Source organism: Cnephaeus nilssonii (assembly GCF_951640355.1).
Source record: "Cnephaeus nilssonii genome assembly, chromosome: 7".
Taxonomy (NCBI): domain Eukaryota; kingdom Metazoa; phylum Chordata; class Mammalia; order Chiroptera; family Vespertilionidae; genus Cnephaeus; species Cnephaeus nilssonii.
Window position 1 is genome coordinate 82,961,489 of NC_137078.1, and position 140,801 is coordinate 83,102,289.

The 140,801-nt window shown below is 49.7% G+C and overlaps 5 protein-coding genes across 9 annotated transcripts in view; 2 read left to right on the top strand and 3 right to left on the bottom strand.

Annotated features, from left to right (window-relative positions):
• Nucleotides 1-1,511, bottom strand: part of HPCA (hippocalcin) — a 5,298-nt gene extending 3,787 nt beyond the window's left edge. The window contains exon 1 of the mRNA XM_079778244.1: nucleotides 841-1,511. Within this exon, the coding sequence (XP_079634370.1) occupies nucleotides 841-1,218 (378 nt within the window). The 5' untranslated portion in view covers nucleotides 1,219-1,511. The remainder of the gene's footprint in view (nucleotides 1-840) is intronic.
• A 16,855-nt stretch (nucleotides 1,512-18,366) lies between these two features.
• Nucleotides 18,367-26,882, top strand: FNDC5 (fibronectin type III domain containing 5). Of its 2 annotated transcripts, XM_079776131.1 has the most exons (6): nucleotides 18,367-18,454; nucleotides 20,016-20,131; nucleotides 20,581-20,779; nucleotides 21,191-21,280; nucleotides 23,257-23,390; nucleotides 24,285-26,882. In XM_079776131.1, the coding sequence occupies exons 1-6, from the start codon at nucleotides 18,382-18,384 to the stop codon at nucleotides 24,321-24,323; spliced, it is 651 nt and encodes a 216-aa protein (XP_079632257.1). In that variant the 5' UTR covers nucleotides 18,367-18,381; the 3' UTR covers nucleotides 24,324-26,882. The 2 variants fall into 2 exon arrangements, with proteins under 2 accessions (XP_079632257.1, XP_079632256.1); XM_079776130.1 differs by lacking the exon at nucleotides 24,285-26,882 and having other exon boundaries at nucleotides 23,257-23,579.
• Nucleotides 26,883-29,051: 2,169 nt separating this feature from the next.
• Nucleotides 29,052-64,480, bottom strand: S100PBP (S100P binding protein). The gene is made up of 7 exons (XM_079776050.1): nucleotides 64,335-64,480; nucleotides 57,388-57,504; nucleotides 55,254-55,960; nucleotides 54,105-54,187; nucleotides 51,929-52,032; nucleotides 33,676-33,757; nucleotides 29,052-31,671 (listed from the first exon to the last, which is right to left on the bottom strand). The coding sequence occupies exons 3-7, from the start codon at nucleotides 55,956-55,958 to the stop codon at nucleotides 31,572-31,574; spliced, it is 1,074 nt and encodes a 357-aa protein (XP_079632176.1). The 5' UTR covers nucleotides 55,959-55,960; nucleotides 57,388-57,504; nucleotides 64,335-64,480; the 3' UTR covers nucleotides 29,052-31,571.
• Nucleotides 64,481-64,638: 158 nt separating this feature from the next.
• Nucleotides 64,639-86,625, top strand: YARS1 (tyrosyl-tRNA synthetase 1). 2 transcript variants are annotated; one of them, XM_079776048.1, is made up of 13 exons: nucleotides 64,639-64,840; nucleotides 68,279-68,425; nucleotides 68,565-68,740; nucleotides 69,748-69,877; nucleotides 72,148-72,228; nucleotides 75,536-75,628; nucleotides 77,692-77,827; nucleotides 78,319-78,404; nucleotides 81,008-81,143; nucleotides 82,060-82,157; nucleotides 83,027-83,220; nucleotides 83,930-84,071; nucleotides 85,623-86,625. In XM_079776048.1, the coding sequence occupies exons 1-13, from the start codon at nucleotides 64,670-64,672 to the stop codon at nucleotides 85,731-85,733; spliced, it is 1,701 nt and encodes a 566-aa protein (XP_079632174.1). In that variant the 5' UTR covers nucleotides 64,639-64,669; the 3' UTR covers nucleotides 85,734-86,625. The 2 variants fall into 2 exon arrangements, with proteins under 2 accessions (XP_079632174.1, XP_079632175.1); XM_079776049.1 differs by having other exon boundaries at nucleotides 64,702-64,840; nucleotides 68,219-68,425.
• A 144-nt stretch (nucleotides 86,626-86,769) lies between these two features.
• On the bottom strand, nucleotides 86,770-114,738 carry NHSL3 (NHS like 3). Of its 3 annotated transcripts, none has more exons than XM_079776045.1 (7): nucleotides 114,184-114,738; nucleotides 93,102-93,272; nucleotides 92,963-93,018; nucleotides 92,554-92,677; nucleotides 91,846-91,962; nucleotides 89,183-91,735; nucleotides 86,770-88,792 (listed from the first exon to the last, which is right to left on the bottom strand). In XM_079776045.1, the coding sequence occupies exons 1-7, from the start codon at nucleotides 114,407-114,409 to the stop codon at nucleotides 88,770-88,772; spliced, it is 3,270 nt and encodes a 1,089-aa protein (XP_079632171.1). In that variant the 5' UTR covers nucleotides 114,410-114,738; the 3' UTR covers nucleotides 86,770-88,769. The 3 variants fall into 3 exon arrangements, with proteins under 3 accessions (XP_079632171.1, XP_079632172.1, XP_079632173.1); XM_079776046.1 differs by lacking the exon at nucleotides 114,184-114,738 and adding an exon at nucleotides 104,666-104,847; XM_079776047.1 differs by lacking the exon at nucleotides 114,184-114,738 and adding an exon at nucleotides 95,207-96,051.
• Between the last annotated feature and the right edge of the window lie 26,063 nt (nucleotides 114,739-140,801).

Consider the following 140,801-nt stretch of genomic DNA (forward strand, 5'->3'; position numbering starts at 1 on the left):
CCCCCGCTTATATGCTGTGTGACCTTGGACAAATCTCTTCACCTCTCTGAGCCTCATGAGGCTGTTGTAAAGATGCACAGAGCTTGTGGCTATATGCATGAGGCTATTAGAGAGCCCTGAATTAATTAGTTGGATTGTGGCTGGGTATCCAGATGGAATGTGGACTGTGAATCCAGGTGGCCCACGCACGTGCTGCGTGGCCTCGAGCAAATGTCTTGACCTCTCTGAGCATCTGTTTTCTCTTGAGTAAATGAGGATCGATTAAACATAACTGGCCTGTACTCTGCAGGAATGTCAAATCTTGAAAGACAAAGAAAGGCTGCGGAGCTGTTACAGACTAATGGGGACTAAAGAGACCTGAGAACAAAATGCAATGTGTGATCCTAGGTCAGGGCAAGAAAGAGTGTCATGAAGACATCTGGCAACATTGGAAGATGGCCTGTGAGTTAGCTAACAGCATTGTTTCTATGTTAAATGCCCTGACTGACGATCGTATGTGGGTTATGTAAGAGAATGTCCCTGTTCTCAGGGAATCTATCCCGATGTGTTTGGAGGTAAAGGGTCCTGTTCAGAACAACAAAACATTACACACATGTGCACACACATAATGACAAAGCAATCGTGGTCAATATTGATTGGTGAATCTGGCTAAAGGGTTTATGGGAGTTTCCTCAACTTTTCTTTAAATTGGAAAATATTTCCTAACTAAAGAGTTTTTTAAGTGGGCTGTAAGAATAGCACCTGCTACCTCCTACCCACGGGGCTGTCAAGAGGATGAGAAGGGATGGGGGTGCAAGCTGTTGGGCCTGCACCTGGCATTCTGAGGGGCCCGGGGCCCACCTGCACAATCTCGAGCATCTCCTCGCGGCTGATGTAGCCGTTGCCGTCCAGGTCATACATGCTGAAGGCCCACATGAGCTTCTGCTCCAGGCGGCCACGCGAGGTCACGCTCAGCGCGATGATGAACTCCCGGAAGTCAATGGTGCCGTCGCTGTTGGTGTCGAAGGTGCGGAAGACGTGCTCAGCGAACTTGGAGGCGTCGCCGTAAGGGAAGAAGTTGGCGTAGATCTTCTTGAACTCGTCCACGTTGAGGATGCCGGTGGGGCAGTCCTTCAGGAAGCCCTTGTACCACTCCTGCAGCTCCAGCTCCGTGAACTCCGTGTTCTCCCGCAGGTCTTGCAGCATCTCTGGCCGAAGCTTGCTGTTCTGCTTGCCCATGGCCACTGAGCTGAGTCCTCCCTAGGTCCCCCAGAGAGCCAAGGAATGGAGAGGGGACGTCAGGCCCTCCTGGTCCCTTGACACCACTCCAGGAGGCCCCCGAACACCAGACACCCAGCCTCTCTTTCCCAGTGAGAGAGAGGAGCCGGCCCAGGTCACACAGCCTGCACCCAGGCATCCTGCCTCTGTGACAGGCCCCACACCATTTCCCCAGACCTCACCCTTCCCCAGGGAACAGGCCTGGAGACAGGAAGGGAGGGGCTTACATTTACTAAGGCCCTGCCCAGGGCCAGCCACTGGGCCTTCACAGATACACACCACTCCACCCTCCCAACCGAAGCCTGGGGATTGGTCCCATTTCACAGATGAGAAGACAGGATCAAGGAAGTGAGGTGCCCTGGTTCAAGGGACACAGCCATGGAGTCACAAGACTGACTCCCAGCGTTTCCCAGGGGGGTGCAGAGCGGCCTTCTAGTCCTCTTCCCTCCTCCGCGCTGCCCCCTCATTGTCTCACCTATGCCTGATTACCATGAAATACACCTGCAGCCCACCCACTGGCTGTTCTCGCACACACTGTGCCCAACAAGGGGTGGCATAAGATAGATGCTGGTGTGGGCTCCAGAGCCAGACCACCTGGGTTTAAATCCCCGCTCTGCCCCTCACCAGCAACGTGACATTGGACAATTTCCTTAAACTCTCTCTGCCTCATCTGTAAAGTGGGGATAGTGGTACCTACCTCATTAGGGTTATGGAATGAAATCAGTTAATACATGGGAAGCATTTAGAATGTCTGTACATATAAGTGCTAGGTAAGTGTTAAATAAATAAAAATGATCTCCATGTACTAGATGCCACAAGACCCTTGCACAATACACAAATGAATGCATACTGACGTATTGTACACAGCTCACCAAATCCACATGCTGGGTCCCATGCCACACACCAGCCCACACCCACCCATGGGTCACCGTGCCTCCACACACGACAACATTCCCTCTGCTCTACCACTCACATGGGAGGACACAGGGCGCCACGCATGCACAACTCCCATACCTGTCCCATCACAACATACCAGCCCACGATCCCACATGTCATCACACGCAACTCCCATGCCGACGCCTCTCATGTGGCCAGCTGCACATGGGGCCCGCAGGCTCCCTTGCCGTCTTTCTCTTCCCAGGGGTGCTGCCGGGTCCCGGGAAGGGGAGCTGCAGCCCCTCTCAGACCTACGATGGGCCCCTGCTCCAGGGAGACCTGCGGCCGGCCAACCCGCCCCAGCACTCACCTTGCCTCTAGTCCAGAAAGGTCCCCTCCGTGCAGGAGCTCAGAGTGTGGAGGGCTGAGGGGACAGCAACGGAGAGGAGACAGCCAGGCAGTTCTGGGCAAAGATGCGGGGTACGTGCAGGTGGGTCTCCCCAGCTTAGGGCTGTGAGACAAGGCGAGGGGGTTCCTGTGGGTGACTTTGCACGAAGCCCTGTGCACATGTGGGTGAGCATGTGTGTGAGTGCATGTGCACCTGTATGCATGCGTGTCCCTGGTTTCTGCGCTGCATGTGTCTCCCCATGTGTTTCAATCCATATCTGTGCATGTGCATGTGACTAGGTATGCACCCATCACAGCGCGAGGGAGCTGTGCCTGTGTGGCCATTTGGGGAACCTGTGTGTGCTCTCAGCAGTGTCTCACATGCATGTTTCTGTAAGTTGGCCACCCTCCCTTCTAAACCACCTCCTCTGCCCCGCGCTGAGGACCCACTGAACAAGTGTGTGGGAGGGGACTGAGGACATGCCTGCGGCTGGGGGGGCCGAGTGTGTCCCCGAGTCCCTTCCTCAAGGTCCAAGGAACTGGGTCATCGGGGTGGGGGCAGAGAGATGCACGGGGCAGGAGCCATCTCCCAGTGCCCCTTCTTCCCTGCCACCCTCCGAGCTGCCCCTCCCGGTTGGAAGACGTGGGAATGACGGTGGTAGAAGATTCTGTCGTCTCCCAAAGACCCCCAGTCCCCAAAATGGGAAGGACTCACAGCTCGACCTGAGCAACCTGCCTGGGGACCCCCCCTGGACCTCTCCGCAGCTCCCGCCCTGAGCCCCCGCCTCAATCCCTGCAGCGCCGGGCGAGCGGCCCCTCCTGGAGGGGGCGCCCTGAGGCGGCCGAAGCCAGGCTCCTCCGCGCCGGCCACTCTGAGGTCAGGACCCTGGAGAGCTCCGCGCGTTCTCCCCCGGGAGCCCCCGCGCCCCGCGCCCCGGAGGGAGGATTCCGGGAGGCGCGGGAGCGGCGGGGCCGGGAGCCCTGGACGTGGCCCCCTCCCTCCGGCAGGCCCCCTCCCCGCATCCCCCAGCCCAGCCCGGAGCGGCCCCCACTCACCCAGCGACGCGGAGACTCCGACTGCGCAGGGAGGCGGCGCTGCTGCGGCGCGCGGCGACAGAGGCGGCCGGAGGGGCGGGCGGGGGGCGGGAGGAGGGACTGCGAGGGAGACGCCCCGCAGCGTTTGCCCGAGCCCTCCCCTGGGGTGGGGGTCCCGGCTTCTCCCTTTCCCCTCCAGCCCTGGGGGTTAGGGACTGGCCTCCACCCCCTCCCCTGCCCGGGAGAGGGAAGGGGCGCCCTCACTTCCCCGCCCCCCTCACGAGGGAGCACCCGCCAGGGGAGGGGACCGAGGTCCCATCTCTTCAGCATCTCGATTCAGGCAGCCTGACTGGGGCGGCTAGAGGTCAGTGCCCAGACATCTCTCTCCTAAGCCCAAGCACCCCACTGCCCCCCCTTCACTGCCATTCTCCCCCATCCCTACCTGGGCGCGGAGCCGCACGTCGAATCCGGATCCTAGTGGTGCGCTAATTGCCCTGCTGCCCCCGCGCCTCAACTCCGGGACTGAGCTGAGGGTTCTTCCGGGAGGGGGCAGTGCCCACTCCTCAGTCCTTGAGGTCTTGGGGGGCAGGCACGCCCGCTACCCCACCTCCGCCTTAGAGAACAGAGTGCACCCCCGTATCCCGCCTGACACTCCAGATCTCCTCAGAATTAATCCCACCTTCCAACATTGATCTAACGCGCTCCTCCCACTCACCTCCCCCATCAAGGAAACCCCCTGCCTCCCTCCCAGCCTCTGCCTGTGAGGGCTGGGGACCATCTATCTCCAGCTTGGGGGGTTCCGAGGTGCACAGGCCCAGCCTCAGCAACAATCCCCATATCCTGAGCTCGCATTTTGTCCTTTCTCCATCTCTAAGAGGTGGTCCTTCGTGTCCCCACTTCACAGATGAGGAAACTGAGGTTCAGATGGGTTGAATGATTTTTCCAACGTCTGACAGTAGTGAGTGGAAGGTTTGGACTTGAATCCATGTGCCCTCAAGCACTCATTGCACATACTTATTAAGCACTAATTCTGTGCCCGGCACTGTTCTAGGCAGTGGGGTTACAGGTGTGGACAGTAAAAAATGGACACAATAGCCCGGCCAGTGTGGCTCAGTGGTTGAGCGTCAACCTATGAACCAGGAGGCCATGGTTTGATTCCTAGTCAGGGCACATACATGCCTGGGTTGCAGGCTCGATCCCCAAGTGTGGGGCGTGCAGGAAGCAGCAGATCAATGATTCTCTCTCATCTTTGATGTTTCTCTCTCTCTCCCTCTCCCTTCCTCTCTGAAATCAACAAAAACATATTTTTAAAAAACAATGGACACAATATGCACGTCAAACCTATAGTGCGTTAGATACGTGTTTTTGGGAACGTGGAGGTAGGTGTGCAGAGGCTGGGATGCTGGCAGTGCTTCGGAGCCTGCCAAGGACTTTAGGTTTTATTCCGGATGAGATGGGAAACGCTCGGGGCTTTGAGCAGTGAGAGGGTCTGGCGTCCAGGTCAAGCCTGCGCAGGCCTCCTGTCAAGAACAGACTTTGAGGATTGGGCGCCCCGGTGAGAGCCACGGGCCAACTCAGGGTAAACGATGAGCAGGGTGGCACAGCAGGGGCTGGTTTCCGGGGGTACTTTGAAGGGGGGCCCACGGCATCTGTGTTCTGACTGGACAACTCCTCCCAATTCCGTGGCCACGGCCTGGGCCCTCCCGGCTCCCAGGGCTCAGACCAAAGCTCCACCTCCAGGTTCCCAGGCCACGCTGCTCAGGTGGTCAGTCTCTCCTTAAGCCGGGAGCCAGGCTGTGGAGGATGGGGAGGGCAGCTGGGCCCTGGGAACACCAGTTCCTCCGTGTGCCTTGGCACTGGTGTTGGGACCCCCTGGTGGAGGCGTGAGAGACGCCAGACATGTGTGGGTGGTTCCCAGCTGCCTCCGGCATGAGGACCTGGGGGTGGGGAGAGACGTGCTGCTCAGCCCCCACCTCAGGCCCTTTGAGTGACAGGCTCTCTCCCCGCTCCCCTGCTGTCTGGGGTGGGGAAGAGGGGCCTGGCCTGCAGTCCCGGCTTCAGGCCCTCTCCCCCAACCCCTCCTTCCTCTCCCACCTGCCTGAAGCCAGACCCTCCCCTTCCGCTCTAGGTCCTCTCCCATCCTGTGGTCTCAGTTCACCCTCACGTGGGCTGCTCAGCCACTCCCCGCTCCCTCCCACTTCCCTGCCCCAGCCTCACCTCTACCAGGCTCCCAGTCCCGGCCCCTCTGAGCCCACTTCTCCCAGCCCCGCTGTTCTCCTGCTCTGTGAGGCTGACTGATGCCCTGCCCTCAGGACCCGTCTGCATCCTGCCTCCCCAGTGGGGCTCTGAAGGCAGGACCGGGGCTTTCCCTCACCCTGCGTACCCCACCTCCCTTTGACTTTCCCTGCACCTCAAGTGAGTGGGTGGACCTGGAGGAAGAGTTTGGGCCCTGGTAGGCTCTGCTGGGTACTTCCCATCAGCCACTTCTCCCTCCTAAGAAGCTCTGGGAGGCCTCTGTGAGCAAAGGGGGAAGGCTTGGGGTCCCTCCCCCAACACCCCACCCCTGCTGCACACCAAGCCCTTGGCCCAAGACCTCGTGCCCTGAGATACAGCCCAGAAAGGGGGGCTGAGGGGCCGTCGTCAGAGGCCTGGGTATCTTCCCCTTTCTGAGCAGAAAGGTTAGACAGGTCACCTGGTGCCTGGCCTTTCCCGAGCCCAGAGCACTGACAAGGCAGGCCGCACGCACTGCCTCACCGGCCCTCGGGCCTGGAATTCTGGACATGAGCACACACAGATGAGGCCCAGTGGCCCTGGAACCCTGCCAGCGTGCCTTCTATGGGGGTGGGGGCGGGGTGTCCTTGCTGATGACACTCAGCCCCTCGCACCCCAGGCTGAGGCATCCAGGAGGGAGAAGAGGCCCGGCGGAGGGTAGATGTAGAGGGTGCAGCAGTGGGCGTGGCCATGGGAGACAGAAGTGAGGGCAAGTCCCGGCATCTGACCAGTGAGGAGCTGAGCAGTCAAAAGACAAATGCAGAGTGGCTACCCTCCCCTAGCACTGACAGAGGATCAGACCAGCTCCCAGGATGCCAGAGAGAGAAGCAGTGGGCGTGAGTGGAGCGGGGACCACGTAGCTCTGAGCACCCGCTGTATGCGGAGTGCTTTGCATGTGTCACCTCATTTGATCGGCACTAATCCTGAAGTCACTAACATGACTGCCATTTTACAGATGTGGAGACTGAGGCTTCCGAGAAGTGAAGTCGCCTGTCTGAGGTAATACAGCAAGAAAGTGACTGTGTCAGCATTTGAACTCAGTTCCGTCTGACTCAGCACCCCCGCCCGCCCCCGAAGCCTCACAGGGAGGTAGGCAGAGGTAGTCCCTTCTCACCCCCCTCAGAGGCCCAGCCCCCACCCTCCCTCTTTGGTTCCAAATGGTTTGGAAAATCCTGAGGGGAGCAGATGGTGGGGACAGATGGAGGGAAAAGCATCTCGGGGCTGAATTACAAAAACAAACATTGATAAAGTGATTAAAACCTCAAGCCACCCTTTTCCAAAGGGCCCTGCCTACCCCAGCCTGGAACACAGTAGACCCTGAGATGGGCCTGGGGATCCTGGATGCCCAGCATCTTAGCCCAACTGATCCCAGCTTCTGCCCGCCCCTCTCACCGCTGGGGACACCCCCGGACCAGAGCCCAGGTGGCAGCTGCCGGGAGCTCAGCCCGAGCCTGGCTGTTCCCAAGGAGGCTGGGCCCCGAGGAACAGGAGGGGGCGCGTGGGGGTGTTGGGAAAGTCCTGGGAGCGCGGACCACCTGAAGTCAGGGGTGAGAGGGGCGTGGGGGGGGAGCTGGGGTCCCTCGAGTGGGTCTTGCTTTGTAGATGAGGCTCAGGGAGCTGCCACGCCTGCCCAGGTCACACAGCGGCCTTGTCGCTCCCACCGAGCGAGCGGACAAACCCTGGCCCCCGCCCACCGCCGCGGTGCAGAGGGCAAGGTCCAGGAGGCTTCGGCTGGTTCCTTCGCCTGTAAAATGGGGAGGAGGATGCTAGCCCCTCCCCGGGCCGGTGTGAGGATTACGGGAGGGAAACCCTGAGAAGTTCGGGCACTGGGCCTGCACACAGTCTCCCCCCAATAAACGGGGGTTCCAAGCAGATGACGGGGAATCCCTGCTGTTGGGGGATCAGGAAGATGGTGGGAGGTGGTCCCTGCACCGAGCAGCAGCTTGGGCTTGAAGATTCTGCAGCCGAGGGGTGGCTCGAGGCCCCAGGAAGGCAGTTGCACCCTCGCTGGTCCCTCAGGATGAGCGCACAGACGTCACAGGGCCACGGACCCGGGCTCAGGTCCTGGGGCGGCCCCTTCCTGGCTGTGCAAACGCCGCCACAACAGCCCTCCGGCCCTGCTCCTTCTCAATGGAGCCCGCATTCCAGCTGCTTCCTGGACTTGTTCCCAGAAGCCCACCGACACCTTGGACCAAAGCCAGCCAATGTCCAGCTCATCCCCTCCCACCCAGCCGGTCCTGTGCCTGGGTCCCTCTCCAGCCATCAGACAAACCCGAGGCTCCTCCCTATCCAGGTCTCCCCACCCCCCATTCTTTCCCTGGCAGCCCTTTTTACTAGAGGATGTCTCTTGGGCCGCCTGCCCTCTCCCTGCCGCCTCCCCTGCCCCCTGCCTTGGTGGATGGCCCTGTATTATCACGAGGGCCCTCACAGCTCTCCCCACCTTCAGTTTCTCTCCACCAACTCCCCTTCTTCTCTGCTTAACAACCTCCTGTGGCTCCCCATCGCCTACCAGAGTAAGTGGACAGTCGAGGCTCTCCACGCCATGCCCCAGCCCCCACCTCCCACCTCAGCCTTACCCTCCACCTTCCTTTTAGCTCCCCATCAGTCCAGCACCTCCTCAGCCAGATGACCAGCATCTCCCCTGCACCCAAAAAGGGGGCCTGGAGCCAAGCTGTGGAAAGGGGGTGCCCTGACCCCCATATCCTGCATATGGGTTTTAAACTAGATGGGGAGTGAGATGCAGGCAGCTGGGGTCCTGTCCCAGCCAACCTTGCCTGCAGCCACAATCCCTCTTCCTTCGCTGGGGAAAGCAGCGCTTAGCTGGAGGGCCGCGGGCTCAGCCACAGAGGAATAGAGACTGGCCTGAGGTGGCCCGGCCCGGCTCACCCCTTTGCTCCCCCCCAAATCAGGAGGGACCCCTGCATAGCTCTTCTGACAGACAAGCCCAGGACCCTCACATTCCCATTGCTGGGGGGTTCGCTGCCGTCCGTCCTCCTGGTCTGTCTCTGACGGTTTGAAACTGTTCCTGGGTTCACAGCAAATGGAAGTGAACAAAGGGCGAGGTGTGTTCACGGGGACTGTGCACACCATTCTGTCTGGGTGTGCACAGCGTGCATACAGGGCTTTGGAGACTTGAGCCAAGACTTTATGCAGAGCCCTGCCCGGTTTGGCTCGGGGGACAGAGCGTCAGCCTGCGACTGAAAGGTCCCGGTTTCGATTCCGGCCAAGGGCACATGCCCGGGTTGCTGGCTCCATCCCCAGTAGGGCGAGTGCAGGAGGCAGCTGATCAATGATTCTCCTCATCATTGATGTTTCTGTCTCTCTCTCCCTCTCCCTTCTTCTCTGAAATCAATTTTTAAAAGTCTTTATAAAGAAAGTTCTTCCTAAACTGGGATCTGCCTCCCAGAAGCCTCTGGCAGCCCGGCTGTGCCCAGGGGGGTTGCCCACGCTGAACGCGGCTCCCAGTCAGCGCCCGTGGCCCCAGGCTCTCCTCCTGGCCTGCGCCTCACAAGTCGGAAAAGCGGTTGGAATCCCCGTTCACCTCCGTGCTCCTGTGGTGCAGAGCTGGGCGGGGGAAGGGGCCGCAGGCCTGACCCACTGCTGGCCGGCTGTGCCCTCCCACAGCTTCAGTTCTTCATCTGTGAGATGCCTCCTCCAGGGCCGCTGTGAGGAGGGTGGTGCACGTGGAGGAGGCTGCTCAGGGGTGACACTCATACAGCCTCGAGGACAGGTGCCCCCAGGGAGAGGAACGGCAACATCCCAATTCCAGGCCCCTGCTGGCCCCGCTATTATCCTCACTTTACAGAAGGGGAAACTGAGGCACAGAGAGATCAAGCCACCTGCCTGAGACTGCCTGGGGTTGGAGCCAGATCCAAGATGGGACCCAGCTCTGTTTCTTGAGCCCTTTCCAGTGGGCCCGGGGCCTCGAAGAAGCGAGGGCTTCCCAGAGGGTTCAGAGGGGCCCAGAGCCCCAGAACCGAACCCCAGAGGCCGAGGTTGCCATATCCCATGGCCACGTGCTCCCCATCTGCCTCTCTTGCTGGGAAGGCTGGGTCAGCTTCTCATTTCTAGCACCTCAGGTTCTCCCTGAGGATGGGGATTGCCTCTTTGTTTCCATAGTAACAGTGAACAGAGGGGCCTCCTGAATCCCTGCAGAAATACTGCACTGGGACCTGCAAGTACGCATGTGCCCGGGAATCCCTGGATGGGCAGCCTTGAGTACATGCATGCACATACATGCACACTCACAACTCTACACATGTGTGCACACCCAATGCATGTGTATATACACACCCACGCCCCCTTATGAACATACACACACACACTCTTGCACCCACAGGCACGTGTAGGCACATGCACAATGAGCCTGCTTACCGAGAAGTGGGTCAGGACATCACCCTGTCTGACACGCTCCACTCCCACAGCCACCCTGGTTTGCTCAGACCAGGCAAGGTCTTGGGGGAATGAGGGACGTCCACTTTATAATAATACCCATGGCTACATTCACAGATCCTTACTGTGTGTCCAGTACTGTGCTTTCCTTTCCACATATAACACAATGCCACTTTAAGACAGGTGCCCAGGGAGGAAACACGCTCAGAGAGGTAGAGTGATTTATCTGAGGTCGCACAGCATGGCCAAGCCAAGATTTGAGCCCAGGACTGTTTGGCTCCTGCCCTCTCTACCAGATCCCTCAATGCCAGACCCACGAGCACTCACCGGAGACCCACAAACTCAGATGGGGAGGCCTGGTGCAGGTGGGCCCGGCGCTGAGGCCGCCCAATTAGAACGCTTGGGCTCCTGTGTATTTGGCCCCCTAAGTGGTTAATCTTCACTGATTACTCACAGAACCCCGTGAGCAAACCCTGTTGGTAGGCCCATTGACCGATGAGGAAACTGAGGCTCTGAGAGGTTCAGGGACGTGTGCACAGTGCAGCAGTGACTTGGTGAGTCTGGGTCGCTCTCGGCCTCCTACCGTTCCTGAGACTGAGGAGTGAAGGGAGGTCCAGAGGACAGCAGGGGCTCTCCTTCCACTTATTTCCTCCCTGTGAGCAGAAAAGGAACTTGGAACAGCAAAAGCCAAACCCACTGGGACTCTCCTGCTGGTGAAACCGCCTGGGTTCACTTAGGAGCTCCCTGCTCTTCCTGTAAAAGCAGGGATCCAGATGCCCGGGTCCTGGCTCTCCGACCCTGTGGGCCTCTTAGGCTGACCCTGGGGAAGCTGGGGGCCTGAGGCCAGAAGCTAGGCCAGCCGGCCCCCCTGAGCAGGAAGGTGGGCAGGGGTATGTCTTCCAGGAGGCAGCTTTCAGCAAGAGGAGGCTCTGGCAGGGAAAACATGCTGCCGGAAGGTAGTGAGCTCCCTGTCACTGGAGGCATCCCAGGCCCATAGGCCCTGGATGCTTCAGAGTTAGGAAAATTCCAAATGAACAGTGACTGAGTCCTGCATCATTATCATCGTCGTCCTCGTCGTCATAGCTACCACTGATTGGACACTCTTTGTGTCAGGCACTTTAAGACACATTACAACTGCCCCCACTGTCCATAAAAATAGCAGCGCCTGTGTATTTGGCCCCCTATGTGGTTAATCTTCGCTGATTACTCACAGAACCCTGTGAGCAAACGCTGTTGTTAGGCCCGTTGACCGATGAGGAAACTGAGGCTCTGAGAGGTTCAGTGACGTGTGCACAGGGCAGCAGCAGCAAGACGCAGGCTCTGCCTGGCTGCTGAGTCTGTAGTCTTCCCCCTGGGACCAGGCTAAGGACCAGGCTAAGGGAAGGCAGGGCAGCCTCTCCCAGCTGGGTGCTCTGTCCCTGGCTTCACTGTGACCAAGGTGGGCGCCCTCTGCTGGCCATGTCCTGGCCCTGCAAAGCCATGTTCCTTCCGAGTGAGGGATCCGATCCTCCTGTACCTGGGATGTAGGGGTGGGCGGGCCCTTGAGCCTTGGGCCCTGACTTCCGATGGGGGTGCCTGAGGTTACTCAGGGGCTGAGCTGAGTTCTGAGCCTAATGGCGGTCTAGTTCCCAGGCTCCGGGCCTTCCATCCCTCCGCGGTGGGGAAGAGATTTACTCCAGCTGCCTTCACTTCCTGCCACACGCCCCTCCACTTGTAAAACAGGACCTCTGGTCCCACTGCTCTTGCGGGGTCTTGGAGCCTGCGGTTTGGAGCTGAGACTCTGTCTCCTGGAGCAAAGCTGGGGTCCAGGGCTCGAGGCAACTTGAGACATGGAGTCGCCACTGACAGACTGTGTTAGGGAAGATTCGCAGCCTTTCCGAGCACGAGCAAGTGGGAGTCGGTGCCTTTGTAGACTGAAAACAGAAGAGGCTTGAGGAGGTCTCCCTCACCCAGTTAGAAGGCCTTTCCTCAGCCTCCTTCCTCCCCCTCCCACACCCCTCTCCTCCCTCTCCTCCCTCTCCTCCCTCTTCCTCTCTTCTAGCCTCCATCACCACCTCCACCTCTCTGTGGTATGGATATTATTATCTTCCTTTTCACGAGGAGGCATTTGAGACTCAGAAAGGTAGAGCAGCTGGCCCAGTGGCGCCCAGCCAGCTGTTTCTGGCTTAGAATCCAGACTTTGGATAGTCTACCCCTGGCCTGTTCCTTCTTCCTCTCCCCTCTTCTCACTCACTGCATCTCATCTGTCAGCTCCTCCTGCAAAAAGTGTCCCAAAGCCTTCATCGACTTCTCTCCCTGTCCTTTGCTACCACCCAGGCCAAGGCCTATCGTTTATTTTATTTTATTTTAATGATTTTTGAGAGAGAGAGAGAAAGAGAAAAACACTGATTTTGTTGTCCCGCCTATTCATGCATTCATTGGTTGATTCTTGTATGTGCCCTGGCCAGGGATGGAACCTGTAACCTTGACTATGGGATGATGCTCTGACCAACTGAGCTACTCGGCCAGGGCAAGACCCATCCAGGTGACCCTAGCAGTCCCCTGCCTCCCCACAGGTCACCCGGCCCTATTTTCTGCAGTCCAGTCTACATGCTGGAGCAGGCACGGTGAGCCTTTGATTTTATGTAAATCAGATCACATCACATCTCTATCTGAAGCTCCCCATTGCAAGTGGAGTTCATCTAAACTCTCTTTGCCAGCCCTCCCACCCCAGCCCCTCCACTGCTCCTCAGCCACATCTATGTCCTCCTCGCTCAGGAAGCCCAGTCTCACTGACCACGTTTCCTGAACCCCCCATGCTTGCTTGGAGTGCCTTTCCTGTGATGTGTGTTATGCCTGCCTCCGTCTCCTTCTTCCGGTCTTAGCTCGGTTGTCACCTCCTCAGACCACACTACCTAACATTACCCCAGCCATTCTCTACCCCGTCACCCCACTTTTTTCATAGCCCCTGTGAGTCTCTCCCACTGGAATGTGAAATCCATGGGGGGTGAGGGCCTTGGTTTACAGCTGTGTCCCCAGGACCTAGCATGGAGCCTGGCACTCAATAGATGCTCAGTAAGTATTTGTTGAGTGAATGAAGCCTTCCCTAGCCTTGACTGCTTTTGCAAGCTTAAAACAGTCTTTCTTTTTTTAAAAAAAAAAATATATATTGTTATTGACTTCAGAGAGGAAGGGAGAGGGAAAGAGAGATAGAAAGATCAATGATGAGAGAGAATCATTGATTGGCTGCCTCCTGCACGTCCTCTACTGGGGATCAAGCCTGCAACCTAGGCATGTGCCCTTGACCAGAATCGAACAGGGACCCTTCAGTCCGCAGGCTGATGCTCTATCCACTGAGCAAGACCAGCTGGGGCTTAGAACAGTCTTTCAAATCAGTCCTATTTTTCCCACTCTCATTGTCACAGCCCAGAGCCTGCCATCCTACCTGTTTCCCCTGCTTCCCTTTCACATAAATTCTACTCTCCCAAGCCTCAGAGCCAACTATTCTTTTTCCCCTCTGCCCTTTTCCCCTCATTTGACTAATTTTCACCTGTCTGTTAGTAATAATTTAGCTCTTCCTCCCAGAAGTCCTCCATGCTTTCCTTTCCTGGCCTCTGTAGATCCTTGGTGCCTCCTGGTTCAGAGGGCAGTCCCCTCTCTGAGTCTCTCCTTCTCTGCCATGGGAGCTCACTGGCCAGGACCAATCTGGTTCATCATTATGTCCTTAGCACTCATCCCCAGGCTGGTGTAGCACAGGTTCTCGGGAAACATTGAGCTGGGCTGGTCTCATCATTGCTGTGATGGGACCTTGGGGATTAGACAGGCCAGACCAGTGTCTTCCAGCCATATGACCCATGCAAGCCACTTCCTTGCTTTGAGCCTCATTTTTCTCATCTGTAAAATGGGCATAATAATCCCAATCAGTGTTGAGTAGCTTCCCTCATGTATGTAAGGTGCTGGCATGTGGACAAGGTTGGGGAGTGGTGGGTCCTTTCCCAGGAGTTGTCTTAGCAACTGCCTGTGTGAGCAGCAAGCCCCCTCCAGCCCTCAGGGATGGAAAATAGATGTCTTCTAGTGAGCCCTGGCCCCGGCCCTCTGCCCTGCCACACCCTCAGAGGGGAAGGAAGGAAGAAGGCAGACTGGATCCAGCCCTAAACTTGGAGCCATATGCCGAAACCGGTTTGGCTCAGTGGATAGAGCGTCGGCCTGCGGACTGAGAGGTCCCAGGTTCGATTCCGGTCCAGGGCATGTACCTTGGTTGCAGGCACATCCCCAGTAAGGGGTGCGCAGAAGGCAGCTGATCGATGTTTCTCTCTCATCGATGTTTCTAACTCTCTATCCCTCTCCCTTCCTCTCTGTAAAAAATCAATAAAACATATTTTTAAAAAAACAAAAAAACTTGGAGCCATATAACCGAATTTGAGACACGATCCTGTAATTCACTGGCTGTGTGACCCAGGGCAAGTCCCCACATATCTGTGAGCCTCAGCTTCCTGATCTGGAATGGGAGCTAATGACACGTATAGCCTGAGACTCAAAATTACATGGTCAAACAGCCCAGTCCTTCGTGGGTGCTTGATTATTATGTCTCCAAGCAATGCCCTGCTCTTCTCCTAATTCTTCTGGGGGCTTGGGGGGGGGGTCTCTAGTCTCATGACCATTCTAGGCAGCAAAGAGGAGCTTCCCATGGTTACCCAGGATCTGGCTTAGGTGCCGGCAGCCTGGGTTAGGTGCTGTGACTCTGGGAGGCTCTAGACACTCAGGAGGACCCAATGCTCGTGACCTCCCAGGTGTCAATGTGTAAGTGACCGGTCAGCCTCCTAGGAGACGCCTGTGGAGTCCTCCACATGAGACCAGTGCAGCTTGGGAGGATAGAGGCTCACCCTCCAACCTCCACTCAGATCCTCATTCGTGCATTTATTCATTCTTCCACTGCTATAGTCCCAGAATAGGTATTCAATAAACGTGTGTTGGGAGAACAAAATTGTTCCCTACATTCAACAAACATTAGTGAGCACCACCTGCTCCTAGCTCTGTGCTAAGAGATATACATCAAATAAATGGTCTTGACAACCTTCTCCCAAGACCTCCAGGGTGCCTCTTTTTTTACTCCCAACCCAGTTTCCACGGGTTGCCATGCTCCAAGCATCAGGGCTTTTCCCAGAATCGAGGTAATGCCCAAGCACCCCATGCATCATGGGCTCTGGGAAGGTTGCACCCACATCCACAACTCTCCAGATCCTCCCCGTCTTTCACGTCCCAACCCCAGCAACCCTTCCCCATCCCTCTCAAACTCGGACACAGCCATCTCCCCCCTCCCAACGCCCTATATCTACCTGGGGTTATACCTGGATGTACCAGCAGGTGGCGCCGAGGCCCCCTCTTCTCCAGCGCTGGACTGGACTCCAGACCCCACTAGGACCCTGTCGTGTCCCTCCCTCCTTCTCTTCTCAGCAGGGACAGGAGTGGGCTCTGTGACATCTAGATGACCCCCCTCCTTCCTGTTGGCTCCTGCGAGGAGACCTAAGGAGACTCCAGTTGCTCCTGCAGGCCCTGGGCTGTCTTTTCCTGCCTGGTGGGTGAGGGGGTCCCTAGGGGCCCAGCTGCAGCTGGTGGGGCGGGGCCGGGTGGGGCGGGGCAGAACGCAGCTGCCAGAGAGAGAAAGAAAAGAGAAAGGAGAAAGAGAGAGAGAACGAAAAAGAGAGAAGAGATAAAGGACAGAGCGGTGCTCTGGTTCCCAGGCTCCTCTCCCACCAAACAGGTTGACCAGGGTCTGCCCTCTGGACCAGGTCCCTGAGACTTACCCGAGGACGAGGTATGTGGCTGAGGGAGCAGATGGGGCTGGGGAGGGTCGCCGGCCAAGCAGAGCAGGCCTGGGGGGACTGAGGGGCAGGCCTGGGGGGACTGAGGGGCAGGCCTGGGGGGACTGAGGGGCAGGCCTGGGGGGACTGGGGGGCAGGCCTGGGGGGACTGAGGGGCAGGCCTGGGGGGACTGAGGGGCAGGCCTGGGGGAACTGAGGGGCAGGCCTGGGGGGACTGAGGGGCAGGCCTGGGGGGACTGAGGGGCAGGCCTGGGGGGACTGGGGGGCTGGCCAGTTAAATCCCGCTGCTCAGCAAGAACCCCTGAGCCCCTCCCAATGAGACCAGGTAGAAAGGACGCAGCACAAGGAGTCCTTGGGATGAGACTCTGACGAGGGCTCTGTGGCTGCTCTTGACTCGCTGTGTGAATTTGCACCAAGCTCTTTCCATGTCTGGACCTCAGTTTCTTAACCTAAAGGGAGGCGGGGGGCAGATCTTGAAGAGGGTTCTGTGGGGTGACTTTGCAAGGTGTCCCCTTGGGAAGGATTAGCCCTTCCAGGGGCCTCTGGGAGACCAGAAGGCCTTTAATGCCAGACAGGGGGAGAGATGAGTGGCCCCTCCATGTCAGGGGCCCTAGGGCCCGGTCTATGCCTCTCTCCTCAGCCTGTTCCTTAGGGGCCCCGGGTGGAGAGTGTGAGCGTGGGGTGGGGAGTTGCCCTAGCTGTCTGGTGTTTTCAGAGATCATTTGGGAGAGGATGGTGGGTGCCGGGTGATCAGATGGTGGGTGCCTGGCGCTCCAAGATCAGAAAGGAAGTGGAGCCCTGACAGGTTTGACTCAGTGGGTAGAGCGTCAGCCTGTGGACTGAGGGGTCCCAGGTTCGATTCCGGTCAAGGGCATGTACCTTGTTTGTGGGCACATCCCCAGTGGGGAGTGTGCAGGAGGCAGCTGATCGATGTTTCTCTCCGATATTTCTGACTCTCTATCCCTCTCCCTTCCTCTCTGTAAAAAATCAATAAAATATATATTTTTTAAAAAAGAAAAAGAAAGGAAGTGGATTGGGTAGAATGGTGTGTGGGACTGAGGCAGGGACAGTAATAGGCATATAAGTGTCCCAAGGTAATGAGGGAGGGGTCATCCGGCCCTTGTATTAACTGTGGCTGCTGGCCCTGGCTCCAAAGCACTTTAGAGTCATTAGCTCATTCACTGCTCACAGCATTCAGCCTGCCAGAACGGGAGGGGGGGGGGGGGGAGAAGGAGGGAAGGGCAGGGAAACGGGGTGACTGGAGCCACCCCTCCCTCACCCTGCTCTTGGGAAGAGATTGTTCCAGATTGTTCTCTGGGTAGGAAGGAGTTGGTTGGCACGAGCAAATTCTAGGGTCCCAGGGATCCCCAAGTGACTGAGTTCGCTCAGGTGGGGAGACAGTCGTGTCAAGCACAGGTTTGGGAGTCAGATCAGCCTGTGCCCAATGCCTGGCTCTGTCAGGTAACCTCCCCAGGCTCAGGCCCCTCCCGGCGGAAAGTCATTGGACCGGAGGGCCAGGCCTCCCAGGTGAGAAGTAAGTGCCATAAAGCAAGTAAAGCCCTTGGCACCGGACCCGGCACCGAGGAAGCAGGTGCTCCTGGTTCCTCTCCTTCCGGAGAGACCGATGGAGGCGCAAGGAAGGGGGAGGACTGGCCGGGTCACCGAGCCGGGCCCTCCAGGGAGTCAGAGCCCCTCGCCCTGGCCGCATGCAAACACTGAACACCTGCTGTACGCACCCAGCACTGACCCCGCACTCTGCGGTACCCCATCCCTGCTGGGAGAGCGCCCCTCAGCTCACCTCTGCCCCAGCCAGCAAGGCCTCGGGTCTGGGCTGAGTGGAGACCCCAAGGCCAAAGGGTGGGAGAGGCACAGGGGAGCGTCCGCACAGCACTTGTCCCCCTGGGGAAAGGGCGGCGCTGGGGGCCGGCCGGCTGCGGGGGGCGGGGGGCGGGGGGCGGAGGGACAGCGAGGCTGGGCTGAGCTCGGTGGGGCGCGGAGGAGCCGGTTTGCGCTCTTGCACCGGCGAGAGCGGGGAGCGGCCGGTTGGCGAGCCCCGCGGATCTGGCTGCCGGCCGAGTGGGGAGCAGGGGTGGGGGGGCGCCCTCGGCCCTCACCCCGCCCCGCGCGTCTCCCCGCAGCTGGGGCGCCCCGCCTCCCGGGCGCCCGACGTGGACGCGGCCGCTGCCGCCGCCGCCGCCGCGCGGGAGTCGCTGTCCGCGGAACCGACATGCAGGCGGCGCGGGGCGGCGCGGGGTGGCCGGGCCGGGCGGGCCGCGGGCCGGATTGCGGGCGCCAGCGGCCGCCGGGTGCCACAGCCGCGTCCCCCTGCGCCGCCCCGGGCCGGCCGGCCGGAGCCGCCGCCATGCACCCCGGGCCGCCCCGCGCCGCGCTCCGCCTCTGGCTGGGCTGCGTCTGCCTCGCGCTGGTGCAGGCGGGTAAGGGGGCCCGGGCCCTGGGGGAGGGGGGGAGTCCTCAGTTCCCTCCCCTGCTTCCTGGGACTCCGTCTCTGCCCCATCACTGCTCCCTAATGCCAGCCCCAGCCTCTTCCCTGCCTTCTTGACCCCCAAACCCTTCCTCCAGCCCCCAAATCCCTGCCGGCCACCCCAGCCCTGGGGCTAGGGTCTTGTGACCTCAGGCCCCTCACACCATTGCCCTGAGCCCAAGCCTTTGCCTCAGGTCCCTAGCCCCCTTCTCTGGCCGGGGAGCAGCCGAGGACAGCATCCCCCCACCTAGGGCCTCCCTCCCTGTCCCCAAAGCCCTGCAGGTCAACTCTGCAGGTCAGAGAGCGAGGGGGCCCAGTGGGGTCCCAGTGTGCGTGAGCATGTGTGAGGACAGGGCCTGGCACCCAGGCACCGGGTGGGCCACGGTGGCCCCCGAGCCCAGCCCGGTGCAGTCAGCGTCTGGCCTGCCCCGTGGGGCCTGGCCTCGTCCTCGCCCAGCCTCCCCTCTGGCTGCTGTTGCCTCCTGCATCTCTCCCTCTCTCCATCTCTCCGCGGCTCACTGCCGTTGCTCACTGCTCCATCTCTGTGTCTGCCTCACATACCCCGCTGGTCTGTCCTCTGGATCTGTCTGCCACCACCTGTCTGTGTCCCTCTGTCTCCCTCCGGGTCCTCGTCTGGCTTTGTCTCCCCTGGGGCCTCGGTCCATCCTCTGTGGGGTGAGGGGTGCTGCTCATGCCCAGATCTCCCCGTCAGCATCCGCCCCTCGTGAGAGACAGAGGCTGTGGCCCCTGTCCTGGGAGGGCCTTCCTTCCTGACCCCTCTGCCCCCATCCCTCCCTCCTCCTCTCTTCTCAGCTGACGCCCTTTCATCCTCTTCCCACATCCAGAAGGCCCTACCTACCCTGGACTCTCAGCTGAGGGGCCCTGCTCTGAGTGACCCCATCTTCCCCTGTCACCTCCCCACCTGCCTCTTTGGGGCGCACAGAGGCCCTCCCACAGGCTTCTTTCTGCCTGAGTCACCACAACACTGAGGGCTGCTCCCTGGACCCTAACTCCCACCCAGGGCTCCCCCGCAGCCTGGTTCTTCTCGACCTGTGGGCTTTCCCCTGTCCTCAAGGTCACTCACCTGGCAGGGCAGTGAGTACTGTAGAAAGAGCACTGGACAGGGACTGGACGGGGACTGCTTTTGACTGCTTTTCATCAGACTAACCTTCAGCTCTTGAACCCTGGCCACCTAGGTCTCCCCCACCCCTGTCTCCTCACCTCTTAACGCCCCTCCATTAGATCTGCCGTTGGCCCAGGCCCCTCAGTTTTAGCTTGCACCCCTGGTAGGGCCAGTTGTGGGCATCTGGGGTTCCCATCCTGGACACAAGGAGCCTGGGGCCTCCAGCCTGGCCCTGCAGCCCACCCAGGACCTGAGGTCCAGGTGCCAACCCCAGGGAGGCCTCGGTTTCTTCCATTCCCCACGGCACGGCCCTCCCCGGGTTCACTCAGGAGACAGTGCGCCTGGGCGTCCCCCCAGGGGGTGCTCAGGCTCAGGTGCCTCCCACCCCCAGACAGCCCCTCCGCCCCAGTGAATGTCACTGTCAGGCACCTCAAGGCCAACTCCGCGGTGGTGAGCTGGGATGTCCTGGAGGATGAGGTTGTCATTGGATTTGCCATCTCTCAGCAGGTAACCCTCTGGGAGGGAAGATCGTGGTGGGGGAGGGAGGAGAAAGAAAAGGGCTGAGGCGCAGGGCAGACTGGCAGGAAAGTGGCACTGACGGCTTAAAAGGGGGCCCAGAGGGGCTCGGTCAGTGAGGGAGGACTCTGGAGCCTTTGTTCGGTACCTGGGACTTAAGAGTGTGGTTCTGAAATTAAACAGACCTGAGATTTGGACCTGGCTCCAGTTCTCACGAAATGTATGGCTTTGGGCAACTTCCCTCACCCCTCTACCAGCCTCCTCATCTGTAAAATAGAGATAAGGATATCTGCAGAGATGGTGGAATGCATAAGTAAGATTATGTCTGCAGCAAAGGGCTTAGCGTGGTAGCCAGGTGAGCCCATTGTTGCGGCTGGAGAGGTGGCAGATGGGGTGGTGACTGGGCACCGCAAACACTGGGCTGGCGCTTGCTTTGGCAGAAGAAGGACGTGCGGATGCTGCGCTTCATCCAGGAGGTGAACACCACCACCCGCTCGTGCGCCCTCTGGGACCTGGAGGAGGACACGGAATACATCGTGCACGTGCAAGCCATCTCCATCCAGGGCCAGAGCCCGGCTAGCGAGCCAGTGCTCTTCAAGACGCCGCGGGAGGCTGAGAAGATGGCCTCCAAGAACAAAGGCAGGCCCGGGCCCTGTTAGGAAGGGATGGGTGTGGTGGGGTGAGGGCTGGTCAGGCCAGAGCAGTAGAGGTTGAAGAAAGCACTAATTTCCCATACTCCTCCCTCTGCTACCCCCCGTACCCATCCCTCCCCACCACCCCTCCCCCCGCCCCGCCCCGGCTGCCTAGTAAAGCAGTACCTAAGAGAGAGAGAGGAGGTCACTCTAGTGACCCAGTAAATGGGTATATAAACACTTATTTTGGATTGCCTTTTCGCTGCCACTCCGAGTAGCCATCAGCGTGTTCTAGAACCTCTTTTCATTAGGTGCGTGGGCACCGATACCGAGATAAGCGCTTACTTTCTTGGGCTTGGCCACAGAGGAGTGGCTGGGGGAGGAAAGGAGCCCAGACCCAGTGTCTCTCTCCCCACAGATGAGGTGACCATGAAGGAGATGGGGCGGAACCAGCAGCTGCAGACAGGCGAGGTGCTGATCATCGTCGTGGTCCTGTTCATGTGGGCCGGTGAGTCTGGCCTCCGCAGCACACTGCTTTCCCCTCTTCAGCCCTTCTTAGATAAGTTAGTTGGGCTTATATCTCTCTCTCTTTTCCACTTATCTGTAAGCTCCCAGAGGATAAAGATCAAATTTCATTTTTGTATTCAATCAGCGTTTTCTGAACAGCCACTTCGTTGTATATAGTGCTACATTCCTTAGATATCGCTAAGAAGAGCCTCATACTTACAAGCAAGTCTGGGAGAAGCCAGGCCCGTATTAACTGTAATTCAATGAGATGGGTGCTGTAATAGGACTGTATATGGGAGCAGCGGAGAGGGAATTAATTCTGGGGCTTAGAAAACAGGAAAAACACAAAGAGCAGTAACATGGGATTGGAGCTTTGAAGGGCGAATAGGAGTTCACCCAGCAGCCAAAAAAAGGAAGGAAGGGTGTTCTGGGCACAGTGTGTTCAAGAAACAAATGAAGCTCAGTCGGCTCAGTGCAGCTGTGACCCAAGAAAGAAGGTAGAAAGTGGGGGAGTAAAGGATGGCGAGGCTGTGAAGTGACTGGAGTCTGTGTGGAGGAGCTTGAATGCCTAAGCTGTGTTAGCATGTAGGTGAGGGGCAGGCTCTCTCAGGTAGAAGAATTTGGGGGGAGAGGGGGTGGAAGGTTCCATAGGCTCATAGAAAAACAGGCACTTGGGGGAAAAGGGTTATACAAAAGAGGAGGTTTGCTTATGATGCTTTATTAGACTTGGCACAGATAGTGTTTACAAAATCATAACAATATAAACATAGTGAATGAACCCAAAATTGCCATGTAATTCTGTTAGGGTGATGGGGAAGGAAGCAGGGGGAGTTGTTAGGCCTTATCTACTGTTAGAGGAGGCAGCCCGAAAGAGAAGAGCTGGGAACGGCAGCGAGGGCTTGGAGGGGATGCGTGTGAGACATGACACGCCACAATTACGGTGGAGGTGGCAGGGCCCTGTGTGAGAAGAGCTAGAGCCCCTCCAGGATGCGGTCTAACTGGTGGTGTAATACCTGGGGGGGGGGGGGGGGGAGCCTTAGAACTTGAAGATACTGTTTTGGAGAAATAAGGGAGGGAGAGACTTACTTAGGCGCACTCCAGTTTAAGGGTATAAATACCCAAACCCCAACTAAGCAGGGCACTTGGTTTGGTTTCCGGTGGCTGAGTTGCCCGCTCAGACAATATCTGAGTGTATTCCTTTTCTGCAAATACATTCTCGCCTGCTTGTTGTCTCTTGTTTGACTTCGTCCCTACAAGAAGACAAGAATTGAGGACGCAGAGTATGGTCTCCGGCCGGAGGCCACCCTGACCACCCCTGGCACTACCATGGTGGGAAGTCAAGAGATAATATCTAAAACAGACAGGCCAGGAAATAACCACAATAAATCAAGAATAGAAGTACAAATAGGGAAAATACAAGAACTGGAGTTGGCTGCCTTAATACTACCCAACTTCCAAAAAGCTCATTATGCCCATGTATTAGTTCAATAAAACAAACATTTCGCCGAGTGCAGGCCCCGGGCGCACACCCCAGCTCCACCCGGAGCGGCCTTGAGTAAGTCCCCTAAGCTCTGCATCCGTGTCCTCACTCTCACCGGGGGAGGGTCATCGGGACCCTCACAGAGCTACGAGGGCTCGGTGAGCTGGGATAGGTCAGTGCACAGCACAGCTTGGCACGCGCTCAACAAACGCTGTTGTTTCCACTGTCCCCTACAGGAAAGGGGGAGGATTCAGAGGTTTAAAAGAAGGGAAGGGAGGAGACATGATCAAACGCATGTTGTAGGAAGACCAACCCAGCAGCAGTGAAGGGGATGGTCAGGGGACAGGTGGGCACAGGAGCCAGAGGCCAGGGGCAGGCTGTGGCAGTAGCGCAGGTGAGAGACCATCTGGAGCTCAGTACCTAACAGGAGCTCAGCAAGGGCTCAGGGCAAGGGGGCAGGCGGGCAAGGACTCTGACTGCTCTCCCCTGTCCCCCAGGCGTCATTGTCCTCTTCTGCCGCCAGTATGACATTATCAAGGACAATGAACCCAATAACAACAAGGAAAAAACCAAGAGTGCGTCAGAAACCAGCACACCAGAGCACCAAGGCGGGGGGCTTCTCCGCAGCAAGGTGACGGCAGGGCTTGGACCTGGGTGGGTGGTCCCGTGGCTCAGGCACCGGGAGTCCCTGGACTGCAGAGGGGTCAGCTCAGGGTCTGGCATGGCTACAGCTGGGCAGAGCCAAGCTTGGCTGCTGCCTGTGTGACCCAGGGGACACTGCAAATTGATTTTGGATCCTCTCCTTTTGCAGGGTGCCAGGGGCCAGTGGGGGTTAAAGGGGGGGGGGCAGTGAATGGGGAGGGCAGAACCCTTGGTTGGTGTGGGACGAGAAGAGATGGGCCTTGAGCTCATTTCTGCAGCGGCGGTGCTGTGACCTTGGGCAGGTGCTTCACCTCTTTGTCCCTTCATTTCCTCTTGTGTAAAACAGATATGAAACCTTTTCAGTGCTGGCTCTGAGCAGCTCAGAAGACAGTAGAGAATGTGAGAGGATCTCATGGTTCAGGCGATGATATCCAACAAACATCTGGCCCTCTCTACATTTCCCCCCCGCCCCCCCCCCCCCCCATCTCCTCACACCCTCTGGCTTACTGTCCTCTCTCTTGGCTTCACTTTCTGGCGCATTTTCCTGAAGCCTCTTATTAACCCCCATCTCCAGAAGCACCTCAACAATGGCAGTGGCTGAGGCTGCGCTGAGAGGCAGATCTGCAGGACGTGAGAACCAGCCAGCAGAGGGCTCTGCTGGGGGTGGACGGGGTCCGGGGCAGAGGGTCCAGGACCCAGTCTCGGCCATTCAGCCGAGTGAGCCGACGGCAGAGACAAGACGTGCAGGCAGGGCTGCTCCTTGCCTCCACAGGGGACAAGAGCCTGGCTTTCCGGCTCCCCTCCTCCTCGTGTCCTCTGTCTGCAACCTTGCGAGAAGTCTATTCAGTCAGCCCTGGCCGCTTCGCTCATTTTTTCCTCCCAGTTTCCAAACAAGCTCTTGGTGATCATCATCGAAGCGTGACTACCTGTCTACAGGGAGAAGGATTTCATTTTTCTTCTCTGCTGGTCCCCAGGTCCACGGGCACAGGGAGGGGGAGGACTGCGGTGGAGGGGGAGCCACGGCTAGCTGCACAGTTCTCTCTCCCCGACGTCCTAGTCTGGTGAAGGAGACTGAACTACAAACCCAAATTCTGCAAAAAATAAACAAGCCACAAAACTTGAGTCCTGGCCCCATTCTGGAAAAGGCAAAGCTGCATGAGACACGGCCTTCTTTCTGCCTCCTCTCGTCTCCCGGACGGCCTTCCTGTCTGAGAAGATGCACAAAGCTGCTGGGAGAGGACAAGCACCGAGACTGACTTAAGCTCTTTCAGACCAAGAACCGTCAGGGAAGCCGTGGGGCTGCCTGCCGGGCAGGGGCGTGGCTGCCGTGGAGCCTTTTCTGGATTCAGCCATTAAGGACTTGTTTGTGGTGCGATGCACAACTTTGTGTGTGTGTGTGTGTGTGTGTGAGATTTATCTGTTTTGTCTCTTGGAAAACACAATTGAAGGGCTTCATTCCAGAGGGCCAGAGGGATTCCCCGAGCTGGTTGCCTGCATCTTCTATCTTCTTTGGCCCTTATTTTGACTGTAAGACCATCAGTCTGGGGTTTTAAGAAGAAAAAGTAGGATAGACACCTGGAAGGTATTGGCCCCATTCCTTTAGGAAAGTCTCTTGGAGTTGTAACAGTGCTGACTTGGACAACTGAGGCACGTTCCCGTGGGACATCCCGAGGGATGCTAAATCACCGTGCTGTGGTGGAAGCTGCTGGAAGGCAGGCCTGAGCCACTCAGTCAGAGCAGCCGTGGCCTCTGGGGTCTCCATATCTTGCCATCTCATCCAGGGTTCTGTGAAAGCTACCCGGGGTCCTCATGTCCTTCCCTAGAGCCTGTGTGGTGTGAGGTGACAAGTCTTTCTCCACTGCCCCTTTCTGGTAAAAAACAAAAACAAAAAAAAAACCTGGTGCTTGATAAGGGAAGGCAGACCCTTCCCTAGGACTGACAAGCTGTGGCAGCTGAATGCCTGCACGGAAGAGAAGGACCTCTGCGTCTTCCAATGGTGGCTACGGACAGGAGTGTGGGAGCACTACGCCTAGCAATAGCCTGGCACACAGTAGGTGCTCATGAGTACCTGTTGAACTGAATAAGAGCAATAGCCCCCAAGCCAGAGAGCTGAAAGCCATCACCCAGTGACCACCCTTCCTTCCGGTCTACAAGAGCTCTCACGGCTGGGTCGGCCACCACTTCTGAGTGTGGAACATAGGGAGGGCGGAGAGACAGGGTAAAAGGCAGATGTCAGCAACACTAAGGGCTTCCTCATGGGAGGGCATGAGGCTTCACTCATTGTCTTGTGACTTCCATCCCTGCTGAATGGGGCTGCAAGGCCAAGGCTCCTTAAGGGAGAGAGGTCCTTACCTCTGATCCAGTTAGAGCAATAACCACTTTTTAAATGTAAAATAAAAAGACAAATGAAAAGGCACATCCTTGTCTTCTGGTAAATGCCCAAATGTTGCCCTCTTTTTCTGGCAGTTGGCAGCCACTCAGTTCTCTCTCTCCATTTTGGCCTGCAGCTTCCTGGGGACATGCCTGCCAGCCAAGCTGGAGTTGGAAGGGAAATCTCGAACAGATGGGGGTGCACGTGTAGGAGGAGAAAATAGCTGCTCCATCATCCTATTTCTGAGCCCCGCCCCCAGACCCTAAACCAAGCTTGGGCTGCCTCACCGCATAGGTATGCAGACTGGTGCTCAGTTTTTAAAACAAAGGGTTTTCCCCTTGGATGGGGTTGGGTGCTTTCCCTGGCCAAAGGAATGCAGTCTGTTTCTCCCAGGGGTGAGCAGGGAACTGAAGAGGAACTGCAAAGCTGCTTGCTGCGGCTCAGTATTCACAGCATGCCGTTCTGGGCTGTTAAAGGAACATCCTTACGATCCCAACAGCAGGCTAAAAGGTGGAGTAATGGTGTCATTAGCCAATGAGCAAACCAGTAAATGGCGCACCTCGAACATTTCGGTCAGAACCAGCAAGAACTTTGTGATCGGGCTTAGGGAAGGCTGTTCTGGAAGATTCTGAGAACAAAAGGCAGGCAGGTCTTAGAGGCTGAGTGGGAAGTCGATTAGCACACAGAACTCTAAGCCAAACCTGAGAGGTACTTCCCAGGTCCTCTGTGCTCACGTAGTGCCAAGTGATGGAGAAGCCCCCAAGTCAGCATCAGGTGTAGAAAGCTGTCAGTGGGGTTCAGGAAGCACAGCTAATGGGAGTTTCCTGTCTCCCCCTTATCTGTGCCTATAGTACATCAGCTGAGGGTGTGAAGGGAGAAGAACGAACAACAGTCCTGCTTTAAACTCTGTTGCCTTTAATTACCTACCTATACCCCCAAGTTCTTTAATGACTGAGCTTTTCCTGAATCAAATGTAGTTGCACAGAACCCTACAGCTGGCTTGGGAAGTGGTCTCTCTTCACCACTCACATAGATCGATTGCTCACTGCTTATTCTTTGAGGCTGAGGCCTGACTGCAGACCACAGTAGGCCTGTGGGAGGGATGCAGGGCTGAGGCAGGAGACCCCACCTTATAATACATAGATCTCATAACACCTCAGGCCAGTTACTTGAGGGTGGGATGGCGAGTGGGCCTTGGTTTCCTCATCTGTCAGACCCCATTCACCACCTAGACTGCGAGCTAAGGGGCTTCCTCACAGGAACAAGAGGGAAACCCCAGAATTTAGGGAAGGACTGTGGACTGTCTTCATAGGGGCAGGAGCCCCTTTCTCCTTGTAATCCTGTCCCCTCAACCACTAGCTTTTCAGTATGGGCCTCCTCTAGAATCCACTTTTAAGATCTCTGATTCAACCCTTTACAGAAATAGGTAAAATCTCACCAAACATCACATTTCAGACTTCTACTTTCTCAACTTTAAACCTATTTGTCAGAGTTTGGATTTTGCTTTTAACAAGTAGCCTCCAACAAATTGTTTATGTAAATGGGATACTATCCCCCCAGCTGCAATCTCATGAAGCTATTTGAACCTAAATTGAAGGGAATCTTTGTATACAAATAGTTCCTTAATGATACATTTCATGACTATCACATGGACTGCTTTGAAGTTTGTCCAAATGATTACATTCCACCCCCTTCTCTTTAAAAAAAATATTTTCATTGATTTCAGAAAGGGAGAGGGAGAGATAGAAACCATCAATGATGAGAATCATTAATCAGCTGCCTCCTGCACGCTCCCTACTGGGGATGAAGCCCGCAAGACAGGCTTGTGCCCTTGACTGCAATCGAACCTGGGATCCTTCAGTCCCCTGGTGTGCCAAATCAGCTTGGGCCCACCGCCTTCTCAGTGGGTGCTAGGGAGGGTCAGATTTTCTGTCTATGGCATGTTCCAGTTGTCACAGGGGGAAGACAGGTGGGGAGGATTGACAAGGCAGGAGCTGTTCATTAAGGAATTCCACCACTGACCAGCTGGTACTTCCTGTGCCAAGTGGGAATTTTTTTCCAGACAGGTGCTTTGGCATAAAAAGCCAAGCATACCTTACAATCAGCTCAGGAATAATTGTTTACTCTCAGAAAAGCAGGACAATACCCAGAAGAGAAAGGAACTCAGCTTTCCAGTTTTAGGTACTTGGGGTTTTTTCTTTCTGTAAAAGCTCAAAACAGGAGAATGTTTTAAAGAATGGTTACAGAATGAGCCCATTTTCGAGAAGGTCCGTTTGTCTTTCTCCTCACTTTTCCATAACATGAAACAAACAAAGGGTAAGGGACACCATCATTCCAGAGAATCCAGCCTGGTCTCTGAAACCTTTGAAACCTACAGTCACACCTTGCAAAAAAGGAAATGAGCAATTCCTGGACAAAGGATTGTCTACCTGACAGGAACAAAATAGGTATGTACAAGTCAGAAGCACCTCTGACTCAAACAATACCAAATAGCGGAGTACTTAGCAAATTTATATTGAACCTTCTACTTGGAATGTAAAATATATACTAGATGAAATTTATAGAACAGCAGCTCAGAAAGCCTGTCCAAACATGTTGCCCCTTATTTTCTCAGCAGGAGCTGAATTTTAAAAAGCAATGGCCAATCTAGGTGCCACGCTATTATTGCCTTCCCTTTCATCCTTGTTCCTGGGGGATAACTAAGAAGCTTAGGTTCACAGAAAGGATCTAAGGAACACTGTGTCTCCCACATCGACCCATACTTATCCAACCTTCACCCCAGATTCTAGGAACAGTCAATTTCTGGAGAAGAACAAGCTTCAATTTTGCACTATCAATTCTGGCTTCACATCCCTTTCAAAGGGGAATGTCCCAGGATGGTTCAGCTTCTTCCTTAATCAGGGCTAACTCTGGAGTGGCAGAGGCACAGAGGTCAAACACAAACATGGGAAGGAATGCAAGGCGATGTCTGTCTGATCAGGCTGAGCCATTTTCCCCTCTGCAAAAACAGCAGCCCAGTGATATTTCAGGCTCTCCCAGTGTCAGGCTCCTGACATGCACTATATGTAGCTGCAAATCTCAATCAATTTCAACATTTCTTAGCTGCAGGAACGCCTTTTTCAACACTGTAATTTACCCTCAAAAGAATAGGGAGCATGCACACCCGCCTCCCCAGCACCACATTCTACTAACTGCCACCCCTTCTATACCCCACTAACCTACCTACGCAAAGGAGGAAGGAACCCTCCTTCAAAGCCTGCAACAGACGGTCACAGTACATATGCCACTGACAAGAACTTTTATTTCTTTTTAATGACATTAAACACAACTGCTACAAGGGAAAAACCATGATAAAGAGGCACCAAACTTGTTTCATAACTGATCCTGACAAAAACTCAAAGCAGGGCCTGCATTAGATGCAAAATTGCAGGTTATTTCTGGCTCTTTGCCTCTAAGTAAACTACATAAACAGCACATTTTTACTCTGCTTTATCAATACCCCTGTGGTGAGAATGTCATCCTGGATGAAGAAAGGTAGGTAGGCAGTTAAATGTATGTAACATAAAATACAGTAACAATTCCACATGAAATACTAGACTTAGAGGCCAACACCAAGTATAAGATATGCATCTTTAAAAACATATTAAAACTCCAGATTTTACCCACCAGCTTCTTTAAGGCGGGCATGCCTAATAATGAGTTTTCTTTGGCTGTTTTTTTCTCCTTGAAGAATATTATGTTAACTGCTAGAGAACAGTTCTCTCCTCCTCCAGTCCAACAGATTTAATTAAGCTGCTAAAGCTTTGGAAAAACAGAATTATTTGAGCAAAGAGGAAATGTGATTGTCACATTTTATAGTTAACCTGTCACTCATATGATTTGGCAAAGGCAATGCTCCCATTACAGATTCAGGCTTAAACCCTTTTGTACCAGGAAGGTAGGAACATGAGTCCTAGATTTTGGCCTAAGCAAAACACTTGTCTCTTCAGAACTTGGGTTATCTATGGGGAACTAGACAGTTGCAATGCTAGTTATTCCAGCTATGATTAATTTTAGCTATGTTGTGGTTCCAAAGGTAGATAGATTTTTGCTTGTCTCATTCTATCAACTTAATTTAGGGAAACCTGGAGAAGCGACTGATATATTAAATGATAAGTGAAAAAATAGATTTGACTCTTGCCTTTGCACATAACTTTTTAGCATTTTGGTCTCAGAATTAAACAAAATGTCCAAGGAAAAGAGAATCCTGAACCAGATAAAAACAATACTTAGGGATATCCATCTAAATTTATTGGGGGCATGAATGACCAAGCTCTTCCCAAGTCAGTTTCTAAAGCAGGGAAGGATGTTTAAGATGGGTTACTCACAAAGATGGGGCTGATGAAACAACAAAACCAGAGAGGCAGCTAGCCAGTATCATAGGCTGTGCTACAGCAACTATGTACAACTTTCACAGCGAGTGAGCAACAGCATGAATGCTGGACTGCAAAATCTCCCAAAAGATGTCTAGAGCTGTCTTTAAAGAAAGAATAGCAAACTCCTAAGGCATCCATTAAGATGGCTGCAGTCTATCAACTTGGGTTAGAAAACCAAACCTTAAGACCAGGTAATGTTTTGTGCACAGGATTAATCACAACTATATTAGACCCATGTTAGCAGTTTTGTGAAACTGTGCATCAGAGGTTCAACCAAATGAGATGATAACATCTAGGGTCTAAAGGCACCTCTTGTTGACTAATAACGGAGACAAAAAAGTACCTCTCCAAAGTTTCTCCCACAGGATGGAAGCTCACTAACACATGACCTCATCCTTAAAGTTTGGGTTCAGCAGATGAAACTGAAGACTGACACCTCAATAGCATTGACTTTTTGGACTGTCCTGGAGGCGAGACCCTGGGTGAGCAGCTCTTCAATAAAGAGAGTAGGGATACTGTTCTTAAGAGGCACATCCATGTTTAACAGGAATTTATCGGTCGAACCCTAGAGAGCACAGTGGTCACTGGGTAAAAAAAAAGGTAAATCCTTGAAAAAAGGCAGAGAAGACAGTTACAAGACCACAAATCAACATGCGTTACTCAGTCAGCCGTCTTCTGGCAAAGTTAAGATGTATACGATCTGCAAACACTACTATGCAAAGTAAGTTTGATAAAGAATGAAATAAAAGCCAAAAAATAAAGGCAGAGAGTAGATACAAAAAGGAGAGAAGATTTATACTTTTAATTTGTCCTTTCAACAGGACATCTATCCTATTTCAAATATTTTTGGATTACCAAGTTTAAAATTTTGACAGGTAATTAGAGATTCAAATAAAAAAGTAAGAGGGGTGTTAAAAGTTATTTGTATCCATTTATAAATCATGAGCAATTAACAATGGCTTGCAGCCTGATAAAGAATCTCTTCCTTATAGAAGATTAAAAGATTATTTCTTTTGGGCACCAGTAGACTTCACTTCTGCATAAAGGTGGGTGATTAGTTTGAGCCTGGGTGTTTTCGCTTAATGTCAGCTTTCAGGAGGTGGCCACCTTCAATTTAAAGAAACAAAAACTGTATCATCTTAACACTGCTTAAACACACGCACACACGCACGCACGCACGCCTGAAGGATTTTATACAAAAAATTTCAAGTCGGCAATGGGCACTTCCAAAAGGCAAAAAGTTCTTTAAATAAAAATCTTGTGAAAAATAAAATTCAAAATCTGCCAAGCACAAAACAGCAGAAGATGAGATGCTGCTCTGGACAGGACCTGGACAGGGACCTTCACTGCTAATGGGTGAGACACACAGACTGTATTGGATATCTTAGAGGCTCTGGAACCGCTGGTGGCTTCGCTTGTTCCTGTCAACCCACTGAGTCAGACTGTATCTTTCCAGAGGTTTCTGTCGGAACCGGGCATAGTTTCTGTCAAGAGAGAGAGAAAATAAAAACAGAAAAGATGATGGTTTCAGCTGGGATGGCTCTTTGTATACAGCTATTTTAAGAATATCATTACTTTAAGAAATCAAATAAATTTTACATTTCAATTCTCAAAATTTTAGAAATTTTATACAAAAGTCATATTATAATTGATATTTCCTTCCAAATTCCAAAGCCACCTAATTCCCAGACAGGTATTATGTGGTAACAAATGTCCCAAGAAAACCTAGTGTACAATGTATAATAATGATTAAGTAGGAAAAAAAATACTTTCCCGCTCTGGGAACATTTAGAACAGGATCTACATTTCATTGCTTGCATCAGAGCTCTACTTCCAACAGGACCTCACTGTCTGACACAGCTCAAGGTTGCTCAGGACACAGCAGTTAAAATTAGAATAAAATTCCCAGAGAAGGTAAGTCATCATGTGAGCATCCCACTGCAAGTTTAGAGACTGAACAATTAATAGCACAGACTTAAGAGTTTCTTGAGTCTCCTTTAGTCATGTGCTGGGATGGGTTCTGAAGAGGACCCATTGAGATCATTTGAGCCCATTCTCAACTCCAGCTGTTCCTAATAACCCACCTGGGAAACTTTTTAAAGATATAGATTCTTGGCCCCTCCCTCACCTCCAGACTTAATGATTTAGAATCCCTATAATCAGAGCCTGGACACCTATATTTTTGGACATCTCCACAGATGATTATGAGGAACAGCCAGGGTTGAAAATAATTGTAACAATACCTGACATTTACCTAGCCCTATACACAAGCACTTCAATTCTTTGAACACCTCATCTCATTTAATGCTAATGACAATCCTATGAGAAAAGCACTCTCATTAACAACTTGTACACATAAGGAAACTGATCCTCAGGTTAACTAACTTGCTCAAGGTCATATAGTGGAGTAAGCAGAAGAGCCTGGATTTGAATTCACACCAGAATTTATTTAATAACCATTACACTACATTGTCTTTCTGATAACTACAGAGGAAACAATGAGTGTAAAGGCTGAGGTAGGAGAATGTCTGCACACTTGAAAAATAGCAAGGAAGCCAGTGACTAGAGCAGAATGAATAAAGCACAGAGTAGTAGGAGATGAGGTTGATGAGCTGTCAGACTAGGCCATGATCCTTATAGGAGATGTAGGGGATCGTGAAGATGAGAAGATAGGAAATCAAAAACCACTTGAAAATCCTGAGCAAAGAAGAGAATCTAACATGACTAATGTTTTGAAAGAATCTCTTTGGCTACTGAGCTAAGGCAAAGGCAGAAGCAAGAGATGATTTAGATTTGCAATAATCAAGGTGAAAATGATGCAAAATGATCAGGTTTTAGATATATTTTGTATGTGGTGTTTATAAAATTTGCTAATGGATTAAATATATGGAAAGAGAGAAAGGAGTCAAAAATGACTCTAAGTTTTCTGGGTAACTGATCAAAGTAACTGACTAAATCTATAAAATTACACTGCATCAAGAATCCGTAAGATTTCAGCACTAGAAAGGCCCTTTGAACCTTGGCCAGAGTGGCTCAGTTGGTTGAGTGTTGTTCCATGCACCAAAGGGTCACTGGTTCCATTCCTGGTCAGGACACATGCCCAGGTTGCAGGCTCAATCCCCAGTAGGGGGTTACAGGAGGAAGCTGACTGATGTTTCTCTCTCATATTGATGTTTCTTTTTCTCTCTCTCTCTCTAAAACCAATAAAAATATTTTTTAAAAGGCCCTTTGACATTAATTAGTCCAACATTTTAATTTTACAGATGCAAGAACCAGAGAAGTGATTAGATCAAAATCATATAGATGAAAAACTGCAAAGCTAGTATTAGAATCCAGGTTTCCTGAATGTCAGTCCAGTTCTTATTCCATTATACTGTATTCCTCTTTTTCCACCTCTGATTTTAAACAATTATAACCTCAACTTCCCACCACAATCCTCGTATAGCCAAATTCTACCCTCTTCCTCCTCCTTTTAATCACCCACTCACCGAATGGTGAGGTCCGAAGGATGCGGATGGTTATGCATATGATGAACTTGATCCATCAAAGAACACAGTTCCACCAAGGCACCTGCAATACAGAGAGATCAGTAGTTAAAAAGCAGCTCAGTGAACTACCATGTCAACCTAGGTCAAAGCTTTCAGAGAAAGAGAAAACAAGCACTGGTCCTAATACTATTTATTTCTGATCATCACAACCAGGCAGCACAAAAACTACAAGCCAGAGAGGGGAGCTTGTTCTTGGGTGATGATGATGATGAAACAATAAGACAGCTACCATTCATTCATTCATTCATTCATTCAACATTTATTAGCTCCTACAATGTGTGAGGAACTTTACTGTCCCCTAGAATATTGTGGTTTATAAGAGACTGTATCTGCCCTAGGTGATATGTGCAGTGAAACACAGAGGCTAGGGCATGGGGATTAGAGAAAGTCGCCTCCAAGGGAAGTAAACTATAAGCAGGGATCTAAAGATGTAAGAAGTTGGTGAGATAAAGGGGGATGGGCAGTGGGGGTGTCCAAGAGAAATAGCTAATACAAAGGCCTAGAACACAAGATAATAAAATACATTCAAGAAACAAGAGAAGTTGAGAATAGAAGAGGGGTGGGGGCTTTATGCTTGACTAGAAAAACTGCTGGAGGCAATTTCTCAAACACCTATCTGGGAGTCTGGCAAGGTGCTAGTAAGCACTTTACACATTACCTTAATTCTAAAAAAATATTTTATATGGAGAGAGATATTAACATCATTTTAGAGATGAAAAACTATAGCTCAGGGAAGTATACTTGCCTTAAGTGGTTATTAAATTGGACTCAAAACAACCTACTTTGAGTTCAGCCTTTGCCACTATTTGATGATACTAATTTTGCACTTAAGGGTTGAGACTTAGGCTGAAGCTCACAAGAGAAGAAATTATGGTTTGAGAAAACAAATAATTTCTCTAGACCAGTGGCTCTCAAATTTTAACATGAATCACAATCAGCTGTAGGTGTTATAAAACAGATTGCTGGGTTCCAACCCCAGAGCTTCTGATTCTGTAGGTTTGAGTGGGAAATGGGATTTTGTATTTCTAATAAATGCCCAAGTGATGCTGATGCTGCTGGTCTGGGAATTACACTTTGAAAACCACTGCCCTAGACAGCGGAGATCTATCTTTCACTAGTTTACATACTTCTCATTATCTTATCTATGTTCTCAGGAACCAAGAGCACTCTAACTAAGGTACAGACCATCTTTTCAAGTTCAGGTAAAAAATATTTACAACCAATTTATTCAAAGCCTCAAGGATCCGACCTTTGTAAAAAGTATATAAACTTTGAAGTTAGGCAGACAAATTAAATTTCTAATCCAGTCACTAACTAGTTCTTGTCCCTGGACAAATCATTTCATTTCTTCTAGCCCCACTTTACTCATCAAGGCACTGTGGGGGACAATAATATTTAGCTTGGAGTATTAGGAACATCTATAATAATAAAAGTGTAATATGCTAATTAGACCAGACGACCTTCCGGATGAAGCCAGGGCTTCGAGGGAAGCCCGGATCCTGGGTGCCTGCTGGCAGGTGGAGGGAAGCCCAGGTCCCAGGTGCCAGAGGGAAGCTGGTGCTGGCAGCTGGGGGAAGGAAGGCCTACTCTTGCACAAATTTCGTGCATTGGTCCTCTAGTAGTACATAAAAGACATAGCATACTGCCTGGCATACAGCCCGTGTGCATAAGTAGTAGCTATTATTATGATGTTACAGCCTCAGGCCTATGTTAGTTTGCAATGAGTCTTCAAATCCTATGACAATCAACTACCTATTTGTAAGGAAAATGCTTATTAAATGGATAAGTCTACATATAAACTATGACACTCAGCAGCACTCAGTAGATATTCTCTCTCTAACCATAATGAGATAATACTTTCCAGGAAGTATTTATAGATTCATTACATTAAAAGTTTCTGTGCAGTAATATAAAAAAGCACAACCAAGGATAAAAGAAGACAATTGACAAAATATATATGAAATATATTTGGCAAAGATTTAATATCCTTTTTCTAAAATGGTAAGTCTCCTCATAAAACAAAATATAGGTCAAGGACATGAATAGGCAATTCATACAAGTAGAACATAATGAAAAAAATGTTCAGTCTCACTAATATGGAAATAAAACATTAATCTCACTTCTTGATAAAGAAATACAAATTTCCCCTTTAAGAAAGTAATTTTTAATTAGAAAATCCCTTGCCTTTAGGTTTGTCCAGCTAAAATCAAAGGTCTTGATTCTAAATTGCCCCTTTCCTATACCCTACTTTCACATCACTAGCACCCCATTCCCTCTAGCTCCCAAAAAAGAATGTTGCAATGAGGGGAAAATCAGCTTTGTAAGAATTTCAAACTAAAATTTTCCTGCCAAAGCATCACCAAAGGAGGGCTGGCGAGATATGCAATTTTGGTGTCCAACCTCAAAATGAAACAAGACTATCTATAGACCATGTCCTTCAGTTCACTCATCTCTAGAAAACTGCCTTGATGATGGAAACTAAAGGTATACTATAAACCTCCTACCAAGAAACCTATTCATTTTAAACTAAAAGAAGAAAAAGACTGATCGATGAGGCCCAAGGAGGCTTCATGTATTCAACTACTAGGCATCATAATGTAGCAGTAGCACTTACAATATATTAGGCACTATCTATGTGTTTTGTATAAACTACCTTACTTATTTCTGATAACAATCATATGTGGTATTTTCCCCATTTTACAGATGAAGAAACAGGCACAGAGAAGCAATTTGTCCAAGGTTACATGCCGGTGTGTGTTTCTTGGCATCTGCAAGGGGTTCAGGAATCTGGAGAAGGTGCTATGTGTAAATTATTGAAGAGTCCAGAGACGAAACATAATTTTGGAAGGCATTTGGGGGGCCAGAGGAGCTTGGCTAAAGAACCAAGTTCTCTCGTCTCTCTGGACTCCTTGCTTTTTATTAACCCAAATTATCCTAAAGCAAGGTTTAGTATACAGAATCCATTGTCAGATTAGAGGAATTGCCTTCAGTTGTTCAGCTGTTTGGCCAGTAGGGGGCAATAACATGTAGATTGAAATGCCCTCAGCTGTCTGGCAGCAAGCAATCATTTTTGCAACCTTTTCCGGTTTGGGGAACTGCCCTCAGCCATTTCCAACAGGCAATAACATATGTGACTCAGCCCTTACTGAGTCCCCAAGTTCCATCAACCTTTTGATGAAACTCTTGCATTTATGACACGCTGGAATTAGCTTCCGGCAGTTACATAGTTAGTGATAGAGCCCAAATTCCAACAATACCATGGGTTGAGTTTCCTACAAAATTTTTCTGGGACTGACATTTTGTAGTGGGGATTAGAAAGCAGAAAACATAACACAGTATGTCTCTTGCACACCCAGTTGGCACATGGCACAGCCTGTGTAAACAAGGGCTCAATAATTAGGGCTCAGCTCATAAAGCAAAAAATTTAAGTTTTCATTAGCACTAAGAACTTACTGATGGACTATGGTAACCTTTATTATTAATAAGACTTAATGGTCACCATTGCAACAAAAAAATTAAGATACCTAGGAATAAACTTAACCAAGGAGGTAAAAGACCTGTACTCTGAAAACTATAGGACGTTGAAAAAAGAGACAGAGAAAGACATAAATAAGTGGAAGAATACACCATGTTCATGGATTGGTAGAATCAAAATCATTAAAATGCCCATACTAACCAAAGCAATCTATAGATTCAATGCAATCCCTATTAAAATACCAATGGCATATTTCACAGACCTACAACAAACACTCCAAAAATTTACATGGAACCAAAAAAAGACCGAATAGCTGTAACAATCTTGAGAAAGAACAACAAAATTGGAGGAATCACAATACCAGATATCAAGTTATACTACAAAGCCACTGTGCTCAAAACAGCCTGGTACTGGCATAAGAACAGGCATATAGATGGATGGAACAGAACAGAGACCCCAGAAATCGACCCAAGCCACTATGCTTAATTACTGGAGCAGAGGCAGTCTCTTCAATAAATGGTGTTGGGAAAATTGGACACGTACATGTAAAAAAAAACAACCTAGACCACCAACTTATACCATACACAAGAATAAACTCAAAATGGATAAAAGACTTAAATGTAAGATGTGAAATCATTAAAGTCCTAGAAGAAACCATAGGCACCAAAATCTCAGACATCTCTCATAACAGTATGTTTACCGATGTATCTCCTAGGGACCTAGGACAGTGGTCGGCAAACTCATTTGTCAAAAGAGCCAAATATCAACAGCACAACGATTGAAATTTCTTTTGAGAGCCAAATTTTTTAAAATTAAACTTCTTCTAACGTCACTTCTTCAAAATAGACTCTCCCAGGCCGTGGTATTTTGTGGAAGAGCCACATTCAAGGGGCCAAAGAGCCGCATGTGGCTCACGAGCCGCGGTTTGCCGACCACTGACCTAGGACAATAGAAACTAAGGAGAAAATAAACAAATGGGACTAAATGAAAATAAAAAGCTTCTGTACTGCAAAAGAAACCATCATCAAAATAACAAGAAAGCCCACTACATGGCAGAACATATTTGCCAAAGATACATCTGATAAGGGGTTAATCTCCAAAATATATAGGGAACTCATACAACTTAACACATCGCCACCAAAAGTTTTATTGCTAGCTTTACCCAGTGGCCACATAAGTTTCTACTGAATGAGTACAAAAAACATTTTACAAAGTATCATACTTTAAAAAGATATTAGCTTGTAAGAACATGTAATAAATAACTTCACAATGCAATGGGTATTTAATTTTAAGGTGTGCCCTTAACATTTATGTAAAACACTGTGTAATATGAAAACATGAGAATGCTCGTGATCCACCCACAATGTGTTAACAGGAAGACAAACAATCCAATTAAAAAGTGTGTAAAGTATCTAAATAGACACTTCTCCAAAATGGACATAAAGCCAAGAGACATATGAAAAAATGCTCAAAGTCACTAATCATCCGAGAGATGCAAATCCAAATGACAATGAGATACCACCTCACACCTGTCAGAATGACTATCATCAACAAATCAACCAACCGACAAGTGTTGCCAAGGTTGTGGAGAAAAGGGAACCCTATACATTGCTGGTGGGAATGCAGACTAGTGCAGCCACTGTGGAAAACAGTATGAAGTTTCCTCAAAAAAATTAAAAATGGAACTCCCATTTGACCCAGTCACCCCACTTCTAGGAATATATCCTAAGAAACCTGAAACAATCATCAGAAAGAATACATGCATCTCTATGTTCATAGCAGCGCAATTTACAATAGATTAAGACTTGGAAACAGCCTAAGTGCCCATCAGCAGATGAGTGGATTAAAAAACTGTGGTACATCTATACAATGGAATACTACACTGCTGTAAAAAAAGAAGGAACGCTTACCATTTGCAACAGCATGGAAGGACATGGAGAGCATTATGTGAAATAAGCCAGTCAGAGAAAGAAAAGTATCACATGATCTCACTCATTTGTGGAATATAATGAACAACATAAATTGATGAACAAATATAGATCCAGAGACACAGAAGCATTGAACAGATTGGCAACCTCAGAGGGAAGGGGGTGGGTGGTGTATATCAACCAAAGGACTTTTATGCATGCATATAAGCATAACCCATGGACACAGACAGTGGGGGGGGGGTGAATGCATATGTTGGGGAGTGGGAATGGCTGGGGAGAGGTCAATGAGGGGAAAAGTAGACATATGTAATACTTTAAACAATAAAGAATTTAAATAAATAAATAAAAGATACATATCACATGATCTCACTCATATGTGGAATCTAATAAACCAAATAAACTGATGATCAAAAAAAGACCCAGCGTCATAGAAGCATGAACAGACTGTTGAATCTCAGAGGAAGGTAGGAGAGGGTGGGTGGGAAGAGATCAACCAATGAACCTGTATGCATATATGTATAACCCGTGGATACAGACAATGAGGTGGTGAGGACTTAGGGGCAGGGGGAGGATGAGAGTGGGCTGGAAGAGGTTAATGGGGGGAAAAGGAGGACCTATGTAATACTTTCAACAATAAAGATTTTCTTTTAAAAAGGCAATATACCCCTAACCGGTTTGGCTCAGTGGATAGAGCGTCGGCCTGTGGACTGAAAGGTCCCAGGTTCGATTCCCGGTCAAGGGCATGTACCTTGGTTGTGGGCATATCCCCAGTGGGGGGTGTACAGGAGGCAGCTGATCAATGTTTCTCTCTCATCGATGTTTCTAACTATCTCTTTCCCTTCCTCTCTGTAAAAATTCAATAAAATGTATTTTTTTAAAAAGGCAATATAAAATAAAATAAAAAGGAAAGTTTGTGAAGTAAAAAAAACACACACATAAGACCAGCTCAAAGCTTCAATCTTCTTCCTCCAAATTTAGACATACTAACAAGAATGGAAACATTTTTGTTTCGAATTCTGAATTTTCTCTTCCCTTCATAGTCTCTTAACAGATGGGCTTTCTTGGACTAACAATTAGTACCATGAGTTTATTTTAAGTTGTGGCTAAAAGATGGAGAAGGTTATCTTTTGTTTTGTGGCTAAAAAGGAAATTCACCTTAAGAATGAAATTAGGAGGAAAAAAACCTCAACATTTCAGGAATGAGATCAGCAATTCATCTAAACCTTAATCTATAAATATGTAGCTGACTGGTTTGGGGGGAAATCCAGTCTAATAACTGTCCTTAATAAGTTAAAAGTGAGTCAATTGTTAGAGGAGGAGGAATGATAATGCTGACTGCTTGCTATGCCAATGGCCCTTCTGACAGGTTTTATATGACATCACATGACCCTACTCAATCAAGTTTGGCACATGATCCAAGAACAGGGATTCTCTCAGCTGACTAATAATTTATAAGCTGGCCTGGCTTATAAATCAGATTCTCTCTTTGTAATGTGAATGTGAGCTTTAGTAATGAGAACAAGAGAGAAGAGTACACAGGCAGGGATCTAGGGAACAGAACTTGAGATAGCTAATAGAGAGCAGACGCACTAAATCAGCAGGGAAAACCTATGTAGGGAACAAAGACACCATTTCTGAAGGGGTCTGGCTCTATGGCTGATTGTTTTTACTATGAGGCCTGGCTACGTTGTTGAGCATTTAATAATCTTCATTTTCTCCTGTAAATCCTTAAACTCAGTTACTTAAAGGCATTCACAATGTCTCTATGCCATGTACTTAAAAAAATGCCAAGTACAGGGTAAAGAATGAAGAGGGAAGGAAAGAAAAAAATGTGCTATAGGGGTGTGGGCTACTGCTTTTTGCTTCTTCTTTTTAAAAAAATGTTTTCAGCTCAGCCAGCATGGCTCAGTGGTTGAACGTTGACGTATGAACCAAGAGGTCACTAGTTTGATTCCCAGTCAGGGCACATGCCGGTTGCGGGCTGGATCTCCAGTTGGGGGAGTGCAGGAGGCAACCAATGATTCTCTCATCATTGACATTTCTCTCTCTCCCTGTCCCTTCCTCTCTGAAATCAATAAAAATATTTTTTAAAAAGACTTTATTGACATGAAAAAATCAATTTATGTTTTAAAAAATAAAATACGTTTTCATTGATTTTAGAGAAAGAGGGAGAAGAAAGAGAAACATGATCAGTTGCCTCCTATATGCACCCTGACCGGGGATCGAACCCAAAATCTGGGTATATACCCTGACGAGGAATTGAACTGACGATCTTTCAGTGCATGGGGCGATGCTCAACCAACTGATGATCTTTCGGTGCATGGGGCAATGCTCAACCAACTGAGCAACACCAGCCAAGGATAGGCTACTGCTTTTATGAATAGATTAATAAAATGGAAATAAAAAGGAAAAAAAAAAGATTAAATAGAAAGCAATGATGCAAACGTGTCGCCTATAGGTCAAACAACATGGCACTGATCTAGTACTAATCTTGACTGATTTTCCTTGTAGTCAAGGCAAAAAACAACCTAAATGTCCACTGAAGGGTGAATGGAAAATAAAATGTGGGATATACATACAATGGAATACTACCTATCTATACTAATAAAAGAGAAACATGTAAATTGACCATCACTTCACGATGCCCACAGCCAATCAGGAGTGAGTATGCAAATTAACCCAACGAAGATAGCGGCGGCCCTGCCTCCCCCCCCCCCCGCCCGCTCCAGGCCTCTGGGCAGTGAGCCTCCTCAGGGCCTCCCTGCCACGCTCCACACCTGTAAAAATGTCAACCGTCCTTGCAGCCACCCTGTGGCCCAGCCCGCGCCCCCCCCCCCCCCCGCCCCAGAGGCAACCCTCTGGTGCCTGAGGTCTCCCTCTACCCCACGCCTGCCCTGCTGCTCTGGTAAACAAAACCCTAGTGTTGGAGCAGCCCCGAGCCAGCCAAGGGGCGATGGTGGTGGCTCAGCTTTGTTTTTTGTTTTTTTTATGTTTTTTTTTATTGAGGTATTATATGTGTACATATCTTACCATTACCCCCCCCACCCCACACCCATACATGCCCTCACCCCCCAGAGTTTTGCGTCCATTGTTTATGCTTATATGCATGCATACAAGTCCTTTGTTTGATTTCTTATCTCCTCCACCTCTCCCTAACTTTCCCCCTGTAATTTGAAAGTCTGTTTGTTGCTTTACTGTCTCTGTATCTATCTTTTTGTTCATCAGTTTATAATGTTCTTTATTATCCATAAATGAGTGAGATCATGTGGTATTTTTCTTTCATTGACTGGCTTATTTCACTTAGTATAATATTCTCCAATTCCATCCAGGTTGCTGCAAATGATGAGAATTCCTTCTTTTTTATGGCAGCATAGTATTCCATTGTGTAGATGTACCACAGTTTTCTGATCCAGTCATCTGCTGACGGGCACCTAGGCTGTTTCCAAATCTTAGCTATTGTAAATTGTGCTGCTATGAACATAGTGAATAGATGAAAGAGGCCACCTACACAGTAACCCAAATTATCAGATCTCCCTCCTCCCTATCTCGCCAAATCAAGAGGGGAGGGGCGATGGGCGTGAAAGGAGGGTGGGCGGGCAGGAGGCAGAGGGCAGAGGAGGAAGAGGATGAGAAAGGGGGCCAGTTGCATCCCACTTTCACAATGGGAAAGTGAAATGCACTAGCGTACCCAACCTCTCCAGTCCTCCCCGCCTGCCTCACTTCCCCCACCTCTTCCCCTCCGCGCCTCCCCAGGAGCGCCAGTGCTGCATAGAGGAACTCTCCGGAGAAGGAGGGCGAAGAGGAAGCGGTGCCGCCAGAGCGCACAGGGCTTGCCACCGCCGCCGCCACTGCACAGGCTGCCTGAGCAAGCCCGCGGCATGCCGGCAGCCAGGAGAAGTAAGGCCTGTTCTTGCACGAATCTTCGTGCATTTGGCTTCTAGTCCTATATAATAAAGAGCTAATATGCTAATTAACCAAACAGCAGAAAAACCATCCAGACAACCATCTGTATGACCATCCAGACAAAGCCGGGCTGTGAGGGCTGAGCCCCTTGCACGAATTTCGTGCATCGGGCCTCTAGTTCTGCCATAAAATGGAAGGAAATTTTGGTACATGCTACACCACGGATGAACCTTGAGGACATTATGTCAAGTGAAATAAGTCGTTCACAAAAAGACAAGTACTGTATGATTCTATTTATATGAGGTAACTAGAGTAGTCAAATTAATAGAAACAAGGTAGAATGGTGGTTATCAGGGGCTCCTAGGAGGGAGGGAAGCCTAGTTGTTTTTAATGAGTAGAGAGTTTGAGATTTGCATGATAAAAAGTTCTAGATATCTGTTTCACAACAATGTGAATAAACATAACACTACTGAACTGTATACTTAAAATGGTAAATGTTATTTTCTTATCACAATTTTTAAAAAAAGACTAATGGCAGAAGACACAGGAACCCACTTGAAGGAGTTCCTATTGGTCAAATCTGGAAAAAATTTAAAAATGCATTGATTATAACATATTGTTTTTAAAAAAATCCATGAGGTGTTCTATGCAATGTGGGCCTTTCAGTGGCGACAGCCAATGAAGAGCAGTAGCCATGGCTACACGGTAACCAAGAACATGAACAAGGCGAGGCACAGCTGCAGCCAGGAGTGCCTTACCAAGCATACCAAGTTCATGTGGGCCATGATCCGAGGGGTGTATGGTTTTGCCCTCTAACAATCCACCATGAAGCTGCTCAAGATCTCCAAGGACAAACAGACCCTGAAGTTGGGTGGGGACACACAACGGGGCCAAAAAGAAGAGAGAGGAGCTCAGCAACCTCCTTATAGTAATGAGGAAGGCAACAGCTAAGGACTGAGTCCCATCCCCTCTGTATATAATAAAACCTTTTCAAAAACAAATAATAGCCGAAACCGGTTTTGCTCAGTGGATAGAGCGTCGGCCTGCGGACTCAAGGGTCCCAGGTTCGATTCCGGTCAAGGGCATGTGCCTTGGTTGCGGGCGCATTCCCGGTGGGGGATGTGCAAGAGGCAGCTGATCGATGTTTCTGACTCTCTATCCCTCTCTCTTCCTCTCTGTAGAAAATCAATAAAATATATTAAAAAACAAAACAAAACAAATAATAAATCCATGAGGTAAAAGTGATAGTAAAAAATCTATATAGAAGAATGCCAGCTAACAATTGTAGAAAAATGATATATTTAGAAAATGAATATTTTCTATCCAATTCTCCGTATAGTGGCTGATTCAGGCAAGGATCATCAATGAATGCTCAAACCATTAGGTGAATAATTGTGGAACAGGATATTTGAATGGTACCAAAGCAGCACTCCACAGATGATTTACTAATTACAAAGGGAATAATGTACCTTACAATGGAGAAATGTTTCAATTAACACTTTAACAAGGTGATTAAACTTAGCATCACTATTAGAGGAAATACCTGTCATTAGGTGGTACCTCCTAATTTGATACAGGATAAATACACAACAGTACCTGTGAATTATTCCAGCCAAAAAATGTTTAATCTGAATCTAATCCATCTTCTAGACCAGTGGTCGGCAAACTGAGGCTCGCGAGCCACATGCAGCTCTTGGGCCCCTTGAGTGTGGCTCTTCCACAAAATACCACGGCCTGGGCAAGTCTATTTTGAAGAAGTGGCGTTAGAAGAAGTTTAAGTTTAAAAAATTTGGCTCTCAAAAGAAATTTCAATCGTTGTACTGTTGATATTTGGCTCTTTTGACTAATGAGTTTGCCAACCACTGTTCTAAACCCAACTTCCAGTTTACAGTAAATACAGGGGATGGACGAACAAGTTAAATGACACCAAAAAAGGGAAACAAACACAATTCAAAATGTGGGACAATCTACAAAACAAGTGACCCTGGCCTGGCTGGTGCAGCTCAGTGGTTGAGCATCGACCTATGAACCAGGAGGTCACAGTTCGATTCCCAGTCAGGCACATGCCGGGGTTGCGGGCTTGATCCCCACTAGAGGGTGTGCAGAGGTGGCTGATCAATGATTTTCTCTCTCATCATTGATGTTTTTGTCTCTCCCTCTCCCTTCTTCTCTTAAGTCAATAAAAATATATTTTTTTAAAAAGGTGACCCCTGCCGAAACTGGTTTGGCTATCACTGATGTTTCTATCTCTCTTTCCCCTCTCCCTTCCTCTCTGAAATCAATAAAAAATATATTATAAAAAAAAAAATAGGTGACCTGGATTAAGAGAGACTAAGGAGAGACACAGGCACATGTTGGTTCATGGCCCCAGTCCTCATTGATGTTTGTGGTGAATACCAATGTGCCCCATGCCTCGGTACTAGACGGGCTCCTCTCTGAGCTCACCTAGCAGCTGGTGCAGGCAACCAGCAAGCCTGCCCAGTATGTTAGCAGTGCACATGGTTCCGGACAACAGTTAAACCTTAATTAGATCCTGTTTTAATAATTTACAAGAGACGTTTTTGGAAAAACAAAGAAATTGAAATATAGTGTGAATATTAGATGATTTTAAGAAATTATGATTAATTTTGTCCTCTTTGGAGGGATGCTTTTAGTCTTATTTGCAAAAGGGAAGTTTTTCTTTTGCTGTAGTTGTCTTCTTTGCAGAATATTAGTGTGCAAGTTTGTAAGCAAATGAAACATACAGGTTCAAGTCATTAATTTTGATTTTCACATCTTATATCTATGCCAGATCTGTATTTCAGGTAAGTTATTTACTTTAAATGAATGTTGTAAATTCCATTCCAAGTTCAGCTTGAACTTTGCAATAAACGAACACTAGACTAAAAAAAAAAATTATGAATATAAATCGCCAATAAACATAAGAAAAATGTTTAAGCTAATTATTAAAACAAAATTTGTTAAAATTTACCTATCAAATTGGTGACAGTAAAATAAATACAATTGGGGAGGGCAGGACAATCTGGTAACATGTGTCAAAAGTTTTAAAAATGTTTATGCACTTCCACTTCTAGGCATTCGTCCTATAGATATAAGAGCTATACATAAACATTTCTTTCTCTTCTTTTAAAAATATATTTTATTGATTTTTTACAGAGAGAAAGGGAGAGGGATAGAGAATTAGAAACATCTATGAGAGAGAAACATCAATAAGCTGCCTCCTGCACACCCCCTACTGAGGATGTGCCTGCAACCAAGGTACATGCCCTTGACCGGAACCGTACCTGGGACCCTTCAGTTCAAAGGCCGACACTCTAGCCACTGAGCCAAACCGGATAGGGCTACATAAACATTTCTTGACCAGAATGTTCACTGCAGCATTGCTAATGAAAATAAACACAACCTAATTATCCAACAAGTTATACTTACAATCATTAAAAACCTTAATTTGAGCCAAAACCGGTTTGGCTCAGTGGATAGAGCGTCGGCCTGCGGACTGAAAGGTCCCAGGTTCGATTCCGGTCAAGGGCATGTACCTTGGTTGCGGGCACATCCCCAGTAGGGGGTGTGCAAGAGGCAGCTGATCGATGTTTCTCTCTCATCGATGTTTCTAACTCTCTATTCCTTTCTCTACCTCTCTGTGAAAAATCAATAAAATATATTTAAAAAAAAAAAAAAAAAAAAAAAACCTTAATTTGAGATATTTAACAGGCAAAGATCCCTAAAATACATTATGTAAATGGAAGACAGCAGTTATTTTTTGTGATCCCAGAGGGCAGGGCTAGGAACTACCACTGGAAATTACAGGAAGGCAGAGTTTGGCTCAATGTAAGGAATAACTTTCTAACAATTTTCTAATCAATGAATGGCCTATTAGAACTCTAAGCAAAGGCTGAATGGTCACTTACTTGGCAAAGATACACAGAACAGAATTGTGTGTTAGGAGATTAAAGAGAAGATATTAATGGTCCTTTTCTACTCTAAGAACTTATTTCATACAAAGTTTTCCATTAGCTGGGATTTCATAGTGGTTGGCACTTCTTTGTAAATGCTATTGAAGAACCAGGTGGCACTAAACTAAAAAGAGATTAGACCTATATTAGAATAATGGAGTTAAAAAGGATGAATTATATTATTATATCTTGTATCAATAATATATACATTATTGATAAAATGTGCCCAGCCGGCATGGCTCAGTGGTTGAGCATCGACCTTTGAACCAGGAGGTCAAGGTTCGATTCCTGGTCAGAATACATGCCCAGGCTGTGGGCTTAATCCCCAATGTGGGGCATGCAGGAGGCAGCCAATCAATGATTCTCTCTCATCATTGATGTTTCTATTTCTCTCTCCCTCTCTCTTGCTCTCTGAAATCAATAAAAAATATTTTTTTAAAAGTAATTTTCTTGGCCCCTCTTGCCCTCTTGGCCAAGAGGAACCCGCTTCTCACAATCCAATTGTCCACAGCTGTTGCCTGAGCTTCTGTTCATGCCAAGGTTGAAACCTTGTGATGGCTGGTACCATGGACCTGTCTCTCGCCCAGTGGGGTGAGCTGGGCCTCCTTGGAGAAGAAACCTGGGTTCCACAAGATATGTGATCAGTGCTGAGACCCTGCCAGCAGGCAAGGGGATCCCAAGGCAGGTGCTGGGCGTGGAGGCCATGGGGGCATAGGCGACCAAGGAGACAGAACTAAACCTCACATCACCCTGCTTGGCCCCGGAGGATGGCTGGTTAGCCAGAGACGGGTAAGATTCCTCAGGGAAGGAACAACCTAAGACAGGCACAGTCGCATAGGGGCCATCAGGAGAGAACTTGGGGGTCAACAGAGGGGGGGCACAGACCTTCACCCCCCCAAGTTTGCAGGGGCCTGAACCCTCACCCCTGCTGAGGGAGATCTCCTGCCCCCATGGCTGCTCAGCTTCACATGCTCAGCTCAAATCGGGACCCAGGTAACAAAGACTTAGCCGACAGCAGATGCCCTCTCACTGCAACAAGACTTGATGGAGATGTCTTGCACCCATGATCCGGGGAACTGGCGTCTATGATATCTAAATACAACCTAGCACCAGGAATGCTCAGGGCCTACTCAAGAAGGCAAATAATCCTCTCCACTAATATTTACAGGGTAAAACAAGATGGTTGTTAGAGTATTAAATTTTACAGTAAAATAGTAGTCAAGTTTTCAGACTAATTTAAATTGGCCAATCAAAATAAGCAAATACTCTAGAAAAATCAATTGTACTGGACAAAAAAAAGCTGTTCCTAAAGTGTTAACTAAAATTTTTATTGGTAGTTCATCTCATAGTAAAATTGCATAACATATAATGAACCTAAAGCAGTCACATTTTAGTGCAAAAAAGTAAAATTTAAAAGCTATCAAGATTACAGCATAAAATTTCCAAAAGACTCCCAATATTTAAACCAAAAAAGGGGGGATAGTAGAAGAATATCATGTAAGGAAAAATATCCTGTAAATAAATTACATCTAGACAATTTTTACTTTAGAAAATTAACTTTCATTTGTAATGCTAACAGCAAGACACCCAGGTAAAACATACATGGGGTCAAAACAAGCCAAAGGAAAATCGTTTGGGCAAAAAATTGAAAAAGGATCGCAAGTCAAATTTATAGAAAATATTCCTTTATTAACTTTTGGTTGAGAATATGTTTGTAAATTTTCAGAAAACAACTCCAAGACCATGTGGATTCCTGCAACAGAGAGGAATTGATAGGAGTGCTCCAGCCATGAAGACAGAAGAGAAACAGTCCAGAGATGGAAGACGCTGACCATGCCTTGCCATACTAGCAGTCAGCAGATGTGCGTCACTGCAGATTGCCCAGGACCAAACCAGAGAGGGTTGGACCTGCATTACCACCATTTGTCCACCATCCAGAACTGAAATATCATTGCTGTTATGTACACATAAACAACTGTTGGACATAGAAATCGGGACTCAAAAGAACTGTTGGCCTAGAAAGAAACTCACTATAGACTGATTCATCTGCCTCTCAGCATAACCATTATTGCTTGTCTCATTTTCGGTTCCTATAAGTGTATTCCTAGTATCACATGAGATCACTCATCTAGGGGAAATGATGAACAACATAGACTGAAGAACAAAAACAGCATTGATCAGACTGTCAGACCTCAGAGGGAAGGTAGGGGAGGGTGGGGACAAGGGAGATAGATCAACCAAAGGACTTGTGTGCTTGCATATGAGCCTAACCAGTGATCACGGACAACAGGGGGATGGGGGCATGTGTGTGGAGGCGTTTAGGATGGAAATGGGGGGGGGGGGGTTGATGACAAATATGTGATACCTTAATCAATAAAGTAATTTAAAAAAAAGTAATTTTCACATAAGCTAAATAAGTCTTGTTATTATCCCCATTTTATAAATGAGAAAACTGAGCTTTTACTGGTTCAAAGTCACACAGCCTGTAAGTAATGGTGCTAGATATGAACCCAGAAATTAACTTTAGACTAGACTTTATTCTCCCAACTACTAAAATATTCTGTCTTTCCTCTATACCAGTTATTCTAGCTGTTTCTTTTTTTTAATATATATTTTTATTGATTTCAGAGAGGAAGAGAGAGGGAAAGATAGAAACATCAATGATGAGAATCACTGATCGGCTGCCTCCTGTACGCCTCCTACTGGGGATCGAGCCAGAAACCCGAGCATATGCCCTTGACAGGAATCAAACCTGGTACCCTTCAGTCCACAGGCTGACACTCTATCTACTGAGCCAAACTGGCTAGGGCTATTCTAGCTGCTTCTTATGGGATATAGATTGTTGTGATAAAATGGGAGAGGGACTGCTGAATGGGGGAAGAGATTAGAAAAGATGTTATAAAATGAGCAGCTGCTCATTGCTTTTCTTGTGACATTTTTTTAAATGCCCCAATTGAGAAAGAAAAATGTATAACTGCATATATCAGTGCCAACTATCTATTATATAAAAGTAAGTAAGTCACCTCATGAAAGAAAAAACAATGATCAATGCCCTAGCCGGTTTGTCTCAATGGATAGAACGTTGGCCTGCAGACTGAAGGATCCCAGGTTTGATTCCGGTCAAGAGGCACATGCCTAAGTTGTGGGCTCGATCCCCAGTGGGAAGTGTGCAGGAGGCAGCCAATCAATGATTCTCTCTCATCATTGATGTTTCTATCTTTTTCTCCCTCTCCCTTCCTCTCTAAAATCAATAAAAAATATTTTTTTAAAAATGATCAAGCCTCTTCCACAGAGGCTGAATATAGACAAACTTCTTTTAATCTGCCCCTCCAGTGACTGGGTGTGTGTGTGTGTGTGTGTGTGTGTGCACGGGGGAGTGTCCCTAGTTCCATCAGACCTTTAAAATAGTTCAAGTAAAGTGATCTCACAAACCAAAGGGCTGAGCAATCAGTATGAGTAGTATTTGATTGTTCAATAAAATCTTTGAGAAAAAAATAAAAGGACCTGGCCCTGGCTGGTATTGCTAAATGGTTAGAGCATTGGCCCATGCATCTAAGGGTCATGGGTTCGATTACTGGTCAAGGGTAGGTACCTGGGTTGCAGGTTTGATCCCCAGCCTTGGTTGGGACAAGTGCAGAAGGCAACCAATTGATGTCTCTCTCTCACATGGATGTTTCTCTCTCTTCACCCTCTCTTCCTCCCTTCCATTTTCTCTAAAAATCAATGGAAAAAATATCCTCTAGTGAGTATTAACATAAATAAACAAACAAACAAATTAATTAATTAAATAAAATGACCTGGAATAAAAAGTTCTTTTGACTGATATCTCAACAGTTCTAAACCTTTCATTCAGCCTTATAAAACAAAAAAAGAAAAACTCACTAATCATTCAAGATTTGTCAAAGAAAGGGGAGACTCCCTCTGATCTTTGGCCAAAAATTCTTCTAAAACCCTCTATAGTGATCTTAGAGTAACTGAACTAATTATCTTCTCTGTAGAGCCTACCTAGAGCACCCTCCTCCTCTCATCTTCCAACTCTCCCCAAACACAAACAGAAGGGCTCTTTCCTTGCTCCTACTACACTTTATACATAATTATATTAGAGCACTAGTCAATATTTCAGTGTAATTATCTTTTTCTTCTCTAGGCTATTAATTCCCAGAGGGCTAAGACTCTACCTCACTCCTCTTTAAGTTTACTATTCCTAATCTTCAAAATTAGCACCACTGAAAGTACTCGAGATAGGTTTGCTAAATAGGGAAAGACACAAAGATGACAAAATATGGAGTGATCTTTTATGAGAAGGAATTATTTTGTAAGTATCTCTCTAACTTCTGCACCTTCAGTGCAGCCCAGTTTCCCTTTAGGAGTTTTTTTCCCCATCAGCCAATAGTTCAGGATGAATGGGGGCTAGAGAAAAAGTCTAGCTAGCCATTTTGGTTTGCAATAGGTTTGAATGAACTAGGGATGACTCAGCTTAAAGGATCAGGAAGGTTGTCAGAGCCTTTCAAGAGTTTTTATTCAGATGGCAAAGATGCAGGATGTAATTTGAAATGCCTGCTTTTTTACGTTTAAATGCTAAAGACAAGAGGAAAATAATTCCAAATAAAAAATCAATGATTACTAGCAGTGCCTGGTCATCTACTTCTACTGTTTTTCAGACAAAAAACAAATCCCTGGCAAAAAAGTATAGGTCTGGTTACACCCCTCAACCATGGGGAACATACTTTTCATGTACTGGTATGAGTCTCTTTGGACCCCTCGTTAAGGTTAGCTCAGCCACTTTCCGGATAATATGGTTAGGCAATCCCCTGAAGTGAAAATTTTGGGGTATGGAAGTTACCTTTCTCACCAATTTAAGAAAATTAAGTGATATTATACTGGAAAAACAGTACCATCACATCTGTACATGCCATTTTTGGTTACCATGTTACCTTGGTTAGAATCCACTGAGTCTTTTATATGAGCAAAAACACTCCTGACATAAGTTTGCTTCTTCCGTTCTAGATCTGATTGTGAAAACGTTGAAACATTACTCCTGGAACAAAGCAAACCAGAAGGAAAAACAGTCCATTAGAATTATGAGTATAGTGTTTTATTGACAGATATATACTGCTGATCAATCAGAACAACTAAATTTCAGAAGCAAAATACTCTCTAAGCCCTAACCGGTTTGGCCCAGTGGATAGAGCGTCGGCCTGCAGACTCAAGGGTCCCATGTTCAATTCCGGTCAAGGGCATGTACCTTGGTTTCAAGCACATCCCCAGTAGGGGGTGTGCAGGAGGCAGCTGATCAATGTTTCTCTCTCATCGATGTTTCTAACTCTCTATCCCTCTCCCTTCCTCTCTGTAAAAAATCAATAAAATATATATTTTTTTAAAATACTCTCTAAGATTCAGTGACATAAGATAGTGTTAGTCATAGGAAGCTGAAATCAAGTATGGAGTTGAGAGAAAAAAGAAGAGGTTAACAACCTCCTGTTAACAAAGCATAGGAAAGTGAAGACAACTTAGTCCCTAGGAAAAAAAGCATTTGTTCAGTAATTCAAGGTCAGGAAATAGCTAACTTCATAGAGCTACAGAAAAACTGAATGTGATAAACACAGAAAAGAACCAGCTGGACCTGGCAATTAGAAAATTGGTGACCTTGGCAAGAACAACATCTGGCCCTTACTCATACTGACTGCACTATACTGAGGAGTCTGTGGATGAGAATATTGCGATAGTCAAGTTATTACGGTTCCAAGAAGCCTGACTTATATTCTCTGGTATAATTTCAATTGTAAGCAATTCAGTATGTTTCCCTCAAATTATGCAAACAAAAGGAAAAAAAAACAGAAAAGGGACTTTAGCCTTATTTTTAATATTTTAAAATTTCAAAAGCAGAATACCTATACAAATGCACATGGATACATTTATAATTTTTCAAATATCATTGTAAGGAAGCCAATGTGACCCAACCTAAAAAACAGCTTTGCTAATTAAAAAGGCCCATGTGGAGACACTGCCATCTCCTGGCAACAAGAGCATAGATTGAAAAGGTGACCCAAATCTGCAACCTCTGTAAGAATTTTTCCCCAAGAGAGTTGTATGACTAAATGATTTTCTACAGTTATATTTTAACATTTTTGTTAAAAATTATTCTAACCTCCTAACATATCTGTGACCAGGCTTGCCCATACACAGGAAAAGAAATCTTACATTTATACAGTGCTTTCACTAATATGTCTTTTTCTAGTCTTCAAAATTATCCTGTGAGGTAGTGGAAAAGGCATCATTGCCTCATTTTAATGACAAAACTAGAGGCCTGGTTCAAAAAATTCGTGGCAGGGGGTGGGAGGAGAGACAGTTCCCCTCAGCCTAGCCTGCACCCTCTCTAATTCGGGACCCCTCAGGAGATGTACAAGTGCCGGTTTAGGCCTGATCCCGGGGATCAGGTCTAAACTGGCAGTCAGACATCCCTCTCACAATCCGGGACCACTGGCTCCTAACTGCTCACCTGCCTGCCAGCCTGATATCCCCTAACCACTTCTGCCTGCTGGCCTGGTCACCTCTCACTGCCCCCCCTGCCAGCCTGGTTGCCCCTCACGGCGCCCCCTGACAGCCTGATCGCCCCCAACTGCCCCCCTCTGCCGGCCTGGTTGCCCTCACTGCCCCCTCTGCCAGCCTGGTCGGCCCTCACAGCTCCCCCTGCCGGCCTGGTCACCCCCAACTGCCCTGCCCCTGCTGGCCTGGTTGCCCCCAACTGCCTCCCTCTGCCGGCCTGGTCGCCACTCACTGCCCCCTCTACCGACCTGGTTGCCCCCAACTGCCCCCCCTGCCGCCCTAGTCGCCCCACGCAGCCTGCTGTTCAGTCGTTTGGTCGTCCCTCACTAACCCACCTGTCGGCCTTGTCGCCCCACACAGCCTGCTGTTCGGTTGTTACTGTGAGGGCATCCCAACCAATTTGCATATTACCCTTTTATTAGTATAGATGAGTCCGAGATTATTTGACTTGCCCAACATCACACTAATAGGTGGTGCTAGAACTTCAAGTATGCTTACTCAGGGTTTTTTTCTACACTACGGGGAAACTGAGGAAGAAACCAGAATATTCCATTACACTATTACCTTGTTTTGGCTTGCAGAACAGGAATGACTTTGCCTATTCTCTCAGGAACTTTCAGCTTCCCAGAATCCTTGTCAAGAACATCCTTTTTTTCAGAGCAAAAGAAATGCAGAAGGAAAGATGGTTCTTAGTAACAAGAAAATAACTGAGTATAGCATTTATGCAAATACCCTTAAACTAAAGGCCTCAGAGGCATATCCTTATCCCACTGTGTACCAGGCACTATAATAGCTGCTTTAAATGAGATAGTGACTGCAATCTTAAGTGGGGGGGAAAGGGGCTTAGAACCCTAAGCAGCAGGGATTATTAAACCCATTTGGAAGAAAGGGAATCAGACTCAAAGAGGTTAAGTAAATTGCCCAAGATTTTTCAGGCCGACTTAGAGCTGGTACTGTATTTAATATAGCAATACTAGAGGCCCGATGCACAAAATTCGTGCAAGAGTAGGCCTTCCTTCCCCTGGCTGCCAGCACCGGCTTCCCTCTGGCACCCGGGCTTCCCTCCAGCTGCTGGTAGGCACCCGGGACCCGAGCTTCCCTCGCAGTCCTGGCTTCATCCAGAAGGATGTCTGGTCTAATTAGTATATTACGCTTTTATTATTATAGATAACCAAAGCTTAGGCTGAAGCTCAAAGAAAGGAAAAATAATACTAAAACAATCAACTTAGTAATTATCTAATAAATGGTAATTTAATATCATGAATGTTAATGCAAATACACAATTACCCTTTACTCTACCATGAAATATTATTCACTCCTATTTTTAAATAAGAAATGTGAGGGCTCAGCCATTGTGGCTCAGTGGTTGAGTGTTGACCTATGAACCAGGAAGTCATGGTTCGATTCCTGTTAAGGGCACATGCCCGCATTTCAGGCTCAATCCCCAGTGTGGGGTGTGCAGGAGGCAGCCAATCAATGAGTCTCTCTCATCACTGATGTTTCTATCTCTCTCCCTTCCTTACTGAAATCAATAAAAATATAAAAAATAAAAAGAAATGTGAGGGGACAGGGAGGCTACATAATCCGTCCAAGGTCATGGTGTTAAGACAGGATTCAAACTGCAATTTGTCTGAATACAAAGCTCTGCTGCTATACAGCTTCTGAATGAAAATAATTTTATTTTTCTCTTCATCTTGAAAAAAATATACTTACTTTGTTTGATGAATTGGAAACAACTGGAAACTTCATTTCACAACTTGATTTATGTGATCCATTTCTCCAGGATGACCCTAAATGAGGAGTCTCTGAATGGTCCAAGATCTGAGTGATTACAGGTGTAGGTTTCTTACTATCAGGCATACTTTTTTCAGGGACAGTTTGTTGAAAGTTATTACTTGAAGGAGAAGGGAGTGAGGGCCCATCCCAGGAAGAGTTATTGGGGATGACCCTTTCAGAATTAGTGCAAAGTTTGCTCTTATTGGGGCTAAGACCATCTTCTCTCATCCCTTCTCCAAGGGAGAAGCGTTTTTCCATATCTTTGGATGTATCAGTCTTGTCCTTATTAAGCACAATATCACAAGCTGTTGGATTAAATGGTGCAACAACTGTTAATTTTACAAGATTCTTTTCTGGTGCAAAGGGTCTGTTTAATGGTTTCATAGGAGTTGGTCCCTGACCAACTGATGTACTTTGAGGTAATTTGAAAAGGCCAGGAGTCTCAGCTACTGGTACACGGCTGTCCAATGAATTTTCCTCATCCTCATCTGATAGCTCATCATCCCGCAAGTACTTCTCTATCTCTTCCTCCGTGAAGCTGAAATGGCCATCATCTTCTTCTCCTTCACTCAGGTCCAGCAAGGAATCATCCAATACATCCTCATCCAAGGGACCCCTAGAGGGCACTAGTGGGCACATCATATCTGAAGAAATAAGAGGCAGGTTCACTGAGGAACAGGAAATACTCTTTATACCAACTCCAATCTGCTCTATAGAGTGGTCGTGTCCTCACATTTCAAATTCTTTACACTGTGACTTGTAACATGGAAAACAATTTTAAGATATCTAACTTTATCAGAATCATGGAAATACATATTAGAACGATGAGATACCTTTTTCCCTATAAATATGTTAAAATTAAGACAATAATCCAGGTTAGTGTGGATGTGCGAAAAAGCACTCTCATACTCTGTCAGTGAGAGTGTAAGTCAGCACAATATTTTGTGGATAGTATCTTGGCAATATGAATTTACCCAGATATTTCACTTCTGGAAGTTTATTCTATAGAAATACCTATACAAATGCACATGAATACATTTACAAGGATATCCAAAGCAGCATCACCCAAAATACCTAAATATTGAACAATCTATATGCCCATCACCAGGAGATCAGTTAAGTAAAATTATGGTATATTCATGCTGTGTGTATTTTAAACTACAGTAGTCTCCCCTTATCTGCAGTTTTGCTTTCCACAATTGCAGTTACCACAGTTTCAGACACGAGGTCAATCGAGGTTCTAAATTATTAAATGGAAACTCCCGAAATAATTCTTTTTTTGTTAAGATATATTTTTATTGATTTCAGAGAGGAAAGGAGAGGGAGAGAGAGAGAAACATCAATGATAAGAGAGAATCATTGATCGGCTGCCTCCTGTACACCCCCTACCGGGGGTTGAGCCCACAACCTGGGCATGTGCCCTTGACTGGAATCAAACCTGGGACCCTTCAGTCCACAGGCCGATGCTCTATCCACTGCACCAAACCAGTTAGGGCCAGAAATAATTCTTAAGTTTTGAGTAGTGCGATGAAACCTCATGCCTTCCCACTCTGTCTTGTCCAGAACGTGAATTATACCTTTGTCCAGCATATCCACACTCTTTATGCTACTGTTCATTAGTCACTTAGTAGGTTATTGGAAGGACTGTCACGATATTTCAGTGCTTATGTTCAAATAACCCTTATTTTATTTAATAATGGCCCCAAAGAGCAAGAGTAGAATTGCTGGCAATTCATATATGCCAAAGAGAAGCTATAAAGTACTTCCCATTAAGTGACAATGTATGCATTAAAAGGGAAAAACAGTATATATAAGATTCAGTACTATCTGTAGTTTCAGGCATCCACTGGGAGTTTTTGGAACATACCCCCTGCGGACAAGTGGGGACTACTGTATTTAAAAAGACAATGTGATCTGTACATACTATAATTGAATAATATCCACAACATACAAACAATACAAATATAATATGTAAAATGTTTGGATTTTCATAGTTTACACTTTTTAGAAAACAAACATTATTTTCAAAAATAATTTTTTTAATGAAGAATATAAGAATTGTCTTCCATACTGTGTGGAGCTGCTGGCGTGATCTCTGCCTTTGCCACGAGACCAAATGGAAAAAGGTTTCAGCTCCTGCTAGCTGTTCCTTTCAGCAGACTTGTCAAAATGATTGACTCCCACCTTCCTGAAGGTACAAAGAAAATTAGAGGATCTTCTCATCACTTTCAACTCTGCTAATTACAAAGTCAACAGTATTATGCTTTTAAAGTGCTCCATCTATTAATTTTCATCTTGATTTTTTTTAATACCAGAAAGTTAAATTTTGAGTCAAAACATAAAAGAAAAACCTTTAGAGGAAAAAATTATGCAACTAAATGGCTAGTTTTGTTCCAACAATTTGTACTTTCTTAAGGTTATCATTTATTTGCTCTAGTAGGATGAATCCTAGATTAAGAGTCCAAAAACTTGGGTTATAGTCCTGGTTCTGTCACTAACTAGTTATAATAATTTAGACAAGCCACTTAACCGTTTGTACTTGTTTTCTCATTTATAAAACGGGAAAGGGATTGAAAAGGGGACCAGGCCGAAACCGGTTTGGCTCAGTGGATAGAGCGTCGGCCTGTGGACTGAAAGGTCCCAGGTTCGATTCCGGTCAAGGGCATGTACCTTGGTTGTGGGCACATCCCCAGTAGGGGGTGTGCAAGAGGCAGCTGATAGATGTTTCTCTATCATCGATGTTTCTAACCCTCTATCCCTCTCTCTTTCTCTCTGTAAAAAATCAATAAAATATATTTAAAAAGAAAAAAAAAGAAAAGGGGACCAGGCAATATCTAAGATTCCACCAAGATCTAGAAGTTACTCATGTCCACACATACAAAAGTCTCATTTCAATAGATACATAGATGCAAAAATAGAAAAAAATGCAAACAAATTTGATGACTGCTATAACATGTGGAGGGATTGAGAGAGATCAAAGGGAGATTTTGGTATCATTTTACTTTTCCAATTGAATATTTATATATTACTAGTTTAACTAAAACCTAGTTTTCAAACAGCTAATGATGAATTTGATCTATAATTATTTTCTAATGGAGAAAATGAGAGAAAGCTAATATTTTACATATTTCATATAAACAACTGAAAAGCTATAAGAAATAATTAAACACTAAACTCAATAATCTGGGAAATTCATGATAGCCTTTTTACTGTGAATTCTGCCTACCCCACTTCCCTCCAAACCACACCTGGAATTTTAGCTTTAGTTCATACATTCTTACAGAAAACATTTTCTGAGTTACTATCATCACACAGCATTGAGCTAGATAATACATCTCTATAAAATTTCTAAGAAATAAATATATGATTTCTACACTCAAAGGATGTATAACCTTGCCAGGAGACAAGATTTAAAATTACACACTACCATGAAAAAATGTCAAATGGTATGGACAATACCAAAGAAAGAGTTAGAAGGGAAGTAATTTCAGAATTTGAGAATTAAAAGGAACCTATGTAATGCACAGCATGGTGATTATAATTAACAACACTGATTTTATACTTGAAAATTGCTAAGAGAATATATCCTAAAAGTTCTCATCACAAGTAAAAAACCTGTAACTATGTGAGGTGATGTTGTTAACTAAACTTATTTTATAACCAGAGGCCCAGTGCATGGATTCGTGCACCGGTGGGGTCCCTCAGCGTGGCCTGCAGCAATCGGGTCAAAATCGGCAATCCAACGCTGCCTGCTGCTCCTGCCTGCCACTCCCGCTCATCCCGGGCCCACTGCACCTGCTGCAGGCTTGCGCCCGGTCAGTCGCGATCAGGAGAGGCTCACAGCAGCAAGCCTTGAGTCCTGCATCTGGCGCCCTGGGATCTGCTGAGCAGTGCTCCTGCTGTGGGAGAGCACTGACCACCAGGGGGCAGCTCCTGCATTGAGCATCTGCCCCCTGGTGGTCAGTGCATGTCATAGCGACTGGTCATTCAGTCATTTAGGCTTTTAAATATATAGATTATATGGCAATATGTACAAATATCAAATCATTATGTTGAACACCTTAAGATAATAAAACTTGGGGGGTAATAAATAAAAGAAAGAAGGAACTAATTAAACTTTATCTTAGAAATGAGGTGGGATAGAAAGGAAAGAAATATTAAGTACTTATTATAAATCAGGCACTGAGAGACATTTACAGCTCTAATTTAACCCCTCAACTTAATTCTATAACACAAATCTTATCAAAGAAACTAAGGTTTCTGTTGTATTTAAACGTAATGCTGCTAAGACTTTTTCTCTGATTTTACCAACAATTGTTGTGAGAGTTCCAGGCACTAGAGCAGGTTCCTCATTGAAGAGAAAAGTAATTTCTCTGCCCAGTAACTGAGTTTTTATAATGTTATTTCTTTAGACAGAAGTAAGAAAAGTTGACTTTTGGAAATTTCTTTACATAAAGTTTGTGGTTGTCAAGCACAAGTATCACAGACACTGGGGTTAAGCAGCTACATTTCTGAGAAGCCCTTTTTGAGCCCCTATCCCCATTCTCACTCCAGCACCTGCTTGACCAAATGAAGAGTTCAATATATTTTCACTCTTGGAAGACTAAAGTTCAAAGTCATAAAGTAACTCAACCAAGTACAGAGAACTAAGAATGCTAGAACAAGGATCCAAACTAAGGTATATTTCCAAAGGCAATGATTTTTTCTTGTGTATGTTTTTTCTACTACCTTTGTAGTAAGACTTGCCCAGGGTTGGTCAGCAAATGGCAGAGCCCTCTAAATTCACTACACCTTTTAATAGACATGAAAGATATGGACACTAATGAGGATTTTGGTGCCGTGGCAAAAATAATTTAAGCCACCTTATTATCACAGACTTTCTTGATTTCCCAGCTGAATGGAAGAACATCAGAAATATCCTTGAATACGGCCAAACCTCACAGGAAAAAAACACACATCATTACTGCACACAAAAAGGACCAATATCCTTCACAACCACTGAAAACATCTATTTCTATGCCATACGACATCCAGAGCCACGGAGCTGGCTCTTCTGAGCTTCTCTCATATAATGTTCCAAAAGGGCTAGGAGCAAAACAATACCATCCTATATAGTAATCCTATATAATAAAAGCCTAATGTGCAAATCCACCAAATGGCAGAACGACTGGTCGCTATGACGTGCACTGACCACCAGAGGGCAGTTGCTCAATGCAGGAGCTGCCCCCAGCCCAGGCCAGCCAAGGTGGGTGCCAGTGGGAGCTTCCCCCCTCCCCACCCCCCCCCCACCCTACCCCACCGGTCGGCCCTGATCACTGGCCAGGCCTAAGGACCCTACCCATGCACAAATTTCATGCATCAGGCCTCTAGTATACATATAACTTTTAACCTGCACAAATCATTTTCTTCATAATTTTAGTTCCTCATTTTAATACACATACAAAAATAACATAATAGCATAATGAACCCCACATACCATCATCACTCAGGCCCAACAACTACTACCATCAACCAAACCATAGCTAATCTAACCCCACCCATTTACCAGATTATTCTGAAGCAAATCCCAGGCATTACATCATTTCATCTGTAAATAACAAGAATTCATTATCATAAAATATCTGGTTCAGATTTCCAATTATTTTATAAATGTCATATATTTTTAAAAGATTTTTAAAAAATCATTATCCAACTAAGGTCCATACACTGTAACTGACTGATATGTCTTGTTTCAATCTATAGCATCCCCATTTTTTTCTTGCAACTTGTTGAAGAAACAATACCATAGATACATATATCATTAAACTATAAAAACATGCATAGGAATAAGAAACACCAAATTCAGGATAGAGGTTACCTCTGGCTGTGGGAAGGGAAGAGGAATGGGCAAGGGAGCATAAGAGCTTCAATTCTATCTATGTTTTATTTCTTTTAAAAAAAAAAGCCTAAAACAAACATGGCAACATAATATAAAGCTGGCCCTGGCTGGTTTGGCTCAGTGGATAGATCGTCCTTTGGAGTGAGGGGTCCTGGGTTCGATTCTGGTCAAAGTCACTTGCCCAGTTTATGGACTCAAATCTTAGTAGGGGACATGCAGGAGGCAGTCGATCAATGATTCTCTCTCATCATTGATATTTCTATCTCTCTCTCCTTCTCCTTTCCTCTCTGAAATCAATAAAAATATATTTTTTAAAACATTATTAAAAAAAGATAAAGCTGGATGGTGGGTATAATGGTATTCATTACTATACTTTTTATATGCTTAAAATATTTAATAATAAAAACATTTTAAAATTAGAAGTCAGTGGGGATACAATGATTACATTCTGAAGTTTCAAATGTCCTCTCCTGTAAAAGGACCACATAATACTACCTTATGGGGTTGTTGGAAGAATTAAATAAGATCATGAATATAAAGCACTTAGTATACTACAGTATAAAAGCTAAATAAGTAGTTTACAGACATTATTTCACTCCATCCTCATCACCTCCCTGAACCCTTCAAAATCTTAAGAGAAACATAGGAATAGTAGGAAAAAAAGTGCTAAACTGGTAAAAACTTCCCCTAGCCCTCGAATGTTAGGGAATTAATCCAGTAGCTCTAATCTCTTCTACATTAACCCAGAATTCAACCATTTGCCACTAAATTAAAGACTAGGCTGTATAGAAATCTAAACTAACAGGCAAATTCTGTAAATTAACAATGAAGTACCTTGTATAGAGGAACTAAAATTCAGAAACTTCAGCAATTCACTTCAAGTTTGAACCTCAAAACAGATGAGAGCACTCATCTGAAAAATGGGAATTATTCACTGTTAACTTGGAACACAGATTATCATGAAGATCAAATGAAGGCAAGTTTAGGAGAGCACTCAACATAAAGCCCTATACTAATGAAAGTTGATATTTAATGAATTTGCAGGGGGTGGGATCGCAGATAAAACTGAAGTTCTAAAGTGAAGTTCCACAGACAGCCTTAGTACTTGTCTGCCATTCTACCATCACCTGCCTTTCTCGGCACTTACTTTGTAACCTCCACCAAGAATATTCGGGTCTCTTTGTTTTTAAGGGAAGAATATTTTTCCCATCTCCCAAGTCTCTCTCTGAATTCCTCCGCTCCCCATCCCTTCTGTGACCCTATTCTGTCCTTCTATGTCTCTCACCTGTCCACCCCCTTCTTCACACTTCAGTTTACCACGTCCGCCCTCGCTGTTCTCTAACCTCCTGGTTGCAACCTCAGAAACTGGCTCCCTTTCTATTTTTATCATCCCTAAAAAACCTCCTGCCTTCGAGCACAAAGCTTTTTTTTTTTTATTCAGGCCACTAAAACTGCAACACCAGATACAACCCCACATCCCTCTTTCAAGGCTCTAAAACCACATCATTTCCAAGCTGAATTTGACAGATATGGCCAAGGGCAAGGATTATTTTCAAGGGACAGGATTTCCCCCACTCAACTTTGATTTTCCAACTTTCCCCATATATGCAATCCGTGTGAGGCACACCCTACACAAAAGGCACTCGGTAGGTTTTACCACTCCATAAAAGGGACATAACATTTAGACAAAATCAAAGTGAACTAAAATTATCTGTGAGAATTGTGCAACTCCCTTGGAGGTAACTGAAAAAGCTGTAGGGCAGAAAAACAACCCAGAGCTGGAAATCTCTGCTGCAAGTAACATTTCACTAGATAAGAGCTCCAGGATTCTCCTCCCATATAGGCATGGGAGACCAAGTGTCCAAGCTGCAGCAACAGGTTTCTTAAAAAAACAACAAAAAAAAAAATGTGGACAGGTTTGCTAAAGGCCGGAGCCTCTAACATATTCACAAGACACTGGAGGTCAGGTGTGACCCATGACCCATCGAAGACCACACACCTTTTCCTTAACCCACAGGAAATTTCCACCACGCCCTCCACCCATCGGAGTCCATTCTAACTAGGCGATATGGCCGCATCCGGCCCGAGGAACAGAGCCGGCTCCGCCCCGGAGCCCCCACCTTAACCTTTAAACAGCCCTTAAAAGCCTCAGTGCCGCACGGAGACAGGCCCTCAGCTCTCCATAGCCCTCGGCCCCTTTCCGCCCTTGGAGAGCGAGTCAAGCTTTTTACTCGGTTTACTCTTCGCTGTGAATTCTTTCACAGCCCGCGGCTGGGACGAGAAAGCCACCCGAGCCCGCCTAAGCAGGTGAGGGCAGCAGGTGGGCAATTCAGTTCCGTTCCGCGGGCCCACCCTGCGGCCCAGGCCCTCCCTCCAGGCTCAGGAGGGGATGGGTGGGGCGCCTCCGGTTCCCGGGAGCCAAACCCAGCTTCAGAGGCGGCCGCCTGACCTCGCCCCGCACTCCCTCAGAGCCTCAGCCTCCAGCACCGCATCGCCCCGGGGCAAGGCCTTCGCACTTCCCTCCTCCCTCCTCCGAGGAGACCGAGAATTCCCGCCACCCCGCGGAAGGCGGGAGAAGCGCGGGCTTGGTCCCCACCCCTCCCCCCGGAGCAAAACCTGCCCGCGGCGCCCGCAGCCCTCTCCCTGAGGATGGCGACCCGCCCCCCACCGCAGCGGGACCCCGGCCCCGCGCTCCCGAGGGGCGGGGCACCCTCTCCTCCCCCCACACGCCAGGCGCGGCCAAAAGACCGCGGTCACCCCTCAGCTACACCCTCCCCCCGGAGGGTAGGGGAGCCGCGTAGCGGCAGCGCCCACCCGCCTGCACTTCCATCCCTCCCCACCGCCGCTGGACTGGGAGAACCGACGTTGCTCCCCGCCCCAGGTCGCCAAACAGCCTCCCTTTTCCTCAGCAGGGTGAGGGGAACCTGGAGCCCGCCGACGTGGAGATGGGGGCAGGGACACTCCCCCCTCCCGCCGCCATCACCTCAGGGACGACAACGGGCCCTTCTCCCAGCAGGGCGAGGGCCTCCCAACCCCTCAACGGGGCGGACGGCGGACGCGGTCCCCTGAAGAAGCAACAGGCGCCCCCATCCTCCTCCCAGCCGGGGAGTGCCGACCCCCTCGCCCCTCCCGCACTTCACCTCCGGAAGCGGGGCCGAAGCCTGGGCGAAGACCTCGCCTCACTCCGCCCCCTGCGCCATTTTATCGCCCCTCTCCCCGACCTCCCCCACCCGAGGCAGCCCGGGCAGCGCCAGGGGGAGGGCGAACAGGCAATGATTGGCAGGAAGGCGCCCCGCCTCTTAGAGGGTGGAGCCTCACGCAGGCGCCGCAACCCCGCCCTCCGCACCGCCTACCCCGACTACTGGCTCCACCTCGTCGCGTCTCATCGACCCGCTCGACTTTCTGCTGCTCCTGACTTCCGACCACTTCACGGCGACGGGTCCAGGCCGAGCAAGCCGAGCGACGAGCTCAGCTGATGCAACCTGACAGTACAGTTCCCGGCACGAGGCGGCGGCGGCGGCGACCGAGACCGAGAGCGAGGAAAGGGCGCAGCGCTGGGTTGAGCCCGGAAGACAAGGGCGACGGAGCCATGGGGGATGCTCTGAGCCCAGAAGAGAAGCTGCACCTTATCACCCGGAACCTTCAGGTCAGGCCTTAGAGTTGGGAACGCGTTGTTGGCGACTGAGGACCCAACGTTCAGAGATCCTGAACCCCATTACGAGATCCTAAGTGTATGGGGCCGGGGACTCGGCGCCAGAGCAGCTGTGAGAGAGCCTGCAGTCCTCACTGCGGGTCCACCAGGCAGTCAGTCAGTCAGTTATCTGGGTACCACAGAAACCACACTGGGCTCACCTCCTGTATTCAGTTGCCTGTGTTGAACCAGACTTTGAATTCGGACTCCCACCCTATTATGTGCCAGGCGCGGTGCTAGGTAATGGGGATACGTCAAGGCTCTGCCCACCCACAGTTTGTCTGAAGGGAATCAGACGTTAAAAATGACTTGTAATCCAAGCACTTAATTACAGTTGAAGAAGGTACTGTAAATGACTATACACGAAACTTTGAAAAGAAATTAGGGGAGACAGCTGGGGTGTCAGGGAAGATTGAAGAAGTGACCTTTAAACCGCACCCTGAAAGCTGCAGATCACCTCTTCACTTATGTTCCTGCTGTTTCCAGGAACAGCAGGAGTGGGAGTTAACCAGAGGAAGAATGGCGGTGGGGGGTGGGACTAGGACATTTCAGGTAAAAAGAACACAGATCAAGACCCAGGGGAAAGCCTAACCGACGTAGCTCAGTGGTTGAGCATTGACCTATGAACCAGGAGGTCACCGTTCAATTCCTGTCAGGGCACATTCCCGGGTTTCGGGCTCGATCCCCAGTAGGGGGCGTGCAGGAGGCATCCAATCAATGATTCTCTCTCATCATTGATGTTTCTAGCCCTTTCTCCCTCTCCCTTCCTCTCTGAAATCAATAAAATTATATATAATTAAAAATTTTAAAAATAAAAAGACCCAAAAAAATAATAATAAAATAAATAAATAAATAAAATAAAAAGACCCAGAGGAGAGCAAAAACACTATGGTTCAGATAGGAGGCTAATTTGGCTGGAGTAGAGTGAGCAAAATGCAGATCAAACACTTAATCTTTATATGTATTGCTCTTTCCCTTGCCTCCAGGCTCTCTGACTATTGTCATCTTTATCTGGAAGGCCTTTCTCGAAGCACTTTATTTACATAACAAATCACTTGCTCTGCCTTTTTGTGGTTGCTTCCTCATAGAACTTATCACCAACTGACATGCTATACATTTTACTTGTATGTTTAGGAGAGGTACAGGGACCAGGTCTTTGAGGGTCTTGTAAGCTGGGATTTTAGCCCTAGCCGGTTGGGTTCAATGGATAGAGCGTGGGCCTGCTGACCAAAGGGTCCCGGGTTCGATTCCAGTCAAGGGCACATACCTTGGTTGCAGGCTTCTCCCCGGCCTGGGCCCTGGTCGGGGCTTGTGCAGGAGGCAACCAATCGATGTTTCTCCCACATCGAGGTTTCTCTTTGTCTTTCCCTCTCGTCCACTCTCCCTAAAAATCAATGGAAAAATATCCTCGGGCGAGGAGTAACAAGAAATAGATAGATAGATAGATAGATAGATAGATAGATAGATAGATAGGAAGAAAGAATGATAGATTAAAAATAAAATTGGGATTTTATTCTAAGAGCAGTATTAGGTCACAGCCTTTTTCATCTTTTTTTTTTTTTTTTGAGATACAATTCACATACCATAAAATTCACCCTTTTAAAGTGTAAAATTCAGTGGGTTTATTGTAGTTACTAAGTTGTGCTATTATCACCATTATCTATTTCCAGAACACTTTTATCACCCTCAAAAAATCTATACCCCTTAGCAGTCACTTCCCATTCTTCCCCACCCCCCAATCCTAGGGAAACACTAATTTATATCTCTATGTATTTGCCTATTCTGGACATTTATATGTCCTTTGTATCAGACATCTTCCATTTAGAATAATGTTTTCAAGGTTCATTCATGTTGTACCTGTCAAAACCTCATTCCTTTTTTATGGCTGAGTAATATTCCATTACATGGATTAGACCAGATTTTTCGTTTATCTATTCATCAGTTCATGGACATTTGAGTTATTTCCACTCATGACTTAATCTTAACCAGAGATTTTTGCATGCTTCCCCTTAGCCGGATCCTTTGTTTCCTAGGCTCTCTCCATAAAATAGTGCTGGTTGGGAACAAAGGATATACAAAGCTAATGGCATTGACTCACTCAGGTTTTAAAGGGTAAGTGATATGACCTTTCCTTGGGTAGTAAGAACCTTCCAAGAGTCCAAATAAGTCAGGAGCTTGGAGGATACAGGATCAACCTCCAATCAGCTTGGAACACAGAATTTTAACAAGTCCAATTTTAATAGATAAATCCAACCAGCAAAACAATTTTTGTCACCATGGCTTCCAACAGCCCTCCCAACAATCACTTGAACAAACACTAAAATCTCTTTTTATCTGTAACATACCAGCCTATTAAGGTTTTTCCAATATATTTTAGGGCAAAAGGAAATCATTAAAGTATTTAAACAGGTAAATGAGTTAATCAAATTTTAGGTTTTAAAGATCTCTCTGGCTGGCTTTTGGAGAATGGATTAGAGAGCAAGAGATTAGATATGGGAGACCTGGTAGACTGCTATAGTAATAACCTTGATGTAATCTAATGGTGGCCTAGACTAGGGTGGTGGGATAGAGGTGGAGAGAAGTAGAAGGGTTTAAAAGCTGTTTCAGAGTAATTTATGCAACTTGATGAATGATAGTACCATTTACTGAAAAGGATGGTTGGGGAATAAGATGGAAAGATGCGAGCATGAGCTTTTAATTTTGAACACGTTGAGTTTGGATTAACTGGGTTGATAAAAAGTACACAGTTCTGTGCATGGGTGTGAGCAGGAGAATTGGTAGTTACTAGCTCATAAACAGTAATTGAAGCCACTGAAGGAGATCAGGGAGAATGTAAAGTGAGAAGAGGTAGGGCTGCAAGAATTGCTAATATTTCGTGATTAGGGGGAAGAAGAACAGATGCAAAAAAAATCTGAGACCCGGCAGCCAAAGTAGGAGGAAAACTAAGAATGAAATAGAAGAGACCAAAAGAGGAGAGTGTTTCAGGAAGGGAGTGAGAATTGAATTTAGCAACTTGGAGACCATCTGTGATCTTAGCAAGAGCATTTTCAGTGGTGTAATGCTGCATGGAATTCAAACTCAAATGGAAGAAGAGATAACTTTTTTAAGACGTTGGCTTTGAAAGGAAGGAGCATGAGTTAGAGGTAGTTGGATGGGAAGATGCGGTTGGGGACATGCCCATTCCCCTAATGTCACTGTCATTTCACTGGAGTGGTACTAGCAACAACACCAACTTTTATTGGCTCTCACTCCCCACTGAGACCATGGCTGGACCCCCTGCTGGCTCTGAGCCTGGACCCCCGGTGACACATGCCTTTGTTTTCCTTGTCACAGGGTAAAGGATGAGCAAGGTGGGGCACCGGCATTAAACCAGCTCTTCTGCTTCCACAACAGGAGGTTCTGGGGGAAGAGAAGCTGAAGGAGATACTGAAGGATCGGGAACTTAAAGTTTACTGGGGAACAGCAACCACAGGCAAGCCACATGTGGCTTACTTCGTGCCGATGTCTAAGATCGCAGACTTCTTGAAAGCAGGATGTGAAGTAAGCAATAATACTTAAACAAAGCCGCTGCCCTGGGGGAAGGGCCAGAAGAGGGACTTGACAAGGGCAGGGCAGGGAGGGGGTGTGGAGGTCCTCAGGCAAATTCACATTTTGCTGGTTCCTTATCTCTTCTGTCCAGGTCACAATTCTATTTGCGGACCTTCATGCATACCTGGATAACATGAAAGCCCCATGGGAACTTCTAGAACTCCGGACCAGCTACTACGAGAATGTGATCAAGGCGATGCTGGAGAGTATTGGTGTGCCCTTGGAGAAGCTCAAGTTCATCAAAGGCACCGATTACCAGCTCAGCAAGTAAGTGCTTGATCACCCACCTTCCTCCTGGCCCCGATGCTCCTCCCTAATTACAGGTCTGTGGAGTCTAGGCACTCTTAAATTTGGAGTAGAAGCTGTTTGGCTCTACCTATTAACCATTTAAAAATGTATTCCTTTTGTCCTTTTCATTCATCCATTGAAAATGTACTGACTAGTAAATGCCTAGGAATATCTCCATTTGCTGGAGATATAAATGTAATCATAACAAAAGTCCTTGGCCTTACAGAGCTCACAGCATATGGGAGAGCAATGATGAACAATTCAGCCTTCCTTTCTCCTTCCAGGCTCAGCAAATATTGATAAAAGAAATGTGAAAGAAAAATATTTCACTTGTTTATCACCTCCCCAACAACTTTTATTGCTTGTCAGTTTTATTCATGTTTGTGATGTTAGAATACATGTGATTTTGTGCCCTACTTTGTTTTAAATATTTTTTTATTGATTTCAGAGAGAGAGAGAGAGAAACTTCAATGATGAGAGAGAATCATTGATAGGCTGCTTCCTGCATGCCCCCGCCCTGGGGATTGAGCCCGCAACCCAGGCATGTGCCCTGACTGGGAATCGAACCATGACCTCCTGGTTCATAGGTTGACGCTCAACCACTGAGCCATGCTGGCCGGGCACTAGGTCCTTTTTCTTAAACTGAGCAATGGGTACACTATTCTTAAGACATAGAAGATAGTTTGAGAAATTCTGATGTTTATTTAATAGGCATTCCAGAAAAGGAGAATGGAGGGGAATGGCTGAGAAGCAGTATTTCAAGACATAAGTGAAGATTAAAGCCATCTTTTTTAAAAAAAAACACAATACAACACATAAAAATGAAGTAGTATTTTGAATGAAAGGATGGGCCACTCACATTTTAAAAGCTAGTAGGCAGTGCTCTTTTGAAATGTCTTAAGATTGGGAGAGTGAATTAAAGTGCTTTAGGATTAAACTGAGGCCTGGGCGTGGTTTTAACTGTCTGCTCTTCCTTTCCTCCTCAGAGAGTACACGCTAGACGTTTACAGACTCTCCTCTGTGGTCACACAGCACGATGCCAAGAAAGCTGGAGCTGAGGTGGTCAAGCAGGTGGAGCACCCTTTGCTGAGTGGTCTGCTGTACCCTGGACTACAGGTACTTACGAGGGATGGGGTTACCTAGTGACCGTTTCTGTTCTGCTTCTAACCACTGGTCGAAACCTCTCTCTCAGCCTAATTAAACTGATGCACTTGCTGTTCCTTCACAATGTGGTAGGCCTTCCTTTCTGTCTCCCTCCTCCTCTACCTGCCTCCAGTTCCTAAAACCCTCTGGCTTTGTCAGTTGTAAGTTTCCCCTACCTATCTGTCCTTTAACTGCTCATCTGCCCTAGCCAGTTTGGCTCAGTGGACAGAGCGTCGGCCTGAGGACTGAAGGGTCTGGGGTTCGATTCTGGTCATGGGGACATGCCCAGGTTGTAGGCCCGATCCCCAGTAGGGGGCATGCAGGAGGCAGCCGATTGGCGAATCTCTCTCATCGATGTTTCTATCTCTCTCTCCCTCTCCCTTCCTCTCTGAAATCAATAAAAATATATTTAAAACAAAAAAACACTGCTCATCTCGCAAATCTTCTTTAAGTTGACCACAATCTCTTGAAAATTAATTTCAGAGCAATGTGTGAAAATAAATTTTAGGCATGATCTTATTTTCCATTAAACAAAACCAGCTCATCCTATTTCATGTGTGCACACTTATATGAACAAAAAGAAAGATGGAAAAATACAAATCAAACTGTTAAAATTGGTAACTTTAGGAAGGCAGGATGAAAATGGAGATAGACAACTTTTTCTTTGTATATTTCTTTTTTAAAAATTTTTTTTTATTGATTTCAAAGAAGAAGGGAGAGGGAGAGATAGAAACAACAATGATGAGAATCATTGATCGCCTGCCTCCTGCATGCCCCCTACTGGGGATTGAGCCCACAACCTGGACATGTGCCCTTGACCAGAATCAAACCTGGGACCCTTCAGTCTGCAGGCCCATCTCTATCCACTGAGCCAAACTGGCTAGGGCTCTTTATATATTTCTATAATGTTTGATGTAAGAAAATTATTCCTCCCTTGTCACCTCCAAGTGATCTTTCCAAAGGTTAAACCTGGAGACATTATTGATCTACACTGTCCACTGTGATAGCCTCTAGTTATAGCCATATATGGCTGTTAAAAGTAATTAAAATTAGCCTTCACCAGGTGCTCAGTTCATTGGAACATCGTCCATATACCAAAAGGTTGCAGGATTTGATTGATATTTCTCTCTCACATTAATGTTTCTCTTTCTCTCTCTTCCTCTCTCTCTAAAAATAAATATTCTCAGGTGAGGATTTTAAAAATAATATTTTTTAAATATATATTTTTGTTGATTTCAGAGAGAAAATGAGAGAGAGAGAGAGAGAGAGAGGAGAGAAACATCAATGATAAGAGAGAATTATTGATCGGCTGCCTCTTGCACGCCCCACACTGGGGATGGAGCCTGCAACTCAGGCATGTGCCCTAACTGGGAATCACACTTTGCCTCCTGGTTCATAGGTCACTGCTCAACCACTGAGCAACACCGTCAGGGCAGTATTTTTTTTTTTTTTTAAGTAATTAAAATTTTAGTTCTTTAGTCACATCGACCATATTACAGTTGCTCATGAGCCACGTGTGACTAGTGGCTATCAGGTTGGACAGCAAAGATATAGAACATATTTATAATCACAGTAAGTTCTTTTGGACAATGCTATTCTAGATTCTTCCTGCTTGCTCATCTTTCTCTACCTCTCCTTACTCTTCTCCCCCATCCAATCAGACACTACATTTTATCAATTCTGCTTCTTAAAAAAATCTCTTAAATTCAGTCTTACTCTACATCTCCACTGACTTGATTCATCATTATTTCTCACCTGGACTCTCACAGCAGCTTTCTAGATATTTTCTTTATCTCCAACTCATAGGCCTCCATTCCGTGCTCTGCCCTCTTACTGGTGTGGTTTTTCTACAATATAGGTCAGGTTTCTCCCTGCCTTAAAACCATTCACTGTCAGGGATATTGCTAGGCACCCTAGCATGACAAAATTATCTGTTTATGTGTCTCTTCTCAACTGGGTAATTGGTTCCTTGAAGGCTGAGTCTGGGTTTGATTCATCTCTGCATCCACTGGGCTGACACTAGGCCTGGCATGTATTAAGTGACAGTAAGTCTTTGTTTACTAGTTTAGCCCTGCCTTTTTTGCCTGAGCTCTCTCAGCACTTTCCTCTGCCCCTTATTTAACATTTTTCATAGGCTTCATTATGCAGTGGGTACCTTTGACATGGTCAAAAGTTTCTGATTACCTAGATGCATATAGAAGAAATATAGTAGCAGTTGATGCTCATGTGTTTTCTCTCCACAGGCCTTGGATGAAGAATATTTGAAAGTAGATGCCCAATTTGGAGGCATTGATCAGAGAAAGATTTTCACCTTTGCAGAGAAGGTTAGTATCCTCTCTTCTATCTTTTTACTTTTGAGCCTCAGAGCTCTGCTGAAAATGCCAGTCCCGCCACTCATAACCATATTGTATGGTAAGTATTATTTTCCTTTGTTTTGCAGATGAGAAAACTGAGGCTAGAAAGAGTAAGAAAGTGGTTCAGTATCTCAGTTAATGGCCAAGCAAACAGCTCAGTTTCCAGGGAGAGGCACTGCTGTTCTTTCCCAGAGCATTTGGTCTGTTTGCTCAGGATTTTATATAAACCACTCAGCTCTAAGATGAGGTTTAATAGTGCTTAAAGGAGGAAATTAGTACAAGCCCATAATAGTGTTTTTTTCTGGGAAAGAGCTTGAGTAAGTTGAAAAGAGCTTTTGAGAAGCAGTTGGTATTTTTGTAAGCATCTCAAAACCTCACATTGGCAAGGGTGGAGAGAAAACACTGCTAGTGGAAATGGCTGGAGGGTGGTTTGACAACACTAAAATGTTTCTGCCCTTCGCCCTAATAATTATAAAAATTTAGCCTAAGGAAATAATTTTAAAACTGCAACTTGAGTTATGTATGAAAGTATTTATCATATTATCAATTTAAAGCAAAAATCTAGAAATAAATTTACATCAAATGCCAAGGGATTGGTTAATACATTATAATAAAGCCTCACATTGGAATATTATTTAATTTTTTGATGGTTTTTAGATATCTTTAGTGATTGGGGAAATGTTTACAATGTAAATTTTTATAAATATATCTATATTTTATATTGATTATTAGAGAGAGAGGAAGGAAGAGAGATAGAGAAACATCAATGTGGGAAAGAAATAGCAATTGGTTGCCTCCTGTATGCACCCCAACTGGGGATTGAACCCACAACCTGGATATGTGCCCTGACTAGGAATTAAACCCACAACCCTTCAGTGTACAGGATGATGCTCTAACCAACTGAGCCACACCAGCCAGGGCAGTTTTTATATATTTTTAAGGATTATAAAAAAAAAATGGAAAGTATGTAAGAGAGACTATATGTGCAGCCCACAAATCCTAAAATATTTAGTATCTTGCCCTTTACAGAAAAGTTTTGCCCATTCCTGCCCTAGAGATAACTTGTATCCTTGTAATTCATTACAGTTTAAGTTAGATATTTTTACCACTTCCCAACAATGCAAAAATCTATATTTTTATATATATTTCACTTTTATATATACTTTAAATCCCAAAAACTTCATTATAATTGTTTTGTAAACAATTTTCATGAATACTTACCATTGCTCACCCTTTCTGATACTCTTGATTTCTTCCTGCAATTCTATGTCTCTATGCTTCCATCTGGGATCATTTTCCTTTAGTCTAGAGCCCCCCTTAGTATTTTGTTTGTAGTGAAGGTCTCTTCTTGGTAATGAGTTCTTTCAGCTTTTATCTGCAAACATCTTTCTTTTGCTTTCAATGGGTATAAATTCTAGGTTGACAGTTATTTTTCTTTTAGCCTTTTAAAGAGTTGTCCCATTGCCTCTGGCTTCCATAATTTCTACTGAAACGCCACCTATAGATGTCATTGTGTCAGATAAATTTTTTTTTTTTCTGGCAGTTTTAAAGGTTATTTCTTTGTCTCCGATTTTCAACAATTTGACGACGATGTTTTTTTTTGCTACAGTTTTCTTTGTATTTATCCTGCTTGGATTTTGCTGAGCTTCTTTTATCTCTAGGTTGACGTGCTTATCAAATTTGGAAAATTGTCCCCTATTATTTCCTTAAATATTGCTTCTGTCCTATTCTCGGTCTCTTCTCCTGGGACCCTAATTACATATATATTAGACCTCTAATATTCTGGTTTTTTCCTTTCTTTGTTCCCTCTGTGCTTTAGTTTGGATATTCTCTATTGACTTTTCTTCAAGTTTATTTATCCTATCTTCTGTTGAATTTATTCAGTATTGTGTTGTGCCTTTTTGGAACTTCCATTTGATTCTTCTTTATACATTCTGATTCTTGTTTACGGTTCTCCATCTTTTCCTTTTCCTCTATTCCCTTTAACACACTAATCATGATTATTTTGACACTTTGATCTGCTTATTCCAATACCTGGAAGGTCTGTGGCTCTGCTTTTGTTGACTATTTTAACTATCAGTTACTTTTTTTCTGCTTTTCATTTCTAGTACTTTTTTACTGTATCAGAGTCATCGTAGATACGTTATAGCAGCTCTGGATTATGTTTATAAAGTAATATGTTTTCTGTAGACTGTTAAGTTACTGACTTATCACTTGATCCTGTCAGGGGTTGGCTTTAGACTTTGTTAGAACAGGTCCATTACAGTTTTGCCCTTGTTCCCTTGATGTGGTTTTTATTCTTAGGCTGTGGCTTTTCTAGAGCCTCATACTGAAATTTCAAGGTGTTCACAGAACCCTCACTATTTTGATTGAACCTAAATTTCAAGATCTGTCTCGAGATCCAGCACTGTGCAGCCTCTGAAATCTCTGCCCAGGTCTTCAGCCTCCGGAACCTGTTCTCTGCTGGGCTTTCTGGAGTCTCTTCATATGCATGCACAGCCATGCGTCTCAGTGGGGAATTTTGACTTAGATTTTTAGAGGGGGGAATCCCTTCTCTCTAGAACCCCTCCCAAATCCTAGCCTCCTGACAGCCCTGCACTTCAGTCTCTGCTTAGTCAGACAGCTGCTTTCTGCTTTGTCTCTTTTTCTCAGCACCTGGTTTGAAAAATATTCCCTCACAGGGAAAGCCAGGGTGAGTGTGTGGTCACCGTTGCTTTCCCTTCTCTCAAGATGTGTAGCAATACACCTCTTACTGTCAATGCCTGCAAATGGTTATTTTATGTATTGCCAGGTTTTATAGTTGCTTATGATGGGAGAGTAAATCCATTAGCCTCACAATATAATACTAATAGAAAAGCTTGGCAGGGTGGGGGGACTTTGTTTACATTATGATCACCGTTAAAAGCTGTATATTTGGGCCTGGCTGGTGTGGCTTGGTGGTTGAACATTGACCTATGAACCAGAAGGTCACGGTTCAATTACCAGTCAGGGCACATTTCCGGTTGTGCGCTTGATCCCCAGTAGGGGGCATGCAGGAGAAGGCCAATCAATGATTCTCTCTCATCACTTATATTTCTATCTCTCTCTCCCTCTCCCCTCCCTTCCACTCTGAAATCAATAAAAATATTTTTTAAATAAAGAAAGTTGGCATTCAGTAGAAAAAAAGAGATTGGAAGGAATATATGAAACAATTAAGTTGCTGGCCAAGTCAGATGAGATTAGGGTACTGAGGAGGAGTTTATCCTAATATCTGCATTGTTTCTTTCTAACCCCTCAGTATCTCCCTGCACTTGGATACTCAAAACGGGTCCATCTGATGAATCCTATGGTTCCAGGATTAACTGGTAGCAAAATGAGTTCTTCAGAAGAGGTAGGTGCCAACTCTGACTTGAGTTTAGAAATCTTCAGTAAGAGATAAAGAGATTAAGGACTCAAAAGAAGAGTAACTTAGCTAACTAGAAGTCTCAAATACTTGAGTTATAAGTAATCTTAAATTAGTCAGTTAATTCCAGTGGTTCTTGAGTACCGAAGGACCCAGAAGTAGTCCTGAGGATTTTTTTTAATATATTTTATTGATTTTTTACAGAGAGGAAGGGAGAGGGATAGAGAGTTAGAAACATCGAGAGAGAAGCATCAATCAGCTGCCTCCTGCACACCCCCTACTGGGGATGTGCCTGCAACCAAGGTACATGCCCTTGACCGGAATCAAACCTTGGGACCCTTCAGTCCGCAAGCCGACGCTCTATCCACTGAGCCAAACTGGTTAGGGCAGTCCTAATGATTTTTGAAGTTTTACTGCTACTGATAAAAAGCTCAAGCAAAAGTAATTTCTTTATTCATAGAACTATGATAAAATTCAGCCTTATTAACGAGATGGCTGTGGTTGCATTTCACCAACTAGCATCTTGATTATTAGGGTGATGTTTGATATAATTAATATAATATATATGCTGTCTTTTGACATGTAAAAGTCCAATTTAAGGAATGTACACTTTTATTTTGTTCACTAAGGGTACAGAATAGAGCAGCGGTCGCCAACAGAGATGTGGAAGGTTGCGTTCAGGGTTCCCAAACATGGCTGATCTTCAGAATCACCTAGAAAATTTTGTTTTAAAGTTGGTTTGACCCTGTCCTTAGGTTCTGATAAAGTGGTTCTGGGAAACAATTCAGGAATCTGTATTTTCTTTCAAATCCTACTACGTGATTCTGTTTAAAGTTGTGTTTGGGCGTTCACCTAGTTCTTTGATCAGAGATGAATAAATATATGCATGGAAATTGTTATTGTTATTTTTAAAAGAATATACTCATTCTTTTTTCTCTCAAGTTACAGTGCTCCATGTCTCAATTATTTCTCTAAGTATTACATTACTCATCCTATTGGTGACATGCACCATATTTTAATCCTGGAAATAGGTGCTAACAGCAGTTCCCAAACATGAATGCATTAGAATGACTCAGAGCTTTTTAAAAATATAATACCTGGCCCAACCCCAGGAGATTTTGATTCATGAGGTTTGGGTGGAGCCCTGTAATTTATATTTTTTTAAAGCACCCCAGGTGATTCATATACAGCCATATGTGGACCAGAATTTGGTGACTACTGAACTCAAATGAGCATGATCTCACTCACTCCAAAATAAGAAACAAATTCTATTACCCTAAAAAGGAAAAGTAGCTCTAGATAATTCATGATATCTGGTGCTGGTGGTTTTTGTGAAACAAGTATCACACATTGCTGATGGCAATGTCAATTTGTATACCCCTTTCAGAAAATAGTTTAAGGCCTGGCAATTTTTTGGTAGTTTAAGGAAATAATCTTAGAGAAGGCAAAAAAATTTCTGCTAGCTGTTCATTGTAGTATGATATATAATTTGTAACAGGATATAATCCAAAAGTTTAGAAACTGTTATATAAATTATGTTGTCACTAATAATTGGGAATATAATACACCATAAAAATTATAAGTGAAGACTAGCCCCTCAGAAACGCTAATGACATAGTCTCATAATTTTTAAATCTTTGTTTAAAATATTAAAATGTAGTCGACCCTTGAACATGTGGAGGTTAGGGGCACCGACATCCCCCTCCATGCAGTTGAAATCTAAATATAACTTTTGACTCCCCAAAAACTTACCTACTCATAATCTATTGTTGACTGGGAACCTTAACAATAATAGTCAAGCAACACATATTTTGTATGTGATATGTATTATATACTGTATTCTTATAATACAGTAAGCTAGAGAAAAGAAAATGTTATTAAGAAAATGATAAGGAAGAGAAAATATATTTACAGTACTGTACATATTGGGGAAAAATTGCGTATAAGTGGATCTGTGCAGTTCAAACCTGTGTTGTTCGGGGTACACAGATTAGTTGAGCATATTCTCATTTTCAACCACAAGAGGTCCTCTTCCCTTCCATGGCTTCTAGGAGTCCAAGATTGATCTCCTTGATCGGAAGGAGGATGTGAAGAAAAAACTGAAGAAGGCCTTCTGTGAGCCAGGGAATGTGGAGAACAATGGGGTTCTGTCCTTCATTAAGCATGTCCTTTTCCCCCTCAAGTCTGGTAAGACACTCCCTGTTTTCTTCTCAGAGGCCAGGCCGAAACAGCAGAACTAGTAGTGATAATACTTGTGACCATACACTGTATCATACTTGTGATGTGTCACAGTCTTCCTCCAGGGATGGCTTCCCTGGTTCTCTGCTCTGAATTCACAAATATTAATAATGGTTGGAGTTGAAATACCATCTAGTTGTCCATGTGTTGTTACCAGGTTAGGTTCTAAGTGCGGTGGGTAGTGGTGATAAAATGAGGGTGGGGGCAAGGCATGAACTAGAGGAATAAAAAGAAATGTAAGACACGATCCTTCCCCTTGAGTTTGGATGCTAGTTGAGTATACAACATGGCCATACATCCAATTTTAAAAATTAAAACACCACACAATAAAGTTCAAAATACACGTATGGCAGAAACAACAGATACCCATATCTTTGGGCTAGGAATGCTGCGTCTGCCATTAGCAGTGAGTTTGTTGGTGTGGATCCTTTTTCTTACAGAGTTTGTGATCCTTCGAGATGAAAAATGGGGTGGAAACAAAACCTACACAGCTTACTTGGATCTGGAAAAGGACTTTGCTGATGAGGTAATAATCCCCACTGAACTCATTCTTTCTTTTTTTATTCTTCACCCAAGGATATGTTTTAGAAGAAGAGAGAGAGAAAGAGAAACATCGATGTGAGGGAGAAACATTTATTGGTTGCCTCCCATACATGCCCCAACTGAGGACATCGAACCCACAACCTTTTGGTGTATAGGATGATGCTCCAACCAACTGAGCCACCCAGCCAGGGCCCCACTGAACTCATTCTGACAGACCTCTCCGTCTTGTCCTAGCCAGGTTTCTGGTTATGTATGCTCTCCAGAGCTATGTACACTGAGTGGCCAGATTATTATGATCTCTGAACGCATAATAATCTGGCCACTCAGTGTGTGTGTGTGTGTGTGTAGTAGAGGCCCGGTGCATGAATTCGTGCATGGGTGGGTCCGGCCAGCCTGGCCAGGGGGAGGGGACATGGGCAGTTGGACAGCCTGCCTGCTGGTTGAACTCCTGGTCGAGGGGACAATTTGCATATTAGCCTTTTATTATATAGGATATACACTGAGTGGCCAGATTATTATGCGTTCAGAGGTCATAATAATCTGGCCACTCAGTGTATATTGATAATGGCTTAGGTGAGGATTCAGATGGTTGACAGATTAGCACAAAGCTAATGTATTGATGCCCTAATCACTCTCCAAAGGACTTAACCTGGAAGGAAGGACCAAACCAAAAGGAAGCATTTCAAGGGCAGGTTTAAAATCAAGGCTCAAGTGGTAACCGTTTGGCTCAGTGGATAGAGCGTCGGTCTGCGGACTGGAAGGTCCCGGGTTCGATTCCGGTCGAGGGCATGTACATTGGTTGCGGGCACATCCCCGGTAGGGGGCGTGCAGGAGGCAGCTGGTCGATGTTTCTCTCTCATCGATGTTTCTAGCTCTCTATCCCTCTCCCTTCCTCTCTCTGAAAATTCAATAAAATATATATTTTTTTAAAAAAATCAAGGCTCAAAAAGGAGACACAAATATAAAGGGACAGAATAGAAGATACTATTCGTTTCACCAGTCAGTTTAGCAAGACTTACTCAGTGGCCATGTATTAGGCACCGTGTTAGGGGCTGGCAATACAAAGAAGACTACATCCTCATGGAGTTCATAATCCAGTAGGAGAAGCAGACATATAAATAAATATTTCCTGTCTTACTGCCCAGTGAAGATATATGCATGGTCTAGAAATAAAATGGGAGGAAGTGATTAACTGGCTGTCTGGGAATCTTTTTTTTTTTTTTTTTTTTTTTTTTTTTTTTTTTAATGTATTGGTTTCAGAGAGGAAGGGAGAGGATGAGAGAGAAACATCAACGATGAGAATCATGGATTGGCTGCCTCCTGCACACCCCACACTGGGGATCGAGCCCGCAACCCCGGGCATGTGCCCTGACCAGGAACCGAACCTCGACCTCCTGGTTCATAGGTCGCCGCTCAGCCCCCGAGCCACACCGGCTGGCATGTCTGGGAATCTTTGTAGAGGGGATAGCATCCACTGTTTCACTTGAGGGGTAGGAATTCATGAGGACATCTGTGAGGGAATAAACTGTGCAAAGACATGGTAAGATGAAACAGCATGCCATACAAGGAATCGCAGTGGTTTGATCTGACTAGAGTCTAAAAGGTGAGGTGGGACATTGCAGGCATGAACAGTTCATAAAGGGAAGCTGTAATAATAGTGTTCATGGGGGGAAATGGGGAGTTTTGATTGACTCTGAAGTTGAGTCAGCAATGTGATAGGGCTGTGTGAGTCTTGGCCTAAGTCATCAGAAATGTAGATCCTGGAACCAGGGAGCTGATAATGCATTCAGTTTTCCGTTGTTCTGAGTACATTTGGGCTTGTGCATGGACTTCAATTTTATGAGGTTTATTTGACAATCGGGGGTGTCTTCGTGGGAAGAGGAAGGATGCCACTATAGGCAACACACTCAAAACCATGTCACAAAAGCACAGATGAAAGAACTGGGCATGTTTAGCTGAAAAGCAAGTATGGTTCCAGTCATCCTCAACTACATGAAGGACTCTCCTGGGTTAGGGTTAGTTTCTTCTTGTGGCACCAGAGGGCTAAACCGGGACTTCGGGAGGGGACCACAGGGACGCATGCTTAGGTTCAGCTTCAGAAAAAACTTTCTTATGACCTTAATTCTGTGGCAATGACAGGGCTGCTTCACTTGACCTTACATTCCCCACCACTGAGGTGTTCAGGCAGAACCACTGGAGGCAATGTTGTAGGAGGGTTTGGGCATCAAATGGAAGAAAAGACTCAGTGACCCCTGAGGTCTGAGGGCCTTTAAGGCCCATTTTTTAGATATTTGACAGCCAATCAAAGATTCTCTCTCATCATTGATGTTTCTATTTCTCTCCCTCTCCCTCTGAAATCAATAAACAATGTATATATTTTTTTAAAAAAAGACCTGGGCCCCGGACAAGTCAGATAACCTTTCTGAACCTATTCCCTTCTCTGCCCTACCAGCTTCACAAGGTGGTTCTGATTGTGCTGGGAAAACTCCCTGCATCCTGTACAGACAATATTAGTAGATTGAGGTGTACAGTGTCCTTTGCCCTGTTCCAGTGTCGTACCTCACCAGGCCTCATACACTTTTGCAGGTTGTACACCCTGGAGACCTAAAGAATTCTGTTGAAGTCGCCCTGAACAAGTTGCTGGATCCCATCCGGGAAAAGTTTAATACCCCTGCACTGAAGAAACTGTCCAGCGATGCCTACCCAGATCCGTCAAAGCAGAGTAAGGCCAGGAGGGGAGGGTAAGGACCAGAGGGGGTGACGTCATCTGGAATACTAGCCTGTCAGTGGGCCTCAGAAAAAGGTCTGTCCTAAAGTGAGGACCCAAGAAGCCAGGGGGTCACACCCTGTTGACTCCTGGAATGGAGCTTGAGTCGTCTTGGTTTTGGTCTGGCGGATAGTGTGCGGTGACCATATCCCGTCGTACCAGCACTGCCGGGAGATGCTGGTGTAAGACGTGTCCTTGGGTCCTTTCACTAAATCCTCTTCAGTTAGACCATGACAGTGACACAGCCGCTTAGGCCCAGCCTGCACAGCTTCTCAGGGAAGCTCATCTTTAGAGTCACTCACTTCCCTTCCGTGTGCCTCTGACTGGCCAACCACGCCTCTCAGAAAAGACTCAGTTACTACACGTGGAGTGCATGAATGGAAGCACCTAAAGGTGGCAGAGCTACGACTGTCCCCTCCCCTCTCCTCCCGCCTAATAACTGAGTAAGAATAGATGAAAATTTAGTGTGTCACTCCTCAAAGGGTTGTATTACAACCCTGTTTTAAAGAAGATACAACTCAGAAGTAGCATTCATAGTCAAGTAAAGTATAATTGATCAAGAAAAGTCTGTACTCCCACATCCTATAAAAGTATTCAGGTCCTCAGTTCGCTACTTCCATGAAATCCTACATGACTAATATGTAATTCTGTAAATCCAGTAAATGTAAATAAGGAAGAAGGATTAAATGATTTGATAGATAGATAGATAGATAGATAGATAGATAGATAGATAGATAGATGAATGTATAATTGGTGGCTGGATTCTGGTGATTCTGCAGAAGGGCTGCTAGTTCCTTTGGTCGGATCAGCAGTTGGCTTCCCATAGGGAAAGAGGACAGTTCTGACCCCTTGGGGTTCTTCTTATTCCCAGAGTCAGTTGCCAAAGGCCCTGCCAAGAATTCGGAACCAGAGGAGGTCGTCCCATCCCGACTGGATATCCGCGTGGGGAAAGTCGTCAGTGTGGACAAGGTACTCGTTTTCACTACATTCCAGAGAGGCAGGTAGGGGTCAGGTTTGTCTGTTTCCATCTGGAGGAAACCTGGCCTAAGACGGGGAGTAACATCCCTGAGATCATATTGCAAGTCAGAACCCAGGTGTCTAATTCCAGGCCTCAGGCTTTTTTCCCTTTGCTGCCTCTGGACCTTATCAGCCAAACATAGCCAGGAACTCAGTGGGGGGGCAGATGTTAGTCAGGGGGAACTTGTTGATCCGTTAAATCTGGTCTGATGAACTCACCTGGTCTCTACCAGTTTGTCTGGACTAGCTGCATTGTCTTAGGCCAGCCACTTTGTCTCCCAAACCAACCCCCACCACACACACACACACACACACACACACACACACACACACACACACGAAGGGAGAAAGACTTTCTTTTTCCCCATTTGTTTGGGCTTTTTCTCCTCCCAGCATTGATTGGCTTTTCACTGTATAGACCCAGCCACCAACACTATTTTGAGAGCTGCTGGCGCTTTCAGATGGTGAAACCAGCAGTACCCTCCTCCATCTTCCATTGCGCCTAGGACTCATCTGGTGCAGCTGTGGCCATAATGGCAGCCACCCAGATAGTCCAGGCCATTTCATCTCTTCGAGTTTCCTTCCACCTCTTACATAAGTAATTAGACTCATTTTACTCAAGTCCCACCTCTTGGCTGAGAGTAGAATATACCTTCAAGGTCCGGTCTCTTGTCTGCTATCTGGGACTTTGAAAGAGAGTACTAGATGGTCCCTCAAGAGCTTCTCTAGGGAGTAGATGCCCCTTCTGGAGCCAGAGGGTTCACCAGGCCCCATGATCTATTCCATTGTGACACTCTGGGACCAACATCTCTTGCTGGCAGCACCCAGATGCAGACAGCCTGTATGTGGAGAAGATTGATGTGGGGGAAGCAGAGCCACGGACTGTGGTGAGCGGCCTGGTGCGGTTTGTGCCCAAGGAGGAACTGCAGAATAGGCTGGTGGTGGTGCTTTGCAACCTGAAACCCCAGAAGATGCGAGGAATTGAGTCTCAAGGCATGCTTCTGTGTGCTTCTACGTAAGTAAGGGCTTGGGGTGGGGCGCAGGACTGGGGGAGGCCAAGGGTGGGTTGGCCCACGCAATGCCCCTCCACATGCCAGGTAGAATGAGAACACTGGCCCAAAGGTGGTGCATGGAGGAATTATTTCTTTTACAAGTACTATGAATGAAGCACTTTACCTACCGTTAACTTTATTAACACAGAAATGGAAGGTTCAGAGCAGTGTACATGCCCACCTCTCACACTAATAAGTGGTGGAGCCAGGATTCAACTCAGTTCTGATGGGCTTTTAAGGCCTTGCTCTCTCTGTTGTCATACTTCCTCCCCAAAGAGCCCAGATTTTGATATCTCTTCTGACCTAGGACTTCATTTAGCCCTGGTTAACCCAACCCTGATGATGTCCCCGAAATCCCAGTAGGGCCTCCATGTGGAGGCTCTAATGCAGTGGTTCTCAACCTTTCTCATGCCGCGACCCTTTAATACAGTTCCTCATGTTGTGGTGACCCCCAACCATAAAATTATTTTCGTTGCTACTTCATGACTGTAATTTTGCTACTTTTATGAATCGTAATGTAAATATCTGTGTTTTCCGATGGTCTTAGGCGACCCTGCTATTAAAGGGTCGAGGCATTAAAAAGGTTGAGAACCACTGCTTAATGCTTTGATCTCATGACAGCTGGAGGCAACCTGTAGCTTCACTCTTTCCTTGTCCTGTGTGTCTTTCTAGGGAAGGGGGCAGCCGCAAGGTTGAGCCTCTGGACCCTCCTGCAGGCTCTGCTCCTGGGGAGCGAGTGTTTGTGAAGGGCTATGAGAAGGGCCAACCGGATGATGAGCTCAAGCCCAAGAAGAAAGTCTTTGAGAAGTTGCAGGTAAAAAGCTGCCATTGTTCACCTCTTACCTGGGCTGCCTGGACTGTCCCCCCAGACTGCTCTGTACTGAATCCAAACCTGCCCTCTTCCACCTGGGCCTTTCTGCATCTAAGCTCCTCCTCCTCCTTCATTCCAGACCTTTCTGAACGAGGTGCCTAAGGACCAAGGGGGCCCTTGTAAGTCTGAGCACCGACAGGCTCCTTGAGGCACACACAGTTCCTCATTTGAATCTTGTCCGTGATAGATAGTCCCCATTTTACCTGGCAGGATACCTGCCAAGGCCACACAGGGTCCCCACAAGTGGTGGAGCCAGGATCAGAACCCTCCCAGGGTCACTGTCACCACCTTGATCTTGGAGCACTCATTCCCTTCCCCTCCTGGGGCACTGACTCCTGCGTGGCCGGCCCCTGTGACCCTTGAGTTCATTCATTCAACAAATATTGGGTCCCTAATATATGTCAGGCATTGTTCTGGGTGCTTGGGCTACTACATCAGTGAACAAAACAGCAAAAATTCACTCTCCTCATGGAACCAACACTAACGTTTGGCTTTTTCTGGTTAATAACTTGTTTCCTGATGCTCGCTTCAGCAGCACACGTACTAAGAGAACTTGTTTCCTCAATTAAAGGTTTTCTGGCGGGCATGTCGAGTGATTTCTACTTCTCCATCCTGCTGTATGTGCCAAATGGCTTCATCCCCTCCCTCCTTTCTGGTTTTCCAGGATGGCTTTATGAATCACTTATTTTTTTCTGGCTATAAAATATATTTTCAACGTAGATATGTATAAAATATAGGGGAAAAAGAAGAAAACAAAATACCCATCGTCCTACCACCTAGAGATACTGAAAAATGTCATTAGTCATTATTTCCTTCTGGATATTTTCTATACATAGAGATATTTACAGTTTGAGTCATACCATATGTTCTTTTTTTTTTTTTTTTTAACTTGATGCCTGAAAAGCTTCCCTATTAAATATTGAGGGGGGATCTTATTGTATAGTATTGTATCATAATTATCATTATTTAACTAAATTATTTACCCTTATTAGACATTGAGGTGGTTCCGTTTTACACTATTAGAATGCTATGATGGATGTCTTGGTACATAGTTCCTTGCACTTATTCATGATTATTTTCTTAAACTAAGTCCCTAAAATGAACTTTGTGCCACTGAGTTGGCTCCGACTCCCAGTGACCCTATGAATCAGCGATGCCCACAATGCCCTGTTCACAACAGCTCCTGCAGACTCATCTTTGGCTTCTTTTATGACGTCAATCCATCCCCTACTTGGGCTTCCTCTTTTCCTGCTGCCTTCTGTTTCCCCAGCATTATTGTCTTTTCCAAGGAACCTGCCTTCTCATGCTGTGCCCAAAGTAAGACAGCTTCAATTCTGTCATTTTTGTCTCCAAGAATGTTTCAGGTTTACCCGAGTCAAAAGATGAGAGCTCTTAGAAAAGTTAAGTCAGTTTGCACTCTGGTGGTGTACGAGAGTCTTTGTTTTCTTGCAGTTCCATCACCATCTCTCTAATCACCTTTTGTCTCTTATCCAGGCTGACTTTAAAATTTCTGAGGAGTGCATCGCACAGTGGAAGCAAACCAACTTCATGACCAAGCTGGGGTACATCTCCTGTAAATCACTGAAAGGGGGGAACATTAGCTAGCTAACCTGCATCTCCCACCCTTCTCCCATCATCCTGAGTCATCTGTCTCCTCAGTTTGCGCTATCTTCCGTTTACCCATCTCCCGGGACAGTGAAACAAGAAGTTTGGGGCTTTATCAGGAGCAGAACTTGCTGAGAGGCAGCTCCACGGCCCCAGAATCCAGGATCGCCCCAGTCTGGCTACAGTGGGAGGCCGACCTCCCAGGGAGTAACAAGGGCTGGGCAGCAGCAGGGAGTGTAGTCTACCTTCTTCCCTTGGCAGCTGACGTAAGAAATCTGGTTTTAATATAACTCACAGAAAATGTTTATGCCACAATCCTTCTAATTGGAAAAACACTGGTTTCCAGGTTTTCCTGGAGTTATCCCAGCAGCTGTGCCTCTGCCTGGGATCTGATGCCTGAACTGTATTAATTACAGCTTCTCCCCAACAGGAAATTGTGGGATTTGAAAAGGGAAGGGAAAACAAGAGGACCTAGTGGCCTACCACATGGTTGGCAGCATTCACCAATGCCTGCCAGCTCTAAGGCTTGGCATTGGAGATGGGGCCTGCCTTGGACTCCTGGCATTCCCCTTGATTCTTGTAGTCTGGTCGGTCCCTAAACCAGCTATGTGTTAACGTCACAAGTAGGGTGGATGGTACTGCCTGGTTCTTTCTTCACAGAGGGTGGGGTACTTCTCCGTAAGGCATCTCAATCGGTATCACTAACCATCATGAATTCAAATAAAAGGTCTGAGAAAGGGTGTCTGGATGAGGCCGGTCTGTAAACTGGACAGCTCAGGAGAGAGGAACACAAGTGTGTAGCAGCTGCTGAGCCCCTGACCCCATCCGGAGCTGCTTGTGTCTTGTATTTTTGACCCTGTAATGGGTGGGGGGAGGGAGGAGGCATAGAGGATGAGGGTGGACACCTGACTCCCTTTGGCAGTGCTAAGCATAGGAGCCCCACTTTTAGGGTCCGATGTTTGCAGCGAGAACATTTTCCCTTCTAAATGTGGGCCCCAACCACCACCACGCCCCTCCCCCATTAAGAAGCAGTGGCCACAGCCAAGTCTTAATCATTTAATTAACACCTTTGAAACAGCTTTTCATGTGTCTCATTCAGGCTTCAGGACAGAGGGAATGGATTGTTTGTACACACATATCAAAGACTCAAAAATTTAAAGAAATATATATATATATATATACTTCTAACATTTTTATGGGAATTAAAAATCAGAGGCTTTTGGTCTCTCCATTTGCACTAGATCAAGCTCTTTCACCCCAGAGGACAAAGAAGGGTTGCTTCTAGGTCCTCCCTTCTCCGTACTGTCCCACCCAGTGGGGAAATAAGCTCAGAAGACTGACTGAGGAAAAGGAGCTCGGGTGACATTGACAGCAGGGAGGGAAAGAGAATTTGGGTTCCCTCCCACCTCCAGCATCTCAGAGGCTGCTACCAGGACCTGGTTCTCAGGGGTTTGGATCAGGAGCTGAGCAGAGCGATGTTTATTGACCATCTTTCCCCAACTCAACTGGGCAGGCACAATGCGTCCCTAGCAGCAGCTCATTACCCAAAGGGCAAGGGAAGAACATCGGTTTACAGCTCCAGGGAGGAAGCGGTGAGCGAGGGCCCCAGGAACCTGGGCTCTCGAACCACATCCCGTTTCTCAGCTCTTATTCTGGAATGAGGTCAAGCTCTCCTTGGTGGGAGAAAAACAGCTAATGGCAAGGTTCCTTGCCAGACTCGAGCCTGGGTCACTGGAGCCATAGGGGCCAAGGGGAAGCCAGCCTCCCTAGAGAGGTGGCACAGGCTGAAAACAGGAAGATCATTAAAACTCCTGGAGGAGAGATCAGGAGCAGACACTGATGTCTGGGAGCAATCACCCAGCCTGCCCCTTGGAGCACCAAGTGCCCCCATCTATTGACAAGGGAAGAGTCTGGAATAGAATGCACCTTTGGCTTCCCATCCTTGTCACTCAGCATCAGCTCCCCCCAGTGGAACCACCTGGGCTGAAAGCAGCTGCACAGAGGACATGAACCCAGGCGAGGAAAGAAAGGCCAGAAAATGAAATCTGTAGGGCTGGGACTGGGCCCACTGCCCAAATAAGCTCTCCCCCTGCCAGACCCTCCCCTGCATCCTCTCCTCAGTACTTCTGACCAGCTGAAAGGGACACAGCCCGTGGGCTCCTGTCTGCAGTGCTGTGCCTGCCCACCCCAACCTGACCAGGTAGAACAAGGGACAGATGCCAGTGTCCCCCGAGATGACTCCCTATTCTGTACTCTCAGGAGAGCCTGAGGACCCCCTCTCTGGTTCTTTCTCTCCCCACCTATTTGGGCCCTGGCAGTCTCCCACTGTTCCCTTCACGGAGCACCTAGCATTGCTGGAAGGCAGGAGGGTGGTTGGTGGTAAGTTGAGGCACAGGAAGGCTAACCCTCGCTGCACCTTTTGTGCTTTGGAATTCCACAGCCTCACTCCTAACTCCAGCCTGGGGGGAATACAATGACTTGCCCACCTCCAAGAACTCAGAAAAGGAGCAAACTGGATGGGAGGAAGAGGATGGTCCCAGCAGAGGGCTGGCTACAACTGATGCTGCCGCCATGTAAACAGGCCCTTGGAACGTGGCTTCATGGGCCCTGGAGGATGGCCATGCAGTCTCTTCTCAAAAGTGCTTTGATTCTGGACTACAGTATGTGCATGATTTGGACATAAAAAAAACACAAACTCAAGTGAGGTGTTCTGCTCCCAACTCTGGCCTCAGGGCCAGCATGGGGCACAGCCACCCGCTCCCACCAGCTACCTCCTTCAAGATGAGGCTAAGGCCAAGACTGAAGTGGCAGCCGCCAGAGGTGACTCCGTTCGGGAAAAGGCATGAGAGCTGGATGACTTGGAGGACAGGGTCAACACCAGGCTTGCATAAATGTTGAAGGCCGTGGAGGTTAAGGCTGCAGGCATCCTCTCTGTTAGGTTAAGGGTCTGCCGTTTCCTCTCATCCTCGGAGCTGCTCAGGTCCCTGAGATTGTATTCCTGGGATGGGTCAGCAGTGCCAGGGAGGTGCCGGGTGGTTAGACCAGCTCTTTCTGTGGGTCTGTGGGGAAAAGGGAGATTCAGCAAGGGGCCTCCCCGCTTGGCTCTGGACAAAACCCAAGGCACATTCTTACCTCACCCCCCAACCTCAGTTACTGAACATGCTAGTGGCGCTGGGCTTAATACTTGACAAACATTCTGACACTATAATGTAGGCACCGCTGCCTGCACTCGACAGTGAGGAGCTCAAGGCTAGGATGGGTAGATGAAGTGGCAAAGTTGAAATTCAAACTTAGTAGTTCTGACTCCAAAGCCCCACACACTGGAGCTCAGTCCACCCTTCCCAGGCATCCTGAGACCTAAAGCCTTGGAGACCCAAGAGCAATGGTAGGACTTAGATGTCTAGTCCCCTCACCAGCAATGGCACCACACCCACCACGGCCCACTGTACCTGAGCCAGGCGGACCCAGCTTCTCCTCCAGGCCCACCAGCTGCACAACACCTCCATTCTCGGCCGGCTCCCCCTTAGTCCTGCCCTCGACATGAGGGAGCCCATTGCTCGGAAGAGCAGCAAGGGGCTCAGCCCGAGGAAAGCTGGGGGATGTCGGGGAGGGTACTCCCACAGAGGGCTTGCGGGCCACAGGTGGGGGAGCCTTGGGTGGCTTCTTTGAGGCCTGGGGTGGCCGCTGCTCTGAGATGCTCCGAAGTTCAGCCACCAGATTCCGCTGGAGGTCAGCCTGGTTCTCAGGGGACACGGGCCGCTCCAACTGCAGCTTCTTCGTGCCCTTGGAGAAGATGAAGCTGGCCGTGGAGGCAGGGGACTGAGGAGACCGTGGCTCTGCCTCAGGCGGCCCATTGGGCTGGGCATTCACAAGACTCTCACTGGCAGCCAGACTGGAGGCCTTGAGTCGGACGGCAGCATGGAGCCCTGGGGAAGGGGCAGGTGCTGGGCTGGCCCGCCCCGATAGGGCCCTTCGTAGTGGCTTCTGGGGGGCTGATGGCCCCAATGCTGGGGTTGGAGCCACAGTGGGAGCACCCACAGAACGCAGTCGAACCATCTGCAGGAGGGAGGGCGTGACCAGGGGCGCACCGGCATCCTCCCTGGGAGCCCCATTGCCCTTGCTGCAGCCCACGGGTTCCTTCCGAGGGAGCTTGGCCAGCCCGGTGACAGAACCAGCAGGGGGGGCTGGCGGAGCTGGAGAATCTAGGGTACCATGGGGCTGCCTCTGAGAAGAGACAGTAGCTGAGGGTGAATCAGCCAGGGAGTTGACAAGGGCTGGGGGTTCTGAAGGGCCTTCAGGCTCAGGGCCAGCCACAGAGAAGAAGGCCTCCTCTGGGGGCGGGAAGTCAGCCATGGACAGGTCCTGCTCCTCGGGTGCAGGCGGTGGGGGTGGGGGCCAGTTGGGGTCTTGGAGGGGCTCCTCAGTCTCTGGGGCAGATGGGGCCTCCTCAACCACCTCTAGTTTCCTAGTGGGTGGAGGGGGTGGATGATAAGATGGGGGCGGGGAGGGTGGGGGTGACGGGTCTTTGGAGGCAATAGGAGACTCCTGTGCTGGAGTCAGGGATGTCTGGGGGGTGGAAGAGGGCTCAGGACTGACATCCGTGGTAGAGACAGGCCCAGGGACCGGAACAGGGGCAGCCGGAGCAGGGGCAGCTTGGTTAGGACCCTTGGACTTGGAGGGAGGTGGGGAGAAGGGGGCCAGCACCTTGGGGTGAGGAGGTATGACAAACCTGTCACCAAGGGTGGTCGATATCTGGGGACCAGAACGGTCTGCGGGGGCTGGGTCAGAGAAGGAGGAACACAGAGATGTGAGGGAGGAGGAGACAGAGGCCCCAGGAGATCGGAGGGAAGTGACACGCTCGGGTTTAGGGGGTTGGACCTTGCCTGGGGAAGCAGGGGCCCCCGCCAGACCCTTGGGAGGGAGGGTAGGGGTACCACTTTGGCTAGAGTATCCACTGGAGGGTGAGAGCGTCCGTTCCGGGGAGCGTGGGGGGCGGCGGGAGCCGCCTGGAGACAAGCCAGGCACCCAGCCGCCTGCCGAGCTGGACGGGCAGGGCGCTGCCCCCGTCCCTTCTGGCCCACCAGTGGTGGGCGGCCGAGGCGCCTGTGGCTGCTGCTTCCGCTCTGGCTTGGGGGGCAACCCCAAGGGCCCGTCAGGGGCCGCTGAGCCCCGCTGGCGGAGTGAGTAGGTCCGGCGGGGAGGCGGCGGGGGCCGCTTCAGCTTACGTAGGGACACACTCCGGCTAGACATCTGCCCGCTGCTCCGAATGCTGACAGTGTCCGAGGCCTCGGCAGTGCTGCCCCCACTGGGAGAGCCCCTCCCGCTGCCCCCCTGAGGCGGGGGTGCCACACTACTGCTGGCCACAGAGCCCTCCCGCCGGCCCTCTGAGCCACCCTTGGAGGACAGGGTGGAGCCGTCAGACACGATGGTCTCGGAGGACTGAGAGTGGCTCCAGGTGTCACTGGAGGAGGAAGGGTGGCGGCTGCGGGACTGTGGGCTGGAGACCGAGGAGAAGCGGCCGAGCGAGCGGACAGAGGCCGGGCTGGCCGAGAGCAGGCTGCAGCGGCTCAGTGTGCGCAGGCTGCAGCGGCCCAGGGCCACCACGTCCACCGTAGGCGGCAGCACCGCATGCGGGATCAGTTTCGACAAGTAGGTGGCCTGGGGCGAGATGGACATGGCCGGGCTCAGGGGCTCTAGGGGCCCCGCCCCTCCTGTCAGTCCAGGCACTGCGAGGGACATGGGCCGGGGAATTTGTGGGGGCTGAGCCCCTGTGGACCGGCCAACGAAGGTGTCATCCCGGTAGAAGCGCTGGATGTGGCGCTGCAGCATGGCCTCTGCCTTGGCCCCGGCCTCCGCCTCTGCCTCCAGCGCCTGCAGGGACACCCGGACGCCTGCTCCGGAGGCCAGACGTGTGGGGCGGCCGTCCACCGTGGGGATTCGTACAGCATCCCGTGGACCAGGAGGCCGAGGAGTCCCTGGTGCCTCACGCTCAGTCCGCAGGCCTGGAACGGACAGGAGGGCCTTGGGAGTCAGCACAGGGGTCGGCCAGGGCTGCCTATCCACCACCGCCCCCCTAAGCCAGGGCCCACCGCCCCCCTAAGCCAGGGCTCACCGAGTTCCTTCTGCACGTGCTGCGGCAGTCCCAGCACCGTGCTCCGCCGTTCCCGCCGCCTCCGCCCCGACTTCCCAGACGACTTGGGAAATGAGTCATGAGGTCGGAAGGTGGAGCCTGGGGGCCAGGGCAGGGGAGAGAAGCCATTAGAGCAGGCCTCAGGACACTCTGCAGAGCAGTCCTTTTGTAGAAGATTAGCAAGAACTCTGTGACAAAAGACTTCCATAGTCAAGTAGACACGGGCAAAGCTAGTCACACAAAGTTAGATGCTTCTTTTCTGTAAGACTTCTGGAAGGCTTTAACATTTACTAGGTCAATAATGATAATTTCCATTTAGCAAATACTTACTAAGTGTTAGCACACTAAATACTTGGCATTCGTCCCAATAACATAAGTACTCTAGTCTTCATTGTTATAGAATATCAAACGGAAGCTCAGAGAGGTTAAGGGTTGGCCCAAGGTCACACAGGTGGTAAGTAGCAATATCAGGCCCAAACCCAGGGTTCCCAACTCTCCACTGTCCCGCTTTGCAGTTAATGTGCATCACGACTCTCCAACAGCACGAAGGGCACTGTGTTCCTGAGTTCACTGAGTCACAGAGCCCTGAGAAACACTCGACAGGGAGGCGAGGGGCAAGCTGCAGGGGTGGGGACCCAGATGGTGCCCATCCCCCCTCCCACCCAAGAATCCCTGCTGGGGAGCAGACACCTTTGCGCTGGATCATCTCTGTGCGGATGGAGAGAGCATCCTCTGCTGTGGAGCTCTCAGCCGTGTAGGACGTGGTCTGGCTGCAGAAGGAGATGCTGTCTTCATCCGGCCCGGTCCTGGAGGACTGTGGGGGGGAAAAGGAGATCAGACCCTCGACCAGCGCAGAGGCCTGGGTGGGGCTTACAGCTGCCTCTTCAGAGCTCCCCCTTGGCACTTCTGACTCAGCTTGTCCCCAGCATCACCTAGCACTGAGCAGACAGCAGCTGGACTAGCGCCCCAGCGGTCACCTACGCTAGCCCTTCATGATACAGGAAGGAAACTGAGATCCGAAAGGGCTCAGAGACATACTTGCCAGAGGTCAAGCAGGGAGGGAAGAGCAGAGTCAGACCGAGCTGGGGGCAGGGCTCACCTGGAGGCTCTGGGTGTCTCCATGGTCCCAGCCACCCTTGTTCAACTTCTGTTTTTCTGGAAGATACCGGAAAGGGGTGTTGGGCTAGGCCTCTCATCGTGGGCGCTGAGAGCAGCCCTGGAGGGGAGGGGGAAGGTACCTTGGTGCTGCAGGGAACGGAGCCCCTCCTGGGCCTGTGTGTGCAGCTCTTCCAGGTGAGGCGGCCGCCCACTGGGGAAGAAGACATTGTCCTGGTGCTCATCCACCGCAGACCCTGGCCCCTGGCCGGGCCCTACACTTAGACGCTTGTCGCTCTCAGCCTTGGCTGAACCTGGTGGGATGGGAGAGGGAGAGGAGTGAGGCCCAAAGGCATCTGGGTCCTCAGGGTGCACAGGCACCAGACAAGGGCACTCACAGTGCCCAGACGGCACAGGGCCCCTGCACATACATGCAATGCCCACTCCTGCCAATCTAGGCACAACCCACCATTCTGGAGTATGTACTCAATACACACACCGTCTATATCCAAGCACACATAGATCCGAGAACCCACACCTCAGAAAGAGCCCCACAGGGCACCACACCCAGGCCTCTACACCCCCAGAAAAGGAAGCTCCAAGGTACACAGGCCCAGTGTGTATGCACATAACACCCACAGGCTTCCGTATGTATACAAACAAAGCACCCAAGTATAAATACATCTGTGTACACACATTGCACACAAGGGCCCCACAGAGCACACCCAGCCCCCATGTATACATACAACAACACCCACAGACCCCATTCTATACATATACAAACAACACCCAAACATACACGTAAATGTGTATCCTCATGTCACTCAGGGCCACAAGACACTGAGTATACATACAGCCCATTGCAAACACACTTCTCTGATCTCCAGACCTCAAGCTCTGCTCTACAGGGTGAAAAAAAACAAAAACACCCTTTTCATACACACCCTGGCCCAGGTCCAGGCAGAAGAGACCATGGGACACTAGGGAGAGATGGGGGCTATCAGGAGTCATAACCAGATCACCAAGAGGGACAAACCAGGGATATGGCCTCTTGGGTCCCCTACTCACCCATGTGGCTGTCCGTTAGTGGATAAGCAGGGTAAGGGAGAAGAGGGACCCAGGCCTCTACACCCCCAGAAAAGGAAGCTCCAGCCTCTCTTGGGAAAACAGTCCTAGGCATCCCCCTCTCCTGGAGTCCTACCCCCTACAGAGGAGCCAGAGATCGGTTACAAACGATCCGGTTACAGGCCCCGCCCATTGGGAAGTTGGTCACCTAATCCTGGGAATGGGGGGGCTGTGTCAGCACTTTGCAGCTCCAACCCCCTTTAAATGGAACCCACAGCACAAGCAAAAGCGCTGGGAGGGTCATGTGACCCTGGCAGCACCCTGTAGAGGGGCAGGAACAAAACAAGCCCTTTAAAGGGCCACGCCCAGGGATCAGGGTCTTTAGTTCAAGCACCTGCAGGCTCCTCCTGCCCCAGCCCATTCTTCCAAGGTCAGCTCCTGGGAATCCACAGGAACCCCCCCCCCCCAGGTCGGAGATAGGTCTCCCACTCATCCTTTTGCCTAATCCCCATCCCGATTTTATAAATCGGGAAACAAGAGAAAAGGTCTTGTTTAAGGTCACCCAGCAAATCACAGTCAGACTAAACTCCAGGACTAAATACCAGGTTCCCAGTAGGGATTCCTGGGTCACACTCAACCTGGGGGTCCTCTAGTCCCGCCCCCCCCCCAAAAAAAGTCCAATAAACTCTGGCCTCCATGTCTTAATCCAGGCCTGAAAGCCCAGCTTCTAGGACAAGAAAGTGGACATAGGTCCCTCCTTCCAAAACTTCACCCCCAGACCTCTACACAGAATTCCATTGATCATGCTCCCCAACTTCCAGCAGTACTGTTTTCCCCTCGACTCTGCTCCCCACATTCCTTCCTCCCAGACACAGGACCAGGAGGGGATGCTGGGATGTGCCCAGGAAAGCGTGGGTACCCTTGCAGGGAGGCTGTCTTGCCCTAGGGCTGCAGGCTTCAAGGTTAGACACCTGGATCCATCCTCCCAAACAAAGACAGCAGCCCAGCGGCTGGACAAAGGCTGGACAGGGGAGCCTGGCCTCATTCCTGGCCCCGTCCCCCATCGATTACCGTTCCCCAGCCTTGATCCCCCCCCCCCCGCCCCCATCCTACATCAGGGTCTGGCAAATGGAGTTAGGGGGGGGGCGCCCTTCTCTCCCCCCACCCAGCCACACCCACTCACCCTTCTTCTTAAAGAGCCCGAGGAGCGCCGGGAGGTGGCGGCCCAGGAACACCACCATGACGGCGGGCGCCACTCAGACGTCCCTACCCCGACCTCTGCAGAATGCCAGGCGACAACCCAGCACTAAGGGATGCGGGCCGCCCGCCTGCCGCCCAGCTGCGGAGCGCCGATCCGGGCGGAGGGGGCGGGGCTGCTCCCCAGGTCCTCCTCCCACCTGCGCCACTGGCCCCGCCCCTCTGCTGACCCCGCCCCCCCCCATGGAAAACAGGGGCTGGAACCCTCTCAGACTCACAGGGTAACTGGGGGTCCGAGCCTGTGGGTGCTCAGCTCTGGTGAGCAGTATGACTAGGAGGGCTGACGATACTCAATCCAAGGGGCAGACCACCAACCCTGTCCCCAAGTCTTTTTCTAAACAGTCCGGAGCCAAAGCGAAGGCAGGGCTCCCAGCTGCCAGATGGTAGGTAGAAGAGCCACTAGACGAGACTTGGCATGGTGCCCACCCCAGGCCCTCCTGGCTGGTGAGGGCAACTCCCCAGGGAAGGAGTTCAGAGCATGGAGCAGCCAGGCAGACCAGAAATGCCTGCGGGGTGACACCTGAGGGGAGGGCAAGGCCACTGGTGGAGGCCCCTCAGAGGTGGGAGCCAGCCTGGGCCACAGTCCTGGGAAGCCGGAGATGCCCACACACAGTGCATCACATTGCGGTTGTAACCCTCACATGTATGTTCAGCCCCACACTTTCCAAAGGACTTCCTTCCCACTTTGGTAATGTGACATCAGCAGCCCAGAGACACACTGTGAACTCTCTAAGGTCACACAGCAAAGCAGGCCTTCAGTGCAGATCTCCTGCCCCTCCAGCCCAAGATTCTTCCCATCGGCCTCCCTCCGTGACTCAGTGACTCTGCTGGATCACCAGGCAGGGAGAACAGAATTAACCAAGAAACAGCTCATAGCCCTGACTGGTTTGGCTCAGTGGATAGAGCGTCGGCCTGCGGACTCAAGGGTCCCAGGTTCGATTCTGGTCAAGGACATGTACCTTGGTTGCGGGCACATACCCAGTAGGAAGTGTGCAGGAGGCAGCTAATCGATGTCTCTCTCTCATCGATGTTTCTGGCTCTCTATCCCTCTCCCTTCCTCTCTGTAAAAAATCAATAAAATATATATTTTTTTAAAAAGAAAAGAAACAGCTCACATGTGAGGGCGGTAAGGGCAGCAGCACTTTGAGGGAAGTCAGGTCCAGGTTCAAATCCAGCTCCATCACACACAAGCCATGACCTCATAGAGAAACAAGGCCAATAACTCCTCCTTATAAAATTATTGTATCCATTCATTCGATCAGCAAATATTTATTAAGCTAGTCCTGGGGGGTTATACCTAGTGGAAAACTTTATTTTGTTCACCAGTATATTCCCAGTGCCTAAATTCGTGCCTGGTACATACCATAAGCTCAATGAATATTTGATGAACTGATGAATACATGAATGAGGTAAACTAACAACATAATTTTAGATAGCGGGGACTGAGGACTGTGACAGGAAGGGGGTACCTTCAGAGGGCATCAAGGAGCGCCTCTCCAAGGGAAGACCTTTGGGACTGAGACTGAAGAAGGAGAAGGATGGAGGCGGGCACCAAATCCTAAACCTGAATTACAGACATTCAGCTGTGTTGGAGAAAAGTATCGAAGCCTAGAAATTGTGACTGTGTGAAGAAAATTTCCCAGTCTGTGGCTGAACTCCTTATTCTGAGGGTGCAGTGTCCTGCCCATCTATTTACACAAAATAAAAGATTAAGACTCAACTTAGCTTAAAAAAAAAAAAAAAGCAGAGAGAGAGACAGAGAAGGAGCCAGCCAGCAAAAGTACAGAGCCCTCTAGACAGGGGCATCCATCGGCAACTATCAAGACCTTGAGGCAGGAGTGGTGGAATTCCCAGAGCAGAGGCAGGGGTGGCTGGGACATGGTGAGCCAGGGAGCGAATGGCAGGAGGTGAGAGGAGGGCAGGAGCCAGATCTGGTAGAGCCCCATAGATAGGCCTTGGCAGAGCCTGAATTTTATTCAGAGCTCCAGGACGCTGGTCAATAACAATAAAGGCCGGTCAGTAAAAATGAAGGTTAAGCTGGTTAATGACCCTGTTAAAAGAGATCCATCCCCCTGGCAACTCCAAAAGGTGTGGAAGAGGCCGTCTGTGAGCTACAAAGTGCTGCCCACCCCTGCCCGCCCTGGCCTGAAGGCGTCCCTCTCATACAGCATCCTTCTCTCTGAGTTGCTAGGGACTTAAGGGTTCGAAGTGGCTCCCATGCTTCAAGACCCTCCTGTAGCCCTTCCCCCTCTGCTGCCCCACCTCTCGGAGAGCACTCAGCAGATGGTTGAGCCTGTGCTCTCTGGAAAACAAAACTTCTGTGGAGCTAGACAGTATATATGCACAAATCACTGAAATCTAAACAATCCCCATTTTACAGATGACGAAATGGAGGCCAGAGAGGGCAAGGTAGCTTTTGCACTCAGGACAACTTGAATCCAAAAGCCATGCTCTGTCCGCTGTGTCAGCTACAAACCTATCTCCCCTCTGCAGAAGGGCTGAGGGACCCCATCACCATAAATTGGAGGTTTCTTGACCATATACTTCCCTCTTCCCTCTCTCTTGGGCCAGACCCATCCACCCCTCTTATTAGTCCCACTTGGCCAGAAAAGAGCAGTAGACCAACACTTGCAGGGTGATAAATTCATGCCAGGCACCATGCCAGGTGCGGGCGGAAGGCACACGGTCTCTGCCCTCATGGATCTACTACAACATGAGTCCTTTGAGGCAGGTACTCTCCTGGTAACTGATCATGGACCTGTGAGGCTCAGAGGGCTAGGTGCCTTCCCAAGCTCTGGCTGGCTCCAAACCTGGAGCCTTTAACCATGCAGGACACAGTCATCCTCAGCTTCCTCCTAGCCAGGGAAAGCAAAGGCTGAGCTCCTACTAAGTCATGGATGAGGCACTTCAGTTCCTCAAGGTCCCAGGCCCAAGGCTGAGAGTCAGGGCCATAGCTGCAAATTCCCCAGCCAGATCCAAGGCTCTCACTCTTGATAACGCCTGGTTGCCCAGCAACACCCCTCCCTTCACCCGCCCACAGCATGGCCAGCGCCTGAGGCCTCTCTGAGCCACCCCAGACACAGGTCTACACACCTGTGGCTTGCTAGGGGAGGGGCTCAGCACCCTGAATCTCAGGTGAAGGACAGGTACCTCACAAAGAAATCCAGGCCCAGAGAGTGGGAGGACCTCTGCGAAGGGCACACTTAAAAGTCCGTGTTCTAGGACCTTCTGCTCTAGGAGTCCAGAAGTACCGCCTAAGCCTCCCTGCACCCTCCGCCTGCTTGAAGGACAGAGGCTTCCGGGATGTGAGAAGACACCTTGCTCCTGGCCACGTCCCCCCCTCCACCCCCCCTCAACACAGGCCACACCAGGAAGCAGACATGCAAGTTCTGGAGCTCTGATCCGGTCTACCAGCAGAGGTAGGCGGGCACACACCTCCCAAATGCGCACTGGGGCCAATCCCACAGGTGGGTGCTCTCAGGACTACATCCACAAAGCACAGCGAAGCCACCCTAGTCCATGTCCTCTTCATACACGGGCTGGATGCAGGCAGACTCACACGGCCCTGCCAGCTGGCCGTGTGCATGAAGGTAGGTGTGTGTACCCACCACTCTGGGGCTTTCCTGATCCTGGAGACAGGAAGGAATGGGGGAGGAAGGCCCAGCCCTCAAGGCCACGCGAACATTGTGCGCATGTGTACTCACTGTCCTGGCAACATCCTCCACGGGGTGAGGCCTCAACCTGCCCCATTCCAGAGCAAGGGGCGGGGGTGATGGCACACCCACAGCCAAGCAGGCCTGACTCAGGGGAGAGGAATGAGGGGGGCGGGCACAGCTGCCCAGGTGGCCTCGCTCAAGCGCTGGAACCCTCCATGGCCTGACCTTGTCCCCCTTCCAGCACCCTCCCTCCACATTCTGACGGTGCCGGTGGCCAGCCCAGGAGCCAGGATTCAGGGTGTTGAGAGGCTCTAAGTCTCAACCCCTGGCTGTACAAGTGGACAGACCGAGGCCCACGGGCGGGCCTTCCCATGGGAACAGAACCCAAAGCACATGTAGATTTTGTTCTCTTAGGGGCAAGACAAAGAGAAAGGAACATAACAAAATGTTTCAGGTGGAGGCACTTTTACAATTCTCAAAACACGTTCTCTTCTACAGTTTTGTACACCTCACAAGAATCCTGGAAGGTACCTGTGACATTCCCTTTTTACAAATGAGCAAGACGCGGCACCAGGGAAAGTGACTTGCTCAAGGTCACCCAACCAGGAAGTGGCCCAGCTCACATTCCAACCTGGGTCTCACTCCAAAGGCCTTAGCAGTCCTAAATCTAAGGGAGTTGGGTCGGGGCCCCAGCCTGGGTCCCTACCCAAAGAGGGGGAGCTCTGCACCCTACCTCTGCAGAAGGGGAATCCCCCTCCTTCCTTCCCTCAGTGGGAAGCCCCACCCAGCTGGGGCAGAGCTGACAGGCCGGTTCTACGGTAAATATTGGGGGGCAGGGAGTGCCCCAACAGGGAGGGAGCGATCCCATCCCACAGACGCCTAGGGGAACGGCAGCAGAGCAGGGAGGAATTAGCTACAATAATATTAATAAATGTCATAATGAGTTTCCAGGTCAGTATCTACTCCCAACAATGATATAATAATCTCTTTGGTCCAGGAGTAATTCTGACTTTCCAAAGCCCTTTCCTTTGTTGCTTCAAGGCATGATTATCCCCATATGAATGCTGGAGAGGCCTATATTCAGCCACCATGAAGTCAGGAGAAGAAACTGCTGGGGGTCCTGAGATCTGGATTCCAGGCCATGGACAAATGAATCGTCTCCCTGGGCCTCAGTCTGCTCATCTGTCAACTGGGACTAACCCACTTCGCATAGTGCCTGGGAAAGTGAAAGCCATGCAACCAAGTGTACACACAAAATGTCAGTCCAGGGAGCCTCTGCCTCTCAGAGTATGGAGTCAAGGGCCCTCTCGGGCCCCTCTGCCTTTCCACTTACAACACAAAGACAATAAATTAGAAATTATAGAGTGCCAATTAACTGAGACACACGGGTCTCCCTCATCATACAGAGGCACTCCCCGAGGGTCAGTGACTTGCCCAAGGTCACAAAACCAGTTAATGGCAGAGTCAGGATGTGAGCCCTCTGACCGGAAGACAAATCATGTTCTCATGCCCCCAGAGGCCTCCTCTCCCACCCACTTCCAGACCTCTCTTGAAATCTCAAGTGGAGTTAAGGACCATTAAGATAAGGTCTGATAAGGGACACTTAACACAAACTCCCTACCAGCTCCTCAGTGACCGAGCCCTATCTGGCAGACCTGACGCCCCTGTTTGGGAGGGAAGGGAATTGGAGCCCAGACCAGATATCCCCCTGCTCTGGGCGTCAGGAGTTCTAGGTTTGAACTCTCACTGCCCCGCAGCTGCAGCATGATCCTGAGCCGGGCACTGCCCTTTTCTGGGCCTCAGTTTCTTCATCTGTGAGGCGGGATGGTAGGAGAAATACTCTCTAAAGAGCCCACAGTATGTACAACTCTGTTCCTAGAAGGAAGGCAGAAGTCCCTCACTCTGAGTCAGCGCCTAGGGCAGCAAGGGGGTTCAGCTTATCTCAGACCCCTCAGCCCAGAGAGGGAAGCCCAGGGCTCCCACATGCAAGTTCAGATGTACAGTTAGTCCTAAGTCTCTCCCTTCCCCTGGAAAGGAGCTGTGGGATCTACCAAAGACCCCCGGTGCCCGAGGTCCCGAGGCAGGGGCAAAGATGAAAAGAATTTCAGGCGGTCTGACTCCACTAAAGACTTGGTCATTCCCTCAACCTCCTCATCTACGAGGCGGGAATGAGAAACCCTACCAAGAGGAGGTCCAAGTGGAAACCTGACAGAACAATGCATTGGAAAAGGAGGGCAGTGGGAAAGGAGGAAGCTCCCTGGGCTCTCAGTTCCATTCCTCCACCAATCCCCCAAACTGTCCAGGCCCAATTGCCCAGCGGTCTGGGGAAGTGAGGAGAGGGTTGGGCCGGACAATCCCAGCGGTATGGAGGCCTCTCCCCTCACTCTCCCTCTTCTCCTTGGTCCAAGGGACTTTGATCCTTGGAAGGAACCCTTCCTGGATTCTCAGTTTTCCCTCCCACTTTCCACCTGCCCCCCTCTGAGCCCTAAGGGCTTCCATGTTTAGTCCTTAACCTCCTCTCCTCCCTTACAGAGCTTTTTCCACTTGTGTTCTTCGGAGTCCAAATCCCACAGGACCTCAGACTTTCTTCACCCAGAGGACAAGCAGACCCCTCGATCCTAAGAGGTAACCCATCTATCTCAAACCAGATTAAGGGTACAGGCTTTAGGATCTGACAGGCTTGGGTTTGAATCAGGATTCAGCTACCTCCCTACTAAGTGGCTTGAGCAACTGACGTCACTTCTCTGAGCTCCATCTTCCTCATCTGTAAAATGGGGAGAATAGTAACTTCTAGCGTGTAAGACTGCTGGAAGACAGATGAATTGATATAAAGAGTTTAGCACTGGGCCTCATTTTCACCTCTGCATTATCTCTGTTACCATCCTCCCACCAAGCAGCATCAAGCACAGAGCCTCCACAGCCCTCTCTGGCCCTCACTCCCAATATCTGATTAATGCCAGGTCCCAGCACTTCTGTCACCTCCTCCACCGTGTCTCTGCAGCTGCCACTGCGCTCTACTCCCACAGCCCCCACCCTTCCCTCACCCTCACCTCATCACCTCTCCCCTGGATTACTGCAACAGCCTCCTGACTTCTCGGAGCTTCCACTCTCCCCACCCCACCCGCCAACCTGTCCTGCCTTGCACCTGCCCGCACCCAGAGCCATCTTCCTAACACATCACTTTCACAGGCTCCTCCCTGGCTCAAACACCTTCACTGGCTCCCTTTGGCCTTTCGGCTCCAGCCCTCTCTGCTTGCCTTCCCTTCTTTCCCTCATCCTCTCTCAGATTGACCAGATGATAAGTACTCAAGTCCCAGTTCCATACCTGGGCCTGGGATAGTAGAGGCTGAGGCTAGGGAGGCCTTGGAATCCTCAACACAAGTAAAACCAAAGGACTGAAGTTTGCATTCACAACAGAACTTCTCCCAGGCAAGAGCCTCAACCACTTTTTCTCTCCAACCTCCATGCTCAGTCTCAACTCCATGCCTTTGTTCACAACCGTACCCCAGAGATGAAAAGTATCTCTCATTTAATCAACAATTCAGGACTAATTCCAACCTTGCAGTTACTTCCAAGACCAAATTAAGACCATCTCCCTAGTTTCTAAAACTGACCCCAACCCAAAAGCCTTTTAACATATGACCTAGAGCAGTGGTCGGCAAACTCATTAGTCAGCAGAGCGGCAAACCGCGGCTCGCGAGCCGCATGTGGCTCACGAGCCGCAGCTTGCCTACCACTGACCTAGAGTATGTCCCAGCCTCCACACTTACTTCTGTGTGGCCTTGACATTGCATTTGTTTTGTACACCTTGAAGCCTGGCTGGCTTTTGAGCTGCAGCAGGAACTCAGAGAACACAAGGGCTGCTAAAAGCCCCCGGCCTCTTCCTTCAGGGCCAGCGGGCAGGAGACTGTAAACACAGTCCTCCTAATCTCTCTCTCCCCCCACCAATGGTCACAAGGCTGGACCCACAGTTGGTTCTCAGGAAACCGTCCGTTTAGAGTGGCCATGGGAGGGCAGATGAAGAGCCCCAGCCCAGCCCCACCCCCTCGATGCAGATCTCAGAGGAGAGGCCGGTGGGCAGAGCCTGGCTTTCAGCATTGCTAGGACAGGGAGTCTACTGGAAAGTCCTGGAGTCTCTCATCAACACACCTTCTGGGGAATCCTTAGAGAGCCTACCAGGACTTAACCCTTTTCCTACTGTTATTTTGATTATCAGGATTAATCTTCAAACCACAGCAAGCAAATGAACTCGGATAAGCCCACCCTCTCTAAACCTCAGTTTCTTTAACCATGAAATGGCTGACCACACTGTAAGGGTCCCAAGGAGTCACCTAAGCTAAGCCCCCCCCCCCTAATTTCAAAGAAAGACACCCCGCCATTGGAGGCAGGTAGTTCCAGAGAAGTGCAAGCAATCTGCTCAAGGTCACGGGAGCCCATACCAGAGCCACATTGAGAACCCAGACCCCCAAATTCCCCGCCCAAAGGAATGAGATCATCTCATTCAGAATTTTCGAGGAATGTGGGCCATCCTGGGAAGCCATGGGTGGATTCTCCCACCACAGCAAAGTGGGGGGGGGGGGGGGGCACCCCATCTCTTCCGTGATCCTCTCATTTCCAAAGACCAGCTGATACCTACCTCTGTTAGAGACCCTTTATCATCCTGGGGGGAGAGGGAGAGGGTTGAATCCCACCCAGCCCCTTCTCTGGATTCACCAGGTGCGGGAACTAGGTACCCTCGACAGTCCCTCCTCCAGCACCCCTTGGGATTCTGAGGGATACCCTGAACTGCCGCACCCGCTGGGGGAAACCAGGAATCCCCTCTCCCAGCTCTGGGGTGGGAAGCCTTCCCCATTCTTCCCTCCTCCCCCCACTTGGAGCTGGAATGTGACCCGCGGAGGGATCCCGCAGCACGCCGGGAAAGGCTGTGTTCCAGCTGGGTGGCTGCACTGAAAGGGGGAGATGCGGCAGCGACCACAGGGACCGTGGGGGGGACGGGGGGGGGCAGGGCCTGGAAGGCTGCGGCGGAGCGAGTGGGGGTGGGGAGGGAGCCCAGAGAACCAGAACCAGAACCAGTCTGACTCCCGATCGCGCCAGATGGAGGTGGCCCCGCGCCTCCAGCCCCTGGTTTCCTGCTTCTCCCCTTCACCTTTGTCTCCCCTCCCTCCTGCAAACTTTCAGCCCGTTGGGGGCTAATGCCTGAGAAACAAGTGTTCGTGTGTGTGTGTGTGTGTGTGTGTGTGTACATTCCTTTAACCCTGAGTGTGAGTCTGGTTGGTTGTGCAGTTCTGAACCTGTGGGTACATCTGTGTACCTAACACGTTGGACAACTGTACCTACATGACTAATGTGTGTGTACGCCTGTGTGTCTGAATCTGTGATGTGATGTAGTTCGTGTGACTGTGTAAATCATATGCATAGATATATGTGTCTGTGTCTCAGGATCTGTGCGTCCTACAGCGATGGTGTGGGTGTAGATGTGTATGTGATTCTGGGTCTGTATGTCCATACATCTGAGTGTTGTGTGTGACTGTAAATTGTGAACATGTACATGTGCCTACCCGTCGGTATTACATGTGTCTGTGTGTGCATGTGAGGAGTCGGGTCTCTGCGGGGAACACCCGGCCCCACACTCACACGCGCCAAGCCCCGGGAGGGGGCAGCAGCGGTGGCGGCTGCTGCGGCAGGGAGACCCTCCTCCCCGCCTGCCCCGCCCCCACCCCAGCCCCTACCTGCGGGCCGCTTCCCCGACCGCCCGAACCGCCAGAAGCTGCGGGCCCGGGGGCCGCTGGGGGCCTTCCTCTTGTGGTGTGAGTTGCCCATGGCGGGCGCAGGAGCCGGCGCGGGAACCCAAGCACAGCCCAACCAGCCGGGCCACCGGGCCCGCAGCCCCGGGAGGCAGGCAGAGACTCGCGGGCGGCCACCGCAGGCGCCCCCAGCCCCAGCTCGGCCACGCCCCCGGGCTCTGCGGCCAATGGCCGGGCCAGGGGCGGGCGGGCGGAGGGGTGGGGCCTGGCTCGCGTCCCATAGGCTCCGCCCCCAGGACCTGGGAGACCAGCTGAGCCGCCCCGCCCTGAATGCTCCCCGGAAAGGCAGGGCCTGTGCAGGTGAGGCAAGCAGGTAGCTCGCTCTCCCAGCCCAGGGGCCGCCAATCTGAGGACTGCAGTGGAATGGAGATAACCGGGCACCAGGACCCAGACAGGCGGGTCCTGGAGCCCTCCTGCTGCTAAGGCCCACTAAACACTACACTGTGAGTGTCACGTGTCTGTGTGTATCTCCTGCCTCTGCGCCTGCGGTACAGATGTATCAATCTGACCGTATTTCGGTAATAATGGTGTTCCAAATAACAGTAGTACCCTTTTATGGAGTGTGTACAGGCACTGTGTAACCGCTTTCATGCATTACTTCATTCATCCACAAAACAATTATCTAAGGTAGGTGCGTTTATCATCCCCATTTTACAGATGGGGAAATTGAAGTTCCATGAAGTCAACTGACTAGCCCAAAGTTAAACAGCATTAAACTACAGAGCTAGGGTTCAGATCCGAACTGACTCCAATGCCCACTGCTCCGAGCTACCACTCCTCCAGTTTACCTATGCCCCTGTATGACCTGGATGAAGGGCATGTAATTGGGCATTTGTAACTGTGCCTGAATGCGGCTATCTCGGTTGTGTACCTGTGTATACAGCTGTGACCCTGAATATATGGTTTCCTCTTTATGTAATCATCTGTGTGTAACTGTGTTCCTATATCCATATCATTTAGTCTGTTTTCAAACGTCTGGATGTGTATTTTTGTGTATCTACCTATGTAACTGTGACTGTCTCGCTCAAGGTGGCTTGGACATCACTGGTTTTATGCATTTGTGTGGGTAACAACCTGCCTGTGTGCATGTAAGTGTAAATTTGTTTATCTACAAATTGTGTAATTGCATGTGCTTTTGTGTATAGGTATGATTGTACAATTCTGTTTATGGAACATATGCCCAGATCTACATTGGTGTGTGTAAATTTAAGTAATGGAGAGTATAGGAGATAGACATATATAAAACCAACCACGTCTGTGCATCTGTGGAGATGTGTGCCCCTCATGCATCTCCCTTTATACAAGTTTTTGTTTTTCAACTCCAGGCCAAACCTCACCTCTTCGGAAAGCCTTCCTGGCTGCCAGGCTGCCCCCGTCTCTGTGTCCTCATGAGCACCCTTGTGCCCAGGGACCTTCGCAGAGCCCCACAGCCTGGGAAATTACTCTCCTTTACTATCACTCTGCTCTGTCTCTCCAACTAGGGGCAGCGTGGTGTAGCAGAGAGAATGCTGGGCTGGGAGTCCAGAGCCCTCAGTTCTAATCCCTACATGGCTCATCCTTTCTGCCACCTAGGCAAACCCCTCCACTACACCATGCTGCCTCTTATGCCCCGTGGCTCCAGAACACCCTGTCTCTGCAAAATGGGAGAGTCAAAGCTGTTCTCCCCCACTCTCTGAAGCCCATCTCTTGCTAAGAGTCTGAGGCTGCCAACAGTGCAGTCTCTGAGGGGCTATATTTTATTCCTCCATCCAGAAAATACTCACTGAGCACACACTATATACCAAGCTGTATACACAAGGCTCCCTGCTTTGTACAGAGAAGAGGATCCTAGTGTCAGAGATCTCCTAGCCCAATTCCATTAATTCACAGATGGGGAAACAGGGGCACATAAAGGGAAAGGTGGTATAGGGGAGCAGAAAGAACACTTAAGGGTAACGTACAAGCCCTAACCGGTTTGGCTCAATGGATAGAGCGTCGGCCTGTAGACTCAAGAGTCCCAGGTTCCATTCCAGTCAAGGGCATGTACTTTGGTTGCAGGCACATCCCCAGTGGGAGGTGTGCAGGAGGCAGCTGATCGATGTTTCTCTCTCATCGATGTTTCTAACTCTATCCCTCTCCCTTCCTCTCTGTAAAAAAATCAATAAAATATATATTTTTTAAAAAGGGCAACGTACAAATCCCTCAGCATGAACTGAGGACAGGAGGCCATGTAGGAGCTTCCCCTGCCCACCAGTTCACCCTCATCTCCAACCACACCGCTCTCATTTCAGAATTTCAGCTGCACAAAACTGCTTGCCGCTCCCCAGTACACACCTCCAGACCTTCACACATGCTCCTTCCTCTTCCACCTTTGCCTGGGAGATTCCTTGTTATCCTTAAGGCCTGCTCCATAGTTTACTCCTCCATGAAGTTTTCCTTGCATGCCCTACTCCCACAGGCATTAGTGCTGCCTGCTGACATAGACCTGATCACAGCTCAGGACTCCCCAGCAGCTGTCTCAACCAGAAAACAAATTTCTCAAGGGCAGTGATGGTCTCATTTCTCTTAGTAACCCCAGGCCCAGTTAGGTATGCCATACATGTTGAACAGAAACTGGGGGAGGGGCAGATGGTTGGGCTTGCGTACTGGTGGAGGTGGTGATGATGGCACTTAAGTACTGGTGGAGGGAAGAGGCGTGGGCCGGAGAGCCCAGGGCACTCTCCCAGTCTTACATGCTTTTGCTACAACGGCTGTGCTTGCGCCAGGATCCTAGAGGAAGAGTACTGCCACAGCCATGAGCTTGGGAGAGCTTGGGGTAGGACTGTGGGCAGAAGTAGATAGTACGGAAGGCAAATGCACCAGAATTCCTGGAAACACAACACTGAGCCCGAGTGCCTCATGACCCTCTTGGCAAATGGTGGTGAAGGCCTCACCTGGCTAAAGGCTTGGAGGAGAGGGTGTCCTGAGCACCCAGGAAGCCCTACTTGGAGCAGACCCCACCAGCAGCCTCCTGGGAATCATGCTTTTTTTGCCGGAAGACTTGAGGTTTAAACCCTTTGCAAGTGATTTTCAACCTTTTTCATCTCATGGCACGCATCAACTAATTACTAAAATTCTCCAGCACACCATGCCAAGCACAGAGCCGGGCACCCCGTGAGTGGAGCGGACAGCCTTTGATGAAGCGGTCCCCGAGGACAGTGAACAGAAGTGGAATGTGATCATTGGGGAGGTGGACAGATATGTCCCCCTCCTGCCCAAGGAATGTTTCCACCTGCTTCCTTCCCCGAGTCAGCCCAAGGGCTAGAGGTGGCCATGGGGTCTGTATGGAAGGTAGAGGTGTGTATACCTGCTCTCCCCCCACCACGTTCACTGTGGCCCACATAACAGACAATGCCTCTTCTCATTAGTTTCAGCGGCATGTGACAGGCCAGGAGCAGCTGAGACGGCTCTCAGGGTTTGGGGAGAGGGGGATTTCCAAGGGGCAGGTGGTGAGGGGAGGCTCCCTCGCAGCCCTCTGCTGAAAACAGAGTGTAGATTTTTCTGGCCACAGGATTAGCCACCCCAGTTCAGCAAACCTTGCTGGCCATCCAGCTTCAGGGGCCAGAGGAAGAGAATAGAGGGGGGAGGGGCCCCTGCCTGAGGGGATTTCCAGGAGAATGCTGGGGTGTGTGCCGTGGATGCAGATTCAGGGCCTCCACAAGGAGGGAGAGGCAGCTGGAACCGGAAGGTACCAGAAGGTGTCGGAGGTAGGGGTGGGGATGGCAGCCTTCTTAGCCTCAGCTTCCTGCTCATCTCATTCCACCCCTGCTAGAGGCACCTCCCTGGGATGGGATTTTCCATTTGAAGTCTGAGCAGGAGTGGGAAGGCTGACAGGTGTGGGCTCCTGTTCCTCCTTTGGGCCTCAGCTGCCCACCTCCATGTGCTATGAGGGCTCCCTGTGACATCTCATGCCATCAATTCTGAGCGTCTAGGATGCAGTAAACTGGGGTCCCATATCAGGTCACCCACCTACTACCCAAAGCCACTTAGTGCCAGGCCCTGTGCTAAGCAGAGGGAAAAGACAGTCAACCCGGTTCTTGCCCTCAGGGTGTATAGAACAGTGAGGTATGGTGGTTTCTGGACCCCATAGGACCCAGGCAGTCAGCCGGTCCCAGTCCCCAGCAGGTGCCTTGCCTGATTCCAGCGCTGCAAATCCCTCCACCCCAGCTTCTCCTCATCCTTCGATTTTAGTTCATGTGTCACCTCCTCAGAGAAGCCATCTCTGGTTTCTCTCTGGGACCTTTATGCTCCTCCTTTTGTCACATTTTTTTACCCTTAATTGCCTCCTTGACCCAGGTCCCTGCTCCTCTCAAATTGTGAGGACGGGGACCTTGTCTCTCATTCATCCCAAGACAGTGGCACACAGTAGGTACTTATACGTAGTATTAAATAGTTAATAAGTACTTGTGAAATACACCGGTGAGGCTCCTTCTCCCATCTGGACCCAAGACGGACAATGCCCACCCCTTCACAGGGGCCTGGAGGAGATGAACCCAGACTCCTCTAGGGAAGTCACTCCCCCAGTGGATGATACACAGGCCCCTTCCTCAACAGGGAGACGTGGCATTATCACACTGCACGCTCCGCATCCACCTTCCAATGGCATCCAAGCCACTGGGTCCCCATGGCTTGTCCACGACCAAAGGTAGGCCCTCATACCCCCAGACCCCCAGCACCTACCAGCTTGCTCCTTCAGCCCATCCTCAAACTCACAGAATTCTAGAACAAGAAAGGATCTCAGAGGCTATAAAACCCTAACTTTCTCAAGACAGGACATGTCTGGACTAGAGCGAGGCGGGACTTACCCCAGGTCATACAGCAGAGCAGAATTCAACCTCAGGGATCTCTCCACAACCCCACACCCAGGGCAGTTCTCCCCGAATGAGCGGCCAACGGGCCTCGGTTGAGTCTGCTGCGCCTGGCAGGATGGCTCCGGAATTCTCACTATCAGTATAGAAGCCCTTCACACCCCCACCCCAGCCACTGACCATTCCCCAACAGAAACCTTCAGGAGGGCGACAGATTCCTTTCCCCAAAGCTGGTCCTATCCAAGACTCTACAATGGCTCTGCAACTCCTCTGCAGTCAGACACACACCCAGCCTCACATTGCTTTGTTAGGCGAGTGTGGCATCTGGGAGCAGACCGCGTGCTTCTGTCACGGCCGTGCTGTGAACATCACTCCCATACAGGTGTCCTGGCCCAGATATTCACTTTACCCTGAACAATGCGTAACACTATCTAGCCAAGAATATATATGTCTTTTCAAATGAATGAGGCCAAGGGACCTTGATCAACGTCCTTTTCCCCTCCGGGCCTATTTCCTCACCTATAAATGGTGATAAATGCCTATCTCCCAGGTTGTTTTGAGGACAGGGAAAACATTCATGAACATGCCTGGCCAGGGTCTGGCACATAGAACCTTCATGTGACTTCTCTTCAGATCAGCCAGCACCCTGCCCTCCCACACCCTGCTCGCCTCCTCCAGAAAGCCTCCCCTGATTAATGGGCTCCCGTCCCGGCATCTGGCCCAGAGACACTTCCTCCCCACACTTGTCTCGAGATCAGGTGACATTTCTGGAAAATATGGATTCATGTTTGTTTGCCTTTTCTTACGCCTGCATCCCGGACAAAGGTAAGACTCCACTTCTGCGGATCCCCCCCTCAATAATCCTCAGCACCACGGGTATGTGAGGTGTAACCTAGTGAGTTAGTTGCTTTCTAAACACGGATCAGGATGAACTTAGCTAATGCCACGTCCTCAGCATCACATCCACAGAAACCTGCCACTGTCTGGACCATGCTGCACAGTTCGCAAAGCACTTGCACGTCTGTTATCTAATTGGATCCCTGAAACAGCCCTGTAAAGCCAGGATTTATTATCTCTATTTTACAGATAAGGAAACTGAGGCTTGGGGGGTAGTTAATAACCTGCCTGTGTCTCCCAGTCTCATGGCCCGAGGGGGGCAGACCACAAGGCAGCAGAGTTGTCCAAATAGGCCTCAGAGCTCATTCCCTCCAGACTGTGTCCTAGATCAGCGGTCACCAACCGGTGGTCCGCGGACCACTGGTGGTCCGTGAGGTCCGAAAGGTTGGCGACCGCTGTCCTAGATCACAGGTGATTAAACTTATAAACACTATAATAGCAATCCCTTGCATTTTTGTGGTGACTTCACTTTTATATGATCTTCACATCGTCTCTTGTGAGAATCTTGGAGAGACAGAAAGGTCACAGACCCATCAAGGCAATGTCCCCTCTCTTTCCTGTGACAGCAATGGAATCGGTGAGGCCATAGAGAAGTTGCTTGTCACGGGACTTGCTAGCAGCTGAGCCAGAATTGGAACTCTCTTTCCACTCTATCAAGTTCCCTCACTTCTCGTTGGGCCTTTCCCCGTCTGTGGAATGGGTTGGGTGAGAAGATCTTTAAGCCTTAACCACTGGTCCATGTCCTTGGGAGTGTTATGAAAACAGAACCAGTCTGGGAGACAGATGATTTGAGTTCAAATCCCAGTTTAGGCCAGCAATTTTCAACCTTGTTCATCTCATGGCACACAAACTAATTACTAAAATTCTGCGGCACACCAAAATGTGTATTATATGTTTTGCTGATCGGACAAAACATTAAGTATAATTCTGACTCATTCACATGGGAAGACTATTGGGTTGGCTGTTTTTGTGTGTGTGTGTTTTTAATATTTCTATTTATTTTTAAAGAGAGAGCAAGGAGAGGGAGAAAGAAAGAAACACTGATGTGAGAGCCATGCCCCCCACCACCACCACCAAGGAGCTTGCAACTCAGGCACCTGCCCCAGGGCTCCACCAAGAATAGAACCCCACCCCCCACCTCTCTGACTGACCAGGAGACCAGGAGTAGAACCAGCAACCTGTCTGTGCACAGGACAACACCCAACCAACCCCAATGGAGCCACACCGGCCAGGGCTGTTGTCATTTTTTTATTTTACAGTCTAGGGCCGTGGTCGGCAAACTGCGGCTCGCGAGCCACATGCGGCTCTTTGGCCCCTTGAGTGTGGCTCTTCCACAAAATACCACGGCCTAGGCGAGTCTATTTTGAAGAAGTGGCGTTAGAAGAAGTTTAAGTTTAAAAAATTTGGCTCTCAAAAGAAATTTCAATCGTTGTACTGTTTGATATTTGGCTCTGTTGACTAATGAGTTTGCCGACCACGGGTCTAAGGGGAAAGAGGTCAGTCCCCTGACTACACAGTCAGGTATTATTGCATGTTTTAAAAAATTCTTGTGTCACACCCGTTGAAAATCACTGGTTCAAGCAAATCACTCACTCACTGTCCCTGAGCCTCAATTTTTTTCATCTGCAAATGGGTTCAAATGAGATCATGGATATACGCCTCCTGGCACACTCAGAATAATCAATAAATGTCAGGTTTCCTCTCTTTTCTTTAGAAATTTGTGCAGGCCAGTGAGGGGAGTAAGGAGATTCTGGAAGACAGGTGCTCAAAATTCTACTCCAAACTCAGTCTGTCCATTTTATAGCAGAGGACTCAGATTAAGGGAGCCTAGACCTGCATCTCTGGGTCCTTGGTTGAAAGAATGTGATAAGGGAGATAATGTCCTTCCCAGCAAAAGCCAGGCTCCCAGGAATTTTCTGTGTATCCCTCCTCCTCATCTCCTTTTGGATATTTCCCCACAGAAAGAGTTAAGCCTTCTTTGGGTTTCCCCTTCCGGACCTGCAGTGCCAGTGGAGATTAGAGAGATCAGATTTATTTCTCTTAATAAACAGAAAAGGAGGAGAGCCAGGCAGGTGACAAGGAAACAATTGGAATAATAGGAGGCTGGAGCAAAAAGGAGCAGGACTCCTTCCAGTTGTACCTGGGGCCACCCCCAGACCTGCGCACACAACAGCCTGGGGCAGGGGAGGTGTTTCCTGCACGTGGGCTCAAATCAGGCTGACCTGCTGCCAAGGAAAGCCCAGTGCTACCTGATGCCAAAACACAAGGCAGGGGGAGGCCTGGCCTCTGACCCAATGACCTCTGACCCAGGCTGTTGGAGGAGGGACCTACAGGTCAGCTTTTCCAGCTTTTGCCTCTAGGCTGGTCTCCCTGAAAAGGGTCCCATCTCCAATCCTGATAGTCTGACCACAATCCATCCTGTTGCACTTCTGATCCACGGCTCTTGAGGGAGACAGGGATGACTTCGGATGGAATCCCAGGGGGGCAGCCCTGAGACAAACCCCAGGTCCTGTTGAGACTGCAGAGCACTTGGAAACACCCCACACACACACACACACACACACACACACCCCAAACCCTTCCTCAGACCCAGCCCAGCCATCCTAGCCCCAGCACCCTGACTTCTATTCGTGGCTGGGCTGCAGGGGAGCAGGGCCCTCATCCAAAAGGAAGATCAGGCCGGATGCAAGCACACAAGAGGCTTTTCACCCTCTTCCTGATCCCGAAAGTGTCCTTTCGTTCTCCAGAGGAGATGGTTCAAGGACACGGGGAGAGTAAACACGGGCAACATGGGATGGGCCACACGCACCGCCATTTCCTCACCTCCGGGCGCAGCAGCCACATCGAGGTAAAGGCAGACTTCCCAGCATGGCCAGCCCCAAGGGAGCCCCACCCTCTTACAGGGACTCCTGTCCTCTCCCTCACACGAGGGACAAATGGGGGAAGAACCAAGCAAGTGGACAACAGAAAAGAGACCCCCGCTGGGATGGGTCAGGCCAGAGGGAGCCCAGAGGCAGGAATTGGCTGATGTCGTTTAAGTCCCCAACCAGCCCAGGTGCAGCCTCTCGGTGAACCTGGGCCACAGTTTCCCACGTCTGTAAGAACACATCCAACAGCTCACCACCCGGAAGGTCAATGTTTGTGGTTTGGCACAGGTGAGTGAGTGGTGAGAGGGCCCAGGTGGGAAAAGCTAACACTGTTGGCTTTTAAGAACCTAAATAAAGCATATGCTCCGTGATGGGTCCTTTGTGGGGCGGGGAACCCAGACCCACCGAGCCCGCTGAAGCACTTTTTTGAGTGTAGTTGATGTTCCAGACCCAGAGGGACCCCCACCAAAGCCCCAGGGCCACTCGCCTCTCCTATTGGCCCCAGGCCAGCGTCAATCTCTGACCCCCTGACTCAGCAGAGGGCAGGACCTGGGCGAGCCCGGGGGATGGGGGGTTGCCTCATCCCCATGAGCTGGACGCCTGCCCTTCGTGATTAAGCCAGGGATCCCTGCCCTCGCAGAGGGTCCTCCCCGCGGCCCCCTAACGTGGGGCAAGGCTGAGGACGGGAAATGCTGCGGGGCGGCACAGGATGGGGCTGCGCCCTGGGCCCTCACCGCCCCGCATCAGCGCCTCGGGGCTCACCCGCCTCCAGCCGCCGCGGACCCCCGGCGGAGACACCCCGGCTGCAACCTGGGCGCTGGCCGGCGCCCTGCCCAGGTGCCCGGCGCCTTACCTCGGCCTTTGCCCTTGGCCCTCCTGGCCTTGTCGTCCGCCTTCTTGGCCCGGGGGGCGGCCGGCTCGGCGCTCTCGGCCCCCGCCGCCTTCTTCTTGCGCCGCTTGCCCCGCAGCCAGTTGAAGGCGCGGCGGAGGCCGGAGCGGGACTTCTTCCTGCGCGGGGGGCTGCCGGGGCCCCCCGGCTCCTCGGCCGCAGGTGCGGCGGGGGGCGCGCGGGCCGCCATGCGCGGCGGGCGGACCTGGCGGCGGGGTCAGGCCCCCTGCGGCCGGGCGCCCATGCGGGGGGCGGGCGGGCGGGCGGGCGGCTGCCGCGGGAGACGCGCCGGGAGAAAAGTTTGGGCGGCGGAGGCCGAGCCGGCGAGGAGCGGGCGGTGCGGGCGGCGGGGGCGGCGGGAGGGGCCGGCCGGCGGCGGGCGGGGCGCGGGGACCGCCCGAGGGCAGGAGCCCGGGAGGGAGCGGCCGCGGGGCGGGAGCGGCGCTGCCTGCTGCTCCTCCCCGCCGCCCGGCCCGCGCGGGTCGAGGCTGGAGGAGGGCGAGGTCGAGCGGCGAGGGACGGCGGCCCGAGCCCCCGGAGTCGCGCGGACGGCCCGGGACCGAGAGGGCGGGGCCGCGGGGCGGGTCCGAGGGGGCGGGTCGGAGGATCCGTCCCGGCGGGGCCGCGCAGGGGTGCGGGGTTCGCTGGAGGGAGGCGCCCGCGGCGGTGGGAGGATGGGGGTTGCTCAGGGACGGCGAGGAGACATGCTGGGCTGGGCCTGAGAGCGCGTGGGGTCCTGAGTTTGGGCTGGAAAGAGCTGGGGGGTTCTGGAATGTTTCACCTGGAATAAGGGAATGCTAAGAATCTGCCCAGGACCCGGGCGTAAAGACTGGGGATGGACAGCGGACAGACCTCTCTCCTGTGCGATTAGAGCTCGGCCCTCGGCTCCTTCCCCACCCTCCCCACACCTTCCCCAGCTTCCTGCAATCCTCGGTGTGGAGCTGGCATCCCAGTCTCCCCGGTGAGGGGAATGAGGAGAGCAGTGCCTCAGTTTACCCTTGGGCTAGGCTGTGAGACCCCCAGACACCCCTGCCTGGCTCTGGGTTTCCCCCTGAGATGCTCAACACTGACGAGGGCTAACCTGGGCCTTCATTAACTCACAGGATAAAGTGCTTGGGATCCTCTGTAGGTGAGAAGTGACCCAGGACTCGGATAGGGAGGAAGGCCTTGGCCAATCATGAAAGGTGCCGGGTGGGCGTGGCTCAGTGGTGAGCATGGACCTATGAACCAGGAGGTCTTGATTCAATTCCTGGTCTGGGCATATACCAGGTTGAGTGCTCAATCTCCATTGTGGGGCGTGCAGGAGGCAACCAATCGGGGATTCTCTCTCATTATTGATGTTTCTATCTCTCTCTCCCTCTCCCTTCCTCTCTGAAATAAAAAATATATCTTAAAAAAAAAACAATCATGAAAAGGCTGTGCCTCTAGCTCTTTATGATAGCTAACCGAGCTCTTCTATATCATTTAATCCCACAACAAGCTAGGAGGGAAGCAGGGCAGAGGGTGTTACCCCCATCATACAGAAGGGAGACTGAGGCCAGGAGGGGACAATGCTTGCCTGAGAGCACAAAAGTGGTCGGGAGCAGAGAAGACCGGCAATGCTGGTCTCCTCTGTGCCTGGGCCCCAGGGGCTGGGGTTAGCCGTGGGTCCAGAGGCCCTGCACTCCCTCTCTGGGTCCCCAGAAGGTCATCATCATCATCACTCCGCCCCCTAGAGTTTGTCTTAGTCACCCAACTTGACCCTGGTCAGGTAGCTTTCCCCTGGCCCTGGTCTTCAGGAGGGCAAAGTCCTGGCATAATGTAAACAGCACTCACTATAATATTGTAGGATGGTTAGAGTGTAGAGTGTGACCTCCTTCACCTGCTTTAGCCCCCTGCGTGTCCCCGGGGGCTCAGCTGTGGCAAACCTGGGCCATCGCTGACACTCGCCCCACCTGTCTTTGCTGAGCCTCAGTTTCCCATCTAATAGCCATTCATTCTGATCCGACCCACAATCCCAGAGCACCCATTCTGGCTCACGCACTGTCAGCACAGGAATCACGCTGGGCCCCGTCCTTGTGCTCTCTCCCAGACCAACACTAGCCCTGAGGACCCTGCTGCTTGGTGTTACAGGCAGGGCTGAGACTTGGAAAGAGAGCTGGGTGCGGGTCTTGGCCTGTTAGATAGTCGGGATGCATTGGGCAGGGAGGAGAGAGGAAGGCTCTTGGGAAGGGTGATCGGGAGAGGAATATTGGTTAGTCTTGCTCCCACCAACCCTTTCAGCACTCTCTTCCCAGAAGTCAGGATGCCTACGTAGTTTGCAGAGCTCAATACAAAATGAAAATGCAGGGCCTTTCGCTCAAAATTCATTAAAAATTTCAAGAGGGCAAAACAGCACAGCATGCAACCAAACATGAGCCATTCCAAATACAGGACAATGTGTGACCACACCCAGGAAGTTGACCCTGCCAGTGGCTCATATAATTTTTCGCTGAAGGCTCCTCTCAAACCAGGATGCCCGGGAATTAACCCACAGAGAGGGTCCCCTGATTTGGAAGTCAGGAGGGGAAGGTAGGTGGTGGCAAGGGGTCCAGGTTATATTCCCACCCAGACATTCTCATCTTCCATTTCCAACCGGGACCGACTTCAGGCCAGCATCTCCTAGCTTTCCCGCTTGTCCCCTGACCTAATGGACGGACCTGCTTCTAAGACTCCCACAGAGGGCCAGCCTGGGAAGGGCTAACCTGCAGCCCTGCTCTCTGGGTTCACGGTTGCTCCGCTCGGCTACATTTCTTTGCTGGCCCTACAAGCAGCTGAGAACATTGACTTCCCAGCATCCCCGGGGGCAGGGCCCAAAGTCCATCCTGGAGCCAGGCTATCACCTGACCAGGGAGGAAGTGCCAGCCTGTCCCCAGGCTGGAACCAGCAACAGCCAGGTGTGGGGAAGCAGCCCCCACACCACAGCACCCTCCAGCTTTGCCCCCTCTGTTTTGGGGAAACCCAGGACCACCCAGATACTGCCCTCACACCCACCCAACCTCCCCTCCCCGTCCACCTTGGGAGACCTTCGCCCCACAAAGGGACAACAGCCCTATCGCCTTGTCCCTTCCTGGGGCCTGGCCTCCTCCCACACACACTCCAGCCTGGACAGTCAGCAAGGTGTGGCGGAGCCTCCCTCATTTTACAGGAACACAGGAAGGGAAAGAGCCTGCAAGCCGCACAGTCAGGGGCGGGAGCACCTGTGGCTTCCCTCAGAGCTCAGACCAATTGGAGGGGCTGGAACTGGAGTGGAAAGCGGGCGGTTCTGCAAAGCTGAAGATGTTGAGGGATTAATAGTATTCCTATTCCGTGGACAAGAGAGCCTCAAGAGAGGTGGGGTGACTTGCCAGCCAGCCCAGAGGTGGGTTTTAAAAGTGCTTTGTGTCCGTGGCCGGTGCAATCCGGTGGTGAGCTGAAAGTAACCCCCCGCTTGGGAAACAGGGTTCTTCTTCGTGTGGCGGACTCTGTGCCGAAAGCGGGGAACAACCAGGAAGTGGCTGAGGGAGGACATTATGTGGTCTGCTCTGGCTTCGGGCTGTGAAAAAAATAAATAAATAAAAGTGATTTGTGTTCATGTGTGTTTGTGTCTATGTGTGTGATTCGGCACCTGCCTTGTGTCAGGCACCCTCCCCCACTCCACGCAAGCTACTTTCAAAAGTTGGCGGTTATGCTCGGGCCAGTTTGACTCAGAGCATCGGCCCGTGGACTGAAGGGTCACAGGTTCGATTCCCAGTTCAACCAATCATGGCTGTGTCTCTCTCACTTTGATGTTTTTCTCCCTCCCTTTCACTCTCTCTCTAGAAATCAATGGAAAAAATGTCCTCGAGTGAGGATTTAAACAAAGGAGTTGGCAGTTAAGACCCTGGAAAAGGGGAGTATCTATCCGGGGGGCATAGCTGGGCCTCCAGAAACTGCCGGAAATGTTCTGATTCATTGGGATGCACCTTCATGTGTTTATCTGGGGAAAGGGTCAGAGCTTTAACCAACTTCTCCCAAGGGTCCTGTTTCAGAATGAAACATAAGAACCTACCATTTGATCTTATTTAAAATATATATGTTTTTAACTATGTTTTTATTGTTTTAGAGAGAGAGGAAGGGAGGGGGAGAAAGAAACATTGATCAACTGCCCCACACACAGGCCCCACCCCGAAACCTGGGTATGTGCCCTGACCTGGAATTGACACTTCGGTGCACGGGACAACACTCAACCAACTGAGCCACACCGGCCAGGGCTACCATTTGATTCTTTTTAGTGGGAGGAGAAGATAGAAAGGGGTCCTAGCTGGTTTGGCTCAGTGGATAGAGCGTCAGCCTGTGGACTGTAGGATCCCGGATTCAATTCTGGTCAAGGGCACATGCCTGGGTTGCGGGCTCAATCCCCAGTAGGGGGCGTGCAGGATTCTCTCTCATCATTGATGTTTCTATCTCTCTCTCCCTCTTCCTTCCTCTCTGAAATGAATAAAAATATATATATTTTTAAAAGATAGAAAGGGGTTCCAGACATCAGATGCGCCTCCTCCCACCCCTCCACCCTAGCCCAAGGGTGAGGGGGGAAACCCGCTGGTCCCATCTCTACAGCGGGCATTCCTGTGTCCTGACATCTGTGCAGTGTGTTAACATTTCAAACACCCGCCCTGCCGAGGTCTTCTTTGATCCTCCCAGTATCTCCTAGAATCAGGCCCCAAGCCTAATTCCACCCATTTTCCCTGCTGGGTTGAAAGGTGAAATACCCGCACGATGTTAGTAGTGTGTGGCTGGATCAGTGGAGTGCTGCGGGCTCCCAGCTCTGAGTTGATGCCAGCTCCTAGGAAGCTGAGGGAGGGAGGGAACCAGAGAGGAGGGGGCAGAGGTGGGAGAGCAGGGGGAGATGAGAGAGAGGAACAGTAGCTGTTGCCTCTGCCCAGGCTCCTGAGACCAGCTCTGTGCTCCAGGCTTCCGGACTGACCAGGTTCTGGGACCAGATGGTCACTCTCCTCACTCTATACACAGTGTAGAAAAGTGGTTTCAAACTTTTGCTTTTAGCCCTAGCTGGTTTGGTTCAGTGGATAAAGCATCGGCCTGCGGGCTGAAGGGTCCCAGGTTTGATGCTGATCCAGGGCACATGCCTGGGTTGCGGGCTCGATCCCCAGTAGGGGGCGTGCAGGAGGCACCCGATCAATGATTCTCTCTCATCATTGATGTTTCTATCTCTCTCTCCCTCTTCCTTCCTCTCTGAAATCAATAAAAATACTAAAAAATAACCAAAAACTTTTGCTTTTAGCATTGGAACTTTCCTTTTTCTCCTCAAACAAAAGCTACCTGAATTTTATCTGAGAGATAAAATGGATAAAACATGTTTTATAAGCACAAATTTATTTTATAACTCAAACTTATAACCTTTACTTACCACAAAGTAAATCAGCAGGAACAATGATGACATTTTGGTGGGGGACTAAAAACCTGAAACCCTGAGGTATAGGCGATGGTTATGTTTTAACTGAGAACCAGCATTCAATTTATTTCTGTGGCAGTTTGTTTTAATTGGTAATTAGAAAATACTGTGCTTCATCGACAAGCAGGGGCAAGTGGTAGGAGTTTCTAAAACTTGGTAGAAATGTGAGGAGAAGCTTTATTCTGAAGTCTGCACAGAAATGAATTATCCAGCCCGCTCAGCTTTAATGGCTTGTCAAAAGTTAGCCTAATCTGGTTCTCACCTCAGTCCTGCCACTAATTTGCTGGGTGTCCTTGGGCCAGACACTTGCCCTCTCTGGGCACCAATTTCCCCATCCCAACATGCGATGATCTCACCTAGGAAAAGTGTGCCTGTGGAGGTATTTGCGTGCGCTTTGGGGTTGGGGGTGGGGCGCAGTGCACATACTCAGAAGCTTCATTACTCATCTTCACCATCCACCCCCATCCCAGCGCTGCGCCTGAAGGGGCCACAAAACCACTGAACTGCCCAAGTTCCAAGTCAGAGGTGGGTTGCCATGGAGATGTGCTTTGTTTCACAACTGTCTGGCTGCATCTGACAAGCACACAAAAAGAGCCGAGCCCATTGGACACTGACCTTGGCAGAGAGAGTAGGGATTTCCTGACCCCGAGATCCACAGGGCTCACTGCTCTCTAAGGAGAGGGGTTCACTGTTCAGTTCTCACCCCAAAAATAGGGAGATGACCAGTCTGGCCTGTGAGCTTATCAGGCTTTATGTAGGGGGTTGCTGGGCGGGCCCCTCAAGGTGTTTGCAGACACTCCACCAGTCCAGGGCAGCAAGACTGGCCCTGTGCCCAAGGGCAGTGCCAGGAGGGAAACGCCCACACTCAGGGCCTTCTGGAAGCTGGAGGAGGGGTAAAGATGTGTGTGCAGAGCTCCTGCCTGTGATCAGAGGGAAACAGCTGGGTGTGGACTCTCAGAGACAACCCCCCATCCATACAGGGTCCCACATAAGCCCACTGAGACACAAACAAGGTGGCACGCTCACATGCACACCATTTCACACTGGCACGCCCAGATGCACAGATACACACAGCAAAACAAACCCAGATACACACTGACACATCTAGATAACTGTAAACACTCAGGTACACTAAGACAGCCTGACATCTAAACACATAAACACACAGATACAGAAACATACTGAAACACAAACTCATGCACAGATGCAAACACCCCCCCACACACACACACACAATTATACACAGACAGGCTGATACACAGGCGCACATAGATACACAAATACACACATTCCCAGATGCACACCCTCATACACAGACATCCATTGATACAAACACACACACAGATACTCACTGGCTCATAAACCAGAGAGAGATATACAGAAGGCCTTGTTACACAAATATAAAGAGACAGAGTTACAAGCAGAAACGCAGATACACAAATACCCGACACAGATCCAGGAAAGGGGAAGAGAGGAGAGCGGAACTCATACTTAGTGAGGGCCAGTTCTGCACAGGCAGCATGAAGGAATGTCATCTGTAGGATCTTTTTAAAAATATATATTTTTATTGATTTCAGAGAGGAAGGGAGAGGGAGAGAGAGATAGAAACATCAATGATGAGAGAGAACCATTGATGGGCTGCCTCCTGCACACCCCACACTGGGGATCAGGCCCACAACACAGGCATATGCCCTGACCAGGAATCGAACCGTGACCTCCTGGTTCATAGGTCGACGCTCAACCACTGAGCCATGCTGGCTGGGCAGTCTGTAGGATCTTTTATTTATTTTTTTAAAATATATTTTATTGATGTTTTTACAGAGAGGAAGGGAGAGGGAGAGAGAGTTAGAAACATTGATGAGAGAGAAACATCAATCAGCCGCTTCCTGCACACCCCCCACTGGGGATGTGCCCGCAACCAAGGTACATGCCCTTGACTGGAATCGAACCCAGCACCCTCGAGTCCGCAGGCCGACACTCTATCCACTGAGCCAAACTGGTCAGGGCTGTAGGATCTTTTAAAAATTCTTCCAACAGTCTGTGAAGGTGATAGTATTAGCCCTGCTTTTTCTCAAAGTGATAATGTAGAACATACACGCCTATAAAAGGCCCAAACAATGCAGAAGTAAACTGGGTAAAATGGGAAAGTGCCTCTTTACACACATTCCCCATCTCACCCCAGCCATTATGAATAGTGGGTAGTATGTATTTTTTTCTATGCATTTACACGCAAACATTTTTAAATACTACAAGTGTGAACATTTTCCACAAAACCAGAGTTGTGTGGGCAGAGCTCCTGCCCATGATCAGAGGGAAACAGCTCAGAGAGGTTAAGAAATGTGACCGAGGTCATCATGCAGCCGGTTAGTGGGAGAATCAGGATTTGGATTTAGCCCTGGCTCACTCCAAAATGCCCTTTCTGCTGCCTCAGCCCACAGACAACCACAAACACAAATTCACAAAGAGCAGGCCGAGGGGCAGGGGGAGGGGCCGCGCCTCTGGCTGGAGAGGAAGGGAGGCCCAACAGGCTCTCAGCCTGATAGCCCCGGGTCCCTTGGGTGGCTCCTCTGGCTAAAGGCGGCGTCTGTGTAAATTCCTGTTAAGGGGCAGGTGTGTTCCCGGGACTGGAACCTTTGAATCATTGACCTAAGGTGAGCACCTGGCAGGTGACTAAGTGATACACACACGCACAGCTCCAAGCCCTGGGACTACATCCTATCAGCTTCCCCCACTCCCCTCACCCCTCTTCCCCAGTCAGTCCCTTCTCTGTGTGCCCCAGAGGACCCTTTCTAAGGCTAAATGGGGACCTTGTCCGTCCACGGCTTGAATCCCTTCTTGTTATCTCCAGGATGAATCCCAGCCTCTTGGACACACAGGGCCCTTCACTCTCTGACCTGACCTGCCTCTCCCCATTTTTCCATTTGGCAAAGCACTTCTCCTTTATAACCAGCTCAAGTGCTCCTCTTGTGGAGCGTTCCCTGACTTCCCCATGCAGAATCCCTCCCTGCTCCCACTCCCCGCCACCCGCCCCGCACACAGAGTTTGTCCAGGAGACATCCACCCCAGGACTGCTCCCCATTATTACCCTCGTGACATCTTCACTGATAGACTGACCAGCTTCATGGTCCTGCCCTAAATACCTTACCCAATCGCCTCCCTTAATCCTTACAATAGCCCTAAAGAGGTAAGTATTGTCCCCACTTCACAGATGGTTAAATGGAGGCCCAGAGAAGTTAAGTTCCGTCCTCGAGGTCTGGGTTTCTCACAAACCAGTCCCTAGCCAAGCCACACACAATCACATTATAGCGCAGGTTTCCGCTGCTCTCCCAGCAGCTAGAGCAGGCATCCTGAGATCAGGGCTGGCCTCCTTCAGCTCTGCCGCTCTGGTGCTGGCGCAGGCGTGGCGTAGTGGGGAGAGGTTCAGTGAATGGCTGTTGAGTGAGGTACCCATCCATTTGCTGTACCTGTGAGTGACAGAATCAGAGAGGAGAGGAGAGACAGGTTGGGAGAGGGGGTACCCTGGGACAGCCCCTGCTAGCTGGGCTTCCCAGGAAGTTGCTAAAGGCAAAAGTCCCCTCGGGATGTGGCTGTGGTGCCTGGAGCCTCACAGGCCCTGCTGGGGGAGCAGGTGTCCTCGGGCTCCTTCACACGTCCCTCCGTCAGAAGCGCTCAGCCAGTCTGCTATTAAATATTTACTGTTTCCCACTCGGCTCGGCTGAGTGGCAGCCCTGGAAGAGGAGACCAGAGAGCAGGGGACAGGGAACTGTTTATAGTTAACGATCATCTCCTAGGCGTCACGTAATCCTCCCAGGAGTCCTATAGGTTGGATTCTCAGCCCTATTTTTACAGCTAGAGAAATGAGGCTCAGAGTGGGGAACACACTGGTCCCAGGTCACACAGCCAGTGGGCCAGGATCCAGAGTCAGGCATCCTTCCCCTGTATCCTGCACCCCACCCCCCAGACGGGGAGGATGTGGGCCGGCCCAGAAGAGAGTCAAGGAGGCCATTTTTGAGGTGGGGCTGCGGCTAGAACACAGCCATCCTGGCCACTTGTCTACAATAACAACAGCTTGCATTTGTCCAGCACTTTCCCTTCCATTAGCTCAGTCAGCCCTCCTCACATTCCCTGGGGTGCCTATTATTATCTCCATTTGACAGATGAGGGATGGAAGCCCAGTGAGGTCAAGTGACTTTCCCAAGGTTGCACAGCCTATGCACAGCAAAGCAAGAGAAAACTTTCGGACCCTAATCCTCCTCCTGGGTCTCTCTGCTGCCTCACTTTCACCCCCTCTCAGCGATCCTCCACGCTGCCGGAGGGAGTGCTCTAAAACACAAATGTGAGCTTCCAGTTCTAAAGACCAGGCCAGTCTCTGCCCTCCATGCCTCACACTGCCGCCCCTCTGCCCATGGCTGATTCCTCAGCTCTCCCTAACTCTTCACCTTTCAAGCTCCCACTCGGCCTACCAGTACCAACTCAAATGCTACCTTCTCTAGGAAGGCTTCCTGGGTTGGCTTCCTCCACACAAACCTCTAATAGAGCAATTATCTTATTATATTTAAGTGTTTGTCTGTTTCCCTTACAACACTCTGAGCTCCCTAAGGGCAAAGACAATGATTTTTCAACTCTGTCTTCCCTGCACATAGCTTTGCATTCTCAGTAAGTACTTGTTGAACAAATGAATGACATCCCTCGGGGATGGGCCTGATGGAAGATGGTAACAGAAATAGGGGCATCAAGAAAAACTCCCATTTGGGCCCAGAGGTCATGGCTCAGTGGTTGAGCATTGACCTACGAACCAGGAGGTCATGGTTCGATTCCCGGTCAGGGCACATTCCCAGGTTGTGGGCTCAATTCCCAGTAGGGGGCATGCAGGAGGCAGCCAGTCAATGGTTCTCTCCCATCATTGATGTTTCTCTCTCTCCTTCTCCCTTCCTCTCTGATATCAATAAAAACATATTCAAAAGGAGGAGGAGAAGGAGGAAGAGGAGGAGGAGGGGGGGAGGAGGAGGAGAAGGAAAATTCCTATTTGGGAGTAAAGACAAGGGATGGGATTTTGCTTTTGGCCATTGGGAGTCTGAGGTGCCACCAGGACATTCAGCTGGACAGGCCGAGTAGATAGGAGTTGGAGTGGGATGGGGAGGAAAACTGACCAGGAAGAAGGATATGAATAGCAACTTACCATGTGTCAGACCCAGTGTTGAATGCTTTTGCCAATATGTGCATTTTCCCATCTGATCACCAGGAGGTACATATATCAACCCATTTGATGGAGGAGGAAGTTGAGACTCAGAGAAGTCCATTAAATTATCCAAAGTTACACAGCTAGTAAACAGCAGAGTCAGGATTTAAACCCAGGTCCAGGTGATGCCAAAGTCCATTCCTGTAATCCCTCCCCCATCCAGTAGACTAGGAAGGACTGACCTTATAGAACACTTTAAGGGGGAGAGAGGAAGCTGAGCTCAGAGGGGGAACTAATTGTCCAAGATATAGAAGGGGAACCAGCAGGGTGGTGTGTGAAGCCAAGAAAAGAACTCCAGGATGAGCCTGGGCAGCCGCGCCTACTGCTCCTGAGAGATCAAGCCGGGTTGGGTGAGGGATTTGGCAGCTCAGGGGCAACCTTCCAGGGAGTCAGTAGCAGGACTTGCAGAGTAGGAGGGGAGGAAGAGGAAGTGGTTGGCTGGGAAGAGGAGAAAACCGGAAGGAAGGGAGCAGCCCATGGGTATGGGTCTGTGGGCCTAGGAAGGCGGGGCCAATGGGCTTGGGCTGACCTGGAAGTATTGGGGAGGAAATGCAAGCAGGTGGGAGAAGGAGGGGTGCACAGTTGAGCATTTTAGGTTGAGTCAGTGACCACAACTAGGCAAGGACACCCTCAGTCTCTTCAGTCCCATCCCCATCTTGCAAGCCAACCCAGCGATTCCCATCCCTCTTTTCCCTGCCCTCCCCCACCCAGCCCCATCATTCCCCAGAGATTGTTCAGGACCAGCCACCCCCACCTCCAATCTGCTGTCTCACCCTCCCTGGCCCAGCCTGGTGAAGCAGGCAGGGAGGAGTTTCCAGGCAGGAAAGGGCTGAGTCACTGGCCACACATCTGGTCTCAGATCTTGATACCCAGCTGGAAGGGGCAGGAAGGAAGAGGGCTCCTCCCCCACAGCTCTCCTGGCCGGCCAGTCCTCACGTTACCAGCTGGGTGAGACAGGCTGGGAGAGGGGAGGCCCTGGCATGTTCACAACCAGATTTTGCTGGGCTGCTTCACCCACTCCAGCTGCTCAGAACAGCCCTGAAAAGTACAGTGTGTCACCTCCGTCTTACAGGTGTGGAAAGTCAGAGAGACCAAGTGGCTTGGACGAGGTCACACGGATTTGGGAGCTGGTCCATCGGTGTCCCCATCCCCTGCTCCGGCACACAGGAGGAGGTGATATTGGGAGACAGTGGGCAAAGAGACTGAGAGGCTTAGGCATACCGGAGGGGGATGCCTGCAAAACCGGGTGTGGGGAGGAGCCCTGGGCCCATGCTGCTGCCATTGGGGTCCCTTCCCGAAGTGCCAGTGGAGCGGGGACTCTCCTTCTCCCCCACTCCCTGCTCTGCCTCTGCTGTTCTTGGCTCAGCTACGAACTGCCCCTACTGCCTTCTTCAGGGTATTTCATCCTCTCCTCTCCCCTCCATGCAGGGGCCTTGGCAGGAGGTGGCTGCCATCCTGCCTGCTGCTGGGGCACAGTGTTCCCATTGTCCTGAGCAGAGGGACGTGTGCAGGTCCTGGGGAGAGGCGGTGGGGGGTGGGGATCATGCCAGGCCTCTGCTCTCTCCCCAGGCTGCTCAGCAGCCTTCTCTGAGACCCAGGCTGTTTTCTCACACACCACCAGTGTGACAGTGGGCGAGTCACACCCCCTCCCACACGGAGCTTCCCACATATATTAGACAGAAGACACCCAAACCAGCATCCTTCTGTGGGCCCAGCCAACCCTCATGTTAACTTGTGATTGATTTCATTATATTTAATGTGGCTAGCGTCACGACTGTGCCACTTGCTGGGTGACCTTGGGGCAAATTTGTGGACTTCCCTAAGTCTTGTTTCTTTCCTCTTAAAATATGGGAATAACAGTAATACCAGCCCCCTCCCAGAGTGGTTGTCAGGGTTGATTTAGATAATGCCTGAAGCAGGTACCACATATCATTTGAAAAAGAAAAAAGAAAGCTAGTATTATTATTCAGAAATTTCAGATTACAAAATAAATTTGTGCTCAAACAGAATATGGAAAATGCAAAAAAGCACAAAGTCATAAATAAAAATCACCTGTAAGTCCACCCAGAGGACCTCTTTGTAAGAGTACACAGAGCAGAACGGCCCAACCTCACCTTCCAGGGGATGACCCATGTGCTCCCAGGCAGGGCAGGTAGGGTTGGGGGTAGATATAATCTGCATTTTCTGCATCCTCGCTGGACCTCATTTCCCTGCCTGGAAAGGGTTGAACTAATCAGGGAAGACAAATCGATTTAATTTTATATGCCAACTGCTGCCTCAGATGAAGTGGCTCCAGGCTTGGCTCGCTCAGAGAGCCATGATCAATTAATCATGTCTGCATGGATGCAGAAAGGGGTAGTATTTGTACCCAGTGTAGCCACTGGGTAGAGCCTAAGAAATCCCTAAGAACCACTTCAGTTTTTAACATTGGAAGAACCTTTCTCCCTTCTCATTCTACTCCCTGTTCCGGATCCTGGCTTCCTCTGGGAAATGGGGAGGACTCCTTGCCTCTTCGCCCACCCCAGGCCTATCCTCAGCATACTTCTGGGGTCTAGTACCCAAAGCAGCTCCTATTTAACCTTCTGCATTGTTACACCTTCTCTGCAGAGCCCAACTCAGGCTCTCCTCCATTCAGGCCCCAAACAGAGGAGCTGGGGAGAGAGAGGGTTTGCATGTTTTCCTCACTAAGAAGCATGCATACTAGCAGCCATTTATTTTCAGTCCAAGCGAGGACATTTGAATATTAAATGCTCCCATGCAAATGAATGCAAATCAGCACATCCTCTCTCAGTAGCAGTTCTTTGAGCCATGGGGCCTTGTCCCAGCCCAGTGGAGAGGTCCAGGGTCAAGACTGCCCGCTCCGCAGGTGAGAAAGTGACTTGAGGGCTCTGGGAGGGGGACCTGGACTTAATAAGGGGACAGAGACTCAGACAGAGCTAGGGACCCTCTAGGGATGGGCTCAGTCAAGAGGTGGGGACTCAGTGATGAGGAAGGTGCTGGTGAGGTGGCAAGAGGTAGTGTGCTCACTAAGGGAGAGAAATCTCAAGAATCTGAGGTGTGGCCCACTGCCCATCCCTTTCTCTCCCTCCCGGTCCTGGAGGCTTGCCAAGGAGCAAATGGAGCATCCTCAGATCCCTGGAGAGGGTCATCCCAGGATTCCAAATGCTTGTCTGGAAGCTGCCTCCAGCCTACAGGACCCCAGAGGTGGAAGGAAACTCCTGGGAAATAAGAAAACCTGGGAAAGCCTCCCTAGCCCTCCATGGCCCAGTCCAGACCTCCTTCACACTGGCGTCCAGGGGCCTCACTTCAAGCCCCCATTCCCCTCACTGAGCTCCACCCCCTCACTGAGCCCCTGGGACCAGTGCTGTGTCCTCCCAGTCTCTGGCCACAGACAGCCATACCAGCCACAGCCTTGTCTTCATCAAGGCCCAGGAAACAGGTTGTGAGATGGAGGAGACAGTGGCAAAAGGATCAATAATAGCCTGGAAGGAGAGCCCAGCTAAAGGCCTTCTTGGTCAGCTTCCATGGTGGCTCTGGGCCTGCTCTGCCAGCGGACGGATGTTGAGATGATGCCGCGGGCAGAGAGGCAGCTCCCCCCCTGGCCTGCCAAGACTCAAGCCAGGGGCTGAAACACAAGAGCAGGCATTGGTCCCACCCTGATCCCCTGAACAAGAGCTGCACTGTGCACACCCCTCCCATCCCCCACCCCACCCCTCAGGCCAGGACAGGGTCAGGCAGGGCCACCCATGGAGGCCAGAAACAAGACACTCAGGCAGCAAGGGAGCAAGGGAGAGAGGCTATGAGTTCCAGGTTCAGGAATATACAGTCAGACCTGCAGGAAGAGAGAGGCTGTGTCCTTACACCCCTGAGTCTGGAGTGACAGGGGTGCCCTCGAGGTGTCCCAGGCATTTCCAGGACACAGAGAAGCAGACCCATGTGAGGGAGACCCAAGCCCACAGTCATAGAAGCAGGGAGGTTCCAGGTGATGGCGATCCCAGAGTGCCTTGGGCAAGGACCCAGGAATCATAGGCCCCATTGCACACCCATAGCCTTTATCAGGGCCCCAAGGCTCCTTGGCTGACTTCACTCAATTGTCCATCAACACAGTCATTGCAGTTCAATTCTGCCAGCCCTGTGTTGGGCAGAGGGGCAGAGAGATGAAAAGACACTGTCCCCAACTTCATGGAAGCAGCTAAAATCAGAGTCTGGATTCCAGGGAGCTATTTATATTCTAAGTGCCTGTCTTGCCTACAGTCCTTTCTGCTGGTTTCTTTCTTTTTTAAAAATATTTTTTTATTGATTTCAGAGAAGAAGGGAGAGGGAGAGAGAGTTTGAAATATCAATGATGAGATCCTACTAGGGATCGAGCCTGCAACCCAGGCATAGCGTGTGTCCCGACCAGGAATGGAACCATGACCTCCTGGTTCATAGGTCGACGCTCAACCCCTGAGCCACACTGGCTTGGCTCTGCTGGTTTCTTAAGTCACCATCCTCTGAACCAAGTGACCCGATTGCTCTGCCACTCACAGGACCAGCGGTGGGCCTGGCCCTCACTCAGTTGGCCAGAGGCCCATAAACTGGTCCGGCTGGAAACTGCCCTCCACGAATCAGATTTACTAAACCAAGTAGATTAGATCCTCTCTCAGGGAGTAAGGCAGCGACCCAGGGGAAGCTGTGAGCAGGAGCAAGAGGCCACAGGAGCCACGCACAGCAAGGACGCTAGGCAGGCAGGTCATGCAGGAGGAACGGAAGTGAAGGCCCAGAATGGCTGAGCCTCTGGACCACTGAGCACCAGACTTGGAAGCATCAGGCGCCCGCATCGCTGTGGCAAAGATGAGACATCCACGTTAGTGGGGCTGCTCTGCTTCCTGAACATCCGTGGAAATGCCAGGGGGCTTGGAGATAAGGGGCACGCTCCCTGTATTCCTTACTTCCCCACGAGTCTCACGGCAACCCCACAGACACTCAGGTGAGCATTTCGCTGGTCCTTGTCACCCAAAATAGCCAAACCAACCCTGCTTCTCACATCCCTGCCTGTCTGGCCTCTTCCCAGCAGAAGCCCAGCCTGGGATCCAGAGGCAGCCACAGAGGGCAGCAAGAGCCCTGGACCGAAGTCCAAAGAGGAGATTTAAATCCTGCGTTTGCAATGTATCTGCCTTTCCGAGCCTCAGTTTCCTCATCAGAAACTGGGGAGGAAAGCCTGTTGCCCCAGAGGCTGTTGGGAGAATGAAATGAGACCGCCTCCCCCAGAGGTTAACCCTTCACACGCCCTCTGGCCTCTCGCCCCATTTTCATTGCTTCCCTCCCTCTTCCCGAAGGGCACCCAGAACTGCCATTAGTCTGGGACCCTTGCTCTAACCAGACGCCCCACGCTGGGTTGGGGCTCTAGACACCTCCCCTGGAGCCTGGGTTCTGATCTATAAAAAGAGCCTCGAGGGGGCAGTGAATAGTGGAATTTCAAATACGTGTGACCAGTCCGTGAACAGGTTGTTCAAGCCCGGGCCCACTTAGTCACATTGTCCCTCTGATTGGAACAGGAAGTCCTGCCCTGGCTGGTTTGGCTCAGTGGATAGAGCGTGGGACTGCGGACTGAAGGGTCCCAGGTTGGATTCTGGTCAAGGGCACATGCCCAGGTTGCGGGCTCGATCCCCAGTTGGGGCGTGCAGGAGGCAGCCGATCAATGACTCTCTCATCATTGGTGTTTCTATCTCTCTCTCCCTCTCCCTTCCTCTCTGAAATCAATTAAAAAAAAAAAAAAAAGAACAGGAAGTCCTGCCCGGATGTCGGGCCTCACATGAGACTGTGTCACCTCGGCTCTGGATGTGGTGTCGCACGAGAACTGTCACAAGTCACTTTTTCTCATTTCTACCCGTGTCTCATCATCTTTCCGCCTTCCTCTTGGGGACCAGCGGCCAGTCAGCTCTGGGCTGACCCCACCCGCATCCCTGCCCCTGGTAGCATGAGATCTGGGTTCACTTTCTGACTTGGCTACTTTCTGGCTGTGCGACCCTGGGCCAGCTGACTCACCTCTCCGAGCACGATGGAGTGAATGAGACGACAACAAGGGAAGGACCAAGCAAGTGGCTGGGGCTTCCTCCGATGTCCGTTTCCTTGCTGCTTCCCAGGTCCCGAGCCCTAACCTAGGGCCATTAAAGGGGCTGGAGGAGGCCGGAGGTCCTGCTCTGAGCTCTAGCAGTCATGTGATCCAACACACGCCCACCAGGTGACCTGCAGCAGGGCACCGCAGGGCTTTGAGCCTCTGTTTTCATTCATCAAGTGGGGCTACAATAGGGGTTTAGCTAATGTCAGGCCCACCTCCTCTGGTCATAGAAGGCTGCCAGGAGGAAGGAACTGAGACTCCCTTTGGGTGGGAAGAGGGCAAACGGGGCCAGAGAGAGACTGCCCTTTAAGGTCGGAGGCTGGTGGGGGGCGGATGGCAGGAGGCGAGTCATCAGGGGGCACAGGGCTGGGCAGGCTTTGTACCCCATCAGCCAGGGGTCAGTTGGAGGAGCTGCTCGATGGAGGTAGTAGCCTCACAAAGGCTCAGGCCTATTCTGAGAGGACTCTGCTAGCGACACAGAGTCACACACACTTGTCCATGCGGCCACACAAAGGCACTTTGGACACACACATTCACATACACCTTACACTCAGGGATGCTCACATAGTCACACACACACACACACACACACACACACACACACACAAAGACAAACTGAGAGACATTCACAGGCATTATTGCACCCAAGTATAGCTACACAAAGGCACACATTCACACACGCTCCTGTATACAACATCCACACAGTCAAAGGGGAACACCAACAGGAACACAACCATACTCACTCCTGCACACCCAGGACATCTGCAGACACAGAGGCGCACACAAAGACGTGCTCAGACACATTCACACATTCTTGCACACAAGCTCGCACACTTGAGTACTCGCTGTCAAAGACACACACTCATTTTGCACACAGTCCTGTATACTTTGGTCGTTCAGACACACTCACACAGAGTCTCCCGCACCCAGCCTCCCTCACCCAGCCCTGCAGGCATCCCCAGCTCTCCAGCCTATTAGGCTCAACTCTTTCTCCCCACCCACTTCCCACCATCCTCTGGGGCCTCTGGGACCTCCCTCTGGAGCTGGGGGAGGGGATGGGGCAGGGCTCTCCCTGCTGATGTGGCAACTCACTCACCTGCAGCCTGGCCTCACCCTCCACTGGGAAAGGCTTAAAGGAGCAGGAATCCCAAGGGCTGGCCTCGCCAGGTCTCTGCTCTTGTTTCTCAGGTGGGGAAAGTGAGGCTCTGAGAGGGGTTAGATAGTGAATGGAACTTGAACCCATAGCTGCAGTGTCAGGAGCAGAGTGAGTGAGTGTGTGTGTGTGTGAGTGTGTGTGTGTGTGTGTGTGTGTGTGTGTGTGATGCTGTGAATGGGAAGGCTGGGTTTCAGGCTCACCTTCTGCCTGCCCTGGCTGGCTGCCTGTTGAACCTGCTCCTTTTACTGTTCCCAATCTTACTAGCAGGCACTCCCACCCTCTGGCAATCCTTGTCTCCATAGCCAGCACCATAAGGCCTGAGCCAGAAACCTGGGCGTGTGAGGCACACACACACACACACACACACACACACACACCCATGACCAGCTACTGCAACCTGTCGCATCTATCTCCCCAGGTTTCTCCAGCCTGGGTGGGAGGCAGCCTGTGCAGTGGGCAATCCAGCTCTGCTACTTCCCAGTGACTTAGGGCAAGTCACTGCTTTTCTCTGAACAAACCTCAGTTGCCTCATCTAAACGGGGTGACGATCACGCTTACCTCCCAAGATTGGATTGGTGAGAGAAGGAAACAACATATGGGGGTGGAGTGCTGCAGGGCCGTTCCCGGGGACTCAGACAGGCTTGGTGAGTGAATCGAAGACCACGGAAGAGTTGCCAGGACACACTGGTTGGGCCCGGTCATACCCTCCTGAGGGGCCCGCAGGACCAGCCTCTCGCAGTGTGGTTTGCTATTAGGCTTGCTGCTGCTTCCAAAGCCTGGGAAGCCCAGCCCAGCCCGAATCTCTTACTGTGATGGGAGGGGGCCTAGCTGGGGGGCGGGTGGCAGCGGGGAAAGGGGTCAGGAAGGCACAGCCATGCCTGTGAGAAGGACCAGTCTAATGGGGGAGATCCAGCTCCCCTCGGACCCCCGAGTACCCAGCTTAACCAGACCCATTCTGTCCTCAGGGCCCCAAGACTAGTTAGTGGGGGCGTTGTGGCTCTGCCCCAAGGGCTCCAAGTCCGATGGGAGACAGCCTAATGCAAGAGCTCCCAAGCTGGTGGGGAAGACACTTCCTGGCCCAGCCGGGGAGACATCACACTGCCCCTGGGATTCCCAGTCTGCTGGGACGGCTCATCCTCTTCTATGGCCTACCAGGCCGCTAGAGGAGCCACACACTTGTTCTTAGTGACCCCAAGTCACAAAAGAAGAGAGTGAATCTATACCGTACCTCGGACACACAGGTACCCAGACACAGAGAAAGACATGAGCCCAGATGAATTTGGCTTGTGTGTGTGCCTCTGGCACATGAGTGTTTATGACTCGGTACGAGTATGTGACTGTGTGTGACTGTGCCTGTTCCTGTGACTGTGCATGGGCCTCTGAGCCGAGGGCTGTTGCACAAGCTCAGTGAATAAACCCAGCTGGGTTGAATCACTCATTCATCGGACACGTGTTCACTTTGTTCCAGTCACTGAGCCCTACAATACCACGGAGCCCTCAACAGGTGTGGTTCCTGCTCTCAGGAACATCACAATGTAATGGAGGTAGAGGAAGCACGAAGTCAGCATGAAGACTGCAGGAACACAGGGGAGGGGGTTTCCTGGAAGCGGTGATATTTAAGCTGCACCCAAAGTAACAGGCTTTAGAGCTGGGGGGAAGGGTGTTCCAGGTAGAGGGAACAGCATGTGCAAAGGCTGTGACCTGGGGAGAGAGCCCAGGAAAGGTTTGCTGGAGGAGCTGAGTGGATGGAGTATTGGAAGAGGTAGGTAGGAAGAAGAGGGGGCATAGCTTCAGTTTTTGTTTTTTCTTTGTGTGTGAGCGTGTGTGTGTGTGAGTGTGTGTGAGTGTGAGTGTGTGTGTGAGAGTGTGTATGTGAGTGTGTGTGTGAAAATGTGTGTGTGAAAATGTGTGTGTGTGTGTGTGTGTGAGTATGCGTGTGTGAGTGTGTGTGTGTGAGTGTGTGTGTGTGTGTGTGTGTGTGAGTGTGTGTGTAGTGGAAATAGCCAGAGTTTGCTCCCCTGGACCTGTACCTGGGGATGGAAGGACAGTGTCCAGAGGAGCCAGAGGGTCTGAAGGTGAAAAAGCAAGTCCAGCGAGGTGATGCTGCTGGATGGTGAGGCTCAGCGCTGGGCTCCAGGACTGGCCTCTGGGCTGTGCTAGGGGAGAGACCTAGAGAAGCTGGGCGAGCCTGGGAAAAGGTCCTCAGTAGATGCCCAGCTTCAGAGGGAATTGAATAATAGCTCCCTCACGGGGTAGAGGTGAGAATTACATTACATGCCTTTCCCAAGTGGCCCTCCACTGGGCCCTCCAGGAGTTCTTTCTTCCTCTCAAGAGCTCTGTTACTGTTTCCCATTTTTAAGCCCAGGAAGCAGATTCGAAAGGCCCGAGGTTACGGAGCAGAGCGTGAGAGTGAGCGGTCTGGGTTGGAACCCGGGCAGAGACTAAGCTTGGCTCCTTTCCTTGAGTCTCACGGCCTCCCAGCACGCGAATGCGCCTCTTGAATTGGTTGCCGGTGGATCTGATGCTGTTACTATTATTGTTGTTTATTATTAGTTACCAAGGTGATCCGAAAACATCCTGATTCAGCTCGGGCTCCGACCTCCCTGCTTCCCGTACTTAAAGCTCCAGGCCCAGGCGGCCCCGCGCGGCCGCGGTGGGAACAACAATCCCCAGGGCGCGGGGTCGGCGTGCTGGCGCCCCTGGAGGCAGCGCTCGGCACTGCCAGGAGAGCCCGACCGCTGAGCGCGGTGTCCTCTGCAGGCGAGGTCAGCACCGCATAGGTTCCCAGACAAGGGTCCCAGCTGGCGGGAAAGAAAATAGAAATAAAGAGAATAACACGTACCAAGCGACTTTTATATCCTGGACAGAAGCTGGGCCTTTCCTCCACATTTTCTCATCTAACACCCACTCAACCTCATTTCCTAGAAATGGGAGCTGAGGTTCACAGAGCTTAAGTAACTCACCCAGAGTTGCAGATCTGGATTTGAACCCAACTCTGCCAAAGTCTGCGGCCATGCCCAGAACCCCTCCCACTGAGTCCAAAGAGGAAACGGCCCCCGGACCCTCTTACTAGACTGCAAGCCTCTGGAGGTCAGTCATAATAATGGTGATGATGAAAAATTGCCCTGACCCGTTTGGCTCAGAGGATAGAGCGTCGGTCCCAGGTTCGATTCCCGTCAAGGGCATGCACCTTGGTTGCAGGCACATCCCCAGTGGGGGAGGGGTGTGTGCAAGAGGCAGCTGATTGATGTTTCTCTCTCATTGATGTTTCTAATTCTCTGTCCCTCTCCCTTCCTCTCTGTAAAAAATCAATAAAATATATTTTTCTTTCTTTTTTAAAAATTTATTTTATTGATTTTTTTGCAGAGAGGAAAGGAGAGGGATAGAGAGTTAGAAACATTGATGAGAGAGAAACATTGATTGGCTGCCTTCTGCACACCCCCTACTGGGGATGTGCCTGCAACCAAGGTACATGCCCTTGACCGGAATCGAACCTGGGACCCTTGAGTCCGTAGGCCGATGCTCTATCCACTGAGCCAAACCGGCCAGGGCAATAAACTATATATATTTTTTAAAATGTTTAAAAAAATAATAATTCAGTCACTGGTGGAGGCAGTGTACCGAATTTGAGCGTCACTATTTCCTGCATGTGTGTCTTTGGTCAACTAAGTTACTTCACCTCTCTGAGTCTCAATTTTACCATCAGTCAGTGAGCTTTTTTTTAAAAATATATATTTTATTGATTTTTTACAGAGAGGAAGGGAGAGGAATAGAGAGTCAGAAACATCGATGGGAGAGAAATATCCATCAGCTGCTTCCTGCACATCTCCTACTGGGGATGTGCCCGCAACCAAGGCACATGCCCTTGACCGGAATCGAACCTGGGACCTTTCAGTCCGCAGGCCGACGCTCCATCCACTGAGCCAAACCAGTTAGGGCAGTCAGTGAGCTTTTAAAAAAAAAAAAGTTTTTTGTTTTTTTTCCCATGTGAAGCATCAATCAGTTGCCTCCTGCACATGTGTCCCTACTGAAGATCAAACATGCAACCTGGGTATGTGCCCTGACCTGGAGTCAAACATGCAACCTGGGTATGTGCCCTGACCTGGAGTCAAGCATGCAACCTGGGTATGTGCCCTGACCTGGAATCAAACATGCAACCTGGGTATGTGCCCTGACCTGGAGTCAAACATGCAACCTGGGTATGTGCCCTGACCTGGAGTCAAACATGCAACCTGGGTATGTGTCCTGACTGGGAATCAAACCTGCCACTTTCTGCACGGGATGTCGCTCCAACCAACCGAGCCACAACAGCCACGGCAGTGAGTGAGCTTTCTTAAAGTCTTATGTCAGAGGGCTATCGATGTTCTGAGGATTCAGTGGAATCACGCAGACACTGCTTAGCTTAGCGCCTGGCATGTAGAAGTTCTCAAGAAAACAGCCAATCTGATTTACTCACTCAGACACTATTTATTGAAAACCTAGGATCTAGGGATACAGCAGGAAGGAGTACAGATATTGTTCTTGCTTTGATGATTTCCTAGTTTCTGTGTTCCTAGGATCTAGTGCATTGCTGGCTTAATAAATGTTGAAATGAATGCATAAAGAAGCAAATGAGGGAATGAATAGACAGATGTACTACAGTAAGAGGGAGAAAAGGGGGTTTTAAAAAATAATAGCTGGAACAAAAATACAAAAAAAATAATTGAGAAAAACTAAAAACATACACACAAATAATAGCTAATATTTTGGGGGCACTCCCAATGTATCAGTACTCGACTAAATGCTCTTTGTATTCTCAGTTCATGCTCACAGAAAACCCATAAGGGTGAAGTGTTACCTGATTTCACAGAGAAAAACACCATCTCTGAGAGGTAGAGTGACTTTCCTAAGGTCACAAAGTAAGTGCAGGGCTGAAACCCGTTTGGCTCAGTGGATAGAGCATCGGCCTTCGGACTGAAGGGTCCCAGGTTCGATTCAGGTCAAGGGCACGTACCTTGGTTGTGGGCACATTCCCAGTGGGGGGTGTGCAGGAGGCAGCTGATCGATGTTTCTCTCTCATCGATGTTTCTAACTCTCTATCCCTCTCCCTTCCTCTCTGTAAAAAATCAATAATATATAATTTTTTTAAAAACAAAAAAATAAACCAAAGTAAGTGCAGGGCAGGCTTTAGGCTTGGGCCTGCTGCCCCCAAAGCTTGGGCTTGAACCCGTGCTCCCTTGAAGCAGCGGGCTGGAGGGCCCTGCTGGGGCATCTTCCGCCGCCAGCCTCCTCCCACCTCGGGATGGCTGGCGAGAGCTCTGGGCACACAGAAGCTCAGCAGAATGGCCTCCACCTGCACCAGTAACAATGGGGAATGTTCTACTCTCAGCTTTCTTTCAGAACAAGTTCACTTCCACTCGCGAGCATGCTGAGCCTCACATTTGACTGTTTCACAATACCCCTGTGAAGAGAGTATTAATTGCCTATTTCACAGGCTGGGAACTGAGGTTCAGGAAGGCTGGGTTCGAAAGGTCATGTGGGGCAGGCTCTGGGGTATGGCGGAAACTGCTGCCCTCTGGTGCCTTGCTATGTCCAAGCTCACTCTCTGCCAGTCACCACCCCCATCCCTCCCCACTCTCATAGCCCCCTCCCTGACCTGTTCCGGCCAGGGTCCCTATAGGCCTAAACCTGAATAAGGTGAGCTAAGCGGGACCTCTTGGGACCCTGCCTGGAGGGGTAGCAGGAGGTCACTAGTCACCCAGGATGGGATTTTGATCTGTTCACAACTTTCCTGATTCTGGTTGGTTTTTGGTGGTGTTTTAGAAAGAGGGTCTCCCCCAAATTCTCTGCCAAGGGCTCATTTTCCCTGGGGGTAGTTCTTACCTCAGGGGTCTCGGCAGGAAACAGGGGAACACTCAAAGTATTTGCCAGAAGAGGGTTTAATGAAGGGACTATTCACAGAGATGTGGGCAGGAATGGTGAAGCACCCTGGGGGTCACAACCGTGGAATGGAGTCACTCCCCACAGGCCCGAAGGACGAAGGGAGGGAGCCTTGTTAATGAACCTGGAGAGAGAAGTATCCATGGGTGCAGGCCAGCCAACAGAAACTTTGGGGTGGAGGTGCCAAAATCACAGGGGAAGGAGGAATTATAAATACCCTGATCTCACTCTCCTCCCTCCCTCTGATCTCCTGCCAGTGTCTCCTTTGGCCAAACTCCACCTGAAACCATAAGGCAAGGGCCCAGGTGAGACTGTCAGCAGGAGTCAGCCCCAGGGCAGACAGCAGCGCTGAGAAGCTTGGAGCACGGAGAGTAGCGAGCCCAGAGCTCTTCTCTTCCTGGACTCTGCTTTGTGGAGGGGCTGAGAGGCAGTGGCTCTGCTTCTTTTCAAAGCATCTGTGCCTGTTGCAGAGCGTCCATTGTCGTGCTATTCCTCAGGCCCAGGTTTGTCCAGGAGGCTGTGCCATCCCTGGTTCTCGGAGCCTATCACATCACTCAGCTCAGCCATTTGGCATTATTCTCTGCATGGGCTCGTTTCCCCGGGAGACAGTTCTAGCATCCTCTATCCTGTGAGCTCTTTGCAGGCAGGGGTCTGGGCCAAAGAAAGCTATTTGCTCTGAGACAGGGCCTGGCACAGGCCAAGTGCCAATGTCTGCCAAGTGAACTGAATCCCACAGCCTCACCACCTCACTCTGCCTTGGTGTACTCAATCTGGGCACATGCACATGTCTGTTTCCCTGAGTACACTGGGGCTTCTTGATGGTGAGAGGCCCGGGCCTGGCACAGAGCAAGCATCCAATGCTGCCTGAATTGGCCTAGGTAGGGCCATCCTGCTTTCCTTCACATTTTTTTTTTAGATCCTACTATATGCTAAAGCCCTTGCTAGGCCCTGGGGACATCGCAGTAAATAAGACACACAAAGTCAGGGGCTTCCATTCTAGTGGGGGAAGCAGAGAGGGAATTGAAAAGAAGCAATAATATTGCAGGTTGTAATAAGTGCTGCACAGGAAATAAACAAGGTGATGATCCCAGTAAGTGGGTGGACCTTCGTGTGGGGGGAGGGGACATACCAGGAAAGGCCTTTCTGAGGAGATGACATGTGAGCGGAGACCTGAAGAAGAGTAGAAACTGGGACGTGAAGAGCTGCAAAGGGTGCTGTAGGTGAGGGAACAGCAAGAACAGAGGCCTGGAGGTGGAGGAGTTTCTGGGACCCTGGGCGATTCAGTGTTTCAGCCTAAAGGAGGGCCTGAGTGGGGAGGTTGGGAGGCGTTAAGGAGTTCAATCTTGGGGACTGCTCAGGGCCAGCTCCTGGGCTAGGGGTTTGGAGGGGAAGGGATGACCTTTTTAATGCCACCCTTGCTGCCTGTTGCCTAGCACCCGCAGCAAACAGTGCTGCTGGCAGGCCTTACCCCCCCCTCCCTGGGCTCCCCTCTGACTGGCAGCAGCTGTCAAATGACCAGCAGCTGAGGCTTTGCCAACCTCCTCCCCTGGCATACTTCAGGGGTAAGTCAGAAAATGACCAGCTGCCTCCAAAACCCAACTTTTCTTGTGCATCATACCTTACAAGGGTGTATTTGGCTGCCCTGGGTGTTAATCTCCCACCCCCTTGCATTAGACAGAGAGACATAAATACACAGCCACAGGCAGCACACTCAGATGTGGGAATTAATGAACACAGACGCAGGCCTCCCTCACACACAGAAGACACTCCTCACACCCAGCCACACTCACCTGCCTCAGCCCCCAGGCACTCGGGCACACAGTCACACACAGGACTACATGCATGCCGCACAAAACAGTCACAACAGTTGGCTGCACACACAAACACTCCACAACCCATAGTCACTTCCCCTGGATGTATACAATCCCACATCAACATACCCACACACAGACATGTACCCCACAGTCATCACAACTCCTCTTGGGCACACAATCCCACAATCTCCTGCCCTGCACACCACACACACAGCCAGGTGGTGTTCATACAGCCAGCAGTGGGGCACATGGATACAACCAACAATTCACACACGTTCCACACAGTTGCACCATTACCCCACCTCCACACCCCACTCAGGGCCTCTCTGAGAAAACGCACATCCAGAACCTCGGCTTGTGACCGTGCACAGCATTCTTCAGCGATTAAGTCAAAGACCTCCCCACACAGAGGGGCTAAGTGGAAAAAAGGCATCGGAATGCCCGAGGCCCAGGTCTGGGACGGGAGGGGCAGCTTCTCTCTTGGGGAGAAAGACTTCGGGGTTGGAAGTTTGACCCTGATGCTGGTGGGCTAAGGACTTGGGGGAGGGGACATGCCATGGAATGGACAGAAGCAGGGTGGGGGTGGGGTGGGGTGGGGGTATGTGACAGGTGGAGCAAGCCGAGAGACCCCAGGAAACCTCGCAGCGCGAGGGGAGAGGGGGGGCTGAAAGCTGTGTTCAATATGGACCTCAACCTTGTAGGCTGACACCCCCACTCCCCCCCAACTACACAGTCCGTCTCCCCTAACCCCAGCCACAGGCTCCCCGGCTCCCCACTGCCCCCACTCATGCGGTGTGGCTTGTTGGCCTTCCTCCTCCAGCCCTTCAGGACAGCGAGGTGCCCAGCTGTGGCCGACATCCCCAAATGAGCGGGGTGTTGGGTCCCTCTTAGTCCTCCCCAAACCC

What these genes read in the sequence shown, in the direction of transcription:
- FNDC5 (XM_079776130.1), top strand. Translation starts at nt 18,382, where the DNA reads ATGCACCCCGGGCCGCCCCGCGCCGCGCTCCGCCTCTGGCTGGGCTGC. An exon ending in GATGGCCTCCAAGAACAAAG is followed by an intron (nt 20,780 to 21,190) that starts GCAGGCCCGGGC and finishes CTCTCCCCACAG; the next exon opens with ATGAGGTGACCATGAAGGAG. An exon ending in GGTCCTGTTCATGTGGGCCG is followed by an intron (nt 21,281 to 23,256) that starts GTGAGTCTGGCC and finishes CCTGTCCCCCAG; the next exon opens with GCGTCATTGTCCTCTTCTGC.
- S100PBP (XM_079776050.1), bottom strand. Translation starts at nt 55,958, where the DNA reads ATGATGTGCCCACTAGTGCCCTCTAGGGGTCCCTTGGATGAGGATGTA. An exon ending in TTTCCAATTCATCAAACAAA is followed by an intron (nt 54,188 to 55,253) that starts GTAAGTATATTT and finishes TCTGAAAAAAAG; the next exon opens with GATGTTCTTGACAAGGATTC. An exon ending in GTTCTGCAAGCCAAAACAAG is followed by an intron (nt 52,033 to 54,104) that starts GTAATAGTGTAA and finishes GCTTTGTTCCAG; the next exon opens with GAGTAATGTTTCAACGTTTT.
- YARS1 (XM_079776048.1), top strand. Translation starts at nt 64,670, where the DNA reads ATGCAACCTGACAGTACAGTTCCCGGCACGAGGCGGCGGCGGCGGCGA. An exon ending in TTATCACCCGGAACCTTCAG is followed by an intron (nt 64,841 to 68,278) that starts GTCAGGCCTTAG and finishes CTTCCACAACAG; the next exon opens with GAGGTTCTGGGGGAAGAGAA. An exon ending in TTTTCACCTTTGCAGAGAAG is followed by an intron (nt 72,229 to 75,535) that starts GTTAGTATCCTC and finishes CTAACCCCTCAG; the next exon opens with TATCTCCCTGCACTTGGATA.
- NHSL3 (XM_079776045.1), bottom strand. Translation starts at nt 114,409, where the DNA reads ATGGCGGCCCGCGCGCCCCCCGCCGCACCTGCGGCCGAGGAGCCGGGG. An exon ending in AGAGATGATCCAGCGCAAAG is followed by an intron (nt 91,963 to 92,553) that starts GTGTCTGCTCCC and finishes CCTGGCCCCCAG; the next exon opens with GCTCCACCTTCCGACCTCAT. An exon ending in GCACGTGCAGAAGGAACTCG is followed by an intron (nt 91,736 to 91,845) that starts GTGAGCCCTGGC and finishes TGTCCGTTCCAG; the next exon opens with GCCTGCGGACTGAGCGTGAG.